At 42.2% G+C, this 142,479-nt stretch overlaps 2 protein-coding genes and 1 pseudogene across 2 annotated transcripts; 2 read left to right on the top strand and 1 right to left on the bottom strand.

The window, feature by feature from the left end:
• Positions 1–2,358: 2,358 nt before the first annotated feature.
• On the top strand, positions 2,359–3,196 carry LOC147641490 (uncharacterized). The gene is made up of 2 exons (XM_086812061.1): positions 2,359–2,471; positions 2,577–3,196. The coding sequence occupies exons 1-2, from the start codon at positions 2,414–2,416 to the stop codon at positions 2,900–2,902; spliced, it is 384 nt and encodes a 127-aa protein (XP_086668187.1). The 5' UTR covers positions 2,359–2,413; the 3' UTR covers positions 2,903–3,196.
• Positions 3,197–44,477: 41,281 nt separating this feature from the next.
• On the top strand, positions 44,478–115,025 carry LOC147641488 (4-alpha-glucanotransferase DPE2-like). Its single transcript, XM_086782838.1, has 22 exons — positions 44,478–45,043; positions 63,170–63,311; positions 63,665–63,720; positions 63,829–63,956; positions 64,144–64,270; positions 64,403–64,599; positions 64,868–64,946; positions 65,091–65,129; positions 89,631–89,750; positions 89,891–89,992; positions 90,173–90,256; positions 90,363–90,605; positions 90,697–90,822; positions 90,974–91,048; positions 91,294–91,365; positions 110,975–111,097; positions 113,041–113,138; positions 113,290–113,449; positions 113,599–113,697; positions 113,798–113,995; positions 114,119–114,212; positions 114,369–115,025. The coding sequence occupies exons 1-22, from the start codon at positions 44,651–44,653 to the stop codon at positions 114,662–114,664; spliced, it is 3,051 nt and encodes a 1,016-aa protein (XP_086638964.1). The 5' UTR covers positions 44,478–44,650; the 3' UTR covers positions 114,665–115,025.
• Positions 101,956–102,886, bottom strand: LOC147641489 (uncharacterized; annotated as a pseudogene).
• Positions 115,026–142,479: the final 27,454 nt, after the last annotated feature.

Here is a 142,479-nt window from a genome sequence, read left to right as displayed (position 1 = left end):
GGATGGTGAGGTTAAAGTTTAAGAGATAGGTGGAGATGAGAAAGTGGAAGGATTGAGAGGTGGAGGTGGCAAGGCTAAAGGTTAGGATGGTGAGGTTAAAGTTTAAGAGATAGGTGGAGATGAGAAAGTGGATTGTGGTGGTGGGAAAGAATTGAGTGGTGCTACCCATGGTGTAATGATATGGAGGTATAGGAACTTGCTGGTTGATGCATACTTCCCATCAGTAGTGGTTAAGCAAAATCAAAAGTGAATTTAAAAGAATTTTCAACTTGAGTCCCCGTGGTGATGGCGGCTTCTAAATCTCTGCAAGTTGTTGGGATGTAACTAATATTTGGATATAAGGTTGTAACCCCTTCATGAAAGTTTCAATCACAATTCTAGGATCTAAGCTGGCAACATTGGCATATATTTGAATAAGATCTTTCAATTGCCAGCCATATTGCTTCACATTTTTCCATGATTATTACCTAAAGTTAGATAACTCATGCACCATTTGAGTGCTAGTCACTGGTGGTCTAAACTCAGCCAAGAATTTTTGTTCAAAATCAACAATTGTGTTTGGTGGTTGGCAATAGTACCAATCAGTCAACTAGGCCCTTAAGAGTTGTAGCAAAGTAAATCATCATAGATCTGAGACACATGGCAAGCTCTCTTGAAGTCATTTAAATGCCTTTGGGGATCCTCTACTTTGCTAGCATGAAATTTACGCAAAGGTGCAATTGGCTTTTCTGGAGACGAGCCATGCTTGCATGTATCACAATTGCTTGGGGTGCTAGGGCTGGCATGGCTATGATGACAACTTGGGGTGATGGTGGTTGTGTAGGAATGTGAGTTACTTGAAGAGTTTTGGGAAATGTTTTGGAAGGTGCAATGGAAGGTGTTTTAATGATAGGTATACTAGAACTCGATTGTGGAGAAAGGGGTGAACTAAACCTAGTGATGGGTGGACTCGAAGATTGTGCTTTCATTTGAAGGTCTTCCCGACGCATATATCGCTTAGCCCTCTCGGATTGTCTCGATTTCTTTTCCCACCCACTAGTGCTCATGTAGTGCAAGGCTCCATCTACCCAAGATTGTGAGTTTTCGTGTCACAGGACCCTGAACTAGAGATAGAGTCCTACTGGGTGTGCCACTGTTAGGAAATATTTCTCACACAAGCTCTGGAGGCAAGCTCGCGCAACAAGAAACACCTAGCAAAGATGATAAAGATGTATGCAAGGCTATATCCTCAAAGTCCAAGATAAAGCCGCAAAGAGAGATGCATGAATATTAAAATGGCTGGTGGTGTGAGTCAAGAATGTGCAATGCAATCCTTACGAATCCATTCTTCTCTTCTCCCCCTTCACCAACACTTGGATGCAATGCTTTACGAACATGTGACGTAGTTTATGTAATAGTACACAACACTAAAGACACAATCATTTAATACAACGGGATAACAATGTGTGGGTATGCGCACTTATCCGTGCACCCGCGGGCTGTTAACCGCCCTCCCTCTCTTTTCGGTTGTGTCCCACCCCCCCCCCCCCCCAAAACCCCAAAGGGTGTGCACCAAAAGGCACCCCCCCCTCCCCCCCCCCCCCCCCCAAAACCCCAAAGGGTGTGCACCAAAAGGCACCGTTTCACAAAACTCCCTTTTCAAACTTGCAAATTTTCCCCCTATGGCTCTAAGGGTCCCACTTCACTTACATGGTCTCAAAATATACCTTTCTTTTCTCCCTCTCATCCACCTTCAACAGGGCATCCTTGTAGGGTGATGGTTATTGTTATTTCAAGCACAGCATATGCTCCGTAAGGATGTGGGAGATGTTTAAGAGCCTTGGTCTTTGGCCACCAAATACATGATATTATTTCCTTGATGTGTAAGGAATTCGGTATGAACGAGCCGTCAATCCATACACATGATGAGAGATCCACTGGGCCACCAGCAGGTAGAAGCTTCTTTGTAAACATGGAAGTTACCAATTACCTTCGTGCTTATGGTCAAGCGGTGTTTTGTAATGCCGTTGAGGGTGAACTTCAATGAGAGAGAGAGAGAGAGAGAGAGAGAGAGAGAGAGAGAGCGCACTCTGAGTTTGGATGGGGGTTTTCTTCTCTCGAAGAGCACTGTATCAAATGTGTGCTTTGGAAAGGTGAAAGGACATCATCATCAACACATTTGAAGCGCATTAGCTGCTTCAAGAATGTCGTGCTGGTCAAGCTGGTGGTCCACCGCCCACAATAGTGACATGAAATCTCATTAAATCTTCATATTTACACTTTACGCGCTTCTCTCTCTCTCTCTCCTTCTCTACACTCCTCCGTTATAAATCTACGGTGAGACCGCTTCGGCTTGCCATCACGAATTTGTTTCACCAGCAGCAGCAGCAGCACCACCACCACCACCACCACCACCACCACCGCGTCTCCCACCATGGCTAACACACTCGTCCTGCCCATATTCTCACTACTGCTGCTTCTATATCCTGCAGGTTAGTTTTTTGAGTTTCATAGTCTCTGCCCCCAAACATCGTTTGAAGTGAAAAAAATATTAATTCACTCGGTTTTATTTTTTAAAAAAAACAAAAATATTGCAGAATCGGCCCCCCGCGACAAGTGCACAGCCCAGCACAACATTGTGGTCCAGCAGACGGACCTGCATTTCGACCACCCGGCCACAGCCGTCACCGTCTCCTTCCTTTGCCCGTCGTGCCCGGCGAGCAACGTGAGGCTGAGGTGCAGCTCCCCTGACTGGATGCTGACCGTCGTGCAGCCGCCCTCCGCCCTTGAGGTACTCGGAAACGGCTACTGCCTCCTCTCCCCCCACACCACTATCGCGCCCGCGTCCCGCGTCACCTTCGTCTACCAGCACTCTCCTCTTGACCTCCAACCCACCCAAGCTTATTTCTTCGAGTGCAACTGATGAGCCACCAACGTCGTCACCTATGCGGATATGTGTGTGTATCCTCCTCACTCACTACCATAGAGGACTCTAGTGGTTATAGCTCATACATCTATAACGGTGTGTGTCTCCTCACGTAGAGGACGCTCGTGTATGTGTATCACCTTGATGTACCGCATATATTTCAAGCACTCTCACAACAATCGAATATAAATCTATATACTGATCAACCTCATGTGTGTTTGAGGAAAGAGTGAATTTAGGAGCCCATTGCTATGAAACCTATTGAAAAATAGAAAGATTTAGTCGTAAATATGAAACCTATTGAAATAGAAACATTTAGTTGTAAATAAATTTTTTTTACTGAGAGAAATTTTTATCTATTGAGTGTTCAAAAAATTATGACATGATAACTTTATTGCTATTTTAATGATGTTATTCTTTGGATACAAAGTTATATATTTACTTGTACTAGATTCATCAAGGGCAATGGACATTTAAAAGGAACTAAAAGGCACAATAACCAATGTAGCCTAAGGACGCCCAGACAATGGCAAATCCAGACTAAGACCAGACGTCTTACACACAAAATGTAAGAATCTAGGTCACACTAAGGAGGAGTGCCAACAACTACCTCCAAGTTATGTAGCCATGTTGACCACGGCTTTCGCATCCTCCATTTGTTGCCAAGGAAAATGGAGGAGTGCTTCCAAGTTGCTTGCATTACTACCATTTTTTTAAAGCTTACGAGCTCTTGGGTTAATTGCAAAAGAAATCAACTTCTATAATTTTTAAGATGATAAAAGTACCCTTTTAGTATCATATTTTGATGCATCGATATTTGATGTAAAGATCTTGCTTAGACAGAAGTTTGAGATGAAGGATCTGGGGGAGCTCAGATATTTCTTGGGCATTAAGGTGATTAGGTCACCACATGGTATTGGATTACTGCAGAGACAGTATGGCTTGGACATGTTGTCCAAGTATGGTATGACAGGCTATAAGCCTATCTCAATGTCATTAGATCAGAATGGCCAGTTGTGTGCAGATTCAGGAGAGATTTTGGAGGATCCTACTATGTATAGGCGCATAGTAGGAAGCTTGATTTACATGACGATCACCAGGCCAGATTTGAGCTATGGTATTGGGTTGGTGAGTCAGTTTATGCAGGTTCCTCGAAAGCCGCATTTGGATGCATTGAGATGCATACTGAGGTATGTGAAGTCTACTTTGCATTGTGGATAATTTTATGAAACTGGGATAGAGATATGTGTACATGGATACACAGATGCTGATTGGGCTAGTAGTATCTCAGATAGAAGATCTACTAGTGGCTTCATGTTTTCTTTGGGGAGTGCTGCTGTGACTTGGAGCAGCAAGAAGCAGCTACGGTTGCTCTATCCAGTATAGAGGCTGAGTACAGAGGTGCTGCTATGGTAGCATGTGAGGTAGCTTGGTTGAGAAAGGTACTTGCAGATTTGGGTCTATCAGTGGATAGACAAGTTGTCATTTTCTATGACAACACTAGTAGTATACTGTTGGCCAGGCACCCAGTTTTTCATGCTTGCACGAAGCATATAGAGGTCCACTACCATTTTGTCAGAGAGGTTCTTGGCAGGAGACGTTGACCTTGTTTATGTCAGCACACAGGATTAGGTAGCTGGCATCTTCACCAAATCATTGGGTACAGAGAAGCTCCGCAAATTCAGGGCTTCGCTTGGTGTACATGAGATGGAGTTGAGCTCGAGGGGGAGTGTTGAGATATCAAGCTCATCTAGTGAGGCGGTGGACACTGATGACCCGCCTGGGGGATAGGCCCCACACTTACACCACTGGCATGGTTGGTGAGATCATGGGGTGATATGCAGCCAGTGGGATGACAGGCTGTGTGAGAGCCATTCTAGAGACTAGCATAGTTATAGTGCCAGTTCATTTAGTTGGGTTCACACTATAGAGAACCCTAGTATGTATTTGGTTGAGTACCTTTTCATATGTGTGTACTCTTATCTTTGTATATGGTGTGTTGAGTGTTGAGTGAAGTAGGAGAAGATTTTCAACCTCTCACCTTGTGTGTCCTCTTTTAGGGTTTTGTGAGTGTGTGTGCTTGCAAGAGCTCAAGCTCTCTTCTCCCCTGCATCTTTTCACCCCCACATGCTTGAAAAGTTTGGTCACCACATCAGAGCATGTTTGGGTACGATGGCATAGAGAAGAGCGGGATTTTCCATGGCCTCTAAAGCACCAAGAGGCTTGAAAAATCCACACTAGGTCATTATTGCTAATCCAAACATGCTCTGATGGTGACAAAACTTTGCAAGCATGTGGGGGTGTTTCCCTCCACATGCTCGCAAATTCGGGTCACCATCGGAGCATGTTTGGGTACCATGGTATGGGAAAGACCAGGATTTTCCATGGCCTCTCAAGCACCAAGAGACTTGAAAAATCCATAGCACTGGACGCTAATTGCTAATCCAACCATGATCCGATGGTGACAAAAATTTGCGAGCATGTGGGGGTGGGTCCCCCAACATGCTCGCAAAGTTTGGTTACCAACAATCGAAGCATTTTTGGGTACGATGGCATAGAGAAGAGCGGATTTTCCAAGAGACTTGCAAAATCCGCAATGGACGTTGATTGCTAATCCAAACATGCTCCGATGGTGACCAAACTTTGCGAGCATGTGAGGGTGGGTCCCTTCCACATGCGCACAAAGTTTGGTCACCATCGGAGCATGTTTGGGTATAATGGCATGGGGAAGAGCGGGCATTTCCATGGCCTCTCAAGTGCCAAGAGACTTGAAAAATCTGCACTAGGCACTAATTGTTAATCCAAAGATGCTCTGATGTGGTGATCAAACTTTGTAGTCCTATGGGGGTGGGTCCTATGGGGGTGGGTCCCCCCCACATGTTTGGAAAGTTTGGTCACCATCGGAGCATATTCAGGTACGATGGCATAAGGAAGAGCTGGATTTTCCATGGCCTCTCAAGCATCAAGAGACTTAAAAATCCGCACTGGCGCTTATTTCTAATCCAAAAATGCTCCGATGGTGACCAAAATTTGCAAGCATCTGGGGTGGGTCCCCCCCCCACATGCTTGCAAATTTTGGTCACCATCGGAGGATGTTTGGTGGGTACGATGGTATGGAGAAGAGTGGGATTTTCCATGGCCTCTCAAGTATAAAGAGACTTGCAAAATCCGCATTGGGCGGTAGTTGCTAACGTAAACATGCCCTGATGGGGCCAAAATATACGAGCATGTGGGGGTGGGTCCCCCCATATTCTTGCAAAGTTTGGTCACAAATCAGAGCATGTTTGGGTATGATGGCATAGAGAAGAGCGGGATTTTCCATGGCCTCTCAAGCACCAAGAGACTTGAGAAATCCACAATGGGCGCTGATTGCTAATCCAAACATGCTTCAATGGTGACCAAACTTTGCGAGCAAGTGAGGGTGGGTCGCCCCACATGCTGGCAATATTTCGTCACCCCGTCAGAGCATGTTTGGGTATGATGGTATGGGGAAGAGTGGGATTTTCCATGGCATCTCAAGCACCAAGAGACTTCAGAAATTGGCACTAGGAGCTAATTACTAACCCGAGCATGCTTTGATGGGAACCAAACTTTGCGAGCATGTGGGGGTGGGTCCCCCTGACATGCTCAAAAATTTTGGTCACCATCCGAGCATGTTTGGGTACGATGGTATGGGAAGCAGCACGATTTTCCATCGCCTCTCAAGTACCAAGAGACCTGAAAAATCCGCATGGGCGCTTATTGTTAATCCAAACATGCTCTGATGGTGACAAAACTTTGCAAGCACGTGGGCGTGGTATCCCCCCACATGCTTGCATATTCTGGTCATCATTCAAGCATGTATGTAAACGATGGTATGGGGAAGAGCGGGATTTTCCATCGCCTCTCAAGCACCAAGACACTTGAAAAATCTGCACTGGGTGCTAATTGCTAATCCAAACATGCCCTGATGGTGACCAACCTTTGCGATCATGTGGGGGTGGGTTCCCCCCACATGCTCCTAAATTTTAGTCACCTTTGGATCATGTTTGGGTATGATGGAATAGAGAAGAGCGAGATTTCCTATGGCCTCTCAAGTAGCAAGAGACTTGAAAAATCTGCACTGGGCGCTAAATGCTAATCCAAACTTGCTCTGATGGGGACTAAACTTTGCAAACAAGTGGGGGTGGGTCTCCCTCACATGCTCGCAAAGTCGTCACAATAGGAGCATGTTTGTGTATGATGGCATGGTGAAGAGCTAGATTTTCCATGGCCTCTCAAGCACCAAGAGACTTGAAAAAATCGCACTGGGCGCTAATTGCTAATACAAACATGCTTCGATGAATGACCAAAATTTGCAAGCATGTGGGGGATGCTCCCCCCCACATGCTTGGAATGTGTGGTCACCATCAGAGGATGTTTGGGTACGATGGCATGGAGAAGAGAGGGATTTTCCATGGCCTCTCAAGCACCAAGAGACTTGAAAAATCATCACTTGGCACTGATTACTAACCCAAACATGCTCTGATGGGAACCAAGCTTTGGGAGCATGTGGGGAAGACCTGCCCCCATATTATTGCAAAGTTTGGTCACCATCCGAGCATGGGTACAATGGCATGGAGAAGAGCATGATTTTCCATGGCCTCTCAAGCACCAAGAGACTTGAAAAATCAGGGCGCTAATTGCTAACCCAAACATGCTCTGATGGGGACCAACCTTTGCACGATTATGGAGGTTGGTCCTCTCCACATGTGCGCAAAGTTTAGTCACCATCGGAGCATGTTTGGGTATGATGGCATGGGGAAGAGCGGGCATTTCCATGGCCTCTCAAGCACCAAGAGACTTGAAAAATCCGTACTAGGCACTAATTGATAATTCAAAGATGCTCCAATGGTGATCAAACTTTGCAGTCCTGTGGGGGTGGGTCCCCCCCACATGCTTGAAAATCTTGGTCACCATCGGAGCATGTTTGGGTATGATGGCATAGGGAAGTGCGGGATTTTCCATGGCCTCTCAAGCACCAAGAGACTTCAAAAATCCGCACTCGGTACTTATTGCTAATCCAAACATGCTCCGATGGTGACCAAAATAAGCAAGCATGTGGGGGTGGGTCCCCCCCCACATGCTCGCAGAATGTGGTCACCATCGGAGCATGTTTGGGTATGGTGGTATGGGGAAGAGCGGGATTTTCCATGGCCTCTCAAGTACCAAGAGACTTGAAAAATCTGCACTAGGCGGTAATTGCTAACCTAAAAATGCTTCGATGGAGAACAAAATTTGTGAGCATGTGGGGGTAGGTCACCCCATATGCTTGCAAAGTTTGGTCACAATCAGAGCATGTTTGGGTACGATGGCATAGAGAAGAGCAGGATTTTCCATGGCCTCTCAAGCACCAAGTGGCTTGAAAAATCTACACTAGGCGCTGATTGCTAATCCAAACATGCTTCGATGGTGAACAAAATTTGCGAGTAAGTAGGGGTGGATCCCCTCCACATGCTCGCAATAGTTTGTCACCGTTGGAGCATGTTTGGGTATGATGGTATGGGGAAGAGTGGGATTTTCCATGGCCTCTTAAGCACCAAAAGACTTGAGAAATTGGCAGTGGGAGCTAATGACTAACCCAAACTTTGTGAGCATGTTGGGGTGGGTCCCCCCCATATGATCGAAAACTTTGGTCACCATCCAAGCATGTTTGGGTACGATGGTATGGGGAAGAGCGGGATTTTCCATCGCCTCCTCTCAAGCACCCAGAGACTTGAGAAATCTGCACTAGGCACTTATTGCTAATCCAAACATGCTTTGATGTGGTGATAAAACTTTGCAAACATGCGGGCTTGCTTTCCCCCACATGCTCACAAATTTTGGTCACCCCATCAGAGCATGTTTGGGTACCATGGTATGGGGAAGAGCGGGATTTTCCATGGCCTCTCAAGCACCAAGAGACTTGAGAAATTGGCACTAGGAGCTAATTACTAACCCGAGTATGCTTTGATGGGAACCAAACTTTGCGAGCATGTGGGGGCGGGTCCCTCCCACATGCTCAAAAAATTTGGTCACCACCATCGGAGCATGTTTGGGTATGATGGCATAGGGAAGAGCAGGATTTTCCATGGCCTCTCAAGCACCAAGAGACTTGAAAAATCCGCACTAGGCGCTTATGGCTAATCAAAACATGCTCAAATGGTGACCAAAATTTGCAAGCATGTGGGAGTGGGTCCCCCCCACATGCTTGCAAATTTTGGTCATCATCCAAGCATATTTAGGTACAATGGTATGGGAAAGAGCGGGATTTTCCATCGCCTCTCTCAAGCACCAAGAGACTTGAAAAATCCACTCTAGGCACTTATTGCTAATCCAAAAATGCTCCGATGGTGATGAAACTTTGCGAGCATGTGGGGGTGCATCCCCCCATATGCTTGAAAAGTTTGGTCACCATCGGAGCATGTTTGGGTACGATCGCATAAAGAAGAGCGGGATTTTCCATGGCCTCTAAAGCACCAAGAGACTTGAAAATTCCGCACTATGTGCTTATTGCTAATCCAAACATGCTCTGATGGTGACAAAACTTTGCAAGCATGTGGGGGTGGTTTTCCCCCACATGCTCGTAAATTTTGGTCACCATTGGAGCATGTTCAGGTATCATGGTATGGGGAAGAGTGGTATTTTCCATGGCCTCTCAAGCACCCAAAAGACTTGAGAAATTGGCACTAGGTGCTAATTGCTAACCCAAACATGCTCCGATGGTGAAAAAACTTTGCGAGCATGTGGGGTCCCCCTACATGCTTTCAAAGTTTGGTCACCCATGGAAGCATGTTTGGGTACGATGGCATAGAGAAGGGCGGGATTTTCCATGGCCTCTCAAGCAGCAAGAGACTTGAAAAATCCGCACTAGGCCACACAGATTGCTAATCCAAATATGCTCTAATGGTGACCAACCTTTGCGAGCATGTGGGGGTGGGTCCCCCTCACATGCTTGCAATTTTTAGTCACCATCAAAGCATGTTTGGGTACGTTGGTATGGGGAAGAGCGGGATTTTTCATGGCCTCTCAAGCATAAGAGACTTGAGAAAGACCATGGATATTAAAAAAGAAAGGTGAAAGCAAGTTTGAAGACTCAAATTGCATCTTTTATACACCTACAAGAGTTATCCATTCATTAGAGGATACCTTTACCAAAAAGATGAAGAAAGGAGAGATACGATCGTATGGTCTTAAAACACGTGATTGGCACAAAGGGTACTACATGTATGTATGTCTCTATTTATTATCTCTTTATCTTTACCCTAATATTTATATGCTAAAAACATCTCTTATGATTTTCTCTGTGTATAGTTCATTCTTCGAGTTTCTATTAGCGGTAGTTGTGGAAAGGAGAAAGTGTGGGAGGCTATTTACAAGATGGGAGGAGTGGCGAGGTACGAATCTTCACTACTCTAGATTTCTTCTCCGTGGATATTAACAAGCAAGCATAAATCAAGTTTAAAGACTCAAATTTCATCTTTTATACACCTACAAGAGTGATGAATTCATTGGAGGGCACCTTTACCAAAAACAAGAAGAAAGGAGAGTCGCGATTGTATGGTCTCAAAACGCATGATTGGAACAAAAGGTAATATAGGTATGTATGCCTCTATTTATTATCTCTTTATCTTAACCCTAATATTTATATACTAACAAAATCTCTTATACACTTTCTCTATGTATAGTTCATTCTTCCAGTTTCTATTAGCGAACGGTTGTGGAGAGGAGAAATTGTGAGATGCTATCTACAAGATGGGAAGAGTGGCGAGGTACAAATCTTCACTACTCTAGATTTAATTTGAATGACATGCTCTAATTTTCTCAATGTTTTACTTTGCGAAGTGCTAGATGAAGCTTCAAAGGAGGGAGCAAAGATGATGAGTGAAGAATGGGACGCTACACGGGGATGTGACTTTCATGTAAGTATATTTTCCTTTATTCTTTTTTATATTTGTTTTGCATATACTCAACATATACATATGTTTTTAACTTTTATTTGGTGGTAGTATAAAGTTTATGATGTAGTGTGGCCAAAAGGAAGGCATTTTCACACTTAGCATGTGGTTTGTAAGAGAAAAACACATTATTATGGTTTGATTGGCAAGTTTTAGGCAAGATAGTCATGGTAGTTGATGGGATACCAATATTATAGAAGGCAAGTTAATTATTGTTGAACTATATGTCTTAAATACATCTTAGAGGTTAGATTTAGAACATTCAACTTATTTATCTTTGAAGTAAAATGGTTCAAGCTAGTGTGTGGAGGTGCTTAAGCAATTGTTAAGAAGCATCTAAATGAATTTTTTACAATTGATTCCACAAAAAATTGGAAAGATGTACGAGACACTTTTGTACTACCTCAAAATTGTGAATAAGCTAGTTTTGTAAACCAATTTAGACAAGTAAAAAATTTAATTAAGGTCTAAATCATACATGCTTGCTTATTGTTTTCTCATGTTGTTTTTTACTATTTTATGCTTTATCCCATTGAAACGATGCAAAATTGTGATATATTATGTAAGTGGATCCTCGATCAAAATGCTTCTTTCAAGGTTAAGATGTTGAGGAGACATTGTAGGAGGTAGAAGTGTACCATGACACATCATCACCATTCAAGATGTTGAGGAGATATTGGAGGAGGCTATAAGAGGATAAACATGGAATGTATATAAAAGAACACTCCACAAGAAGTAGGATCTTTCATAGCACAAAACTTTGAAACTAAAATTCTCTCAAATTGCACAATAATAGAGATAGAAAATAATATTGTATTATTGAAGTGATACAATAGATGGTAAATCCCCACACCATGAAGAGCGTTGTGATGGATGATGAAACTGCTAAGATAGAGGATGTATGCTAGTAGAGGCTAGGGAGTAAACTCAATGTGATGACTGATGAATTGTGTGGAGAAGGGGCTAGCCATATATAGATAGGTCTATATACATGGGCCGACCATGACAAGGCTATGTAGGTCTACAATCATAGTTGATGACACCATTTGTGGTGTAGACTCAAGCCCTAGAATCTACTATGCAGTTTTTCCACCTCCCATGGCCATCCTAGCTTACCTTGAACACCATTTGAGCACCATAATGTCAAGATGTCCACCAAGAGTAAAGTTTATCTATGTTATGTGTGGATCTTTATAATAGTCTAGTGTAGCATGTAGCCCATTTAATACTAGAGAAATCAATCTAGTGTAGCCTATTTAGTTCTAGAGATATTAGTCTAGTGTAACATGTAGAGATATTAGTCTAGTGTAACATGTAGTTCTAGAGATATTAGTCTAATGTAACATGTAGCCTATTTAGGAGTGTGCTAAAGCTAATCCAGACCATCTCTAAACCATATCAAGCCTCCTAGCCACCTTCTCTTGTGAATATAAGGATGTTGGGTGAGCCTATGCTACTTAACCATGGCTACACATGGAGGTTATGATGCTTTCATGATTTTCTTGTTGCATAATGAAGAAGACGAAAGGTCCTCCTCCATCTAACGTGGTTATTCCAAGAATACCACATCATAGCTCACTTTGATCTTCTTGCTTGAGGGTCATAGATCCGGTATCACTTCAATTCCATGTTGAAGCTCTAGAGAATTTCTAGCTTTTAGCATATCCAATTTGGTTCTCTAATCATTTGAAAACTTTCAAGTGTGTAACTAAAGATTCACAGCTAAAAACAAGCGTGTAATTAAAGGTTTCTTACCCAAGTAGACATGTAATGGAGTCATCCCTTTGATGGCCTTTATGACACTCCTATTAAGAATGTACACATGCACCATGATAACTACCTCAACCAAAAGGATTTAGGTAGATTTTTATAATTAAGTTTACTCCTTGCCATCTAACAACCTCAGCCAAAGGATTTAGGTAGATTTTTGTGAGCTCCTTCCCATCTCCATAATAGCATGATTCATGAACTTTGCTACACCTTTTACCTAGAGATTGTGATGAGTGGTAGTTACCATTTACAACTTCATCACTTTTTGCGCTCTTGAATTTTTGGATTCTTGGATTTTCACTGCTTCTTAAGCACTATGCCATAGTGAAAATAGTAATGATCCATATTCTTTTGCTGAGCCACTTGCAAATCCTTGCTACAAATTCAATGTTAACTTTTTCTACCTACTAAGGCATGTCTCTCTTATAGTGTGGGAAGTATAGATGCTTACAACATGACAAAGACACTTTTACAATATAACCATGGATTCTAGGATTTTTGCTATTTCTAAAAATCGATGCCACAATGAAAATAGAAATGAACCATAATCTTTTAGTGAGCCATGAATGCCTTTTTCCATCCTCACCTAAAAATTTAATGCTAATTTTGATGTTATTGGCCTATCTCTCTTGTAGTGTAGGAATTATAAATGCTTATAAAATGACAAAGTATAAAATGACAAAGACATGAATTAAATAAAGATATTTTTGATAGTCCATTAAGTCAGACATTGTTATTAATTGTAGATCCATGTGCTCCATGTTTACCAAAGTAGTCAACATAAGTCATTAAGATATTAATTAGGTGATAATAAAAGATAGATTTAGTGTCTCATCTCATCCTTTAACCTAAGGTTCCAAATCTAGGTAAGGTGGTAGTTTCAAAAGATTGTAGATCTAGCTTGAGTAAGTTCTAGAAAGATAAGTGGCATTTATTATGAGAAAATTGTCATTTATAGCACAATTGGAGTGGTAGCTAATTCATTTATTGTGAGGAAGTAGAAATATTGTCATTTACAGCATGATTGAGTGATAGCTTTAACATTGAAACTCTACCTACCTTCAAGCTAAAGATCAATGTATCTTGAATAGCTTTGGGTTCATCTTGAGTTTACTTCTTTTTGTGATTATTTATCATTACAAGTTATGACTTTACTACTATAAGTGTTAGCCTTGATTTAATTGCATATTATTTGAGGGATGTGTACATCTTTTGAGAAGAAACATTCGAGTGGTGATTCCTAAGCGAAAACTTTAGTGACTATCTTGTAGAGTACTTTCTTCAAGAAATAGGAAGTAGCTAGGGAAATAACCCACAACCATACACAAATAGGTGATTGTAAGAAAAATACTTATTTGGCAGAACATCTCCTATTAGTTCTCAAAGATACAAAGGACAAATAAAGTAACAATTCACATGTTGCCCAAAGGATTTTTGAGGGCCTTTTTAAAGTTTATTTAAAATAAAGAAAGAATAATATTTATGACAAGGAGAATTTAAAAATGATTCAATATATCAACTTCCCCTTATTAAACTCAAGTATTGTTCACATTCATGAAACATATCTAAATAAACACGGGGGAAACAAACCAAAGGTATAAGAAATGAGAAAAAAAATCAACTTGAAACTTTATTTAAAACAAAAGTGGTTAATTGCTTGCAATGGACGGAAACATGCATTCCCACAATCTAATGGGATTTTAAATTTGTGAAACAGAATGGAAAGGTGGGGAAGATGTTCATAGATAGATTTCCATGCTTGAAAAGAGACTTCATTTTCATTTTGGATACTATGTAAATGAAAAGGAAAGGGCCAATGGTGGAAAAGAATCTTACTTTATTAAACTCAACTTTATTGGAAATCAACAATATTGAAAACACTGTGGTAGTATGTAGATAAAAAATCTTGCCAAACTTTACTTTCTAAATTATTTATTTAAATCCATCCAATATAATTACATAATGTAACATACTTTTGAAAGAACAATTACTAACACACAAATTTGATGACTTTGTAATGCAATTTTTGGTATGGCGCCTCAATAACATCCTAGTTTTTTCTAGGTGATAAATGAGAATACATTAACCTTTTTTTTTAGTGCCTTTTGACTTAAAATGGTTCTCATCAAATCTTTTGAAAAAAATATTATTTATGACTTTAAATGGTTCATCACAATTCAAATCTTGTGAAAGAATTATTAATCACACACACACACACACACACACACACACAAGCTTAATGACTTTATAGTGCATTCTAGATTTTTCTAAGTGTAAACATGAAAGCAAATATGCAAACTCTTTTTGTAAGCACCTTTTGACACAAAATGGTTTATCACAATATAAATCTCTCTTTTTCTAACTCAAATAGGACCTAACCACACTCTTGACTCTTGTTCTCCTAGTAGGTCTAATAAGTTAACCTTGCATAAACTTTTTGTTCTTTTTGTGGATGGTGATCTCTCTCTCTCTCTCTCTCTCTCTCTCTCTCTCTCTAAAAATGGATATTTTTAGAATTTTTTATATATGGTGTTATTACTTTTTGTCAAAAGATTCTAAACCGTCAAGTTTTTTTAATTTGTGATAAAGATGAAGGCAAAATCGTTAACATACTCTCTAAGTTTTTCTCTTTAAGTTTTGATGTTTATGAAGGAAAAGAGACTCTGCTACCTTCCTCCTTGCATCTCTCTCTCTCTCTCTCTCTCTCTCTCTCACACACACACACACACACACACACACATACACACGCGTGTATCTCTCTCCTCCTTGCATCTCTCTCTCTATCTCTCCTCCCTCTCTCTCACACACACACATGTGTGTGTGTGTGCACATACACACACGTGTATCTCTCTCCTCCTTGCATCTCTCTCTCTCTCTCTCTCTCTCTCTCTCTCTCTCTCTCTATCTCTCTCTCTCTCTCTCACACACACACACACACATGCATGCATGTTCAAGGAACTCTCTCCTCTCTCCCCCTCTCTCCCTCTGAGAGCTTCCGGTGAGAGGGAGAGAGGGGGAGAGAGGAGAGAGTTCCTTGAACATGCATGCATGTGTGTGTGTGTGTGCACACATGTACATGAGTCACCTTGATGTGTGTCTACATTGGAAAAAAGAGCATAGACTTCTTTGTGTGCATGTGTATGCACATACGCGTGCGTGCATGCAATATAGACTTCTTTGTGTGCATGTGTATGCACATACGCGTGCATGCATGCGCGTGTTTTGATGCACTCAAAGTTGTATTTATTGTGCAGGGTCTGCAGCTGCAGATGAGAAGTGCAGTGCGTGCAGGAGAGTATCGTGGTACATGCAGCAAGAGGACTTGCCACCCCATGTCCGTTTTCACGATGACGCTCAACTGCCCATGCCCCGCCACCGGCCTGGAGTTCAAGTGCAGCCCCGCTTGGCAGCAGAGACCCGGCGGCTGCCAAGTTGTCCCCCCGCACAGCAGCATAAGCTTCCTCTACGCCCACTCTCCACCTCCCGATCTCATTCCCCTTCGTGCTTTCTTCTTCGCCTGCAATACTTCTCGCGATGTAATGGACACATATGCTAGCGAGCGCAAATGATAGACCATATAACATGGGCTAAAAACAAATTTTCAAACTTCAAACCCCGCCCCCCTCTCTCTCTCCGTTGGTCGTGTATGCCCTAGTGTTGCATTCTACCAACGTTAATACCCCTCTCTCTCTCTCTCTCTCTCTTTCACTCTCACACACACACATACATACACATTACCGGCTAAAGCAAATTTTTGAGTCTCTCTCTCCCCCCCCCTCTCTCTCTCTCACACTCACACAAACATGCAAGTCCACGTACACAATTCCATCCCCCCTCCCCTTTAATTCTACGCACACAATCCCCCCTCTCTCAATGGGCATGCCGCATGTCCATCTTTCTTTCGCTTGGAATATGTCAATGGAAAGCATGGGAAGCATGTATATCTGGCAATTAAAATAGGGACTCCACATGAAAAATATGCATCAAAGTGTCAGACCCTAGCTCAAGATCTTTGAAGGTAGGCATGTAGAGATCAAAAGGTTAAGTATGAGAGTAGGATTTTACTAGTAAGTCAAGAACATAGGAAAACTACACTTGCATACATAATTATTATCATGTTATAAAAGTTTTTTTTTCAATCCCTTAATGGTGAAGACTAATATTATATGTTTGAAATTAATTGGTTGACTTTTATATAAAGATGTTACCATTTTAGAAATTGTGTGTGTGTGTGTGTGTGTGTGTGTGTGTGTGTGTGTGTGAGAGAGAGAGAGAGAGAGAGAGAGAGATTCAAATCTCAATAACATTGCTCATTTGCTACACAGTAAGGATCAAAAACATGTGTTGTCTTTAAGAAAGAAAAGTGTTACATTCTTTCTCTATCAATTGTCTCCATTGGTGGGTTAACATTGTAGTTCGAATGTGTAAGTAAGGCTAAGATGCTTGTTGTTGGTAACTTAGACTATGCTACACAAATGAACCATTCTTCCACTATTTTGATTGAAAGCAAAATACATTTGTTATTGTTTTAGACATTAAAAACTTCCACTTACAATTTGAAAAGTGTCTAAGTTTTTTTTGGGCATTTAAAAGATTCCACTTACAATTTGAAAATTGTCTTTGAGAATGGGCATTAGGTGGTGTAAAATGTAAGCCATCAATCTCTTAAAAGAACAACTTATCATTGTTCTTTACATTTTTTGATGAGGATTACAAGAGGATTCCATAGTAAAATATTCTAAAGGTTTTTGGCATATGCAACCACTCTCCACCACTCAATATCATTTCCTTTTATGCCTTCTTCTCTCATTGTAACTAATGAAGAAAATTGATAAAATTCATGTATTCAAAGTTTTTCAAAATGAAGCATTTCCTAGGAAAGATTTGAGGCCAACGGTAAATGTTTCTAACAAACGTGACACATGATCAACACACAACTATTATATAAACTAATTAGACCTTATTGGGTGGAATTTCAAAATTTCTCTTAAGTTAGCAAAAAATTTAGAAGATTAAAAAATCAAACAAACCTTTAATTCTCTCTCTCTCTCTCTCTCTCTCTCTCTCTCTCTCTCTCTCTCTCTCTCTCTCTCTCTCTCTCTCTCTCTATAATAAGAAGAGGAAAATGGGCTAACCTTTCTATCACCCAAGTGTGGTAGATTGGTTAGCTCATTTCCCTCTTGAATCAAAGGTATTGAGTTCAAATCTTGTCGGATAGATCAATTTGGTCTCTTGGGATAGTTTCCTACGATGTTAAAAAGTTCTTTTCTCTTCTCTCTCTCTCTCTCTCTCTCTCTCTCTCTCTCTCTCTCTCTCTCTCTCTCGCTCTCTCTCTCTCTCTCTCTCTATTATATTAACTAATTAGGCCTTATTGGATGGAATTTGGAAAATTTCTAGAAATTAGCAAAATTTGGAAACATTCTAAAATTATTTTTCTCTCTCTCCTATGTTCAAATCTCACTTCTCGTCGGATAGATCAGTCTCTTGGGATTGTTCCTACAACATTAAAAGCCTCTCTCTCTCTCTCTCTCTCTCTCTCTCTCTCTCTCTCTCTCATAGTAATAAGCTCTATGGTCAAGTGGGAATGCCTATGCGATCATTATGATCAAGTGAGAATGCCTATGCAATCATTACTTACACATAGTCATAACATCTATGGTTAAGTGAGAATGCCTATGCGATCATTACTTACACATGGGAATGTGGGTGATGCCATTATTTAATTCTATATATGTGACGTATGTTTATTGAGAATTTTTTATGTGTGGAATGTACCTTTTATTTTTATCATTTTCTAGGATTAATGTGTTTAATCAACTATGTGTGCACTACTAAGATATAGCCAAGATTAATGTGTTTGATCAATTTTATGCACTAACTAATATTATTTTGACGTAGGCGATGAGGGGCAGGCTATTTGTTAGTCACGGGTGGAACATTGTTGGATCACAATGAGATATCTTGGAAGACATGTGAACACCTATTATGGTTTTGTATTTTGGCATTTATATTTTTTGAAGGCTAAGGCCTCAAACATTTATACATACTAATTATTATTTATACATTTGGTAGGCCCAAGACTTGTTATTTTTAGCTTGCTATATTTTTAAAGAGCTTGTACCCTCAAAAACTAAAAAAAGCTCTTAAGCTTTATTTTTGGATTTGTCTCTTTGAAGAGCAAGCTTTAATATATATAAATATGGATGAGTGGTATGATGGGCCACACCCATCTAGGGGAGATTGAACCTAATATTATGTTGACAGTGATATCTCTCTTATTTTCAAGCTTTCATATTCATTTATTTTAGTATAAATTTATTTACGTAAGGTTCATGCTCCTAATTTGTTTCAAGTCCATGGTTTGCTCTAATTTTTGTGTTTGAAAAAAAAAATTATTCTCCAAGTGTCATAAAGGTCTTATCAATGGTATATCAGAGCTTTGGGGGGAGGACCACTCAAGGAGAAGATTTTTTGGAGAAAAATTCAAAACAAAGTCTTTTCACAAGATTTTGAAGCAAAGGAAACCATCGAAATTATTTTTAGAAACTCTTAAGGCAACAAATAAAGAAATCATTGCCCAGGAAGAGGCAAAAGGCCACATGCATTGCTAAAGATACATGTAAATTGGAAAGGTCAAGTTACATGATTTGGACAATAACAAAAGGTTTTTAGACCATTGGGCAAATCTCTTCTTCACCACCTTTAAGAAAACCACCTTCCAAAACCACTCTCAAGCCTAAAACCACCTTTCCCATCTCTCCACCTCTCAAATATCAGAGACCATGGATGCAATTAGCAAGGAGTGAACTTCATCTTTCTCTCTACCTCTCAAAGATCAAAGACCATGGAAATAGCAAGGAGTGAACTTCATCTTTATCTTCACAGAATTAAAAAAGCTTCACAATTCAGATTTAAGCAAAAGCAATGGTGAGGGGCGATTAGTTCACCATTTTTCTTTTAAAAAATTTTGGATTGTCATGCTACCACCGATTTATTTCTTTAGCACTGCCACCACAGCCGATTGCTTGTTTCCTTGGTTAGGCTATGATTCATAGCTATTAGCTAGCATAGTTATGAGATAAGTATTAGCTAATCTACCTTTTAAAGTTTAAAACAACTATAAACTTCAATACTAAGGCTTATCAAAGATCTCTTTTATGTGCTAAAAGAGAGTTTTAAATAGCGTAAAAGCTTATGCTTGTGGCACAAGAAATAGGAGAATTTCAAAGAACTTTTCACAAGGATTTCTATTTGGAGATTTAAATCAAGGATTTAAAGAAGATTTTAGCATCAACTTTCTACATATTTCGGGCTTCTTCATGACATCCTTTTTCTCAAGCTCTACCAAGCTCACAAAACCACTTATGGGATTTTTTGACACTTGAAGTTGCTTATTGCTTGACAAAAAGTTATACAACATACGAATTTCATGAAATTTGAAACAGGGCTATAAGTATTATTCCTTACATATTGTTTTCCTGCTTATCATAATTACTATCAATTTTTTATAATTTTATTTTCCTTATTCATTTCTCGTCATGACAAACCCACAACCACCTTCTATTTTGGACCAACTCCTATCTATTCAAGCTCAATTAAATGAGGAACGAGTTAAGAGAATAGAATTGGAAGAACTAACCTCTAGCAAGAAATGAGCTTGAAGTGTTGAACTTGAACTTGACATTCGGTGTTCCATCTATTACAAGTATATATTTTATCATATTTTTTATGCTTAATAATCATAGAAAAATATTCTTGATTTAATGTGTAAAAATTGGCTTAATGGAATGTGCGAATGTGCACAAGGTTATTGAGTGTGTGAATGTGCACAAGGTTATTATATGTGCGAGTGTGCACAAAGTTATTTCATGTGTAAAGGCCCATTAGCATTTATATTTGAACAAAGGTTTTGATATATACAAACCTTATGAACTTTGATGTGGTTAATAATATGTAAAGCAAAACCCAAAAGTGGAAAAAGAAAGCCGAATTAATTGTACACACAACTATTATTAGCTCCTTGGGCTATTTTTATGGAATACAATTCTCTAAACTTCAAATGCAAACTAATATTTTCATTATCATCTTGTTTGACATTAAGGTAAGTACATATTTATTATTCAAGTTATTTTAACTTCAAATGCAAATTAATATTTTCATTATCATCTTGTTTGACATTAAGGTAAGTACATATTTTCATTATCATCTTGTTTGACATTAAGGTAAGTACATAGATTTAGACTTGTTTATTTACAATCAATTATATCTATTGTTTATTTACAATCTCACACCCTCTCAAACAACTTTTCATCTTAGGGTTAGTATCCCCCTATCCTTATATCCATAATCAATTTATCTTTTATTCTTATGATGTTAGGTTTCTCATGAATTATGTTTAATAACTTTATATTCCCTATCCATAGAAAAAATAACGGTTCACATCTCTTTGGAGTGTTAAATTTATTTTTGACAGATAATTTCAATAACACCAAAACGATGGAGGTATGTATATATTCACTTCCTTTTGTAAAAAAAAATTCATAATTATTTCTATAATATTGTTACAACCTAAGAACCTAATTAATAATCCATAGATATGCCTCTCCATGATAGCGCAAGGTAGTCACATTCTCTCACCTCTCCTACCCTCACTCTCCCCCTCACCTTCAATATCTCTCTCACACTCCCTCGCCCCTTACTGCCTTCTACCCACCCTCCTCACAATACACCCCTCACCTCTCTAAGCCCGTTCAACCTCTCTTGGCCACTCTCTCTTTACTTTGATTCCAAATGCAGTCTTTCAAAAAGACTAGGACTAGCATCAAGAGTAGGAGTTGCCAAAAGATCTTCTACACTAAAGTCATCAATATCTTGAATCTTTGCTAACTCAGGAACAAAAAGAGAAAGCCACTCTATAAACTAGCTACGCAACCAAAAATAAATATATGGTTACTTTGCATGTCCCAGTTTGATAGTAGCTTTTGAGATTTTCTAGATGCACTCTTTTGGGTTCATACATGTCGAGCGCCACCTTTTTAGGTTTAAGCAAAAAACAAAGTCAAGCATAGTATGAGTACAACTATGCCACCAATCCCTTGGCACCTCCCAATTACGTTAATATAACATTATTAAAGTTAATTTCAAATGCCATTATCATGAGTTAATAACTTATTGATGTGTTTGTAATTACATCAATGAAATCCTTGGTTGTGATTAAACAACAAGTATATTCAATCATTGCTTAAGAGGTTCAAATTGGAAAACTGTACACCCATTTTGATTATAGCTAAACTCAAAGTCAAGTTGAGTTTGCATGATAAAGATAAACCATTTGACATTATCCTTTATAAAGCCAAGTTGATTTCCCTTAATGCACCTCAATAGTGCTGCCAATGCTTTCAATGGTGCTGCCAATGGTGCTTCCAATGCCACCAATGATACTACCAATGCCAATGGTAACAATGCTACCAATGGTACCCCTAATGATGCTACCAATGCTAATGATAACAACGCTACCAATGGTGCTGCCAACCACTATGCAGCCAATCGTGCCAATGTTTCCTATCACACTGCCAATAGTGCTGCCAATCACACTCCCAATATGCACACAAGTGTATCTTCATCCACCCCATAACCGCATATGCGCTTATCCATAGCGTTACCATGCTCATAAATTGACCGTAAACCACGCTCTTACATAGATATGGATAATGTGGTCACTATAATGCAAATAGGGAATGGGGATCTTTTTTGGTAGATCTTTTGAGCAAATCTTACCCTAAACCTGAGATTCAAAAGCACTCATTGTAACCTTGATTACCCTTATTGTTAACTGTGTGCATCTTCCAAGCCATTGAGTGTGTTGTTATTATAACCAGATATCAATAATTAATACAATGCTCTATCATTTCTAGTCATATCTTATCTCACTGAATGTATTATCTTCTCTAGTCAACTTGTTGTCTTGAACTGTTGATGTTCTAGTAGTTTCTAACTCTGTTGCTTATCTTTTATTCCTAGTTCAAACCGTGGCTAACTGACCACCTACATCAATCTAGGAGATGATAAAAGTCTTACGGATTGTGGGGTCATGCCTTGCGAGCCAGTTTTTGTTGTGGCCTAGCAGGCACTTCAGAGTCTTTATATGGAGCTTATGCACAAAAAAGAACTTGGTGGATCAATTCAAGACCTAGAGAACATCACAAGAATAGGTCTGTGTAGTGTTATTACAGGCTTCATTGGGTAAGGTTCTTGTGATGTCTTGCAAGGATGTCATTTGCATGGCAAGAAACCTATGTTTTTCAAGCATCTTGATGATTTTTGGGAGAGAAACAGTCAATTTGATGAAGACAATACATTGCTTTATCGATGATATACTTTACAAGTGCCTGTATAATGTGCCTGGCACCTTCTATATTGTACCAACATTTGGCTCCACGAGTGATTCATGGTGTGCACCATTTCTTACTTACAAGCTGGCCCCATGGTTGTGGAAGTACCTAAAAGCACTAGATAGAAGATCTTTTGAGAGGTGATGTCTTTGGTGAATGTGGCAATGCAGAAGATTTGTAGGTTATCACACTTATTGAAGAACATGCCAAGACAAAGTTGAACTGTCGTGGGAGGCCGTGTAGCTCCCAAGACTGAGGATGACATGCGGATGGCACACGATAACACCTGCGGGGATGCTCAAGAAGAGAAAGAGGCAACCAAGGTGGTCTAGGATACACCTTTCTACAAACGACCACAGATCTCACGAAGAAACTAGGGCTTCTATGGGGCTGTGTTTTGCTAGCGATTGTACTGTGGTGTAACATTTTAATGTAATGTAACATATTCTCATCTCCTCTATAATGGAGATGTAGTGAGTGTACTGTAATGGACATGTACAAAGATATATAATGCAAAGCTTTTTTTGTGTTAATAGCTGTACTGACTGTGTTATGACTTGTTTAAAATTGTTAATAACTACTAATAGTTGTTAATAGCTGTGTGTAGGTGGGTTGATAAGTACTTTTGATTGACAATATTTATTCACCAATTAATTGACACTTTTGAATGCTAGACTGAAGCCAAAATATAAAATATATTTAAGAGAAAGTGGTTGAGCCCCTTGGTATGCCTGATATTTCTGCAGGAGGACATCCTCTTGTTGATGGAGAGTCTAGTGGCTCGAAGATGAGCCTTGATGAGGAGCTTGGGATTCCATCACAATGAGAACACCTAGTGTAAAGAAGTCTATGGAAGCCATGAATGCAAAGTTACTGGGTTGAAGCAAGATCCACGAGCATGGCATGACAAGATTGCTGAGTATCTTGTCACTATTGGTTTTCATATGGCAGATGCAAATCACTCTTTGTATGTGCACGAGTGATAAAGGTGTTGTGATCATCACCATCTATGTAGATGATCTTATTGTTGGGGATGACAACTTGGATGAGATTGAGCATGTGAAAAGTCTTCTTAAAAGTAAGTTTGAGATGTAGGATTTCAGAGATCTGCGCTAATTTTTGGGAATTGAGGTCATTCGCACACCTGATGGTATTCACCACAGAGACAACATGTATTGAACATGTTGTACAAGTATGGGATGGCTGATTGTAAGTCAATCTCGGTGCCATTAGATCAAAATGGAAAGCTTAGTGGTGCAGATGCAGGTTATGTGTTGGAGGATCCCACTATGTACAGGAAGATTGTGGGGAGTTTGATCTATGTCATGATCAACAGGCCAGATTTGAGTTACACTGTTGGCTTAGAGAGCCAGTTTATGCACGTTATAAACCACACCTTGACAATCTGCAACACACACTTCGGTATTTTGTGAGCCATTGTTGATTATGCATTTTTTTATGTAGCAGGTGTACCATTGGAGCTATATGGGTACACATATGTAGATTAGGCAGGTAGCATCTTAGACAGGAGATCTACCTGTGGATTTATGTTTTCATTGGGGAGTGCTACTGTAACATGCAACAGCAAGAAGTAGCCCACAGTTGCCTTGTCAAGTACAGAGGCAGAGTACGCTACTTTTGATTTATGTTTTCATTGGGGAGTGCTACTGTGACATGGAACAGCAAGAAGTAGCCCACATTTGCCTTGTCAAGTACAGAGACAAAGTAGAGAGGAGCTACGGTGGCAGCATGTGAGATAGCTTGGTTACGCACGCTACTTTTGATTTGAGGTTGCATGTGGAGAGAAAGGTTGTAATATATTGTGACAATCTTACTAGGATACAGTTGGCCATGAACCCCAATTTTCCATGCACAGACAAAACACATTGAGGTACATTAGTGTTGGAATTAGGGTTGCAAGAAAGCACACAAAGCTTGGAGAAGAAGAAGCAAGAATGCACACAACACAAAGTGTATTAGATTATGTCAATGTACAAAGATAAGTTAGCCCTAGAATGATGGGCGTATTTACAAGCCGGGGGAAAAACCTCCTAAAGAGGGAAAAAGTGCCCCGGCGGTCTTAAGTGTGTTCACACACATCACTGCCTATGTATATGGCAACGAATCCCCCCTGGGAGTGATGGTGTGAACGAGAGCTGGCACTCATGTATAGGGGAGTTCCATGCCCGAAGTAGATCAATCCACAAAGGGGAGCAAGCCCAAAGCTTTGCGGAAAGCTTCGAACTTCTCACGAGGAAGCGCCTTTGTGAAAAGATCGGCGAGGTTGTCCTGTGTTGGCACATAGGCCAAGCTGATCTCTCCTGCTGAGAGTCTCTCCCTGACATAGTGATAATGCACCTCAATGTGCTTTTGTGCTAGAATGAAAAACTGGGTTTCTCGTAACTGCCAATGCGCTCTGACTGTCAGTGTAGATAGAGGTGGCAGACTCCTGTCCAACACCCAAATCAGCCATAAGCCGTCTGAGCCACACACACTCAACCGTAGCTGTGAAAGCTGCCCTGTACTCAACTTCACAACTAGAAGTGGCCACAGTAGGTTGCTTCTTGCTCAACCAAGATATGCATGAGCTACTGAGCATGAAACAAAAACCACTTGTGGACACTCTTGTGTCATAGCAACCAGCCCAATCTGAGTCCAAAAAAGCATGTAAATCTGGTGGCAACGATCCCCCCTTGGGATAAAACAACCCAAGATGTATGGTGCCACTCAAGTAGCGAAAGATGCATTTAACTGCCTTCCAATGCTGAGACCCTGGGCTATGCATAAACTTGCTCACCTGTGAGACTGCAAACTGAATGTCCGGCCTCGTAATGCATACATAAATGAGGCAATCAATAGCTGTCTGATAGAGTGTGACATCAAAGTGATCTCCAGCATCATGAAGACTCAACTTCAAACCTGTCTCCATTGGAGTAGCAATAGGCTTACAGTCTTCAAGGCCAAATCTCCACAACAATGTCTCAATATACTTTGTTTGACACAAAGCAATACCTCCATCACACTGCTTAAATTGTATCCCTAAATAATGATGCAAATGCCCCAAATCTGACATCTCAAAAGAGGCATTCAAATCAGCCTTAAAATCAGCAATATGACTCTCATTTGGTCCTATGAGCAGCATGTCATCGACATGGGCAGTATAAGTGGCTAAGCTCACTCAAAACTTCAGTGGTAACGAGGATGTTAGGAAGCACATTGAAGTCTTTGAACAGTCAAATATGCATGTATCTTTTCATACCAAGCTCGTGGAGCTTGCTTTAAACCATATAAATCCTTTTTCAACCTGCACACTTTGTTTTCCTGCCCTCTTTGAACAAAACCACGAGGCTGCGATACATACACCTCCTCATGCAAATCTCCATTCAAGAACGCAGTCTTTATATCCAGCTGTGATGTACATTCCAACCATTATGAGCTGCCAATGCACAAATGCTACGAATGGTAGTCATACGACAAGTGGGAGCAAAGGTCTCATCAAAATCAATGCCCTTTTCTTGAGCATAACCCTTTGCAACAAGTCTAGCCTTATAGCGATCAACACTACCATCTGGCTTTCGTTTCAACTTAAAAACCCACTTACATCCAATGGCCTTTTTACCAATAGGCAAATCACACAAAGACCATGTACCATTCTTGATTATAGCATCATATTCACTTTGCATTGCAGCCAACCAATTTTCTGATTTTTGTGCCTCATCAAATGAAAGAGGTTCTTCCTCTTCACACATACTAGACACAGCCAAAGCATAACTATCTGATGCATAAGAGGCATGCTGAAAACCTGAACGAGTACGACTAGATATAGGTGCATCAATTTTACTATCACGCAAGGTTTGCACCAGCCATTTAGGCATACCTCTAGCCTGCTCATTTTCAGCCCTATCCTCAGAAATTACATCTTGTAAATCTACATCAGAAATAGGCTGATCTATGATGTCGTTTGAAATCTGCATAGGCTGAATATTTACCTCATTAGGACTTACATTTGAATTCCCACCTGTGAACAGAGGCAACAATGTATCAAATACATCCCGTGAGCTCACACCTGTCTCTTTGGTACATGATAACAAAGGCTGCACAGCATCTTCCACAAAAACAACATCTCGACTAATCAAGATACGCTTTGACTGCGGATGATACAATCTGTAACCCTTGCTCTTAGCACTGTAACCAACAAAAATGCATTTGACAGCCTTATCATCCAATTTTCTACGTTGTTGCATAGGCACTAAAGCATAGGCCAAGCAACCAAAGACACGCAAGTGACCAATAGAAGGCTTCCTGTCATGCCAAGCTTCGTATGGAGTAATAGACTGTAAGGCCTTAGTGGGACACCTGTTGAGTACATATGCAGCACACATGACAGCCTCAAGCCCAAACGCATGTGGCAAAGCTTGGCTCTTGACCATACATCGTGCCATCTCCATAAGTGACCTATTTTTTCTCTCAGCAACACCATTTTGCTGAGGGGTATATGGCACTGTACATTGGTGTTTTATCCCACGACTAGCCAGAAATGCATCAAACTCTTTAGACATGTACTCCCCCCCTCGATCAAAACGGAGGGTGCCCACAGTACAATTGGATACATTTTCAACCATAAGAAAAAACTGTTTGAAGCACAAAAACACTTCGGACTTTGCCTTCAGTGGATTTACCCATGCATGCCTTGAGTAATCATCAATGAAAGTCACGAAGTACAAGTGTTTACCAAACGACGGAGTTTGCATAGGCCCACATACATCACTATGTACAAGTTGCAATTTGCGAGTGGCCCGCACAGAACCATCCTTTGGAAACGCAGAACGCTGCATTTTGCCAAAAATACAGCCTTCACAAACATGTTTCAATGGTGCCTCAAGAGGGGGCAATGAAGCAACCATATATCAAATTTCTGCAAACGCAGCAAACTAGCAAAATTCGGATGACCAAAACGAGCATCCCATAGTTTTGCATCTGAAACTGCCTTTTCATCAGAAACTGCATTTGCTAAATCTTCCACACACTTGTTATAAGAATTGAGCCTATACAGCCCACGAAACAAGGTGCCAGATACAATAATCGTATCACCAGAAGTCAAATCATGAACAGTACATCTGTCATCCACAAATTTGACTACAAGTCCAAGTCTAGCAAGCGCAGAGACAAACAATAGATTCTTCTTTATCCCTGGCACATACAAAGCATCTGAAAGTGTGAAAGCGCTGCCATTTGCAGCCGTAAGCATGATTTTACCAGCGCCCTTCATCACTGGGTAAGAAGCATTATTGGCACATGTGACAGTATTCCCATTAGAGACAGCCTCAAGAGAAGTGAACATATCACGATGCGAGGTAATGTGCTTTGTAGCACCACTGTCAAAATACCAAACATGAGAGTCAACAGAAACTGCCAAACATGCATCATGTACAGATGGGTCATACTGGCAATACACGCTAAATGCCCATTCTGTATCCTGCACAACATTTGCAGAATCTGCATTTGTAGAAGCATTCGCTATTGTGGCTGTATTTGACTCTTTCTTCTTTGCCTCTTTAGCCTTTAGCTTAGGGCAATTCTTAATGACATGATCATTTGCCTTACAATAGTTGCAACAGCTGGTCTTTTTCTTGCCTTTATCAAGAGCCTTCTCAGACTTATTGTTGCTACCTGTGGAAGGAGAAGAAGTTGCAGACCTACTAATAGGAGAAGAAACAGTGGAAGGGACTGCCTTACCACTTCTTCTCTGCTGCTGAGCAGCAATAAATGCTTGATCAACTGCACGCTGCCTGGCCCTGTTTTACCTGGACTGCGCTTCTTGCAAGAGCTTGTTGACTAAAGTATCATACTTGACAGCATCAGGTCTGTCCTCATTAAGAAGTCTCCACGTGGAAGCAAAAGTCTATATGTCTCAGGTAAAGCATCAAGAACAGTCTGCACAAGACAATGATCAGGAATAATCTCACCTGCAGAAATCAACTGTTCTTTGAGATCTTTAATCTCAGCAAGAAAAACATTCATGTCATCATCTTCCTGCATAATCTTCAATTCTAGCTCTTTACGCAGGTAAGCGATTTTTGCCTCGTTACGACCTGCATACAAACCAGCTAGAATATCCCAAGCCTGTTTTGCTGTTTTAGCTGAACGAATATGTGGAGTGATGTTACATTTGACAGAAAGTGCAATCAAGGCATGAGCCTGCGCATCTTTACCATCCCAACGAGCTTGTTCAGTAGTGGGTAAAACAGCAGCAACAGTAGAGCTGCTAGAACCTGCAACATCCTCAACAGATCCTACATCCACAGAACCTGGACGTACATCCGCCGTACCCTGCACAATGTTCCACACTCCTTTTGCAACCAAAACATGCTGCATCATGTATGCCCAAAGTGGGTAGTTGCTGTCTCCATCCAGTTTGTCTTCAGCAGACAACATGCGAAATACATCATTGCTGTTATCAGCCATGGCCACTGACTGAAACTGATGCAAAAGCTATCTGTAACAAAGCAAAGACTAAACAGAAGACAACTTGTGCTATGTAGCACGATCCACAATAGAACACGTATGCCTGTTTTGTAGAAAACTACACTGTCGAAATGTCTGCAGAAAATGACGAAAACACCTGTGCAGAACTCGAAATGCAAAAACGGAGCCCGAAACGACCTCAGATGCAAATTCTGAGAACGCTAGGCCCTACGGGCTTATTTGCAAAGTATAGGGACCTACAAGCGCTCGTGAAAACTCACCTCAATCGGAGAACATGAGTCGGAGGGTGCTGGCAGCGTAGCCCTGGGAGTCGATGCCTGCTCTGATACCAATTGTTGGAATTAGGGTTGCAGGAAAGCACACAAAGCTTGAAGAAGAAGAAGCAAGAATGCACACAATACAAAGTGTATTAGATTGTGTCAATGTACAAAGATAAGTTAGCCCTAGAATGATGGGCGTATTTACAAGCCGGGGGAAAAAACCTCCTAAAGAGGGAAAAAGTACCCCGGCGGTCCTAAGTGTGTTCACACACATCACTGCCTATGTATATGGCAACAATTACCACCTCATCAAGGAAAGAGTCTTGGCAAGCAGGCAACATTGACTTGGCCTACGTCAGGACATAGGATCATGTCGCTGACATCTTCACAAAAGCCTTGGGAGCTGCGAAGCTCGACAGATTCAAGATATGCTTGCAGTTCATGAGCTGGAGTTGATCTTGAGGGGAAGTGTTGAGATGTCAAGCTCAACATGAGCTGACACTCACGAGGCGTCTGCATGACCATTCGACATTTACATCACTAGCAAGTTTGGTAGCTAGCACCAACATATTTTCATTAGAGATTCTATAGCTGGACTACACCGACTAGTCCACACCTACTCACTCTACTTAGCGTGTTCACATTATGGACCGCTTGTGTATACTCTATTATGTGTGTTAGTCACTTTATCTTCTTTGTAGACCTCTTTTTTTGTTTGAAGGAGAAGAAGAATTTTCAGCCTCACCTTGTGTATTCTCTTCTAGGGTTTGTGTGAGTGTGTGTGTGCTTGCAAAAGCCCAAGCTCTCTTCTCCCCTGCATCTTTTCAAGTGTAAACTCAACTATATGAGCTAGCGCTATAACTCGACTTTTCAAGTGTAAACTCGACTATATGACTGGCGCTATAACTATGCCATAACTCTAGTACTCCAAAGTGGCTATCGCACAGCCTATTAGCGACATATCAACTATAGTTTCACCAACCATGCCAGTGGCATGTGTGAAAGCTATCACCCAGGCGGGTCATCAATGTCCACAGCACTAGTTGAGCTCAATATCTCAATATCTCAATATCTTGGGATGTTTGTGTTACCATCTTCATTTGTATATGTCATTTGATCACTAACATGATGATAACACCTATTGACAAGTGTGTCCAAAAACTTATGGTTTTTCTACATCCCTCTATATGTTGATGTTGAAGAGGTTTCCCTAGGCATCCTCATACTGGCCTATATTGCCTTGATTTACTCTAACACTCCTCAAAAAGAATCTATTTATTATATTCAGAGGTTGAGTCAAGATTGGTTCTGTGCAAGCTTATGAACTATCAAGGACTCTATAAGATCCTTGTGCCCTATTGGCACACTAAATAATCAGATACTGGTGGAGGAATCTTGCGCTGGGATGTACATATTCCCTTCTGGGTCTATATAGAACTCGTGTCCATCATGTGAATAGACTATAACTTTTAGGGTATCCAAGATCTCTAGTTCATGCCCTTGCATAGCTAGAAGTGACCATCTCTCCAAGAGCACCCCATTATGGTCAATGTAGATGTGTAAACTTTTACAATTTATAGCATTATAGCACATATGTTTCATTTAAGGGTGAACTTGTTCCCCGTAACATTCTCACTTGTCTCTCTCTAGTATGACATCTGAGTTGCTTAAGCTCTTTCATCCCTTAATGATGATTCATTCGATGAGAATAATTGATGCTCACTCGGTTCCATTCTCTTTTGCAGAAGCTCTATAGCGTCTATATCCCACAATACTAACCTAGTCTCCAAATTTGAGATTCATGATCCAATAGTGCATTTATGGTGGTATTTGGCACCAATTTCTATGTACTTTTTTAAAAAGGTACTACAGGGGTCTCTACTCAACTGTATACCCTCTAACAAGAGAATATTTGATACCTTGACAATCTCCAATCTTAATGCTCAAGTGTGTGGAAATAAAGATAAACAATCCTTCATCAACCACTTTTAGGTTCTAGTTATGATTTGGATGCGAATTCGATGATCTAAAAATTCTAGGGAGTAGAAAACACAATTTTTTACTAATTCTTTATTTTTAGGTTTTCTTAAAAAATTTACATTTTTTGACATGGGCTTAGCAACACTCCAATGTCATGATTTTCAACTCGATTTAATAAAATACAAAGATTAATGCCTTGATGAATCTAATCCTGGTAAAAATATAAAAAATGCTAATGTATACTAATGTCCTAATTAATGTAAGGCTAATGCTCATAGTCATGATGAAATCAACCAAGTGGAGAGATAACCTACCTCAATCACACTCGAGAGAGCTTGCTCTTCATTCCACCACTCCCATGATACAAAGAATATAACAAATTAATCAATATAAACCACACAAGAGGTTAAGGCTAGAAGTTAAAGCTTACTCTAATCACACAAATCCACTTCTAATCACATCAGAGCATACACAATCACACAAAGCAACTCAAATCCTACTCTAGAACAGATTTTCTCCATATCCTACCAAGGATTTGCATACAAGGGCAAGATAGAGTGAGAATAATAAAATATTTTCAAATGCAAAAAAGTAACTCTACATCCTTACCTCATCCACCAAGACTCATTTGATCCCAGGTAGCAGCACCATTTATACATGTTAAGAACCTTCTTGCTCTCTAGCAATGAACCATAGTGCTAGTGGTTAGACCACTTATCTTTGATTATGGAAGTCCCTATTAAAGAGCGGATTGCTCACTATTTCGAGTGGGCAATCGGAATGAGTAATCACATTCTTATAAAGGAACTCTAGTAGATGTCGTGGCAGCTTTCTTTGATCATGGAAGTCCCTATTAGAGAGCGGATTTCCCACTATGTCTAGTGGGAAACCAGAACGAGTAATCACATTCTTATAGAGGAACTTGGTGGTAGATCTCGTGTCAACTTTCTAGGTAGCTTTGGCCTCGACCTATTTCATAAAGTAGTGCCATGAAGCCTAAACCCCATTTTTCAACATGGGTTAGGAACATTCAATCCTTCTCTTAAAATATGGCAAACCTTTGGCATTCATTAGAATGTTTAATAAACTTGGCTATATCTCCAAAGATTTTAGGCCACCAAAGTCCAGTCTAGAGAACCTTGCGAGCTTTTGCGTCCTCAGCAAAGTGTCCTCCACCTATGCCAAAATGAGATTACTCAAGAATGGTAATAAATTCATCTTTATGAAAGCACTTCCTCATGATGCCATCTTGACCCTTCTTGTAAAGCATTCCCTCTATCCAACAGTTAATAGGGGGCACCTTCCTCATGAGGCATCTGGCTTTATCCTTTTTCATAGGGCAATCAATGGGAAATCCATTAGCCAAGAAGCGGGCAATGTGGCATCCACTCCGTTTTGGTACATGATCAATGTGGAAGAGTGCAGCATCATCAAGAACTCCTAAAGGGGATTCATCGTTTGGAATTTTGGAAAGTTGGTCTCGACATAGACATGAATAGACCTCTTGTTTTGCACGATCATGGTAAAATCAAACTTTAAAAGAATGAGCAACCATCTTTGGTGATGGTAAAATCAACCTCTAAAAGAATTAGCAACCATTGGTGATGTGCCCCATGGTGCAATGCATATTTACCAATATATAACAATGCTTGATATCAACAAAGAAATTAAATTTGGTAGCCAAGAGGGCATGCATGTACTTCTTCATAACATACACCATGGCTAACCCCTATCTTTCATTGGTGAGGTAGTTATGTTTAGTATCATTGAATGACGAGGCTAGAAAAGGTCACAAGGAAGTCTATGTTGTACTCCCCCAATTATGCTAATACGTATCTAATAATAAATGTTCAAGCATCAATATGTAAATGAAAAATTAGATCCCAATTGGGGGATCTTAGGATAGGTGCACTTTCTAATTATTCTTTAATTTTTTGTATACCCATTGATATTCCTCTATCCATTTGAAGACAATCAACAAATTATACAAGGGTCTGGCATCATATACAAGATTCCTGGAATTATCCATTCCTCTCTCCATCTAAAGATAATCAATAACTTTAACAAGGGTCTGGCATATATGGCATAGAAGGGCTTGGCACATATGGCATACAAGGAGAAGAATATTCAATAATACCCTACATGAATCTCAGTGCCCTCTTGTAGTTGATGGGCATTAGGAAACTCCAAGATCACACAAATCTTGCTCTCATCTCTAAAGATGCATTCTTAGAGATGATGTGTCTAAGGATGACATCGTGTTCAACCTAAAATTAGTATTTGAGTGGGTTTAATGAGATGTGGTAGAGTTTTCATCTCAAAGACTAGTCAATGATGAGCAAGTTGCTCTTGCCATTTAGCGTCCATGCACATATCATCAATGAATATCTCCAAGATCTTTTAAAGGAGATCCTTGAAGGCTAGTGGGGGAATTGGCCATCAATGAATATCTCCAAAATGTTCTCTAGGGTATTATTGAAGATGAATCTTCTATAATACCTTAACATGTCCCCATAATCTCTATAACCCCTTGTAATTGATGGGTGGTGGAAACTGTAAGATCTTATTAGTAAAGATACCATTCTTAGAGTTGATGTGTCCAAGGATAGCACCATGCTCAACCCAAATGGCATTTGAGTGGGTTTACAGAGATGTGATAGAGTCTCCATCTCTCAAAGACTAGATAAAGAAGACAAGAAAGATGCTCCTTCCATTTGGAGTGAATGCACAAGTCATTAACGAATATCTATAGGATCTTCCAAATAAAGGCTATACACATCAAGTGTTGGAAGGTGGCATGAGCATTGGTCCGGCTAAATGACATGGCACAATACACGTAGGTTCCCCATTCCGTAGCAAATGTTATCTTGCATTGATCAATTAGGTCAATCGTCACTTGGTTATATAGCAAAAGAATCCATCCAAGAAGCTATAAGCTTTGACTCTGATGGCTCTTTCCATAATGTGGTCATGTAAGGAAAGGTTTAGTGATTGCAAACTATGGCGGCATTAATCTTTTTGAGGCTAACACATACTCTAAGCTTTCTGTTCATCTTGGGAATGGTCACTATTGGTGACACCCACTCGGTGTGCTCGAACTTGTACACAAATCTTGCATTCATGATGAGAGCTTATTTTACCATTTGTCCGTACTTGGGATTCATGTGATAGCTCTCTGTTTGGATGGTTTTACACCTTCATGGAGAGGGATGATGTGTTTCACTTCTTCCAAAGGAATTCCCTTCGTGTTAGTGTATTTCCAGAGGCAAACACATCCTGAAATTCTCTGAGCAAGGATATCAATTCTTCTTCTTGCTCATGAGTGAGGTCTTTAGTAAACATTAGCTTGGGTCTTCACCTGGGCTAGCGAGATTTACTTCTTTGAACTCAGCGGGCCTGTCATACAAAACACATAGCTCTCTGAGCTTCTTTAAGCCTTCTCTATCTACGATGTTATAGGACTTAAAGTATTCGGGCACTTGCCTTACATCTTCATCTTAAGGCTTAATGAGATCTTTGAGTTTTGCTTCCTTTTCTGCCTTAAGCTTGACGTTAATCAGCTTGCATTTGGTAGCTTGACAAAGCTTAGCTTGCTGCACAAGGATTTTTTGAGTAGGTGAGTGGCTCCACTTTGATAATTGGATAGCTAAGCTTGTCGTGTTTGCAAAGATAAGGTATTTTCCCCTGTATAGGACACTTCCTTAAGCTAAATGGTTACCTCATTTAGGTGAGCTTCCCACTATCAAGGCGGTAGGTGTAGGTCTCATGTGAATATATGGTCTCAACATAGCAAAGCTGGTGAAGATTTGTCTCCATAAGGGGAAGACACTTCTTAGGTTCTCTATACGGTTTCTCTTGACTAGATGACTATGGGCAATGTAAAAGTTGACCCTTCTATGGATGCATCCTCATTAGATGAATTACTAGCTATTCCTTGTTCAAAGTCATTGTTAGCTCCCACAAGGGATGCTGCACTAAGTATGAACATGGAGGTCATTTCTATCACATCCAGTCATGCAAACCTTATTCCAAGCTTTTGTAAAAGTGTATCTGTGGGTCGTTGAGACATAAAACCAATCTTAAGAGTCACCGCCGAGCTTTTTGAGAGGCTTGGATTTGATTGTTCCTATCAATGGGCTTGATATGCATAATCATGGTGGACACCACCCTGCCTATCAATCAGCTCATCTTCTTTTTCCCTGACGTTGGTGTATTCCACCCCGTTGTTATTAAGTACTTTCTCTTTAAGCATTCTGTCAAAGGGCTTACATTCCACCCTATGTGTGCTTGTGGCTAGTGGCAACTACATGGCCTATCGATTATCATCTTCTTTAATCATCGCTCTTCTCTTACTTCCATCAGACATAATCAATTCTCTTGTTCTTATCGTTTTGTCATAGGACTTAATAAACTCTGCACACATAGCTAGGCATTGATGCTTCTCGGGAGTTATCCTATATACTGGGTCCAACCCCATAGCCTCCAACGTGGCCTTCACTTTCAAAGTTTCAAGGAACAGCAAGAATTCTAGCATTTCTCTACTGATTATTCTCCCAACTACATTCCTAAGGTAGGGCCCCATATGGGTGGCCTTCTATGCCTTGGAGATTTTCTTCTTGCCCTTCTTTTCTTCTTTTTTCTGGGTGATCTTGGTATGACTCGAGGACTTGGGCTCTGTGGATGCATTACCAAATTCCTTGTACTCTTGTTGGTAACAACAATTATCAAATTTATCAGTCGTCGTCGTAAGCTGGCTAGTAGGGAGGCTCCGCAAACTCCTTTTCTTGGTTTTAAATTTTTTGGAGAGTTAGAATGTTAGTGTTAAAAAGCTTTTGTTAGTGAAGTTATTTGTATACTTATGTGATGATCTAGATAAGTTATCTCAAGCATGAAAAACCTCTCTGGTTTTTCATAGTCGTGATTTTTTTGAGATATTCAAGTCAAAAAAAATATCATCATTTTGAGGTAAAGACATGTTACAATGGGTTACTAGTGTTAAAAGAAGATGAGATTAAGGTTAATGGTGCCCTTCCTGAGAACTTCTACTAGCATGAAAAATCAGACTAGTTTTTCATGACATGTCAACAAAATGCTAGTAATTGAAGATAAAAAGATGAACATAGAATGGTTTAATGTCATAAGAGGATGCAATTAGTGGGTAAAGAATAAAATTTCTGGTTTGAAAAACCAGTCTGGTTTTTCACAGTCATGAATATCTTTAGATATTCATTTCGAAAAAATTGCTTTGTTTTGACAAGTTTAATGCATGGCAGTATTACAGACCATTTAGATGATGATATGAAGTTAGTAATGCAATTTTTGAGATTCCTGTGGCGTGAAAAATGAGCTTGGTTTTTTTCACACGCGCCTTATTGTTTGGGAGACAATCATGTCAACTACAAGTTAGATTTATGATACAAAATAATATATATATATGGCAGGGTTGAGGTAAGGGTAGATGAAAAATAAGGGAAATGATTTTCTATGAGACTCAAGAATGGCGTAAAAATCCAATTTGGTTTTTCATGGTAAGATGTTCACACCAAAATTTTGGTCATTAAAAGGGATAAGAAATACATTGGGAAGATGTGAACGTGTAAGCACAAGTGTTTTTCCCTTGATTAGCTAAAGTTATTTTAACATTAAAAACCAATCTGGGTTTTCACGGCATGAAAAAACAGATAATTTTTTCATGATGACTTAGATATTCAAGGTTTCAATTCTTTTTAGGTGGGAAAAGATGGGGCATGACACCAGGAATATGTTTTAAACATAAGTTTTTAGGGTTTTCTTATTTTTAGGGTGGAAGACCAAGAAATGCTATTTGGAGATTGATAGAGTGAAAGAGAAAGCTTGAGCCTTGTATGGCACACATTGATTGAGGACAAGAGAGAGACATGGAGTGTGTAAGAGACAATGTAAACCTTGCAATAGAAGGCATTCAACCATGAGAAGGCATTAGAAGGCATTCAACCATGAGAAGATGATAACACTAACATAAAAATAGAAGGCAAGAGTTCCCACTACCTCAGTGATGACTGAGGACAAGAGAGAGACATGGAGTGTGTAAGAGACAATGTAAACCTTGCAACAGAAGGCATTCAACCATGAGAAGATGATAACACTAACATAAAAATAGAAGGCAAGAGTTCCCACTACCTCAGTGATGTAGGCAATGATGATCACCGGAGATATGGGGGAGAAAGGATTGAAGGCGAGACGAAGCAAGAGATGATGTAGCATGACAAAAAACAAAAGAGAGAAAGCAAAAAACAAGCAAAGAAGATGAAAAAAAATAGATTAAATATGCAAACTAAGTGAGCGGTATGAGGTGACTCATTAATAGGGATAGTGGCACATGTTATCAGTTGAGGGGTCAAGTTTTTCATGCGTGAATAAGTTATTCACACCGATAAAAGTTTGTTGTTTTGTTATGTTGAATTATTAATAGGGTTAGTGGCACATGTTATCAGTTGAGTGGTCAAGTTTTTCATGCGTGAATAAGTTATTCACACCGATAAAAGTTTGTTGTTTTGTTATGTTGACCAAATGTAGGAATTTCTCACACCCTATGGAAGATTGAAACACTTTTTTGGAAATAAAAACTCGAGATACTCATGGTTGTGAACATCCACTCATTCCACGTCAAAAAAACTTTTGAATTTCAAGTTTCTAAGCTAACTTCTTAAAGCACCTAATCATTGTGAATATCTTTAAACCACTTTTTTTGAACATGAAAAACTCGACATGTATGGACATGATTCTTTTTCCCTTTGTAATAGCCTTGTGCCTTCAAGAGGTTCATAGAAACCCATTGTTTTCTCTTTGGTGGACTTGAATGTTGACAATTCTTGGGAGCGGCTACCATGAATGGGCTTTTCTCAGTGTTAACCTTATAGTTTCCTTGATCATTCTTTGACCTGGATCCACCTTCACAGTGTTTGCAGAAGATGAGCATTTTTTAGGAATTAGAGACCAAAGAGGCGGCGACTTGGTCCAAAATGACCAACTGACCATATTATCCAACTAGGACCATACTGGACTACAATATGGTCTTGTTGTAATTGTGCGTAGCTCCCACCACCATCTGAGACCATTTGGATGCTCAAACAGGTATGTGGTCACTTAGCTAGTACAAGCATACATCCTACTTGGTAGACTGTCAAGTCTACATAAGCTATCTCTTAACTAGCTAGCCTCATCCAGTGTTTGAACTTGGAACTGTTGTGTGCCCAGATGCTCAACACAATGGATACTCCTCATAAAAGGGGCCTTACACATTCATCACTATCACTCGCAGAGAAATAATACAAGGGTGGAGCATTGAGCAAAGGCTTTTCTAATAGTTTGATGATGCACCGCAATGGTAGAGTTGAACCCTTAATGGCTCAAAAACACCATTGTGGTTAGTACTAATCACACTATTAATAGAGGTAATTATATGTTAATAGAACAAAGAATGATTTGAAGATTTAAGCTCAAGACCTTGTTACTTGTGCTCAACAAGGTAACATATACCTCCTCCACAGGATATGTGATGAATCCAAGGCTCAAGATTTGAAGATTTAAGCTCAAGACCTTGTTACTTGTGCTCAACAAGGTAACATATACCTCCTCCACAGATGTTGTAGTTACACCAAATTGATCCTCCTTGCTATAGATGTACCTTGATTTTTAATGATTTGAGAGCTTAGGAAAAGAGAGAAAAAATAAGATTAATGGCTTATTAAGATGCTAATGATTCAACTAGCTAGTGTTGTCCTAGGATGCATAGATGTGCAAGGGATTATGTTTGGTTATCACACCAACTTGAATATATGCATAGAGAGGATTGGGGTATAGAATTGGATGAACATCTTGACATAATAAGAAATACAAGAATGTGATTAAGTCAAATGACAAAGCTATAGCATAATGACAAGAGGAAAGATAACATCAATATCTTGACATAATAAGAAATGCAAGAATGAGATTAAGGCCAATGACAAAGCTATAGCATAATGATAAGATGAAAGATTAGACTAAAGCTTAAACATGATTCCATTAGGTAGAGGCCTTTATATAGGCTTGAGTACATCTCCATTAGCCACTAATTGTGACACATAAACTTGACTAAGCCATCCCCTAATCTTGCCTAGATTTGAGGACCATCTCCCTTGAAGTGAGCACTGCCTTGGGGTCTTTCTCACCTATTTCTTGGCGCCTTCTTTTGGGCACCCTCTTTGGGCTAGACCTTCTAGATTATCCTTCACTTTTATATCTGTTTTGGACCTTTTAATCTTAATCATATGACTAGTACATTTTCTACTTCACAACACTCCCCCTTACTTCTAACATTCACCCAACATCACTTGCTATTTTCAACATGTACGAGTCAAAGAAAGCAATGTGTTGGAGTGTGGTGACATAATTATTTTTTCACAATCTAATGAAGCTACTTGATGTAGAAAAAAATCTCAATGTCATTGATGCCCAAACTGATGAAGAAGAGTAACTGATAAAGCAAATGGTGATGGAACCCAAATTGATGAAAATTTTGGTAATGATATGTGTCATGGAAAACATTGAGGCCATGATGATGACACTTTCAAAGCAAATTTTGGTGATGGAACCCAAATTGATGAAAATTTTGGTAATGATATGTGTCATGGAAAACATTGAGGCCATGATGATGACACTTTCAAAGATTACATGGTTTGGGAACAATGAGATTTAGTTGTGCTTTAGATATGCATGTGATGACCTTCTTGTTAGCGGCCTACGAAAGGTTAGACTCCCTAAGATTTCAACCTTTTTGATTTTCAAATCCTAGGTTCTCCTTATCTTTATCCACACACATAGATCCATACATATTCTTTTAAAACAAGAGAAAATTTCATATGGAAAAAATGTACACTTGCTCTTTTTATCCTTGGGGGACTCTTCTTCATATGTGAAGAAGGTTATTGAATCCCTAACACCCCCCTATCTCCTTCTCCCTCTTTCTATCTCTCTCACACACATAGTTTCCAACCATTCCAATACGTAGTTTCCAACCATTCCAATACGTACACATTGAAGTAGCACCAATTAAGCATAGCAAGACTACTTCACAAACTCTAGCACAACTACCAATAAGCCGACTAATACTAGGACCCTATACACTATAAGCATAACAAAGAAAGAGATTGCTAAGTAGCCCATTAGGAAAGCCACCACTTCTGCCACCACCATAGTGTACCACATGATGTACCCCTTCAGCTTATGCCCTTGTTAATTCATGTGGTATAGTTTTGTTCGCTTGCACATGAAAATGTGAAGGAATCAATAAGATTGCTTGCTAGAGTTTCTACAGTACCTTTATGCTACATAATATTTCAAGAACAAAATCTTAATTGGATTCTAGGTGAAGTGAATAATCATTAACTTTTTTGTTGGCTTCCCCAGCATTGATGTAATAGATTATTCAGAAAAGAATTTCTTAAATCCTTGATACATGCACAGAGAGAAAGGGTGAACTTAATAACATGAGGCGAGGAAAGACAAACCATTTAATATTGGAAGTTTTTTTTAAAGGCTTCTTAAAGGTTGCCAAACCTTTAAGAAGCCTTAATATTGGAAGTTTTTTTTAAAGGCTTCTTAAAGGTTGCCAAACCTTAGCAAGTCAAGGCTGCATACTCTTTTTCTCCAAAACTACTCAATGAATTTGCATTTAACACTTGTTTGCAAGGTCCTATTCACATGTTAAAAATTACAAAAGAGCCTTATTTGACTTGATCCAACCTTAGAAGCTCTAATACTAAAGAAGATTTCTAGAGAACTGAAGGAGGATAAAAGAAAATGATGTAACTTATTATTAAGAGATTAAGTTCACTAAATCTTGATTAAGAAAATATCAAGAATGTCACTAATTAAGGCAACAAACTATTATGGCTTCACATTGAGAACTAACATCAAATTTATTGCTCCAAATGCCACCTCACTTACCACATATCTAGCCCAAATTATGTTCACATCACCTTTGTTCTCATTCATAAGTTTGATTACAAAAAGTGTAATCCAAATCTAGAAACTTTTATAAAGTGTTCTTCACCCATTTACAAATCACCAAACAATTCAACCTTTAATGCAAAAAGCCATACAATTTTGCAGTGCTATTGAGCCCCTAAATTTTTACATTTTAGACCTACTAAGATTATCTAAAATTTTAAAGAGTGATCAAATATAAGATATCTAACAACTTTTGTGGAAAGGTCCTAGTTGTAGGAAGAAGTAATCCTATAATATCCATGAAGGTTCACAATGTGACTCTAAAATAATGGATGGTAGAATTCTATAAGGAAGATATCTTTAGAGTTCTAAAGTTATAAACGTGTGTAAAATGTAAGATGACATAGTTGCATAGTACAAAATTGTAAAATAACACAAGGAGCTAGGGTTATGCCAAACACCCTTCTCACCAAAAGACATCTCAAAGAAAATTATACCTATCATCACTTCCTAAAAAGTTGTGGGCCTCGTGATTGCATGGAGATATGAAAGGGTGATGAAATTATCAAAGAGTTCATTATCACAAAAGTGTAATGTGGTCCTCTGTAGCATGGAGGGCACAATCATCATGTAAAGTGGTTCCCTTGGAAGCCACAATCATCACCTAAAGTGGTTCCCTTGGAAGCCATAATCATCAACTAAAGTGGTTCAAATGGAAGGGAGTGCATGACGTAAGAGTGAAGAGCACTCTCCAAAACTTTGTTTGTGGTATATTTTTTGCGGTTAATATTAGGTTAAAATTTGACATTGATATTATTTTGGAGAGACAAAAATTATAAGTTTTAGTTATTATTATGATATTTTACTCATTTTAGCATTGAATTCCATTACCTCTATTTTGGTTTATAGGGAAAAAAATATACTTTTTCTTAAAAATGTGAAAGGGGGGCATTGAATTACACTGCCACTTGGGTAGATTCAAACCTTGTACCTCCCATTTGAGAGCCTCGGCACTAAGTAATAGGAGATCCTTGAGACCCCTCAATGTACCATCAATGATCCACAATCCAGCCTGATGGGCCGCTTTTATTGGACCGTTTGCACCTAAAGTAAGTTAGACAAATTGGTAAACTAAGGTGCAAGCCAAAATGGGAGGTAGATTCCTTACAAAGGTGGGACTTGAGCTCACCCAAAACTCAAGAGAGTTATGGCTCTAACCAATGCACCATACCACATAAGTTGCAGGCCCTAGTTTTAAATCTACAAATTGCAAAGCCCTCCCTCTCTTAGTTTACAAATCCCTTACCCCTAGTTTACCAAATCCCTCACCACTAGTTTAGTATCTTGACAAGTGACAACCCTAGTTTACCCTAGCCAAGAACGTGTGGTGGCTAGTCCCCCATCCCTACTTTTACCAATCCTAGTTCACTTTCGCATCTCTGACGGTGCAATAAAAGGCAGCTTGCCGCACTCAGTGATGGATCGCGTGGAGTGTTGATCCACAGAGCTCATGGGATTTAGAGGGATTTGAGACTCCGCTGGGCGTTTTTAACTCAAGGCTAAAATAATATTTTTTTTTGAACGCTAGGGTGATGATTTATGTATTTGGAAGAAATCTTCTTATGATCTATGAGGCTTGATTTTTGAAAGCAACCTTCCCTTCAAAATTGTATTATGTGTGAGAGGTGAAGTATAACAAGTTTTTTTTAATTTTAGTGGATTTTTTAAACTGGCATTCTAAAATTTTTAACGGGAGTGACGCCCGTTCCTGAGAATGCACGGCCAACATACGCCATTGTTCGAATGGGCTAGCCGGTACGGTGCTCACTGCTGAGGCACAAGTGGAGGTGGGGACGCACTATTGGTAATGGGGGTTGGCTACTTGTCGTTACGTAGAAGAGTTGCGCGCTTGGCGTCTCATGAGTCATAACAGGATAAAGGCCCCTTCGTGAGGATATCTTCGTGAATCGTGAGGATACTTTTTTGAATCTTTAAACTTTTGATATTACAAAATGCAACACGAGAGGCGCACTGTAGAGGAAAAGGGCCAAATGTGTGTGCGGGAGGCAGCAAACAACACGTTACACAGTCAACTAAACGCTCGATTGATTGATGGCACCAAGTTCCAACCCGAGTGATTGACTCGAGTGCCTATTCAAATTGATGTGACAGGTCTTGTCGCAAAAGAGTGCACGGGGCGCAGGCCTACGTGGCAGGGAAAAAATGACACTAGGAACTGCCAGCGAGGCTCGGTTACCGAACTTGCCCAAGATTTTGTCCGTAGGGACGTAAATGCCTAGTGTACTGTTGCCACGTGGCTTCCTGGCAGTGGCAAGCACTTACCATTTCCAGTAATGTGCGACTACGTGGCTGCCTACATGTAGTCAGGCTGCGGGGACGCAGAAAACGTGTCGCTGAAAAAGAAAGCCCGCGTCCCGGGCCCCGGCACGCTCTTTAGGAAGCAGGTTACAGGTAGGTAGAACGCAGCCTGCAGGGCTGGTAAAGCTTAACACGTGGGCAGCAAACCGGCACCACCCGTTCGTGCCACCGATCGACCGGCTAAGTAAAGGTGACAGGCAGGAATCCGCAGGAATCTGGCTTTTGCGGTCCGCTGCGGGCAATAGCCGGTAAGAATGCGAACTGCCAAACGTTAGCAGTGGTTGTAACGAAAGGGCGTCGTTTTTCTCGCTCTCGGGCAGGGGCCACCGCCAAGTGGCTAGCATTAAATCGTCACATCTGCCACTAAATTTAGCCCATAAATCGCCAACTGGGACATCTAGAAGACTTTCTTTCCCTCGCCACCTTCTTGGCTCTGTGCTTCTCGGGCTCTCTTCTTTTTCTCTCGTTAGCATATCTTACCCTCTACACCAAAGCCATTGCTACGGTTTTGCCTTCCTTCTTTGCTTTTTCTTCTTCCTTTTTGGAGATCTAGCTATGGCAAGCTACACTTCTGAAGGAGATGCAAAGAAGAAGCAGCAGCAGCTGCTACGGCCTGTCCCTTTCCATCGCCTGAAGCGGTGTTCCCTGCGTTTTTGCGTCCCCTACTTCACGCAATGGGGACATAGCCTTGTGGTGCTCGGATCTGATCCAGTTCTGGGATCATGGAGTCCGGGCCAGGCCCTGGCCATGGTCCCTCACCACCATGGCCTGGAACTCCTATGGAGCGCGGACCTCTCCGTCCCCATCGACTTCCAGGCCGACTACAGCTATTGTGTTGTTGATGAAGAACGGAGAATCGTCCGGCGCGAGTCAGGAGGCCCTCGCTCCCTTCTCCTGTTGGAAGATCTCCCCGATGGAGCCTCTATCGACATCCACGACCTCTGGCAGGTACATTTCATCCGTATCAAATAATTTTCGATAGTCAAGGCGTTCAGGTATGCTCATGTTTAGCGTTTTATGGATTGCCAAATCTGAGAGAAATTATCTGTTTAGCCATGCCATTAGGAAATGCGGTAGGGATTAAATTATCAGCGTTTTTCTTAAGTTTGTTTGTTTTAAGGGGCGGCCCGGGAGGGGGGTCCTGGTTTGGGATTGGAAAATTGTTCTCTCTTTGTGATGGAGGGTTGACAAAAAAGAACTTTCCCTGCCAATCAAAATAAGGAGATGTTGGTTTTTCTTTCACATTTACTGGTTTTAAAGCTAAAACTCCCTCGACTGCAGCCGATAATTTCAAGGCAAGTGAAAATTCTGAACCGTTGCTTTTCAATCCTAGCCTCGGACTGGAGCTTGACATCTTTGCTACTTGTTCTTCTTGTTACCCAGTTGCTCTTTAGCCTGCAGCTGCGTGTGCTCATCTATGCTATCATAGGTCTGTTTGCTCATTTTCAGTCACATGTAGCTTCTATAGAGCTTGATTGCTCCAAGCTCTACACCCTTGAGGCAAGTTTGCAAATTGTCTACTTTCTAGTCGCACATGAGAGCTTGGGCCTGCCAGAGATCTAGTATCTTATCACAATGAGTTTATTGTTTTGTCTTTTAGAGCTGAAAGTTGGGTAGTGACTGGTGGAAGCACATATATGTTGCAAAGGAAGGAGGTCGACATTCAGCCCAAATCCATATGAAGTTGTACCACTTTCCCTTTCAAGAAGAGGAGAAACTACCTAGTGGAACATATTCCTTGAACCATGATCTAGAGAGACAGAAGAAGAATCTATGTAAGCTACCCATCAACTAAGAGTCTTTATCTTCTTTTGAGTACAGCAAACCCATCAAGAAAAGCTGTAAAAAAAAAAAACTACAAGCACTCCTCAAAGGACCAGCCAGTAGAATCATTACGTTTCATAACCCCTGCTTCAGAGCATGAGAGGGAGGTTCTTTTATCCAAATACATATGAAAGCAATCCATTTTTCCTTTTGTGACCTAGAGAGATCATGAACCCTGGGACATTATTGCAGTGTGTGTAGTAGCATGCACAATCTTTCACAATATGAAACTTGTACAGTAAAAAAAGAGAAGAGAAATTCATCATATTACTTATGTTTTATTTCTTACCTGAGAGAGATGTCTTTTGTTAGAAAAATGAATATTCTTATGAAAACAGACATCAGGCCTCTTTAGAGGAAAGGACATGCATAAAAAGGAGATGCTTCCACTCTGACTGGTCACTCTTGAAGGAAGTCTGCATCAGTAATAATAACATATTACTGGTGTTTTGAAAAAAACATATGGCTAAATATGTGGTATTGTTAAGGTACCTTGATGGTTGCTCAAGTAGAGGCTATATTGTAGAAGGAAGATTGCACCATGAAAGTAGATACCTCATGTGTGGATGGACCAGGGCTAGGCTCTCCAAGTAAGTCCTCCCTAGTTCATGTAGTAGGTGCAGGGTTAATGCAACTGCTCCACCTCCACCTCCACGTGTAAGCCCAGCGGGGCGTGCCGTGACAGACTCAACCATGTGTCCAAGAGAGAGAGATATAGAGAGAGCGGAGAGAGAGAAGGGAATAGGGATCTTGCATAGTACACCACATTGAGCGGGGACCACTCCCGCCCCCTTTCAAGAATTTATTCAGGAACAATCCACGGGCATACTAGCCAGGATCAATACAATCAATGAATACAAAACAAACAGATATGCTGATGTAGGATATCCAAGTCGATGTCGATGTCGAGGCACAAGATCTCTGATGCCAAGCACACCATGGGGATGACCCACAAGTATCTCTCACCGGGCTAGTACCAAATCCAAAATCCAAATCCAAATCCAAAATCCAAATCCAATAAATCCAAGTCCAAGTCCAAGTTCCATGTCCAAATCAAATCCAAGTTCCATGTCCAAATCAAATCCAAAACCAAGTCCAGATCAAGTCCAAGTCCGGATCCATGTCCAGGCTATATGTCTAATTCCATGTTCATGTCCAAGTTCCATGCCCTAGCTCTATGTCCAAGTTCTCCATGTCCAAGCTCTATGTTCCATATCCAAGCTCAAATCCAAGTTCAAGTAGTCCAAGTTCCCATGAGTAATCTCCACAACTCCTACAACCTTATCGATGAAGAAAATCATGGATAAGCTCTTTTTGGCAAGAAAACTAATATAAAACGTGTTTTAATGGTTTTTGCGTGATAAAAATATCCGAAAAGTAGTTTTTAGGTTTTTGAAATTTTGTCCTCCGTACAGCTTTGAACACCCATGCATATATGTCCATACAAGTCTAGGACTGACCATACATCTGAAAAGCAAGTTGGAGAAGGTGTTGATGGCGAAGAAGGAGATCTCCATCATCATAATGATGCCCACACACACTCCACAATCTTTTTCAATCTTCAATGATTTTGTTCATGGTACTACAAGAGAAGTCCAATTCTTTTTATACTTGTAAGAGACCTTGCTTTTTGCCAAAAAGCCTTCATGCTTTTGCTTTGTCTTTTATGCTTTGCTTTTCTCTTTTTGCCTTTGCCCATGATAGGCATCAAACTTCACTGACTTGTTCCTTGCCTTGAACTCCTTGAGCTTTTTGGCATGAGGCTTAAGTTCTTGCCTCTTTCTCTTGCCCTTGTCCAACGGGGCAGCTCTCTTTGCATGAGCTTCATGGGCAATCTTAGGTGTTTCACTAAGCAAAGTGACATGGGTCTTTGGTTCTTGTGGCCCCACTGTATGTGACCTCGCTGAAATATGCCTTGTCTCGGCACGAGACAACTCAATAGGCAAGGTCTTTTGGCTTGCATGCCGATCACTGTCCCCATGATGTACATACGTGGAATCCATACGGCCTTTAGCATGCATGAATCTGTTTTCTCCAGTGCTATCAAGAGTGGATGCATGGCGAGAAGTGACCGATACTTCTTCTTTATGCAAAAATGATCTCAACCTTTGAGAGGCTGGGTCTCCATGCTTCAAATGGGGTGGATTCTTGAACATAAGCTGTCCATCCTCTCCCTCTTTTAAGTCACCCTTTCGGATAAGATAAGAAAGTGCCAACTCCCTTGGCTTCTTGCCCACTTCTCGAGCCATAAACTCAAAAGTCATGTCCACCATAGCATCAACTTTCTTGGCTTCTATGACACTTTCTACATCGGGGTCCTCATGCAAGAATTTCAGCTCTTGCTCTTTTGTCTGCAAGAGTCTCTTCATGTCTCCAATTTAGCCCTCAATGCATTGGGCTCTTCCTCATGCGTGGGTTCTTTACCACGTGATGGCTGTCCCATGAATGCACTGTCATAGACTCTCTCAAGAGGCTTATGCCTTCCATGCAATGCATCGGAATCCCGTGAAGCACTTGATTGGCCCCTCGAATTCGGCACTTCTAATGGGTTGCCCTAGCTGTCCATTGAATCAAGTGTTCGTACTTGCTTCCGATCTCAAAACTCCGTGTCTCATCTTGAGAAAGAGAGACGACTGGGCTCTGATACCAATGTGACCGTTCCCTACAGGCGGCCTACAGATTGGAAGACAATATACACATATTTAGAACACTTAATTTAACTGATATTAAACAATGGATACATTTTGTATTTCTTGGAGTATTTATATGTACAAGTGTCACGGGCGGGATAGGCTAGATTTCTCCACTAGGGAGTGAATACAACCAAACAAACTGGTTCAAGTCGATGAAAATGTGTGGGTCGAAGTAGCCTCAAATCACAGGCTCATTCCCACCTTCATTGGGTGCACACCTGCCTTTCATTGGTCTTCCGAGACCGTGCACAAACAGGCAAAGTGGTACACCGCGGAGGAAACATTTCTCGGTTCTCCCATATAAGCTTCGCACCCGGCTTTTCCTCTAGGTTTTTGCTAACCTTCACTAGCCCTCTGAACCTGAGGGCGCGGTTAGCACGCACATATAGGGGAAAACAAACCAACAAGAAAATTTCCAAGGAATGGAAATGAAAAAGAAATTCTCTGTTCTTGCACTACACAAAACTTGTAGAACTTGAAACTTAATTTTAAAAGTTGAATTTTACATAAATTTAAACATAGCACCTGGAGTAGCTTGTTGCAAATAAAACAACGGAAGAGTCCTTCCTCTATTTTGGAGTTTACATAAATTTAAACATAGCACTTGGAGTAGCTTGTTGCAAATAAAACAACAGAAGAGTCCTTCCTCTATTTTTGAGTCTCGTTCTTTTGTTTCAATAGCAGCAATCTGTACAACTAATAAGCTGTAGATAACACCATTTGCAACACCGTATGCAAGTAAATCAACATCACCAGGTGTACACAAGCCAGGAGCAGCAGGGCTGAAGACTGAATTTGTACGGGCAGCAGGTACAGTAGATGTTTAGGCAGCAAGTACTGTACGGTCAGCAGGTACAATGGGTGCTGCTGGTACAACTAGTACAGCAAGTACAGTAGGCGGGTGTTGCAGGTACAGGTATGTGTGCAGCAGGTACAGGTACGTGTGCAGCCCTGCAGGCACGTGTGCAAGTACAGCAGGCGGGTGCAGCCCTGCAGACAAGTACAGTTGCAAGTACAGTTCAGCAGCTTCAGGCGGGTACAACACGGCTGTAAGGCAGGTCTGAATTCAGCCTTTTGGGGAGAGAGGCGATGGAGGAAAGAGAGCAGCCAGCAGGCGATGGAGAGAAAGAAAACCACCAGCCTCACACGTGGGAAAGTACTAAAAATGTTCCATGCAAAGCCTTATCAAAGGTTATAAAACCTTAATACCCACTTAATACGATGGGCACCCACACTAGAAAATTTCTAGCCCTTCTTTTAAATGTGTGTGAACACATTAACTTATAAATATTAAGGTTAACCATAGTTTATGGATTTTACCTTTTAAAAGGGCCAAAATGAAAATACTTACCGCCTGTTCACACGCCACACCACCGAGTCAGCAAACAACACTCCACGGTACACAGTGGGTATTAAGGTTATAAAACCTTAATACCCACTTAATACTATGGACACCCACACTAGAAAATTTCCAGCCCTTCTTTTAAATGTGTGTGAACACATTACCTTATAAATATTAAGGTTAACTATAGTTTATGGATTTTAACTTTTAAAGGGCCAAAATGAAAATACTTACCGCCTGTTCACACGCCACACCACCGAGTCAGCAAACAACACTCCACGATACACTGGGGACGTCCTTGTCCAGTGTACAGGCACGGCATAACAGGCAGACACACGCAAACAAATCATGCAAAAACAAATTTATATATGCAGGCATAAATGCATGTGCACGTATAATGGATGAAATTTCCCTTTCATGAAACTTGTACAAGAAGTTCTTGTCGGGCACAAAACTGACGTGACAGAAATATAAAGATATGTCCTGGTCTTTCTATGGAGTGACAATCCCATAGGTAAGATGCCATCTTGGCCATACACGGGTGGCACCAACAGGCTCCTGTCCATATAGCATGAAGAAGGTCACACATGGGTGGCACGAAACTGGTTCCCGTCCATGTGACGCAGCACTGGTCACACACGGGTGGCACTAATCTGGCTCCCGTCCATGTAACACTAAAAGACTGGCCCTTTCACATGGGACACTGGCCTGGCTCCATGTGAACATGGCACAAATCTGGTCGCTCTATGGAGTGACAGTCCCATAGAAGTGGCTCCAAAAATGGAGATGGACCAAATGGTGACACTTGGCCACAAGTCTGGCCTTGTGCTTATTCAGAGAACCATTAGACTTGTATTTGGTTTTGTAAACCCACTTCATCCCAATGACCTTCCAATGGGTAGGCAGTGGCACCAATTCGCATGTATTGTTGCGCTCAATAGTGTCAAACTCTGCCTCCATGGCATGCTTCTAGGGTACTTGTGAGAGAGCCTCTTTGATGGTGATAGGCTCCCGATCTTTGACGATTTGTGACATAAGAGCATAGTTTACACATAGATTGTCCTTGTCGCCAGTCCGCTCCTGCAGTTAGAAAGAACGGTGAGGGCCCCCCTTTGAAGGGGAAGGCAGCTCTTTGAATCCTAAAGAGTGGACAATGTCAATGTACGATCTGGGAATCCGTCTGGTAGAGGTTGGAGTCTGTGCGGTAGGAGGTTGTTGCTCTAAATCCTTGCCATCATCTGCCCGATATTATATCCTCATCCACATGCTCATCTGCAAACAACTGGAGGAGGAAGCTTAATAGCCACCTTGGGAAGGTCATGAGAGGGCGGAGGAGAGATTGTGTCAGGAGGAGGAAGAACCCCCTCTAAAGATGATCCCTTAGAAAATGCATCATCACGGCTGAGAAGAATCTTTTCAGCAATAGGATCATAAAGGCGGTAGCTTTTGGAAGTGGTGTTGTACCCCACAAAGATCAGAGTACGTGATTTGGAATCCAGCTTACCCCTGTGATCTTTTGGGGCATGCATGTGTGACGGACAACCAAATACTCGAAAATGAGAGACATTTGGCTTCCGTCCAAGTAAGCCTCATACGGAGTCATTGAAGGAACAACAATAGTAGGGGACCTGTTGAGGGTATGAACTGCTGCGGCACAAGCCTTGGCCCATAGCAGATGAGGGAGAGATTGGTGCTCCATCATTGTCCATGCCATCTTGATAATAGTCATGTTCTTTCGCTCTACTACCCCATTCTTTGAAGGGGTGTCGGTGTTTGAGAACTCCCACTTGATGCCATACTTTGCACGGTAGTGATCAAACTCACAAGAAGTAAACTCGCCACCTTTGTTAGCTCTCAAAGTGAGAAGAGAAAAGACGGCTTCCCTTCTCCACCATAGTATGGCATTGTCGAAATTTAGAGAAGGCCTCACTCTTGTACTGCAAAAAATAAGCCCAAATGGACCTGCTAAAATCATCTACAAGAAGCATGACAAGTGAGAACGTCCAAGAGATGCTCTCCTCACCGCCTTCTTTGGAAAAGGTGCTCAATGTTGATCCCCCCTGAGGCAAGAGACACATTGCTCCTTTCTAGGCCCGATATTAGGCAAGCCCTCGATTAGTTTGTCGCGGAAGGCCTACCGTCGGGCCTTATGATTAAGATGTCCAAATCTAGCATGCTAGAGATCAAGTGGGAGGGGAGGGGAGGGAAGAGGAGAGAGCATGAAGCTTGTAGAGACCCTGGTCTGCATACCCTTCCCAAAGAACAATATCCGTCTTGTGATGAAGGATAAACTCTGAACCTGAGGTGAACTCCACTTTTGTGCCAAGACTACATAATTCTTGCATAGAAAGAAGGTGAAATCCAAGATCGGGAACATAAAGAATAGAAGAAGTAAACTTTTGTCCATGCTCGTTGTTGACAATCCTAATATGGAATTGATCATGGTGATAGACACAAGATTAAGCATAAGATTAAGGTGGGTTATACCACACTAAAAACTCCATGGGTAGAAATGAAATGATGTATTAACGTCTCTAAGAGGCCATAATGGCCTATGAGACCAAAACTGAGAGTACATCTCAAGTTGGTGCCTCATCAAAGAAAAGAACTAAATGAGACTAAAAAGTACAATAAATTGATTGTTCTACAGCTATAAGAACAGAACTGTAAGACTCCGAGATGATACTGAGTAGAAAATACTAAAAAATGTATATCAGGTAGATCCATGTATGTTGATCAGTTGAAGTGTTACCCTCTCCTTAGATCAAGTATCTCCACCATGGGACTGTCTAGAATGGAGAGGTCGTAGAAGTGAGGTAGACACCTCCGATGCCGAGCAGTAATGGCTTTGATCTGACGATGGTGAGGATGCCGTAGTCGGGATCCTGGTGGGCGTGGCCGACGAGCACGACATAAGATAATTGCTCTATCAGTGGTGACTCCCTGGGAGTGTGGTTGGTGCCCTGATGGCCCAATGGAGGAGGTATTAGGTGTGTGGGCTGGGTTGTTGGTGTTGGTGCCGGTGCCGAAGAAATTTGCCAGGGTCCTCTGTCTAGGTACATCATGGCTCGGCCTCCTGTCTGCTAAGAGGGTCTCTCTGTGTCTCCTGAGCTCAAGTAGAAACAATCCCCGGCATCTCTGATCCTCAAACTCCATGACCCTGCGTAACGGCCCAAAACCCTCTCGGAAGAGGCACTGATATCTCCATCGGATCTCATAATAGACTGTACATCAGCAAATGTAGTGTTCCTCTGTCTCTACCTCCTGGTAGCATAGCTGACAAATGCGGTCATCCAAGATCTCATGCACATATCGCCTTGTCTCAATCCGCAGTTGGTGTGATGAGGTCCAGATCTGTCCAATGGCACAACGTATCCCATGTGATAGGTGTACATCCATGTATGTCGGGCGGGTGATAAAATCATCTGGTGAAAGGTGTAGAAAATGGCTCTTGTAATGAGCCATTTTCGTGCCTAAGGGCTCAAGGGGGCTAGTCCATTTCCTCTTTGTGTCCACTCTGATGATATCCATCCTGATCATGCGGTTTTGCTCTGAGTGGGTGCGATCCAAAAATGAACAATCCAGACTGTATTGAAAGGGTCCCCAAATTGAAGCTCCATACAGGAGGGTCGGTGTGACAAACGTATCAAATAGCCACAATTTGGTGCATGGCTATTGAAATTGTATGTGTGCACACTGCCTCTCAAGTGCCCCCAAGGCTGCATGCCCTCGAGCTAATCTAGCTGCTGCTGCTGCCTCCTTCAGGGAGAAATGCGGTCCTGTGAAAGTAACTCCCAAGTAGACGCATGACCTGACGTACTCTACCGGCTCCCCTCGGAACGTGAACTGAGGCTCTGATCTCGTCACCCATGCCTGTGTGGTGTTAAACACCATAACCTTGGTTTTCCCAAGGTTCATTGTCAGATCTCTATCCGCACAGAAAGCCTGTAATGGATCCAGGTGTCTCTGTAATCCCTCCGGAGAGTTTGAGATTAGAACAATATCATCAGCATATAACAAGATGGGTATCAACACCCCTGCCAGGCATGCCCCTGGGCCTCCCAATCTGTCTACATAATCAGAGACCGCATCAATGTACAGTCCAAAGAGGGTGGGCGATAGTGGGCATCCTTGCTTCACCCCTATCGTGCTGGTCACCCTATCAGATAGTCCGCCTGGAGCTTGAACTCTGCTTGTCACAAACTCATACAAAGCATATATCCCCCACTGCATATCCTCGGGTACCTCAATGTCATGCAATCTGTGCATAAGCCTGGCACGTGGTACGGTATCGAAGGCTTTGCGGAAGTCCACAAAGCAGCAGTATATCCTTCTCTTCTGTGCCCTGCCCTCTTCAATAAGTGCCCGAAGTGTCAGTATGTGATCCAAGGTAGTAAATCCTCTCTTGAAGCCAGCCTGTCCATGTGCTCAATGACCATGCCTCTCTGCCCATCGGCTCAGCTCTGACTCCAATATAGAGCAATATAATTTGGCCAAGTAATGACCAATCATGATGCTTGGTACCATGGGGTCCCCACTCTTAAAGAGTGGTACAATGATATGCTTTGTCCAGCTTGTCGGGAAACCCTCACAAATGGCACGATTAAACACATGTATGATGAGCGAAGCCAAAGTGTCTCATGCATATGAGAAGTGGTCTCCACCTAGCCCATCATGATCCTGTGCCTTTCCATTCCGTAACTTGTGTATCGCATCTAGCACCATCTGCATAGTAAAAAAGGTGCTGCTAGCCGGTCTATCTCCCAGTGGAGGGGGGGTGGGGGGCTGTCCTGGTGCATCATATAGCTCTCTAGCATAAGTATGCCATGCCTCAGGTGCAATAATCGGAGTACCAGGCTGTCTCTCTTGAAACATCTTCCATGCCCTCTTGCTGTCCTTCCCCGGGAAGAGTTGGTAGATCTCCTCTTCTAGCTTAGCTAGATAGGCTCGTTTCTTCCTCTGCACAAGGCGCCGAAAGATTATCCTGGCCTGTCTATGCGTGTGAGACCCAATGGCAATCTCACGCTGTAGCTGTGCTTGTGTCTCACGACACTCATCATCATACCAACTGTTCTGTGGGGCAGTGCTACGGGGGTGGGTGGAAGGGATCATAGTGCAGGGAAACGCATATGAGGTGGATGCATGTAGAACACCTGCCAATCCTCTCCTGATCTCGTCTAGAGGGCTATGCGGGTCTAAAGCGAACAAGCCATCAGATACTGCATCCCGATAAACCCCAACTGTCTCATGTATAAACTGATATATCGGATACCTAGGTAGATTGAAACCCCGCACATCAGGTATCAATGAAGGAGATCCCATCAAGTAGTCCACTGTGCTCGCTCCCCCTTTAGAGTTCCAGTGTGTGAGAGCATCTGATCCTTGCCATCTCGATAAGCCATTGTATATGACCAACCCATGTGCACTCTCGAGTGTGAGAAAATGCTTGCCATAATCTGTAATCCCCCCCTCATCCTGTGCTGATCTTTGCAACCCTACATCCTCTGCCGTGATCTCCCGGTACATAGCCTCTTGAGTATCATACAACTCTGTCTGCACTGTGCCTGTACGTGCATTAAAGTCTCCCAATAGTAATATGTCTCCCATGCTGGCAAACCTCATGGTATCATCATATAGTGGTATATAGGGTGACTCTCCTAATGGTGCAAACCTGGAGTGGGCTGGGGGAAAGTAGCATACCGCCACATATAGCTCGTGGAGCCCCTCTCTGCATGTACCTTGCATCTGCATCTCTATGTACCACATGTATTTTGTCACGAAGCTCCTCCTTGTAAAGTATTGCCACTCCTCCAGATCTTCTGGTACCTCCCATTGTGCGTGGCTGAGGGCGGAAAACTGATTCCTATCTATAACCCCGGACGTCAGGAAGCCTCTTGTTTGTGCGCTGATGGGTCTTCGTATACATAGCAATATCACTGTCTGAAAGTATCCTGCATTTGTTCTAAGGGCTCCGTTGCAATTCCACACCGTGAATCGCAAGGTCTCATAGGCCGCGCACCGTCAAGCGGGCCTCCTCTCCGTAATGATGACTCGGCCATCTCTGTATACCGCCCATTTCCCCTCTTCCCTTGCCTCAAGCACACGCGGCATGTGTTCCTTCCGGTGTGCTATCTGTGTCTGTGTAAGGTCCTCATCAAAATAAATGTGTGTGTGTGTGAGAGAGAGAGAGAGAGAGAGAGAGAGAGAGAGAGAGAGATTTTATTAACGTCTTCCAAAAGACCGAACACGGCCTATGAGACAAATCGGTGTACCTGTATGGGGTATCCTTTGTCATCCCAACAAAATGAAAAAGTACTGAACTAAAAAGCTGAATCTGGGTGTGCAATAAGTACAATGAGTGGGGGAGGGGATGGAGCTCTACTACTAGGAGAATGCAAAGCTGTATGCATGGAGTATACAATCATGATATGCAACCTAGCTAGCTCCATCCTGTACCATACTGGGGGTATAAAATGGTATACATCAATGAAGGGGTGTCCACAGCTCCCTGAAGAACATGCCTGGGTCTGCTCTGAAGCGAGCCAGTCGCTCCGCACCCTCTCTGTGAAACTGAGCTCTGATCTCTGTCATCTCTCTCTGGTATAGGCGTGGTGTCCGAAAGCCAGGTGTTCTCTGTCTCCTGCGGGCTCTGAGTGTCTCTGCTCTCTGGAGAGTAATTCCCTGCCATGTAGGTCTCTCTGTGACGCTGTATGTCTAGAATGAATCTCCCCAGTATGCGCTGGTCTGCTGCCTCAAAGATCTGGCGTAGGGAATGTGGCTCTCTGAATAAAATGGGATCTCTCTCTCTCATGGCTGTATATGCTTTGCATCTGCATACATAATGCTCCTCACTCTCCACCTCCTCTCTGCACAATCTGCATACCCTCTCCTCTCGGGGGATCCGTGCTGCTCTGCCAGTCTCGATCTCCAATCGATGTGATGAAACTCTAAGCTGACCAATAGCCACTCGGGAGACGTGTGGTAAAAAGCCCTCCATGTATCTAAGCCTCTCTATAAATCCATCATCAGTGATACTCATGAAGTGATCTCTGTAGTATAGCATCTTCAGTGGAAGAGGCTGTGTAGGCGATATCCATGTCTCTCGTGTATAGAGCTGCCATAGGTCCTGTCTTGATACTCTGTTCCTCTCACTATGAGAGAGATGGATATGTGGTGCATCCCTGTCATACTGGAATGGTGGTAGATGATCCATGTCTAGGCCATGCTGTGAGAACCAATGTGTGACCTGTGCATACCATGATCCTTTGTCTCCTGCCTCAGCCAGCTATCTAGATGCCTCAAAAGCTATGTATGACAATCTGTCCTGTGGCATCTCTCTGAATCTGTCTAGTAGGCATATAGTCTGGAATATGGCCTCTACCATCATAGGAGGTGCAGCAAACTCTGCTCGGATAATGTCATGAGGTACTGATGGTTTGCTGCGTATCATGCGTGCCATCATGAGGGCCTGTGGTCTCTCTATCTGTGTCCACCAATGGGTAGCAAGGCCTGGCGCCCATACCGTTGCTCCATACATCAGTGCCGGTGTGACTAATGTGTCAAATAGCCAGCCCTTCGTCCGGGGCTCCTGAAAATGCGCCTGGTGGCACTGTCTCTCTAGCATAGCCAATGTTGCATATCCCCGTGTCAATCTAGCCCTGGTTGCTGAACCCATGGTGAAGCGTGTGGCTGCTACAGAGAAGGTAACCCCTAGGTACACGTATGATGTCACCACCTCCACTTGGCGTCCTGTGAGAGTGAATGTCAGCTGACTCCTGCCCTGTCTCGATTTATGAAAGACCATAACCTTGGTTTTCCCAAGGTTCATAGTAAGACCCCTCTGTGTGTAGAAATCATGGAGTGCATGTAGATGTTGCTGTAGACCTCTTGGAGACTCAGACACTAATGCAATATCATCAGCATAAAGCATAATATGTACTGAGGTACCTACTAAATCAACTCCATCTCTGCCTCCTCGTGTAATGAAGTCAGCCACCTCATCAATGTATAACCCAAATAGCGTGGAGGAAAGTGGGCATCCTTGCTTCACACCAATGGTGCTAGCAATAGTCTCGGACATACCTCCTGGACATCTGACTCGCCCAAAAACCTGCTCATATAATGCATAGATTCCCCATGTCATATCTGTTGGTATGCCAAGAGACTGCAGGCACTGAAAGAGCCTCTCTCGTGGTACTGTGTCAAATGCCTTGCGGAAATCCACAAAGCAGCAATAGAGCTTTCTCTTCCTCACTCTGGCCTGATGAATCATACATCTCAAAGTGAATACATGGTCAGTGGTAGAGAAAGCTCTCCTGAAGCCTGCCTGCCCTGATGAGCGTAAACCTGCTCGCTTAGCATATAAGCTAAGCTCTTGCTCCAACACTGCACTATAGAGTTTGGCCAACACGTGGCCAACCATAACCGTTCTGTAGTTGCTCGGATCGAGCATATCCCCTGTTTTGTGAATCGGCACGGTGTGCATCGTCCACTCCGTAGGCAAACCCTCTGCTAGTGCCCTGTTAAACAGGTGTGCAAGAAAAGGAGCCAAAGAATCTACTGCATATATGAGATGCTCACCCTGCAGGCCCATATGGTCGGCGGCCCGTCCATGCGATAGCTTCCTTTACCATCGAGTGGGTAAAGAAGCTAGCTGTGGTAGGTCGAGGCTCCTGTGGCTGAGGTATAGGTGGGTGCTGTGGGGCGTGGTATAGACTCCAAGATGATACTGAGTAGAAAATATTGGAAAATACTGAAAAATGTATATCAGGTAGATCCATGTATGCTGATCAGTTGAAGTGTTACCCTCTCCTTAGATCAAGTATCTCCGCCATGGGGCTGTCTAGAATGGAGAGGTCGTAGAAGCGAGGTAGGCGCCTCCGATGCCGAGCAATAATGGCTCTGATCTCGCGATCGTGAGGATGCCGTGGTCGGGATCCTGTGGGCGTGGCCGACGAGCACGACATAAGATAACTGCTCTATCAGTGGTGACTCCCTGGGAGCGTGGTCGGTGCCCTGATGGCCCAATGGAGGAGGTATCAGGAGGTGTGTGGGCTGGGGTGCCGGTGCCGGTGAAATCTGTCAGGGTCGTCTGTCTAGGTACATCATGGCTCGGCCTCCTGTCTGCCAAGAGGGTCTCTCTGTGTCTCCTGAGCTCAAGTAGAAACAATCCCAGGCATCTCTGATCCTCAAACTCCATGACCCTGCGTAACGGCCCAAAACCCTCTCGGAAGAGGCAGTGATATCTCCCTCGGATCTCATAATAGACTGTACATGGGCAAATGTAGTGTTCCTCTGGCTCTACCTCTTGGTAGCATAGCTGACAAATGTGGTCATCCAAGATTTGATGCACATATCGCCCTGTCTCAACCCGCAGTTGGTGTGATGAGGTCCGGATCTGTCCAATGGCACAACGTATCCCATGTGATAGGTGTACATCCGTGTACGTCGGGCGGGTGATAAAATCATCTGGTGAGAGGTGTAGAAAATGGCTCTTGTAATGAGCCATTTTCGTGCCTAAGGGCTCAAGGGGGCTAGTCCATGTCCTCTTTGTGTCCACTCTGATGATATTCATGATCACGCGGTTTTGCTCTGAGCAGGTGAGATCCAAAAATGGACAATCCAGATTGTACTGAAAGGGTAGTAGTGCCTCTATCCGTAAACCATGTAGGTCAAACCATGATCTCATGAGAGTGAGAGTGAGAGTGAGAGTGAGTGAGAGAACATTGATGAAGAAGCTGAATACAATTGCTTGAGGCAGGGAGTGGGCTCTGTGTGTAGAAGGTAGGGGTGGAAAACACTCAAAACTGATCAATCAGAACGATGGGGGGCAGTGCCTATAAATAGGCTAGGCGGAAGCCGAAGAGTCGGGAAGCCAAAGAGTCGGCCATCTTCGTACTCTCACAACATAGGAGATGAAAATGATGAAATTCGTAACATTAAACATGGCCAAAACTACTTAAACATGGCCACTTAATCACGATCTACAAATTACTTTGCATGGAATGAAATAACTCGAAACATCCACATAGTGCTTAAAATAAACTTGCATAGGTGCCATGGCATTTGGGCCAGAATGGGCCCCTCCTTGGATTTCTTTATTGCGAAGGATAATTTTCACTATTCCTTTGGGGACTCACACATTTACTAGGGCTCTTGGCAGATTATCTAGATACAAACGCTTTGAGCATACATAACCATGAGAATATATTGTGTAACATACAATGCCCAATTTGAGTATTACCACCCAACAACAGGGCAATCATGAAATATCAGCTGGTACGATGATGAAAAGATTGGTTCACGGGCAATCTCCATGGGTTCACAGACCCGGAAGAGATTTCTATGGGCTTCGATAGAATAACCGAAATACCAATAAATAGGTTGAGGCACAAAAGTGAAGTCTTTGCTCTCACAATAGATTACACGAACTCATATATCCATAAGCCAAACATTCTTCTGCTCATGCTGCTCATAATACATGCTTGCTTCCGTAAGTGGATAGGCTTGTAGGTTAGCCAGCAAACCTGGACAAATATTGACCTTTGCTCCAGCCGACGGGAGAACACTCTGTATATGCTGGCGGATAGCCCCTCCAAGTCCACAATTAGTCAAATCGCCTGCCCAAACAGCAACACTGGTTGCTCTCCTCAGGATTAGCTATGAGGTCAGTTAGTGCATGTCTTGCACATGACAAAGAACCAAAGCTCTGATACCAATGTAACTCCGAGTGGGCAGAAGGGGTTTCATAAAACACTTGACTATTAATGCAATTAAACACTTAAATTGGCCACAGCCAAACATATGCCACTTAATTCCACAAAAGTGTAAAAGAGAGATGCACATTTTGACACCACATAGAGGCCGGAATGGTCTGCTCCTTCTTAGAGTATTTTACTACCCAAGGAGAAAAATATCATGTACAAGCTTTCAGGGAGCATAGGCCATGGTTGGGTGGTGAGCTTGGAATGGGTAAGCAGGCTGATATAGGTAGCTAAGGCTAATAATTATATATCCATGAATATTTGCTATTTATGATTGATAGGTTATTTATAGCAGCAGTAACCACTATATAAGTGAGGTATGGCTTATTATCATTAGGGATGGATAGTTGGTTTGTGCCTAGACCAAGAGTAGTCGTACTTTTGCCATGGACATGGCGAATTACAGATAGTCTTGCGGAGGGCCTTTACGGGCAGGCTGTGGTGGTATGATTTGGCAGGGTTTAGCTTTAGCCCTTGGCTCTAGAGAGTTCTGCAGACGTGGGCCGTGGTTGGGTGGTGAGCTTGCCTAACCTTGTGTTTAGCCTGTGATTTAGGTGATCTTTTAGGAGGATCTTACACCAATTAAGATTTTTTCTTTTTTGTGTTTGTGTACATAGTCTAGTTGCGTTGATTTTGTCATGGAGGTTGAGATTGTTAATGTTTTGAGAAATGTCTTCCTTAGGTATTAAGGCTGGTATAAAGAATGAGTGAACAATGTCTCTGAATTTAGGATAATAAGTTTACAAACAAATCATTCCTGGCTGAGCAAATTCATGTAGGCAGCATTTCTTGTGGGGGAACTTATGATCTGTCTCTAGGTTCACGATTTCTCTTGTTTGGTGGCTAGGGAAAACTCTTCAGCAACAAAAGTGATCTCTTGAGGTGGAAATCATACTTCAATTCTTTTAGAATTAGGGTGAGTAAGTAACCAACTACCTAGGGTGCTTCAGGAAGCTTCTACTGATACTCTATACGAGTGTTGAGCCCATGAAACAGTTAGGGTTTTGTGGATGAGTTAAAGCCGTCCTTGCCTATAGATTCTCATGCACATAGCCTAGTGGGATTTCTGACGTAGTTCATATTACTAGGACCCTTGAGGCATGGGAAAGTTCCAAGTCTGGGATGTAGCAGCCACCTCAGTAGAAGGGCCAGGATAAGGGTGGGCAGTCCAAGGCCAAGCATGGTAAGGACAAGCTTAGTGGGGAGCCTTGGTGCCTCGCCTCAATCCTGAAGCGTGCCATGCCAAGGGAGCTGCCAATAAGCCATTTTGTCTGCAGTAATAGGCTTGGCAGCTCTAGATAATCCTGTGCCCCTCCCACTCCCACTCCCACGAATACGACAGCTGCTCTTTGGTGATGTGCTGAGAATCAATGCATGAGCATGTGATGTCCATTATCTTTGATGGAGGAGCCTCAGAGGACATCACCAGGACTAGTTTGGTTGAGTGGTTGAAGTTAATGATCATGGTAGACACTAGTGGTGTGGTTTTTGGCTGAATGTGGACTATGGCTAAGGCTTGATACTGTCCAGTAAACTGATTTCTCCCCAGATCTTTTATGAAGACGTTTCCACGGTTTATTTTCCTACTGCAGTTGATAAACGTGATCTCTATAGTAATGAAATTATCTTTTGTGTGAAGCCATGTTGCATACCTTTGTGTTTCATGCAAGTGTGAAGGTTGTTATTTTGTGATTGCTTGTAAATTCAAATATCACAATGCCAAATTTGTGTGCTGCACTTGTTTGTCTAGTGAGAAATGAGTCGTGAGATAAGACCTTCAAACTGCAAATGCATGGGGTGAGACAGGAACTGGAAGAAAGATATTAGAGTTAGAGGAAAGAGATGTAGGGGAGGCTAAAAATTGAAGAGGATGCAAGAGTAAAGGGAAGGAAACAAGATAGAATCAGTTAGAGGAAAAAGATGCAGGGGAGGTTAAAGGTTGAAGAGGATGCAAGGGTAGGGGGGCAATTTGTTAGGGCAAGAACTTTTTTTTGGAGTCTGAGTAGGTTGTAAGATGCTGGATGCAAGAGATGATTATGGGTCACAATGGGTAGGGGGCAGACAGTAAGGCTACCTGTAAAAAAACACCAGAAGAAAATGGACATTAATACTGTAAACCATTGTCCCACCACCTCGAGCTGCTTTTCAGCTGTTCATTGTCTATACCTGCCCTGTAAAGGCTTCATTTGTGTACATCATTTGCTTCCCATATACTTGTGCAATATGAGCTGAAGTGGTGTAATATTTTCTTTAAAAATTCTTCTTTTGAAGCTGATAAGGCTTAGTATATCCTTGAATATCAATATACGTATGATTATTCACAAGATGTGCTGAAGTAGTGATTTGGTATGTTTTTTTTTTTCCGTTCAACTTTTGAAGCTGATAAGGCATAGCATGCCCTTGAAGCTTGGAATGCGGATGATAAAAGATGTTCCTTTTGTTCATGGTGTAGGATGCTTCATCTGCAGAAAGTTTTCTTTCAAGAAGTGCCTTTCAGGGTGTTATCTTTCAGCAAGAGGCAGCTGATGATGATGAGGGAAAGCTAGTGCAGAAAGGCAACGTGTCCAATGCAAACTTCACTGGGAACACACAAGGTGTGCTAGATGTAGCTCTGACCTAATTCTTACATTTTTAAAACCACTAGGCATAAGGGTAGGCTTTCAGTTTGATTCTCGTGAAATGTGTGTACAAGGCTGTCTTTAGTTCTTCCATGATTGTTTACGAAAAGGTGCAGATTACACTTGGGTGCTGTGCCTATTTCTTGTAGCATATTTCTAACCGAATTATTTGGCTTGGGCTGCTGATGTTGCAGTGATGGGATGCTATGAAATGTATCTTGCAAAGTTTATTATTGTCATAAAGTATCATCATGTTAGTCTCAAGCACACAGTCGTGAGCAAATATCTTGTTATAATCAGCTGGGTCTTTTCTTTTTTCTTTTACACAGATTCTGTACTGGTCCAATTTAGAATCCATTGTCCACGGGTGCAAAGTGGCCAATCAGTAAGTTGGCAAGGAGTTCTTCTGTATTAGAGTCATCTCTTATATGTTACATGTTGTTCATGATCAATAGAGTTCTGATTTTCTGGAAATTTTTTCACATCTTTACAGGTCTTCTTGACTGGTAGCGTGACAGTATTGGGGAACTGGGTATTTAGAAAAGCATTGAGGCTGTCAACTGTGCAGGGCTCTTGTTGGCAGGGGGAGTGTTTGATAAAAAGAAGCGAGTTTCCTCTAAGATATCCTATCAACAGATATTTTACCTTTTTCTCTCTGACCTAAATGATTACATGTAGCAAGTAAATCCATAAGCTCATGACAATATGCTTGCTTTTCCTGTGGTGGCAAGTAGTGGGCTGGACTTGGCAAGTAGTCAATCTTCTTAAATAATAATTTCTTTTTTGCTTCCCTTAACACACAATACACATATAAGTACATTGTGAAGGACCAAGCTGAGGTTATTCCTGAAATTGGTCGGGACAGAGAGCTGTGTTTTGATGGTGCTAGCAAAAGGCACCCTGTAATGATGATAATTTCTGATGGTTATTTCAAGGTATTTATTTTGCTGGATCTATTTTAGCAGAAACTTCTAAACAGCATGTTGTCCGTGGATATGCAATTTGCCGTGGATGCTGAACATAAGCATCGACTTAATCTTCAACATCTTGTTTTAACATTTTTCCAGGAAAATCCATGGAGGGGTGCAGGTCTTGCCGTACCCGTCTTTTCTTTGCGATCCGAGAGTGATGTGGGTGCTGGTGAATTTATGGATATAAAACTGTTAGTGGATTTTGCTGTTGAAGCAGGGTTGCACTTGATTCAATTGCTTCCTGTCAATGACACCTCAGTGAACAGAATGTGGTGGGACTCCTATCCATACAGGTAATACACCCAAGGGTACTTTGTGTAGCTCTTTCGTGAAGAGTTCAATATGATTGAGTTGGGGTTTCATAGTTAGGTTTTTATAGTTTCATGGAGTTGATATTTGACAAGAGTGAGTGAGGTGGGACTTGTGCTACAGCTAGTCCAGTAATTTACAATGTTGCTGTATTGTTTACTTTCCTTCAGCTCTCTTCTGTGAGAGATGGTTTGGCCGAGCTGTTTGTACTTGTAGATCTCTTGCATACTCATTATTGTTCTTAAATGGCAGCTCATTATCAGTTTTTGCATTGCATCCTCTCTATCTGCGCCTTCAACAACTTTCAGAAAACATGCCTCAGTCTATCACGGTTGGCTTTCATCTTTCTTTAGTCTTTGTTTAGATAAGCTTGTATCAATCTCATGATGTAGTATAGGTAATTTCATCATTCATGTGGTAGTTAACCATAAAATCCCAATGTCTCATTGCCTTACATTCTAATTATTCTGTACAGGAGGAGATTGAGAGTGCGAAGGAAAAACTAGATTTGAAGGTGAGCTCGATTACATGTGTAATTGAACAATAATCTAATGTATTTCTGTTGTTCCTGCACATACTGCATTGAGTAACATGCCAATATTTGGGTTTGATCTAAGTTATCCAAGTTTAAGGGACTCCATAGTTATCTCACAACCTTAAAGTGAACCAAATTATGTGTCTGCCTTCTGCATAGTAGCATCTTGAATCCTCTCAGCATATTACAGTTTCGTGCATCACTGCAGTTGGATGCCATGTGTGTAGAACACACGTGCCTATGTGCTAGAATTCTCCAGAGATAGAAAGAAGAGCAGCGGAATCAAACACATACAATGCACACGAGTCCTAAACTACTGATCTGTATTATGTACAAGAAAGTAGTGTTACAAGTGAATCTCTTGTACAAAAGATGACTGAGAAATGAAGACGTCAAATCATAGCCCAAACATTGCTGAAGATATCCTGCTAGCCTACGCTCGAAGAGAAACGTTCCAGAACTAGTGCTGAGAAATGTAGACGATTTTGATGATTTTTGGCGCATGTATGTATATGCACTTGAGGTGTTGGTCAGCCACTTTAGATGGTGTCGGCTTGTGGAGAGGACTGCACCTATTTCTGACCCGGCCGATATCTGTCCATTGGCTGACTACCATGTGGCATAGGTGCCTGTCCTGAATGCTGTGCATGCTGCCTGACTGCCTGCTATGGGTCAAAATTTATTTTTTGGGACAAGGATGTGTATCGATGGATCCGGAGAAGATTGCGGCCATTGTTTCGTGTCCCATACCGAAAAATGTGCATGAACTCCATGGATTTCTTGGCCTTAAAGTCTTTTATCAGCATATTGTGGAACAATATGCCCAGAAGACCAATCCTCGAATAGATGCTATAGAGGAGGATCGGGTGTTTTGTTGGACTCCGCTTAAGCAAGCATATTTTGAGAAGCTCAAGGTGATTATGTCATCTGCTCCCGTTGTCCGGTTCTGGTGTTATTGTCAAGAGCATCAAACTCTTTGGGAGGAGTTCTTGCCATTGGTGGAGCATGTCATTGATGACATCTGGGCTTATGGCACAACGAAGGGACAACAATTTATTATCCTCTTCGATATGGGCAACTCTAAGGGTGCCATTTCTTCTCAGTTGGCTAAAAAGAGGAGTTGTATACTTATACCCCATTATCTGGACGTGGACGGGTTCACACTTGGTCTTAACACTCATATTTCCAATAAGGCTCAACAGTTTGAGTTCAAGGTTCAAAAGGACACATTTCAGTGGAGCTTCATTGTCTACCTCTTTTGTGGTGTGATATGATTCTTGGCATTCAGTGGTTTAGGGAGTATGCACCTATTCTTGATTGGAGGTAGGACACTTTCACAAATGTTGATGGTGTTCCCGAGCCATCTCCCATATCTAGGCCCAAAAAACCATTAGAAAAGGAAGCGAATGTGCTTTGATTTAAGTTCGTAGCCAACAGTCTATCGTTCAACTGTTAACCCCTTTGAAGCAAAGGAACGAAGGTCTCCTCGCACAGGATCAAGATATTATGTTGAAGGATGATCTCCCACCTCGTCGTCTCGTGAGGATCATCACATTGAGTTGGTTCTTAGGATCGAATGGCCGAGTAAGTTTCCGTATCGCCTTTCTAAGACATTGGAGGGCGAATTGGAGCAACAACTTTCCGAGTTATTCCAAGTTGGATTCATCCGGTCCTCATCCTCGCCTTTTGCTTCATTGATTTTATTTGTGCAAAAGAAAGACAAGTCCGCCCGATTATAGGACACTCAATAAGCTCAGAGTTACAAACAGGTCCCCAATACCCATGATAGAGTATATTCTTGAGTGATTCAATGGTGCTAAGTTCTTTTCTAAGATAGATCTTCAAAGTGGCTATCATCGGGTTTGGATCTTTATGGCTGGCATTCAAAAAACAGCCTTTAGGACTAAACGAAGCCACTACGAGTTTGTGGTGATGCCATTCGACCTCACCAATGCACCGACGACGCTCAACAAGATGATGCCTAGGGTTTTTGTGGTTGTCATAGGAAAGTGTGTGTTCTGTCAGAATGCGCAGTGGAGATGATGACCAAATCTAGGAACACGAGCAAACGCAATGCAGAAAAACATCAAGAGAGAGAGAGAGAGAGAGAGAGAGAGAGAGAGAGAGAGAGAGAGAGAGAGATAGAGGCATGTAACTCTCCTGTATATACACAAAGAAGATCCCGAATAATGATACAACAATGGCAAGGGGCTGTGGGGCCATTTTATATGGCCCGAATGATGCAGTCGGCCTGTAGAAGGGCAGCCGACAGGCCCTGAACCTCCACGACCAGCCAAGACAACCAGTCGGCCAGCACATGTGAGAGGTTGTGGACCCGAAGCATCAGTCGGCCAGCTCATGGGCCCTCCTGCCAACACTGGGCATCCACCCAAGCCAAGAAAAATGAAAAAAATATGGGGAAAAATACGTGGAGTGAGGAAAAATGAGAAAAGCACCTACAAGGGCGGGCACACCCACAACAGAGGCCCTAGTGTCTCATAAAGACAGGAGATGACTTCTAACACCCCCTCTCAGCTCCTGGCTGTGAAACCAACCACAGGGAGTTGGGGTGCCGCTTGAGCAAAGCTTGAGATAGCGACTTCGTGAAGAGGTTCACCGTATTGTCCTCCGTCGAACAGAACTCTAGCAAGATGTCCTGAGCAACGATCTGTTCACGAACAAAGTGCCTTTGGATGACTGTGGGTTCCTCTAGTGGAAGCCCAATCCTGCCATGCAACCTCTGCAACCTCACAAACAGCATCACAAGCAGCCCGGTACTCTACCTCTGTCGATGACAAGGCAAAATATGACTGCCACTTACTGCTCCATAAAACTGCTCCTGGGCCTGAAGTAGATCTCCTTGTGTCTTGATCTCCTCCCCAATTTGAGTCACTCCAACCGTGGAGTCGGACTCCATCCATCAATCCCCCTCCTGTGTAAAAGAGACCAAGATCCTTCTCATGCTGCAGAAACCACAACATATGCAATCCTGCCTCCCAAAGAGTCATCTGCAACCACGAGCTCAACTGCCTCATCAGGAAGCTCTCGTCCAATCTGGTATCCATCAATCAAATCAATGAACCATTCTGCTTCTGAGTCAAAGAGGCATCACATTGCTCAAAAGGATCAACACCTATTACGGTGGAAAGCCAAATCCTAAAAACCTGTTGAAGACCATGCAAGGCCTTCTGAAACGTGTCAACCACCCCCTCTGAATCCGGAACCACAAAGCCTGGAGAATCCACCTCCTGCAAGTAAACAACTGCCACCTGCCTGGCTTTCCGATAGGTCCCCGTGGAAAGAACATCCTCATCTACAGGAGTTTCTTTGTCCCGAATACTACGAGACATCAGAGCTTAAGTTACCTGTTCAGTTTCCTTTGACTGACGAACACAAGAACCACCAACATCAGTACTGGAAAGTTCCTGCCAACTGCTGCCATCAATTGGCAAGCTATCCTCCATCTGGTCTCGGAAAGCCTGCACTTGCAACGTATCCACACTTAAGTGGCCATTACCAGACCGCCACTCATCACAAACTTGAGGACCTGGGAGAGAGAGTGCTGAAAGCTTGTAAACTCCATTCTCCACTCCGCCTTTCCAAACTACCTGGCCTGTTGCCTTGTCCCGAAGAGCAACAAAATGCTCATCAAACTCCACCCGTACGCTAGTCTTGCAAACCTGATGCACTGACAACAGATGAAAACCAAGTGCCGAAACATACAACACCTGGGAGGAATGCTTCCTCCCTTTGCCATCGGGAACTATGTCCAACCTGCCCTCACTGTGAACTGGGATAGTGGATGTATCCCCAGTAAGAATGTGACCAGAATACCTGCAGAGATCCTGTAAATCTGAACGGGAAAGAGTCATGTGCCTAGAAGCACCACTGTCTAGAATCCACTCCCGAGTATCCGCTGCGGAGAGTCCTCCAACCTCCTGCTTGCCTGAAGAAAATGAAACATCGGTGTCCATCACCTCCAAGTGCACAAAAGCCGGAGTCTTCATGATTGCTGCTGAGGAATCTTCACCCTTCTCGGTCTTCCGCTTGGGACACTGCCTCCAATAGTGGCCTTTCTCGCCACAATCATTACAGGTCCTCTTTGCCTTTAGTTTCTTGCGGTCAGCGTCAGACTTCTTCTCAGAAGACTTCTCCGATGAAGCCTTCCCTTTGCCCGAGTTACGGCCTTTCGATCGTTGGCCAGTTAAGGCCTCCGAACCTCTGCCCTGTGGAGGATTCGTGAATCATTCCTCCTGGTCCAAGACCATGGGCACAAGCTCCTCCCACTTGATGGTGCGGAGCCTGCCATTGGTAATCAAAGACGAGTAAAATGCTGAGTACTGATGAGAGGGCAAATGCGACAGCAATGTTATGGCCATGTCCTCTGATGATATCTCCTTCCCAGCCTGCAGAACTTCTTGCTGAAGAGCCTGTAGCTTGTTAATATACTCCCGCATCGTTGACGACTTTGCATAACCTGCATTTGTACTTCCAGGGAAATCCTGTTCATGGGCGATACCCTGTTGTAAAGAGACGCCAAATGCTGCCATATACCTCTGGCCAGCGTCATATGCTTTACATGATTGATTACCTGCGGTGTGCAGTTCAGGAAGATAAATGAACGGACCCTGGTGTTGACACGATCTCACAACTGTGCCTGTGTCTCCCGGTCCTTACAAATCGACGGTAACTCCCCTTCCTCTACTTCCGGCCGTGGAACCCCAACAACGATGAAATCAGCAAGGTCATAAGACTCGAGAACAGATTCCATCATAACCTTCCATATGCCGTAGTTGTTCCCGTCCAACTGACGGCCCATCGGAAACGTGGGGAGTGTAGGGATGGATCTTCACATGCCTCTCGGTCATCTCTAACAAATCTGCCATTGCGGGGATGTACTCTGAAGAAAGGGTGGGTGGGTGGGAACAAAGAAGAACTTACACCTGCAAGTGGTTGTTGTTGGTGTTGGACTCACACACTCACACACACAAACCTGCACATTAGGGTTAGGTGCAGGATGGAGAAGCTCACACACAGAAATGAGAGAGAGAGAGAGAGAGAGAGAGAGAGAGAGCCAAAAGTGTGGTAGCCACAAAATGCAAGTCTATCCTTGCATGTGTGTCACATCCATATAATATAGAAGTACAAAATATTATATGTAGAGTGTCCTTTCACACTTGATATCCAAGGAGAAAAACCACATGGGAAAAAGTGCCCTTGGTAAGCCTTGTTCACACATAGCACTACCATAAGTGAGCATCAAACTTTTCTCAAGGTAAAGCCTTTGTGAATAGATCTGCGACATTATCCTGTGTAGGGCAGTAAGATAAATTGATCTCCCTTGCATGTAACCTCTCTTTGACATAGTGATAATGAATCTCAATGTGCTTGGTACGTGCATGAAATACTGGATTTCGTGCCACGGCCATAGCACTTTGGCTATCAGTGATGAGAATGGTGGTGGGTGTCTGCTGACACTCACGAAGATCAGCCAATAATCTCCTCAACCATACACAATCTACTATAGCTGTGAAGACTGCCCTGTACTCAGTCTCACAAGTAGATGTGGCAACAGTGGGTTGCTTTTTACTCAACCAAGATATGCATGAACTACCAAGAAAAAAACAATTCCCACTGGTGGATTGCATGTTATCATAATCACTAGCCCAATCTGAATCACTATGTGCATAAAGCTGCAAGCTGCCCCCCTTGGGATAGAACAAACCAAGATCCAGGGTACCTTGAAGATAACGAAATATGCGTTTGACTGCTTGCCAATGCTTTGTGCCTGGGGTGTGCATGAATTACAGACACCCCAAAAGATATGTCTGGCCTCGTGTTACACAAGTAAATGAGACATCCCACTGCTTGGTTGTAAATGCCAATCTCAAAAGGCTCTCCAATATCATGCATAGTAAGCCGTACACCTGGTTCTACTGGAGTAGAAATGGGCTTACATTCATCCATGTGAAACCTTTTTAGCAAACTTTTTATGTACTTAGTTTGCTGCATAACAATGCTATCATCTGTATGCATAAATTGTATGCCAAGATAGTAGTGTAAAGGTCCCAAATCTGACATATCAAATTCAGCTTTCAAATCAGCTTTGAAATTTGAAATTTGTGCTTTGCTAGTATCTGTAATGAGCATGTCATCTACATACAAGATGACTATGAGAATATTGGCACCGGTTTTCTTCACATACAATGTGCTTCCAGCTGGACTATTCACATAACCTTGGCTGGTCAGATGAGCATGTATTTTATCATACCAAGCTCTTGGAGCTTGCTTTAACCCATACAATGCTTTGTGTAACCTGCGTACTTTATGTTCCTCACCAGGAACTACAAAACCAATGGTGTTATGGTTTTCATAGCTTTTGTTGGACACCTGTTCAATACATGAGTTGCACACATTATAGCTTCCATCCAAAAATTGTGAGGCAACTTTTGTGCTTTCACCATGCATCTTGCCATATCCATGAGAGATCTATTTTTCCTTTCAGCTACACCATTCTGCTGCGGTGTATAAGGCACAAAACATTGGTGTTTGATACCCTTTTGAAGCATATAATCCTTGAATGCATTTGACATGTATTCTCCACCTCTATCTGAGCGGAGTGTTTGGACTTTACATCCACACATATTTTCAGCCATTGCTACAAAGTGTCGAAAGCATGCAAACACCTCTGTTTTCGCTTTCAAAGGGTAAACCCAAGAGTAATCATCAATGAATGTGACGAAGTAAAGATGCCCCCCTATGGATGGTGTCCGCATTGGACCACATACATCACTATGTATGAGCTGTAATTTACTTTCAGCTCTAATAGCTCCATCTTTGGGGAATGGTTTTCGTTGCATCTTTTCCAAAATACACCCCCCACATACATGTCTTATCGGAGACTCAAGAGGCGGCATATTATCAACCATATGATGCTTCTGTATACGCATCAAACTCTGAAAATTTACATGCCCAAAACGAGCATGCCATAGCTCTGCATCATGCATAGCACGACGACTGTGGGCAGCCACTGTATTTGCATCATAAGTACGCTTGTCATAGCTGTCCAGCTTATACAAGCCTTTGTATCGTGTTCCAGAAGTGACTATTTCATAACCCTTTGATGGGTCTTTTACCAAACACTTCCCATCTTCAAATTCAACCTTTAAACCTTGGTCGTTTATGGCTGAGACGGAGAACGGATTTTTCTTTATGCCTGGAACATACAATACATTTTTCATACATATATTGGCACCATTGGCTGCAATAAGTATGACATTGCCAATTCCCTTTACTGGATATGTGGTATGATCTGCACATGATACAGTGCGGCCTTTTGAAGCATAAACCAAGTGCTGAAATACATCTTTGCATGAAGTGATGTGGCTCGAAGCACCACTATCAAAATACCATGTTACATCCTGTCTGTTAGATGCAATGCAAGACATATCATTGTCTGAAGCACTTGGTGTGTCACTAGTGCATGTGACCAAAAAAGTGTACTCTTCTTGAATTACATTAGCTGATTGCTGTGCTTTGTCATCAGAAGAGTCTGCTATTGCATTGCCTGCTTCTTTTCTTTTCTCTTTTGCAATCCGTTTCCTACATTCACTGATGTAGTGTCCAGGCTTATGGCAGTAGTGACATTTGCCCTTCTTTTTGGGCTTGTTTGCATCCCCTTTGTCAGACTTTTCACCACCAGAAGAGGGCTGTCCAATACCAGCCTTGCTAGACTGTTGTCCCCCTTGCTTAAAGCTCTTTGCTTTACCCTTATCCTTGGCTATAAATGCCTTGTCTCCACCACGGTTGCTCGCTAAGTTTGCTCTTCCAGGAAGAGTAAACCCACCAGCTCTTCAAAAGTGACGGGATCACCACCTCCTCTCATAGAGAGGTTGAGAGAGGTGTGAAAGCCCAAATAGGAAGGTGGTAAAGAATGAAGAGTGTTGGTGACCAGCTGTCTGTCTGGGATAACCTCATCAATGTTGAGCAATTGTTCCTGCAAATCTTTCACTTTGGTGAGATGATCTGCCATGGAATCACCCTCATCCATAGAAAGAAGATCCAATTGCCTCTTCAAGTAGGCAACTCTTGCCTCGTTGAGTACTTGATACATTGCTTCCAATGTGTCCCATGCAAGCTTCGATGTCTTGCAAGAACGAATGTGCGGAATAATAGTCCTTTTCACTGAAAGGGCTATCAATGACATGGCCTGTGCATCCCTAGAGTCTCATCTCTTCTGCTCTTGTGTGGGAGTTGGTTCTACTTCAGGAGCTCTTGGAGCACCTCCCCTTTGAGGCGTGGCTGGTTGTATGGTAAGTGGGCGTGTGCCATCACCCCACACGATGCCCCGATGCCCTTTGGCTACCAGCAAATTACGGATCATGAAACTCTAGAGGGAGTAGTTAGATCCATCCAACTTGTCCTCCTGGGTGAGCACACCAAATACATCTATAGCAATGTCAACAAAATATACCTGCAAGCAAACCAAGCACCAATGTGCACTGCCAGGCAACCAAATGTCCTGTGCAAATGTTTGCTTGCAAACCAAAGCAAGTGTAAACCTGCACCAAATTGTCCAATTACACACAATGTATACATATGCGACAAATCACAGCTGTAATGCCCAATTACATGCTCCAATCTGAAAAACTCTAATTTTTATGCACTCCGATTGCGTCAATGTGTAGTTAATTGGCCAATTTTCACAAAAACCCCAAATTTTTGCAACTAAAAGAGGCTCAATTTGTTGATTTTGACCTCAATTTGGAAAACCCCCAAATTGCAAGCAAAGCAACATGTCCAATTTTTCAATTTGGCCTCAAATTGAGAAATCCCCCAAATTGCCTGAACCTTGAATCACCTGCAAGTTTTCAAATTTTCCTGGCAATCCCCCAAAATTTGTTGAACCTGGAGCAGAGTGCCTGCAAAGCTTTTTCCCCTTTTTTTTGTTTATTTATTTCGAACATGTAAGTACCTTGGAAAACAAGTACCTGCACGTGGAGGGGCAATAATGATGTGCAGGCGGACGAACTGCAAGCGAGAAGAGGCGAAAACGGGTGGACAGAGGGCTTGGGCACTGAGCTGCGGCGGACGGAGGACCTGGGTGGCGGACGTGGGCTCTGGGCGGTGGAGAAGGGACGGCCGATGGCGGGCGGAGGCTGTGCTGGGCGGCGGCGCTGATGGGCACACTAGTGCTGCCGGTCAAGAGGCGCGCAGAGGTGGCGGCAGCGGCCGCTTGGGCAGTACCGCAGCCAGCTGGGCTGGGCGGAGGTGGTTGCCTGCGCAGTAACACCCCCGGCAGGGTTGGGCGGAGGCGGCTGACTGGGCTGGGCGCCGGAGGGCAGGCGACGGATGGAGTCTGCAACCTCCATGGAAATCTGCAAGCGACGGATTTGGCCGACGGAAATTCACAGTTTGCTGCAGATTTCAGGGATAGAAATCCACAGGCAGCCCCCAACTCTGATACCAATTGTTGGTGTTGGACTCACACACTCACCACAAACCTGCACATTAGGGTTAGGTGCAGGATGGAGAAGCTCACACAGAGAGAGAGAGAGAGAGAGAGAGAGAGCCAAAAGTGTGGTAGCCACAAAATGCAAGTCTACCCTTGCATGTGTGCCACATCCATATAATATAGAAGTACAAAATATTATATGTAGAGTGTCCTTTCACACTTGATATCCAAGGGGAAAAACCACATGGGAAAAAGTGCGCTTGGTTAAGCCTTGTTCACACATAGCACTACCATAAGTGAGCATATGCCTACAGCTGTCCAGCAAATCAGCCCGCCGTCCTCTTGCTTCTCCTCTTCCCGAACAGTCCACCGATCAGCAACACAAGTCTCCCTCTTGCTCACACAACACCCAAGAACTATCAAGAGCCTATGGCTCTGAACCATGTCAGAATGCACAGTAGAGATGATGACCAAATCTGGGAACACGAGCAAATGCAATGCAGAAAAACAGCACAAGAGAGAGAGAGAGATAAAGTTGTGTAACTCTGCTCTATATACACAAAGAAGATCCCGAATAATGATACAACAATGGCAAGGGGCTGTGGGGCCATTTTATATGGCCCCAATGATGCAGTCGGCCTGTAGAAGGGCAGCCGACACGCCCTGAACCTCCACGACCAGCCAAGACAACTAGTCGGCCAGCACATGTGAGAGGTCGTGGACCTGAAGCATCAGTCGGCCAACTCATGGGCCCTCCTGCTAACACTGGGCATCCACCCAAGCCAAGAAAAATGGGAAAAATACGGGGAGTGAGGGAAAATGAGAAAAGCATCTACAAGGGCGGGCACACCCACAACAGAGGCCTTGGTGTCTCATAAAGACAGGAGATGACTTCTAACATGTTCATCTTTTTAGATGATATACTCATCTTTTCTATCACTGCAGAGCAGCATGAGCGGGACCTTGAAAAGGTCTTGCAACTATTGCGGGACAATGAGCTCTATATCAATGCAAAGAAGAGCGAGTTTGGAGTAGTGGAAATCCACTATCTGGGATATGGCACGAGTGCATACGGTATTAGCCTTGACCTTGAAAAGGTAAGGGCGATTCTCGAATGGGATGTTTCCACATGGACAATTTTTCCGACCTTGCAGCACCTCTTATAGACCTGCTCAAGGGCGTGAAGACGTGTCATCAAAAAGTGTCCGTTGCTGGAAAAGCACTCCAGGCATTCCATGCAATGAAGAAAGTTGCATCCGACTCTTTGGTTCTCAAGTTGGCTTCATGGGATGATCCTTTTGAGGTGATTACGGATGCCAACAATTTAGCCATAGGAGCTGTCCTCGAGTAGGAAGGGCGCTTAGTGGCTTATTACAGTCGGAAATTGGACGCGGAGAAGAATTACTTAGTATATGACAGAGTTATTGGGAGTGATGACGGCTCTTAAGCATTGGAAACCTTTCCTTAATGGGAGGGAATTTACAGTTAAGATGGATTATCAAGCACTTAAATGGCTGTAAACCATGCCTAGTGCCCAATGGAGTGACATACAAGGGTGGAGCCAGATTTTCCAGCAGTTTGGAGGTATGATTGAAGACATCCTTGACAAAAACAACCCCGTGTAGGATTTAGACAATATGAAGGCATAATACGAGGATTCTTTGGAATTCGGGACTCAGTATAGATTGGCTCTTCAGTCAGAACTGGGTCACTATACCATCCAAGATGATTAGTTGTTTTACAAGAACTGGCTATGCATACTAAGGAAAAAGCGACGTGCACTTCGTCAAGATGCCCATTACTCTTGTCTGAGGTCACCACAGTATCAACAGTACATAGGAGAAGTTAGAGCGTTCATTTTAGTATCAACAGTACATAGGAGAAGTTGAGTGTTCATTTCATTGGCCAAAAATGAGAAGGGATGTCTATCAACATGTCCAATCATGTTAGATTTGCCAAAAGGTTAAGGTTCCTCATACGAAGCAAGCAAGGTTGCTATAGCCTTTGCTGGTTCCAGAAGGACATTTTTAGGATATTAGCATGGATTTTGTAGGACCACTTCTAGCAGCATTTGCATCCAACACAATGCATGAGGGTTGGTGACCGATTCAATAAATTTTGTATGCCAATTCCATGCAAGCAAATGCCACAACAGAAGATATCATTCGCTTGTTTCTTCGCCTTTGGTACCCGATATGTGGTTTACCAATGACCTTACATTTGACAGGGATCCAAAGTTTACTTCACATTTCTAGAGAGCATCATTCGACAACTTTGGGACCAAGTTATAGTTGTCCAGCGCATTCCATCCATAGTCAGACAACCAAACACAAATATACAATCGATTGATATTTAATGTTCTCAAGTGGTATTGTATTGACATGATCAACAGTTGAAGTGGGATCTTCCTTTGGTATAGGCAACCGTCAATGATACTCACTCATCCAGTATTGGTCGGACTTCTTATGAGGCAGCTTTTGGCAGCGGTTTCTTGTCACTTCTTATGAGAATGGTGTCTCCTTCCTTGGAGGCCAACAAGACTATAGAAATATTTTCAGAAATCATTGAGTCAGTAAAGGAGCGCCTCGCCAAAGCTTAGGAACTATATACTAGGTGAGCCAAGGCCCAAGTGTCAGCCCTATGGTGTTGACCAAGGCTCAAACATGTACAAGCATTTATGCAACCTTTTTTTACCATATAAAAATACAAGAACCCTGACACCAATCTCTATCTCTTCTTCTCTCTCCTTTGTCTTAATTATGCTTAAATCAGTATCTTGTTTTTAATCTGGCTTAGGGTTGTAGATGAGTACAACTTAAATCAGTACCTTGTTCTTAATCAGGCTTAGGGCTGTGGATGAGTATAGCAATATACTGATTTAAATCTGATTAAGATAGAGGAGTGAGAAGAAGAGAGAGATTGGTGTCAGGGTTTTCTTTGTATTATATGGCACAAAAAGTTGGCTTAATATATGTACCAAGGGTGAGGCCTTGACCTGTGGCCTACATACTCTTCTACTCACGACCTTGATGATGAATGAATGAATTGTTTAATGTATGACTTGAATTTTGACTTGTGCTATAATATATGTGCTAGGAAGCTGGTCGGCTAGTAGGACTGCTGTCGGCCAGCTTACTGCACAAAAGTTCACGATATTTGATTGACTTAAATGCTGTGCTTTTTTTCCCCCTTTTCTGTTGGCCTTCACAAGGGTGCTGGCGACAGGTTGCATAGGTCCCCATGCTGGCTGCTGCTGCTGCCGACATGTTTCCATGCCCTTTCCCATGCTTCTAAAGATGATGATGATGATGCTAATGATGGTGATGATGATGATGATCATGTACTGTTGATGAATGATGCTACTACTGATTATGACTCTGATGATGGTCACGATGATGAAGCTAATACTGATGCTAAATGGTGACTTAATCAAGGATTAATGCTATTCATGTCGAAGATTAGCCATGGCACGGGCATGCATGTGACATTCCCTCCTGCTAAACTTGATGATGGGGTGGATGTTGGAAGGTCGTGGCTTGGCTGCCTACATCCCACATGCATAGAGTCCCAAGCAATGCGATCATCTATAAGTAATAGAAGACTAGGGCCATTCTCATCCCTCCTCCACCAATTTTCATGGCTTGGAAGGGATTAGAGTGGTAGAGGTTAAGCGCATTGTGGTGTGAACACTACTGGGACGGCTGACCTCCCGGGAAGTGGTCCCCAATTTCCACCATGGTATGAGAACTAGGGAGGGCATGTTGGGATGTTATTAGTGGAGTTGGATGACTTGCCAATTCCTCTCGATGGAGATGAACTGGAGATGAACGAAGGCCAAATGTGTGTATGAGTGGATGGACAAGCTTGCTACCATGTCGGGTGTAATCACGGGCCAAAAAGAAGGCTGTGTGGATAAATCCTAAGGATACCAACCTTGACATCACTGACTGTGCGAGAAGCCTCTAAGCCCCATATCATCAGAGCCTTTGGGTGCGCTACGCCTTGGCCGCTGAGGGAGGGTGTTGGAAGGTTGTGGCCTAGCTGCCTACATCCCACATGCATAGAGTCCCAAGCAATGAGATCATCTATAAGTAATAGAAGACTAGGGTCATTCGCATCCCTTCTCCATCAATTTTCATGGCTTGGAAGGGATAGAGTTGTAGACATTAAGCGTGCAGTGGCGTGAACATTATTGGGATGGGTGACCTCCCGAGAAGTGTCCCTAAATTTCCAACAGTGGACACTCTGTCTTCCTTCCTCCTTGGAATACTACTTTAATTGACTTTGACTCTGATTGATATTTTTGTCAGTGAACACCTTTCACTTGTAATCTCCAATCCCAAGTCTTGCTGAAGAATTGAGCATCTGTTCCACTACTGTCCCCATGCTTGCTTTTCCTTAACACAACGGTGGGTCACATGTTGGAACTGATCATGCTTGTTGCTAGGCCTTTGGAACTAATCTAGGAGCTTAGTGATGTACTGGTTATGCGTACATACCCTCAAGGAATGCTTCCTGTAGCTTTGCCTGTTGTTGCAGACCACTCCATCTGCTACCCTGTTGTATTCTTATGCGGGAACCCTACACCTTCCTTGGGACTATGCTTAGTGGGTTGAGCTTGAATGCTCTGATACCAATGTTGCATGTGCGGAAGCCTTGCTGTACTGATCCACAACCCTAAGCCTGATTAAGAACAAGATCTTGATTTAAACGTGCGGAAGGTCCTAAGCTCAATGCGTCCCATGATACATGAGGTTAGGCCCCAACATATGGCCATTGGGTAACGGATCAAGGGGTTCCAGATCAATGGTTGTCGAAGACGCTCCTCTAAAGCAATCGGAGCTAGTTGTCTAAGGGTTGGCTTGAGGTGATCCCAAGCTCGGAGTAGGCTGGCTGCAAATTTGTCCTCAAAAGCAGGGCCAAATCCACGGGCCCACTCTCTGTGAAGATCCATCTGGTACTCTACGGCCAATGGCCCCCTAGACTCGGGGTGCGGGCTGAAATCCGGGCCAAGAGGAAGTCCTTCCAGGGCTCGCCACCAGGAAGGAATCCTCTAACAATCAGCTTGCCCAACAGGGTGCGGCTTTGAATCGCAGGGTTATTGATACCTAGGCCCCCTCTACGTCGTGGCTGAATGATTACTCTCCAAGACACCTTGGCCTTGGCATGCCTCCAGTTCGCTGACAGTTGATAAGAAGTTTCAGATCAACTGCTGCACCTGACCAATACATGCTCGGGAAAAGGGCCAACAAGAAGTAATGTACCATATGGTGGCAAGTAGGACCTAGTTTGCCACCACCACTCTACCAGCAAGGGAGAGCCTCGCAGAGCTCCAGTACAAAAGCTTCTTCCGGGGGCGAGTTGCTGCTCCAGAGAAATATCGATGCCAACTTGACATCCAAGATAGCGAAGTGAATTGCCCCTCGGGATCCACTAGAAAAGACTCAATTGGGCACTAAGTTGGGGCGGGTACAGAGCCTACCCAGAAGCTACACAACTTTGTGCGAGTTGACCTGCACTCTTGATGCGCGAGATAAGATCTCAATCGCCTTAGCGAATCGCTGGAGATTCCCCACGTCTGTAGATAGGTAAGCGTTGTATCATCTGCGAGCTTTGAGTCTACCAGCTCCTCCTGAGTACGGAGGGGGAGACGCAGTCCCTGGAGCCGTTGAGAGAAAACTGCTCATGACCTCGACGACGAATAAGAAAAGATAAGGTGCCAGAGGACAGCCCTGCCGGACTGAGCGGGAGAGGAGATATCTGTCTCCGCGGGCTCCCTGAATGAGAACCTGACTGTGAGAGGTTGAGTAAAGTCCTGAAACACCATGGATCCACTCCACGGGGAACCCCATTCGGCTCATCGTGCCCTCCAGAAAGCTCCAATCTACCCTATCATAAGCTTTCTCAAAGTTGAGGAGTAGCACTTATGAGGTCCTGTTGTCGTATCCTGGTCGAAGCTGTCACCTCTCGGAAGGTGAAGATGTTGTCCATAATGCTCCGATCCTGAACCTAACCTTTCTGAGTGTCATGGATCAAGTCAGGGAGAAAAGGCTGAAGCCTCATGCTAATGGCCTAGGCCAAAATCTTGTAGGCGGTCCCAAGAAGGGTGATGGGTCTCCATTGTCGGATCTCTAGCCTGTCCACCCTTGGGCATTTGCCCCTATGAAGAGCCGTCAATGCCTTCGCTAGCTCCTGTGCAGTGAATGGAGTCAATAAGAAGGATCGAAGAGCGGGGAGGACCACCTCTCTCGTGTGCTGCCAAACCCTCTCGCGTGTGTCCATCACTTGTGGAGATAATGGGACACTAGTGAGAAGGGATCGGAAAAAATCTGTGGCAATGGCTCACATGGGGGGGGGGGGGGTGGGTATCAGAAACAATAGCTCCATAACCTGCGAATGCCATCTCTCGTCTTGTGGGGGCTAGCTGTCTCAAAGAAATCCCCCCTGGCTCTATCGTCGGCCTGGGTCCAAAAGGAAGCTTTGGCATGGTATTTGTACTCCACCCTCCTCTCTTCAATGGATCTGATCTTTGTACGGGTGGCAGCAAGCTGACTCTCAATCTTGTTGGGGTTTAGGGTTTCAAGGAATCAGAGAACACACACACACACACACACACACAGCCGCAAGCTCTCAAGAGTGTGAGAGAGATGGTGATAGCTACTCAAAGATGATAGCATACAAAGATGTGGAGCAAGTGAGTTGACTCCACAATATAAAAATGCACATAATAAGTGTGGTGTCCTTTCACATCTAATATCCAAGGGGGAAAACCCAAAGGGAGAAAAGTGCCCTTGGTTAGCCCATGTCCACATGTGGCACTACTCATATCATAAGTGGCACTACTCATATCATAAGTGGCATAAGTCATAGAATATATGCCAATAAATCCAAGGGCTATCTTGGGAACTCTCCTGGAGCTGCTAAAGAGAAATCCTCAGACTCCTCTCCTGCTTGTGAAATCCCTCTAGTTTTCTCTGGGCTGCCTCTTGTAGAAAGCTGCTGATCTCACCTAGGCCCACATCCAAGGTGCATGCGGCAGAGCTTGAAATAAAATCTAGTCCCGCCCATATCTGCTCTATGTTGTGGTAGATCTTGGGGTCCTGTATGAGGCTGTCTGGAATCTTGGAGCTTGCGTGCCTGTCCTGCCTCCAGGGGTTCTCTAAGGACAGAATAACCGGAGTGTGATCTGAAAAAGTAGTGCCCGCAAGTGTTATCCCTTAGATATAGTTATCCGTCGAATAGTTATGCGTTTATCCTTACTTATTATTCAATTGGCATATTGAAAGTGTGTCATTTTACATCACAATTGTTAACATCTTATGGCGCAAAGCGCAATTTATGATTCAGAGCAGAAGAACCAATATACGCAGATATTGATGGTTTGCCGACTATCTGTCTTTTGTTTTCTGCTATTATTCCTTTATGTTCTTTTGTTTAACAATACATGTTGGCTTTCCACCAACACTTTGGCCATCCTGTTGTGTTCAATTTCCTTTTGGATTCTCTTGGTTTTGTTTGTTTGTTAGCATGTTGTTTTCCATGAATGGATTTATCATTGGATTACCTCTCCCAGCTAGGCGTGCAATTTTTTGTGGTCTTTTAGAGACCGGGAATTTTGAAATCATCCATCGCGATGTGGCGCCGCCGTGTTCCGTTCCCGTTTACGTTTGGATTATGGTTGTTGACGCCTATGCACTCTCTTACATTGATTATTGTCTCGTTGAATTCACCGCTATTCAGTTACCCAATGATTGAGGCATAGTTGTTCGCATTGAATTTAAAACCGTTCATTTTTTCCATGGGTCAAGTTATTATCGCCATCAGTTCTTATGTAGTATTCCCCGTTCCATGTGGTTTGATGATTTTCGTCCGTATTTTCCATTACTGAACGGCATGCTTGTGTTCTTTGATCCAGAAACTCTCTGGAATGAGCGGGGGTTTGATTCCTAGAAGTAGTGGACCGCAGGACTGACCGTTAGCAAAGTTACACTGTTTGATTTTCCATTATTTTGGTCCGTATTTTCCATCACTGAGTGGCATGCTTGTGTTCTTTGATCAAGAAACTCTCTGGAATGAGCGGGGGTTTGATTCCTGGAGGTAGTGGACCGCTTGACTGACCATTAGCAACGTTACGCTGTTTGCTAGGAGTGCTTTCGCCTTACCGGGTTGGCTAACGAAAATCCTCTGGACAATGCCAGTTAGTACAATTTGGATCCCTTGCCATTCTTTTTTACTGTCCACAAAATCATCAATCAGCATATCATGAACAAAGTGTTCATTAGGAGATAGCTCTTGGAGAGATTTGCGAAGCTTAGTACAAAGAACCTTGTTCTTGTGCTCATCATTCTTGTCAGCATGATGATAAACCTTGATATTCACATTCTGATCCGAAGCCAACTGGTCTGGAGAATCGCCATGTTGAACCACTCACTGAAGAGATAACATAACTGTTAACTGTACAGACCCTTACACAAACACACACTTACGCACAAACACACATAGGGTTGTACAGAGAAGAGGAGTGAAGGACAGTAGCTGGGCAGAGGACTAAACAACAAGCAAAAGTAGGTCAAAACAGGGAAGCGTGAAGACGTGAAGGTGCAGGAAGACTTGATAGAGGAGAGATGGGACACGTCAAAACCCCCAGAAGGAGCGAACTCTTGTAACACACACAGCAGAGGCACAGAGTCCTTTGCACGTGTGCGAAGAGGCAAGAAGCTGGCACACTGAGGTCATAGTTGTCTGCGAAACTAGTCCCGCTCATGAGGGACGTAAAAAAACGGTACGGTACGAAACTATGCAAGCGAAACTAATGCGAAACTATTTTTTTTAATGGCCTTTTTTTGGTTACTTTTTTAATGCCTGTTTTTTTTCTTCTTGTTTTGTTTCTCTGTTTTTTATGGCCTTTGTGGGCAATGGGGGCTTTCTACCTTGCCACCTTCTCTCAACTTTGCATCCCTAAATGTGTATAAATATCTATTTTTCAAGTGTTTTTTAAAGTTGACCGTACCTCTATCGAACTTATTTTTTCGAAATAAAAAGTTTCGTACCAGTACCGTTTTTCGTACCTTCGTCTCGTTTCGTACCTTCGTACCTGACAACTATGACTTAGGTGAAGTCAGTGCTGCGCAGTCAGCAGAGGCTCAGCTGCGCAAAGGCGGCATCGGTGTTACCGAAAGGTTAAGGTGGCAACAGCAGATCTCCCGTGTTTGCTTGCATCCATACACACACACAGAGCTGTACACAGGCTGGCTACACAGACCCTCTCTCTCTCACACACACACACACTCACACACTCAGAAGGGGATGTACAGAGAAGAGAAAGGAAAGGCAAAAATTGAAGGGTTTGCAAGAAGTAGACGTCAGGACAGAAGTCGCAGGTCTGAAGAAGAAGCAGGTTGCAGGCGAGCAGATGAGCAGGTTGCAGGCAAGCAGATCGCAGGTGAGCAGAGACGAGCAGGTAGCAGGCAAGCAATGTCGAGTAGGTCGCAGGCAAGCAGAGATGAGCAGGTCGCAGGTCGCAGGCCTCTCACCGCAACAAACACACACGCACGCATGCACGCGCACACACACACACACACACACACACACACATACACAGAGGGTTGTACAAAGAAGAAAAGCGAGGAGCAGGAGTTGAGCAGGGAAAAAACAGAGCAAAGAGAAATATCAATCGATAAGCCTGTATAGAAGTCAATAGAGGCAAAGATTTAGAGGATAATCTTGAACTGGAAGACTAAAGATGCCAATCTTGAAGCCTGTCTCTTACATCCAATGTTGGAATCGGAATGAAAGGGTGTAAGAGATCTGCAATAGCTTTCCATATAGATCTATGATGCATCCCAAGATTGTATTGTTGGCATGCTGCCGGAAAAGAAAGAATTTGCCCTGTAGTATCCACTACATCGTCAATGAACCGGATGCCCAATTTCATAAGATTGTAAGCTCTGATTGGTTGTTGTACAGCAAGGGGAGAGTAAAAAACAGCACTCCAATGTATGCTTTCCATTCGAAGCGAGGAAGCTATAGAAGCAGGATGGGGAGACCATTTGATGCGAGAGAGCACTTTCTTCCAATCCTGAATCAAGGAAGTAGAAAATGGACAACCAGGGATTTTACCTTGAAATTTGCCAAGCACTACTTCCGATGGATCAACCAACCAACGACCATAAGCATTTGTGCGCATCCGACCACACAAAATTGCCAACATGATAGACCAAGGCTGCTCTTGTTGAAAAAAGGTTTTGAGCATAGTGATCTTTCTTGCCAGCACATGAAATTTGATGTTTATAATATTCAAACCACCATGCATTTTTGGCGAGCAAAGCAGGTCCATTTTGAGCAACCTTAAAGCTTTTTTATGAAGCTTAGTTTTCCAAAAAATCTCCATGGCTTGAGACATAAAAGAAGAAAGATCTCGAGATGACCAATGTAAGAGAGGAAGGTAGAATTGGACATAAGCTAGAACAATGGACTGAACAATTCTAAGCAGTACATGTAATGGCCAAGTGGAGATCTTCCAATATTCTAATTTGTCCTTAATTTTGTTTAGCACCCAAGATATTTGTTGCTTATTTCTGATGTTCCAGCCAATGGGATAGCCCAAGTGTCTTACTATGCTTTTGGGATAAATAATCTGGTCGGGCCACAGGATAGCATGCCAGTCACAATGCTTGAGAGGTAAGAGTTTTGATTTCTGAAAATTAATTTTTAAACCAGCTGCCAACCCAAAATCTGAAAAAGTATCCATCAATAGACGAAGCTCCAAAGGACTGTTCTTTGGCATGAAGAATGAATCATCTGCATAAGCATGTGCAATGAAAGGCCGTGAACCAGAAATCTGAAGCCCCTCTAATTGTCTAGTATCAACCAGATGATCCATGTAAAGAAGCAAAGGATGCGAAGCAATAGCATAGAACAGAGCACTGAGAGGGCATCCCTGTCGAACTGATCGTTCTAGAGTCCAAGACTCAGACAAATGTTTCCCTATAAAGCATTGAGCAGTGGAATCTGAGTAAAGCCAATATATGACATTAACTAGCTTTGGCCCAAAACCAAGTTTAGACATGATTTGAGAAACATAATCCCACTGCACCGTATCAAATGCCTTTGCCACATCCACCTGCATGACCAAGACATCTTGATGAGAGTATTTTGCATATTCCATTGCAATGAGAGTATTGGAGATATTATCATGTATATGCCTTCTTGGAACAAAACCATATTGCCTGGGATGAAGTCCATCATGAAGGATATCCTTTATCCGGTGTACCAACATTTTAGCAATAAGTTTATATATAACAGGCATCAAAGTGATAGGCCTCCAGTCATCCTTTGTCTCACACAGGGGTTTTTTGGGAAGAAGCTTAACCAGACCATGCTTCCAAGCTGAGGGAAGATGTTGATGCTGCCAGGCTACATTAACGAGCTTCAAGATTGGACCCTTTAATTCAGCCCAGAAGGCTACAAAAAATTCAACCGTCAAACCATCCCAACCTGGGGATTTATGTTTACCCAAATGCTTGAGGGCTTCATCCAATTCTGTATCCGAAAAGGGCATTTCCAGCATTGAAGCTTTTTGCACAGAAACAATAGGAGAAACAAGGTCAATAAATCTGCTCCGAGCCAATGCAGCCTGAGATGTAGAAGAAGATGGTAGAGAAAAAAGAAGCCGAAAATGATCCCGACATTGTTTTTCTAGCTGAGATAAAGTCTGGGTCCAAAGACCATTCGATTTCTTGACTCTCATGATAGATTGACTTTGTCTGTACGTGTGTAAGTTTCGAAAGAAAGATTTCGAGGAGCAGCCCTTATCTAGCATAGGTTTAACTCTAGCCCCTGTCTGCCATTTGGAAAGCTTGCGTTTATCATTAGCATCAATTATGGAAGAAGCACAAGACAATGAATTCTGTTCAGAAGCAGAAAGAGACCTTTGATGGCTAATCTGTACCAAGGACTGCTTGTATGATTTTGCCCACTGGATATGCTGTTTGGTTTCTGCTATGTACCATCTTCCATATTCCTTAATGACATTTTGAATACGATGTACAAAAGAGTTCCAAGCAAAATCCAGATCCTCCTGAGCATGAGATAACAATGGCTTACAAGCCAATCTGATCATTTGCTGGAATTTTTCATGAGAAAGATATAATTGATTAACCTGCAAATGTCTGACTAAAGAGAGCTGAATGTCATCCAGAGGCATACCAAAAGAAAGGTTGAGCCAAAGTGGAGTATGATCAGATAGTTGTTGAGAATAATCAGTCCACATTTGACATGTATAATCATCATATTGTTGAGCATGAATAAGATACCATCTATCAAGCCTGGCCTAATAATCTGTAAAAGCAGTATGATGATATGTGAATCCCAAAACCGAAGGGTGAGTTGCTGTCCATAAATCTGCAGTATGAAGAGAAGAAGTCATATGTTCCCATCGCTGGATTTCAGAGGGAATCATATGGGATTTATGTGTGGTATTGTCCTTCCAGTGAGGGGAATTATTAAAATCACCACAAAGTAGAGCATTTGAAGACCAAGGATATTGGTTAATGGAGTCCCACATTTGAGCTCTGGAAGCTGAAATTTGAGAGGCATACAATGAGCCTATTTCAAAAATCTCTCCATTGATCATGCATTGGATAATCATCCATCGGCCACAAGGATCATTATATGCTACACAGGGCTGCAGATCATGCCTGGCTAAAATGCACAGCCCAGAGAATTGTCCAGATCCTGCATAAAATATATCATAGCCTGAAAAGAACCCATGCTAGCCAGCAAAAGAATGCTGATTATGCTCTTGCAGACACACAACATCAGGATGAGTATTGTTTATATAATGCCATAGGAGCCTCCATTTATGCTGATTGCAGAGGCCCTGTATATTATAAGAAAAACATTTAAGAGAAGTACGCATGAAATATGTACAAGAGATGAACAGTCCTGAAAGAGAAAGGGAGGCATCAAGCCTCTGCCATTGCCACAGGGTCTTGCTGACCCTCAAAATCCAATTCCCTGACTAAATCATCTTCTTCACAAAGTGGAATACCCTTCTTAACTGCATTGACCCATGCCTTTGAGATGGGGCTGTCCGAAGAGGTAGAAGGTTGACCAGGAGATGGAGCAGAAGCATCCCAATTGCGAGATTGGAGAGGTCTTTGTTTGAGAGTCACCGTCTTCTTTGCATTCTGCCAACCCTCATGAGAAGATGAATTATTTTCCACTAGCTTGCTTTTTCCTTTATCCTTGTTTTGGGCTAAATTGGCTTGGTTCCCTGTAGGAACTGAAGGCTTTGCTCCTTTAGCTTCAGTCTTTTCCGCATAAGTCTTTTGACCTCCTTTATTAGATGGCGGAGGAATGGCAGCTGGAGGAGGCGGATGAAGGATTGAGGGACACTCAGAAGCTAGATGCCCGAACTTGTGACAAGAGAAACAAGCTCCAGCAAAAATGCCCCATTTCAAAGTGAAATATTTCTTTCCCAAATTAACACCCTCAATCTCAACTGCAATAGAAGAGGGGGTTGGTCTATTAGTATCCCATAAGATGCAAAAACAATTTTTGTTACCTGTGGGACGAGGGGGACAGATCACTTGTCCCAATGTCATCGCTAAGCCTGGAAGCTCTGTTCTCATGTAATCTGGGAAATCAACAACTTCAACCCATACAGGGCAGTGATGTTTGATGAGATTCTGATAATCCTTATTAGGAGACCAGGGCATGATGTGCACCATTTGACGACCAAAAAATAAAGGGGACATTTCCAGCATCTTTTGTTTTGTCAATGCATCCAAGAGATGAACTTCATAAAATCCTCTGGAGGCAAAATAGACTCCTTCTACATAGCATCCACCCAGGAGAGAATTCACCCATTGTCCCACATCATTAGCCGAGGGTATTTTACCTGGAAAAAAGATGATGACTGCAGTTTGAGAGAGCTTCTTCAGAGGATGCACAAGAGAAGGCAACTTCATCTTGTAGGTGAGTTCCGGAGCAGGTAGTATCCATTCTCTTCTACTTTGTTGAAAATCCTCATTCAACATATCAAAAACATAGGAAGCATCTTCAGATGAAGGAGCTGTGGGGGGCAGAGTTTCCCTTAATTGTCTTTTGGGTTCAGGAGAAAGAGCTCTCTTGGTATAAAACTTGCTTGTTTCTGCCATCGAGACTATTCGATTCAGCAGAGGGCACAGAACAGAAAAAGGGGACAGCTCTATGGAAAACTATCTTACACAGAAGGGAAAAAACAGTGACCTGTTGGAGGTGCGCGCACACACACACACAGACACGCACACACACAGACAGTGCTATACACGTACGCAGGTCGCAGAAGACAGGAAGAAGAGCAGATTGATGATGATAAGACAGCGCAACTGGGAACAAGAGAAGGGAGCGAAGAGAGCTGCAGGGCCAAAACAGACAGGAAGGAGCCCGACACAGTCTAGGAAGAGGCGCCTCACCACACGTACTCACCCAGAGCAGGCGAGCAGATAGTCTAGGGAGCAGGCGAGCAGATCGAAGGAGCAGGCGAGCAGGTCTCCACCGCCGTCACACCTCACACACACACACACACACACACACACACACACACACAAACAGCATGCGCAAACATGTAAAATTTCAAAGCTCTTCATGTAAACAAACAAACCAATCCAAGATCATGTCCCCCGATAACACACATGTCACAAGGCCCAGAAAGTAGCCAAAACCATTTTATACCAAGACATTTAAACTTCTGGTGATTTGTGCCTAATAAAATAGCAATAAATCATGAAAATGAAAATGGTAACTGCCCTTGACAGTGTATCAAGAATTCAGGGGTTTTATGGAATTTTGAAATTCTCCCACGTTTTCCTCTACATGGATGTCCTTGGATACATGAATCTTTACCATGTGCTTGTCTGGATATCAGTTTATTAATAAATGTTTTCTTTCCTGTATGGTGGTTATTTTTTAATAATTATAAATTTTGGGTTTTTTTTTTTTTTTTTTTTTTTTTGGGGGGGGGGGGGGGTGTGGGGATGCAGCAAGTGGATTATGATGCTACAATGGCGACAAAACTCTCCATAGCCAAGAAGGTCTTCCACTTGGAGAAGGATGAAGTTTTTGGTTCTGTTGAGTACAAAAAGTATTATCTGGAAAATCAGGTATTAAGTTTGTAGAGTGAGTAAATCATGTGGTTGAGAAGTGTCTGTTAGAACTTGCAAATGTCTGTTATGGGCCTGATTCTCTCAAATGGCCCTCTACATTCTTCTGCTTTTTGATGGGTACACCCCTTTTTTTACAGACATGGCTGAAACCTTATGCTGCTTTCTGCTTTTTAAGAGATTTTTTTGGTACTTCTGACCACTCGCAGTGGGGTGTATATTCCAGGTTTTCAGCAGAGAAGGTAAACATGCTTCTACCCCCCTACCCCCAACACCCCCCCCCCCCCGTCTCCCAGTTTTGAGCATCAGCTGCTTTAGTCATGAGGCAGATGAGATAGAAATTTTGTATATTAGATTGGCGCACTTGTCATTATGCAGGATTTTATTTGAAATGCTGAATAAAATTGCATCTGGACATGCAGTTGGAAAAGCTAGTCTCTCCAACCAGTGAACATTTTAACACGATTGCCTTCAACTATTATCTACAATATCATCTGCATCTGCAGGTAACGTTTGATCTTGTGCTTGTATCAACTGGTAGGAGTTCTGTTGCAGGTTCTGATTTTTTGGTACCTTCAAGGCTCATTTCCTACTATCATATCTTGATATCAGCTCTCAGAGGCAGCAGAGTATGCTAGGACCAATAGAGTAATTCTCAAAGGAGATCTCCCCATTGGGGTTGATCGAAATAGTGTTGATACGTGGGTAAATCCAACCTTATTCAGAATGAACACATCTACCGGTGCTCCACCTGACTACTTTGATAAGAATGGGCAGAATTGGGGTTTTCCCACTTATAATTGGGAGGAAATGTCCAAGGACAATTATGGTTGGTGGCGAGCACGCCTTACACAGGTTTTACAAGTCAAACTTTGATGCCTGAATGTTTCAGGAATTGAAAAACATCCTATTTGGTCATAAATTTATTGCTTGTTTTGTGTCACAGATGGCTAAATATTTCACCGCTTACAGAATCGACCACGTTCTGGGGTTTTTCAGAATCTGGGAATTGCCAGACCATGCTGCCACTGGTCTTATGGGGAAATTTCGACCCTCTATTCCATTGAGTCAGGTTTCTCCTTTGAGTTACCTCTGGATTTGCATTGGGATGATTCTCATGACATTTAACATGTACTGCTTCTATCTCTGGTTATGCTAGGGGGGTTTAGCAAACTAAAAAAAATGTGAAAAGTGGCAAGTTATATTTATATTTTGAACTTCAGGAAGAGCTAGAACAAGAAGGAATCTGGGACTTCAACAAGTTTAGCAAGCCTTATATCCGCAGTCATACTTTACAAGTAATGCCTCTTTAGCATCTCTGGTATTCCGTGGGCTCAATGAGTAGAATATATTGCTTTCTTGATTTGAGAAGCTTCCAATGGGAGTTTTTTCGTGGGTTATGCCATAGATTGACGGTTCATGATGTATTTATTTAGTTGTTAGGTATATAGTATTTGAGTGTTCTTTTAGCCCCTACCTTATAGGGAAATACTTGCGGTAGAATACACAAATCAGTAATCTAAGTGTAATGGGTGCTTTTCAGGAGAAGTTTGGGGCAAGGTGGGCAGAATTTTCGTCAAGGTTCTTCAATGAATATGAACATTCTTATTATGAGGTAAATCTTAAATATAAAGACTGAAGACTTGAAACAGTGAAATTTTACATGTTTTTGTTATTATTATTATGATTTAATATGCTGTGAGATGGGTAAAACTTTCATTAGACAAGTCAACACACAGTTTTTGGATAATGCCTTCCTTGGTGAAAATCTGTGCCTTTTAGAGGTTTCTTTTATTAAATGGGGATGGCGTTCATCCAGATTCCACACCCATTCTTGTATCAAAACACCAGTCTCGGCCTTTTCATATTGCTTTGTCGAGGCAATTTCTTTTGAGTCCTTATTATCAGTCAATAGTTAGGAACTTCTCCTAAGCAATGATTATCCTTTTAGACAACTTCTATCTGTTGGAATAAATCTCAAACAGTCAAAATGTTTCGATCCCATAAATTTTTATTAGCAATATCAGAGACATTCATGGATCTTGGAAGTGTATCTCAATCGGGGGTTGCAAGTGAAGAACTAATCTTTAATGGGCTTATACTCTAAATTGTAGTTGGTACGCTGTTGGCTTGGCTTTTTTGAAGATGAAATGCTAGAAAGACATACTCACAAACTTGGTGGCAACATTGGTGAGAGCCATGCCCTTCAATGCTCAGAAGAGTTGTTCTGGGTTGCTTGCTCCCTTGGAAGCCTCACTGTCGTCTCCTTCTGTGGTCATCATGTTGGCCTCCTCCGCTTGCTTCTTGTGCTAGCTGTCTTTGGCCATATGTCCTACTTCCCACAGTAGTGACATGTGACCTTGCTCCTGGGTCCTTGGTCCTTTTGAGAAGAAAACTTTCTCCTTACTCGATGTAGCCATGGTAGTCCTCCGTCGGATCCTTTTGTCTTCTTCAATTGATACGCGGCTTCAACACTTTCAAGTGTTGGTTCCAAAATATTTTTGAGTGTAAAAATTAATGGACTAAATCCATCTATGATCTTGCTTTTCAATGATATGGCTATGGCATCTTTTTCTTCAATGGGTGCCCCAATCCCAGCAATTTTTGCATTTTGCTTTTCATTTTATTAAGATATCCTGGAAAGGAGTCACTATCTTTTACATCCAAGCCAAAAAAATAACTTAAAAATGGAGTTCTTTTGCTTAGCCCCAAACAGTATATCAAGTTCAAAGTAAAACTAGTAAATTGATGAAATTACTCTACTTTAGTGTTGGTTAAGGGCCATGTAAGTGTAACCTGCGAGATTGCCCTGACAAGTGTCCAGCTGTATCTCTTGGGTCTTATGATTACATAAGTGAAATAAGAATATATTTATACATAAACTACTTGACACCCTCGCATAAAAGATTATGCTTGAGGCTTGGGCCAATTTAATTCTGATCCACAAGCTTTAAATTTTGGGCGTGGATGAAGGCTTTTTGAAAGCTTTAAATAATATTGCATATTTTTATGCTTACCTTGGGAAAAAGCTAAATGCGCATGGCAGTGCCCAAAAGGCGACAAAAAATAAAGGAAACAAAAATCCTGGAGGTGACTAGCGCATATTAAGCTCTTTTTTTTCAATCTAAACTTTAGAAATTTAAATCTTTTAAAGGCTTTGCTAAAGCTTTTGAAAACTTTTAGGCAAAGCTTTTCCATGGCTAATCAACCGACGGTAGGGCGCATTGGGAGGAAGGAAGTAGTTGCCAGTGCATTAGATCCTTAGGAAGACCTCCCTGGTGCTTCCGCATGCGGACAAAGCCACCTGAAGCTTCCCCCATTGTCCATGGAAGGTATGAATGATTTAGAGGTGCCTGTAGCAATAAAAGTATGCCCACCTCTGTCAAGCACCCAATCATCCACATAATATTTGTCTAACCGTGCATAAATACATCTTGCATCTCTTCTCCTGTTAGACCATGAATAAAGAGGAGTGGATTGTCTCCTCAAAATGTCATCCTCATGCCGACAATCTCTGCCATGAATGGAGAGTATAAACCTCTCCCAAGACGCTCTTTCAAGAGGATGCACACATCTTTTATCCGTTGGCATCTCAACCATGTTAAAATCCCCACCAATAATCCAATGGTCGGCAAGAGGCATCAGTGTAGTGAGAGATTTCCAAAAGGCAGTCCTCTCACCTCTAATGGTTAGGAGCATAAAGGTTGAGAATACCAATGCGTGTAGTTACCCTGCATAAGAAGGATCCACTGCGCTCTCACACGCAAAATGACACCATGTCCAATGATGCAAGGCAAGATCAAAGCTGAAACAGAGATACAGACACCACCCTTGGTACCAACAGCTGGTGACCAAAAGGTGTGTCCCGAGAGAAGCTTGCCTGATCTCCCACACTGGCTAGCATCTAGTTTATGCTCTTGCAAGAGTAATACATCCATAGGTCCACCTGTGACTGCACAATGAAGCTCGGTTTTTACAATTTGTTTCCGCCGACGCGGAAAAAAACCCCAAGACCTTGAATGTTCCAAGAGACAATCCTCATAAGGACTCAGAGTAGGAACAACCAGATCTCGTGGTTGACAAAGGATCCCCTTTAGAGGCGAAAGTACGTCTCGCATAGGTAAGGGAGGGAAATTTTGACGATGTAAACCTTACCTCTCTCTCCCACTCCGGGGAAAAGCCAGGGCTAGTCCTCAGAACGGGAGAGGTACCGTGACAATGCGAATGCGCAACATCATCCTTAAGGGTACAATCATTCTGTAACTGTAATGCAGCATCCTCCTATGAAGGATCCAGATCATGTGCCTGTAAAGCCTCATCCTCCAAAGAAGGATCAACATCCTGTGAGGCAAGAGCTACATAGGGGTTAGGGTGCTCCACAAGGGGTGTGGGTGAAGGGGCAGGTACGGGGGTCCGAGGGTGCCTGCCATCAAGGCAAAGCACCACTCCTTCAAGGCAAAGCACGACTCCTTCAACTTGGGATTCTTGGCCTTCTAGACAGTTTGAAGTTTTTGATGACTAATAAGGTGTCTCCTTTGATAATTAGTCTGCTAATCACTCTCTTAAGACATTGTTGAAGCCCATACTCTAAAGTGGCATACTCAACTTCATTGCTGGTCTATACTTGCAGCTCTATTCCTTCTTGACATACTACTGTACATTCTGGATTCAACAAAACCACACCTCCACTGGCTATCCTTGAGCTTCTATTAAAGGTTCCATCAAAAAACTAGTAAAAGCATTGGACAAATCTGCTTCAGGGTCTTTCCACCTAGGCACTTTCTTCTTCAGCATTGTCTCTTCTCTCAATAACAAAGGATTCTGTCTGTATGTTAAAATATCTACCAATGTGGCTCTTGTGCTATCCTCCACTATACAAGTAAATTGAAACTCTTGCAGCTCAACCAACCATCTAGATAGTCTCTTGGATGGAAGATCAGATTGAATCAAATGGGGAAGTAAAGAGTAATGGGTCAATATAGTGAAAGGTTTTGGAAGTAAGACTGACTTGAATTTTCTTAAGGCAAACACCATAGCCACTCACTAACTTTGCTTCAAAATAAGTCCTTTCCCCAACTGTCTTTGTTCTGCCAGCAAAATATACTGGTCTCATATAGGAATGCTCTCTTCTTTCCTGTAATAGTAGTGCACCTATGGCATCTTCTTCCACACTAGGATTTACAAGAAACTCCTTACTCCAGTCAGGGGGCAGAATTTCCTTAACCTGCAGAAAAGCTTCCTCTTCCTTGTCTTGCCACACAAAAGGATCTCTTTGGGATGCTTGTTGCAGTGGGTATAAAGCCTGAGACAAAAGAAAGATGAATCTAGCCAGGTATCTTACCTTATGTGCGAATGTCATGAGTTGCTTCACATTCTGAGGTCACTCCAATAAGAGCAAAGCTTCTACCTTTGTAGGATATGCCTCAATTCCATTCTCAGAAACCACAATTCCAAGCAGGGTGACCTTGGCCTGAGCCAAATGACACTTGTCAGGATTCAACTGTTCACCCAATTCATTCAGTCTCTTCAATGCCATCCTCAACTTCTCACAATGGACCAATTTGCCACTATAGATACAGAAATCATCAATGAACACTCTGATGAAAGACCCCAAATAGGGCTCAAACACCACGTGCATAAATCTTTGGAAAGTAGTAGGTGCATTGGTAAGCCCAAAGGACATCACTCTATATGCAAAACACCCCCATGGGGTTATAAAAGTAGTTTTCTTTTGATCCTCTGGGCAATTGAAATTTGGAAATAACTTGAATATCCATCACAGACACTATACGTCTCATGCCCAACTACAGTATTTGGGATTTCATCTTGAAAAGGCAGTGGATAGTAGTTTCTCTTGGTCACAGCACTTAAAGGCTTAAAATCTACAAAGACTCTCCACTTTCCATTCTTCTTGAGAATAATCACAACTGGAGAAGCCCACTCAGAATTGTCAACTGGGAAAATGAACCCCGCTTTCAACAACTTATTCACCTCTTCTCTCAATACTTATTGTTGCATAACTCCCAGTCTTCTCAATCTTTGCACAATTGGTTTATCTTTAGGCTTTAATTGTATCTCATGCTGAACAGCTGACACCAACCTCACTTGAGTATAAGATGAAATAAACAGATCTGGAAACTGTCGCAACATTGTAAGCTACTCTTTCTTCTCCACCACAGCTAGATCCTTGGTAGGCACTTTCTGTAAGAATTCTTCCTTATCTAACTGATCTTCAACCTCAGCTTCCACCTTCTCCCCCTCCTCTGTACATAGTTGTAAAGACATGCACATGAGATCAGTATCTGGTTCCAACAATTGAACTTTCCCCTCATCATCCTCTGAGCTATCCTCTTCTGTTTCAGAGTCCTCAGTGGAACTGGTTCCTTCATCCTCATCCTCATCCTCATCCTCATCCATTGAAGTACTCTCTGGGATCAATTCTCTCCCCTTGGCCATGTCATACCTAACTTGCTTCTTGGTAGGTTGATCCAAACCCAAAATAAGGTGCCCTCTCCACCAATCGTCTTGCTCTCATTGCTATCAACCATGGTCTCTCCAAAATCAATGGATAAGCTTTTGTCCTTGCTGGCATGACATGAACATCCAACTCAGCTTCTTGTCCAAGTATAGTCACCTGGAGCCTCTTCACCACTCCCAGACATCTAACCTTTGCAATATGCATTATTTGCCATCCTAACTTTAAACTCAGAAGGGGAACTCACCTTAAGCCTTGACGCCTCCATAGTGTGCCAAGTCATTACACAAGCCTGGACACCTCCATCAATGTACACTTTGGGAACTTGAAACTTGTTTATCTTGGCATCCATGACAGGCAGATAATCCTTCTCACCTTTAACATGTACTATATTCAGCTGTCCTCCTTTCTTCTCCTTCTTGGAAACCTTGGTGCTAACCAGTTTGCTCCATGTTCTTTTGAGTTTAGGGCACATCTGCAACAATTGGGGCCAAGACATAGTGGGTTCTTTTTGTTGGAGATCCCTCTTCAAATCATACTCTTTCTCACGAGCCCCTAAAACAGAGGCGGGAGAGAGGGCGGCGAATAGCGAAGCGAAGAGAGAGAGAGAGAGAGAGGCGGAAGAGAGGGCGGCGAACAGCGAAGCGAGAGAGAGAGAGAGAGAGAGAGAGAGATGTTGGAAATAAGTGCACACTAGGTGTACTATTTCTGGTCTAGTTTCACTTAAGTCTTTGTGTCTTGAGTCTAGTGCCATGTGGCACCTCTACATTTATCCCATAAGTCAGTCTACTCAATCTTGTACTTCTCACCTATATATTGTAGGTGTCACATCAATGAAAGTATCAATCTTGTGTCTTGTCTACACTCATCTCAAGGTAACTCTTTGTCTTTCATTTATTCTTGTTTCATTTCTAGTTTTGCTCTTGCTTTCATATTTCCTTCATGGTATCAAAGCTAGTGTTGAGAGGTGAAGAAGAAGGAGCCTGCTTCAGCTGCAAAGCTCGAAGAAAGGAGTTGTTTCCTTCATCAGCATAGGCTGTCCTTATAAGCAGCAGCGGGTCACACAGGCTGTGGCTCTTCTTATCAGCTCCTCGTCATCAGCAGCCCTCCTGTCTCACAGAGGCTGCAGCTCATCTCGTCAACGGCTTGTCACATCAGCAGGCAACTCATCATCAGCAACGCCTGAAGCTCGTCATCAACAGAGCAGTCATCATCAGCAGGTCTATGTGGCACGCTGCCCGCCGGCCTGAACTGTCTGTCCACTCCTACGCCCTGCGCCGGCCTGCTGTTTCCCAGTAGCTGCTGCGCACTCCTACGCCGGCCTCTTTTCAAGTTGCTGCTGCTGGCGCTTCATCCTCTACAGTCTGCGCATCACTTCATACCTGCAGCTACTGTCAGAGCAGCACTTGTACTGCTGTATTACATCTCTGCAGCAGCCTATGTCTATCTGCTGGAGGCGGTGTTTCTTCATCTACAGGCTACGCATCATCTAAAGGCAGTTCAGTTCTGCCATTGCTTCCTCTTGAAGAATCCACAAGGTACTGTGCATTGTCTCCTTCAGTTTGCTGGTCAGTCCTTTTTCTTATCCTCATATCTGCAAACTGCTAGTTCCTCATGCTTCGATGGGCTGTCACATGCTATGGCCCTGACAAGTGGTGAGAGAGCCGGCTTCTAAAAACAGTTTGGATCTCTTCTTTCATTCATTTTTGCAATCTTGTAAGGGAATAGACACTGCCCTTGCATTTTAGCAAGAGGTAAGACCTTCCCACATGGCCTCTTCTAATCATTCTCTCATGTCTATTGACAAATTCAATGGCTCCAACTTTCATACTTGGCAAATCAAAATCAAGTGCCATCTTATGAAAGAAGGTCTTTGGGAAGTTGTTCACCATGCTGCTCCCGAAGATTCCGACATTGAGCAAGTTATCACTTATGCTCCCACTGCCAAGAATGACAAAGCCTATGCTATCATCCTGCTCGGTCTTGGAGATGATTACATTCATCACATCTCCGACATACAATCTGCTTCTCGAGCATGGATCACTTTGGATACCCTTTTCGGACCCCGCTCTAAAAACTCTAAGATTGCACTTATGATCTCATTCTTTGATCTATATATGCAGGAGGGAGCTACTATAGCCTCTCATGCCAATTATTTTCGCAATCTTATGGTTCAGCTTGCATCAGTAAAGTCCCCCATCTCCGAAGATATTGCTATTGCTGTGCTTCTCAAAAGCTTACCTGACATCTATGCTACTCTTGTCACTACCTTCAAGTATCACAATAATCCTACTCTTGAAGGTATCATCAATGCTCTCCAAGAAGAGGAAAGAACAAAACAACAAAAGGTAACTGACACTGCATTCTTAGCAAAGAAAGGAGGTTCTAAAGTAAGAAAGCCTTGTACCCATTGTGGGAAAACTAATCATCTGGAGAAGGACTGCTTCAAGGCTCATCCATGCACCATTTGTGGCCGTGATAATCACCAGGAGAAGGACTGCTACTCTAAAACCTCTACATCAGCCCCTGCATCTACCTCAGCCCATGTTGCTGCAGCATCTACATCAGCAGATCTTGCTGTTCATTCCTATGATGAGGAATGGGCTTTCTGATTACTTCACCCTTCTTGTCTACCACTTTGACCACCGATGATGTCGGTCAAGGGGTTCTATGTCTTACTCATTCTGCTTTAGGACCTCTCTCTTGTCCCTACTTGAGAGGCAGAGATTGTCCTTGAGGAGGGATGTCTTCAAGGTCCATCTGTTTGTCTACAGTCAGTTCTACAGTCAGTCTTCTGTCTATCTAGTCTTGTCTGTCTATCTATCTGTTGTCTGTCTATCTGTCTATCAATCTGACTGTGTCTTGTTTTAGATCCATCTTGTCCCTACCCTTGTGGACCCATATGAGGATATCACTTGAGGAGGGTCTCAAGATCTTTTTGTCTCTCATGTCTTGTCTCTCAGTCTATCAGTCTTTATGTCTATCTTCTAGTCTTGTCTTTTTTGTCTTCCTCCTAGTGTCCACTTAAGGAGGGTGTTGGAAATAAGTGCACACTAGGTGTACTATTTCTAGTCTAGTTTCACTTAAGTCTTTGTGTCTTGAGTCTAGTGCCATGTGGCACCTCTACATTTATCCCATAAGTCAGTCTACTCAATCTTGTACTTCTCACCTATATATTGTAGGTGTCACATCAATGAAAGTATCAATCTTGTGTCTTGTCTACACTCATCTCAAGGTAACTCTTTGTCTTTCATTTATTCTTGTTTCATTTCTAGTTTTGCTCTTGCTTTCATATTTCCTTCAAGAGAGAGAGAGAGAGAGAGAGAGAGAGAGAGAGAGAAGCCAATTAGAACCTTCTATTGTGTAAGGCGATAGAGCGATAGAGAGAGAGAGAGAGTGAGTGGAAGGAGAGATGAAGAGATCAAGCGATGGTGGCTCGGTGCATAGACATGGGGTGGGGGGGGGTGGGGTTGTAGGGGAGCGACAGAGAGAGATGTGATAACACACACACAAGAGAGAGAGAGAGTTGTTGCACAACACAACAATGAAAGAGAGAAAGAAAGAAAGATATATTAATGTCTGCAAAAGGCCAAAATTGGCCTATGAGACAAACAAGTAGTACAATGATGTTCCGCCAGTCATCAAGAGGAAAATGTGGAGTGAGAATAAAATGTACAAGTATGACAACACGACCATAGGGGACTCAATAGTGGTGTACAAACGAGAGGGTGTGGATGGAGTACTAGGGCTACTAATGCATCTCTATATGCTGAAGGGGTGATACAAGTATGATATGTTATCTACTCCTAACTCCATCCAGTCCCATAGTCTGGGTACAATATGTCATACATCCGATCTGAGGATGCCGTAAATGTCTGGAACATGCGTCCTGGATCAGAGCTAAAATGTGCCAGCTGCTCTTGGACCTCCTGCTGGTGTCGAGACCGGATGGCCACGATCTCTCTGTGGTGTAGCCTTGGTGTCTCGTAGCCAGCTAGTCTGGGTCGTCGCCTAGGTCGAATCTCCTCCGCTTGTTGAGATGTCACTCCCAATGTGTGTGGCTGGGCTATTGGTGCCAATCTTTGGAAGAAGTCAGTGAGCTGGGACTGTCTTCCTCCGCTATGATGTGCGGGTGTTTGAAGTAAGATCTCCCTGTGTCTCTGTAGTGCTAGTAGTAGTCTGCCTAGCTGTCTCTGGTCCGATCTCTCCCAGATCTGTCTAAGTGATGTGGTCCCTCTAAAGACCTCAGGATAGCATGCCCTGGTCTCTTGCAAAGCACCACGTTGGCAAACAAAATGCTCCTCTGTCTCTACCCCCGTCTGGCATAATCTGCAAATGCGCTCTGCTCGAGGGATGCGTGCTGCTCTCCCAGTCTCGATCTTTAGTTGGTGTGATGAGACCCTTAGTCGCCCAATGGCTACTCTGGCTCCATGTGATAAGTGGACCTCCAAGTATCGTGGTCGCTGGATGAAGCCGTGTGTGGAGGTGCTCAAGAAGTGGTCTCTGCAGTAGAGCATCTTCATTGGGAGTGGCTGACTGGGAGATAGCCAACAAGTCTCCTGTATTTGGCCCTGCCAAATGTCATGTCTCATGACTCTGTTCCTCTCTGTCTGAGAGAGGCGTCTGTGTGGTGCAGCTAGATCATACTCTAAGGGTGGTAATCTGTCAATATCAATCCTGTGTGATGATATCCACTGTACCACCTAGGAGTACCATGACCAGGTATGTCCCTCCTCAGCAAGTGCCTCAAAAGCAGCTCGAGATACTCGATTTAGTGGGATCTCCCGCATCCTGTGTATAAAAGATATAGTCTGGAACATGGCCTCTACTAACATAGGTGGTACAGCAAACTCCGCTCGAAGGATATCATGTGGTACTGAAGGTTTGTTGTGGATCATCCGTGAGAGCATCAAAATTTGAGGGCGCTCTATCTGTGTCCATGAGGATGTAGCCAAACCTGGTGCCCATACTGCTGCTCCATACATCAATGCTGGAGTAACTAGTGTATCAAATAGCCACCCCTTAGTACGGGGCTCCTGGAAGTGTGCCTGGTGACACTGGCGTTCCAAAATTGCTAGTGCTGCGTACCCTCGTGTCACTCTGTCTCTGGCTGCTTGTGCCATAGAGAATCTCCCTGATGAGCTGGTAAATGTGACGCCAAGGTATACATATGAGCCCACCACCTCTACTTGTCCCCGGGCTAGTGTAAGGATAGTCTGGCATCTGACTGTTACTGATGTGTGAAAGACCATAACCTTGGTTTTCCCAAGGTTCCCTTTGAGTCCTCGCTTCGCACAGAAAGTATCCAGGGACTGTAGATGCCTTTGTAGCCCTGTCCGAGTATCCGACACAAGAATGATATCATCAGCATATAATAGAATGTGTACAGTCGTACCTGAGATGTCAATCCCAGAGCCTCCTCCGTGTATGATGTAGTCTGCTACCTCGTCGATGTATAAGCCAAAGAGTGTCGGGGAGAGAGGGCAGAGAGGGCAGAGAGGGCAGCCCTGCTTCACACCAATGGTGCTGGCAATCATATCTGATAGTCCCCCTGGGCATCTAACTCATCCAAACACTTGCTCATATAATCTGTAAATCCCCCACATCATGTCGGGGGGTATGCCCAGTGTCTGTAAGTGGTGGAAGAGGCGCTCTCTTGGGACTGTGTCGAAGGCTTTGCGGATGTCCACAAAACAGCAATAGAGTCTCTGTCTCCGTGCCCGAGTTTGGTCAATCAGGCATCTCAGGGTGAAAATGTGATACAATAGTAGAGAAGGCTCGCCGAAAACCTGCCTGACCGGGGGCATGAAGCCCCTCCCTCTCAGCGCGTGTGCTCAATTCTGCCTCCAGGATAGCCCCATAGAGTTTGGCCAAGGTATGACCAATCATTATAGTCCTGTAATTACCGGGGTCCAACATGTCCCCAGCTTTGTGGATTGGTACAATAGTGTGCATCGTCCACTCAGCCGGGAAACCTTCTACCAGAGCCCTGTTAAAGAGGTAAGCAATAAAAGGAGAGTGTGTCAGCTGCATAAATGAAATGCTCACCCTGTAAGCCGGTGTGATCCTCAGCTCTCCTATGTTGGAATCTATGTATAGCTCGAGATACCATATTGGTAGTAAAGAAAACCGATGAGGTCGGTGGAGTCTCGGTGGGGCGAGGGATGAGTGGCTGGTGCGGAACATCATAAAGCCCTTCTGCATAACTCTGCCAGCGTTGAGGATCAGTAATCGGGGTGGGGGGGCATGGCTCTCTGAGTCGTCGCCAAGCAGTGGCTGCATCTTTGCTCATGAGCATGTGGTAGATGTCCCAGTATTGAGCCTCCTCATATGTGCGTCGCTTACGGCGTGTAAGAGACCGCATCTGTCTATTGGCCTGCTGCTGTGTTATTTCCCCTTTCGCTATCTGGGCTCGGAGATGTCGATGAAGCTCTCTGCACTCATTATCATACCATCTATTCAGGGGCATGTCCCCGGATCTAGGTGGCTTCCCTGTCTGGAGATGGTATGGAAAGCTGTGGTTAGCTGCTGTGTGCAGTATGTGTGAAAGCTGGGCCGTCAGTACCTCGATGGGTGCTGTAGGGTCCATACCAAAGAGGCCATCATGTACTTTTGAATCATAAACGTCAGCAAGCTCTCGGGTAAAGTGGAAGATGGTACGAGATGCCTGAGTGGTCGGGGGTGGCAGATCAAGAGAGCTCCTAAGAGAAAAAGCCAAATAAGTATGGTCCGCACCAATGGGGCATGTAGGAAAAGTGAAAGAGTCTATCAGGTCTGTGCTCTCCCGCGAGCCCAATATGTAGTTCACAGTGCTGTTGCCTCCTGATGATGGGAAACATGCGAGTCTTCCCGATTCTGGCCATTGTGACATCCCGTCTTAAATAACGAGATGGTGTCTAGCTCCCAGGTCCAGAAGGTGTTGCCCATAACCTGTACTGTCTGGCCCACTGTCCTCTGACATCCTCGTGGTCCCTGCGTCTACATCGTCTAGTGCCTGTAGGATGAGGGGATCTGTGAAGTCGAATGATTCACACTGTCGATTCTGTGTGCGTGCATTGAAGTCCCCCATCAGGAGAACCTCCCCCATGGTCGAATAGTGTAGGATATCTGCGGATAGAGTGGCGTATGGAGACTCACTAGGAAGGGCCCCTCTCTCCTCTCCTCCTTCAATTTGGTCCTCCATGTGACCTGTATTGAATCTCGACCCCTTCGGCGGGAAGTAGCATATTGCCAAGTAAACTGTTCTCACCTCTGAGAGCTGTAGGCTTGGAAGTGCCCTGTTGCATCCCTTGTCTATACACTGATTCCCACTGGTACCCTGCTACCCGTGGTAAGCCCCTCTCTGGGCTTTCATGTGTCTCTGTCAGAAACATGATGTCCCCGTTCTCCATAACCTCCTCTAGTCTGCCTGGATGTGTCCATAGAGCCCCATTGCAGTTCCAAACTGCTGCATATATCTCCTTGTGCTTCTTGATAATTTCCTGTGTCCCATAGGCCATATGGCGGTATGCCACCATCTTGCCCTCTATGCCGTCTCTGTAATGTGCCTTTTTCCCTTCAGCACGTGCTGCTTTAATTTGTGGCATGCATGATTTCCTATGTTGTCTCTGCATCCAAGTTAGGTCATCATCAAAGTAGATGGGGTCCCCTGGTAGGTTTCTCAGAATAACTCTCTGTCTCATGAAGGTTTGCTTGCTCACTTCGTCTGCGAACTCTAGCATTAGGGCTTTACTTTGAGTGGGGTCCTTGGGTGGGGCTGTCCTCCATATCTTGGTGAATGGAAGTGGTGCATCCTCCGCATGGCCTAATTTTATGCATAAGTTTCGGCCGTCCGCCTCAGGGGTGCACCCCTCTGTCTCTGGAATACCTGTCACGCGTATGTTCAGGCGACGGATTCTCCTCATCTTCTCTTCATCTAGTGTGGATTGGACCATGTGCGTGTCCTCTTGTACTTCTTTCTTAATGTTTTTCTTGACCACTTCCACCCATCCTTCTCTACTGCTTCCATCTTGCCCTCTAGGGTTTTGGTAATCGTCTGGGTGAGCTCCTCCTTCATGGCTTCTTTGTCTGCCTCGAGGATTTCCCCTTCTTCTGGGCGTTCAGGCAGTGAAGCTACTTCGCCTTTAAGCTGGGCAATCTCCTCCTGCATTGTTTCCTTTTCTTTCTTCCATGTTTCTGCCTCGGTCTCCAGCTTAGCAATGCGATCGAGGAGGTTCTTCTGGACAGTGTTGAGGTTGCTGTCCGTGGTTTTCTTCAAATCCTTCAGCATCTTTTCGAGCTTTTCCATACGTGCCTCCATGACGTTTCTTTTGTCGTTAATCCTTGTGGGCTGTGACTGTTACTTCAGCAGACCAGGGTTGGTCTCAACATGGTGCTGACCTTCAGGAGAGAGAGAGATGGACGGGACAAAGGGCGGGGTGCAGGCGGGCAAGAGGGCGCACAGGTGGGAGGGAGGAGAGAGAGAGAGAGAGAGAGAGAGAGAGAGAGTTGAAATGAAATGGTATTTCAAGAATGATGTTTCAATGTTTCACGAAACGTGAACCATGTTTCTCAGTTTCAAGGTTTCAAGGCTACCGAAATGCGTTTCATGGTGACCGTGGACCCAATAGGATAATGATGCTATTTGGACAATCGTGGATAGGTTTTGTAAGCAAGCTCACTTGTTGCCGGTGAAGAAGATCGTCAAAGTCGAGCGTATGGTTAAGATATATCTTGCACAAGTGCTCAAACATCATGGAATGCTAAAGTCCATTGTAGGGGATAGAGATTCCAGGATTGCAAGTTTCTTTTGATGGGCCTTGTTTGATAACGTGGGCACCGAATTGGACTTCTAATCAGCATATCATCCTTAAACGGATGGGCATGGTGAGGTTGCAAATTTACAGCCGTGTTGGACCTCTTGAAATATTATGTGGCGGATGAAAAGTCTTCTTGGGAGAAGTATGTACGGGAAAGGTCCTGTTTGAGATTGTTTATGGTAAGGTGGTTTTGCCACCCATCCTTCGCACAAAGGATGAGATATTTGCAGCTGTTGAGTATGTAAGAGACTTGGATATTGCCTTTTCTCAGGTGCGGAGAGCTGTTGCAAGGTCATAGGACAAACATAAAAAAGCTGATGACCAGTATAGAAGACGATTTGATGTCAAATACTGCTGAAATTTGAGACAGTAAGACTTAGAAAGAGGCTTGGGAAAGAGGGTGTATACTCTAAACTTGCAACCAGGTACTATGGGTCTTTTCAAGTGATCAAGAAGATCAATGAAGTGGCTTTCAAGTTGGCATTGCCTAGTCATTGGCATATACACGATGTTTTTAATGTGAGTCATTGTGGATCCACCAGAAGTGGATGAGCTTAAGGAGATTTTGTAGCTAGAAGAGATTTTATATCACACGGAACGCAACCTTGTTGGCAAACTTGTCAAGTGTTACCTCGGGCAGTTCAAATTGCGGACAACTGTTTATGAGCCGGGGAGAATGTCACCATTTGGCCACCCAAATGGTCCACCCTTGCTTTCTCATTATGTATAGATATTTTACTGGCCCTTATGCAAGGGATTGATGCGAGCCATGTGATACTGTGGATTTGGCTTTTCGCTGGGACTTGTACCTGTGTGTACATGCTCGGAAATGCCTGGAGAATTGGTGTTCCACTTGGTCTGGTATCTTGTGTGCTTGCTTGGAACATGTCTATTTTGGTATAGTCTCTTGAACGGGGATGGTTCAGACCAATGTTGCATTGCATAGCATCTTTATGTGCTTGCCTGCAAATTGAATTTGCATGCTGTTTTCATGCTTGCTCAAGGTTCTGTACGTATGTACCTTATGATAAGATACGTTTTAGTGGACGATACGATATTGTACTGTGCGGTCCGGATCTGTACGTGGCAATGTCCCCCCCCCCCCCCCTTCCCCGGGCCTTTGGTCCAAGATCCTCCCATAGTTACCAAATTTTCACCGCCTGTAGGCGGTCTCCCATAGGTGCTTATTTATCCATCCGTAGGCGATGTTGCCGAGGAAGCACCAAGGAGGGTTTTGAACCTAGGACCTCTTGGTCCTAGGCAAACACCTTCACCACTTGAGCTATGACCTCATTGGATGTATGTGGCAGTTTTTAAAAACATTTTGGTGCAAAAAAAACTCTAGGTTGGTCGCCGTCGCCGATTTTAGCTGTCTCCACACGCTGGGGACACCCAAGGAAGTGTGGATACATGCACTTTCTTGTTTAACTTATGTGTGTTTTATCGCACGATACGCACATACTTTTAGTTAGCAGCGAGAGATGATGATGATGCGGTGCCAGTCGCTGCCGCGGTCACCGCCATTGCAGAGCCAAAGTATGATACTGAAGGAAACATGTTGATAGGTGGAGATCTTGAATCTTCATCTTCTTCATCATCTGATGGTGATGAAGTGGATTGATCATTGAGTGCTTTGCAATGTGCAGTGATAGTGACACTAGTGAGATTAGAACTAATATTTTTGGCTTCTCTAGATAGTAAACTGTCTTTTAACTTCTAAATTTTGATTGATTGCTTATAGTATGTAACGTGTGGCATTTGAGTCATGGGTACTGAATGTTTGAGTGATTCCATTTCGTGAAACCTATTTATGCTTTTGTTTACTGGTAGCTCTCATTTTGGTAATTGTGTTATTATTCAGAAATGAATTGCTATTCAAATTTAAAGTTTACAGTTTTTCATTCATTTTTCTATATATATATACACTATATAGTATATTTTTTTTTATGTTTTTACGTACCTTACGTATTTAATGTACCTCAAAATCTCAACCCGTACCTGAATGCGTACCTTACGTACCTAATTTGTACCATACCTTACGTACCATTCCACCTTGTACTTGCTTGACCAATGTGTAGTTTCGGGTAAGGGGATGCCAAGCTCGTGAACCGTGCGTGTGAAACTGTCGAATGACATGGTTATGTGACATGTGTGTGCTCCTCATGGATGTGAAGGTCATGATTCCCCTTTAATGGAGGGAGAAGAGTCATCAAGTATTTGGAAGGAATCAAAAAGGAAAAACTCAAACTGCGCGGCTCCAAAAGTTGAAATATACTTGGATCAAATCACTCCCTAAACAACCCCTCCCATAAAGTATGGCGACGAAGGATAATGCCTTGCGTGATTAGGTGAGAGTTTGGTGTCACAGAATTCCTTAGCTACTTCTGTTTTTCTATTATTCATTTGTGGCATATGGAGCCTGACATGTATGGCTTGTAGAGCATGACATGGTGTGTTTGTATGGCATATTGAGCCTGAGATGACAATACATGTATGGCTCATGGAGCCTGACATGATGTGATTTCCTGGGACTCCTTGTGATTATATGTACTTATGTTTTGGGAAGATTCCGAAAGGATTTTGGATCCTTGAACACTTTACTTGATACAACTGAGTAGATGGGTGTTTCTTCCAGTCTAGTTGCATTCATGTGTGTGCGTGCCCTTAATTTTATATTTGGATGATTTGTCTTGTTTGCCTCGACGATGCGTGAGATTACTGCCTTTGTTGTCCATGGGGCCGGGGACGCTTGGGCACCATGCGGACGTGTATGTGCACACTTGTTTTGGACTGACAGGTGGTCTACATGTGTTTTACAGGTGGTAAGTGTCCCTGCAAACTCAATTTACAGCTTTATGTTTTCACATACTAATATTTATTGATGCAGGTTTACACTCACTTATAAGTGACCGGACAAAGTGTACACAATGGGTAGGACTATTTTAATACACATGGCGGACAAAGGATGGGCACTGGACTGTGGCTCCTAGTGTGGTGTACTTTGCTGCAGAACTGTCTTCTTCTCTCTCTCTCACCTGGCATGTTCATGTGTTTGATCAATATTCATGATTGATAAGATTTCCATGTTACAGTTGCCCTTCCGTTACAGGTGGGGCAGTGAATATATTATATAGAAGCAAACCAAACTTCTCCATTGGCCTATGCTATAAAAACATAATGTCTTCCAATGCCTGCTTCTCCTGTGTATCTTCTCCTCACCCACAGATGCCTGTGAGGTGAAAGAAGATGCCATAGGAAACATGTGCTCCTGTCGTGTCCACAACTACCAAGCCCAAGTGCCTATTCCACTCTCAAAAGGCCATCTAATGGTCATGCTAATCCCTAGGTGAGGGTTTGGTGGGGAAGGGAAGCACAATATATCCTATAGAAGCAAACCAAGCTTACCCACTGGCCTATGCTATAAAAACATAATGTCTGTCAATGCCCGCTTTACCCCTGTGTCTGCTCTCACCCTTAGATGCCTGAGAGGTGAAAGAAGGTTCCATAGGAAACAAGTGCTCCTATCGTGACCACAACTATGGAGTCCAAGTGCCTATTTCACTCTCAAAAGGCCATCTAATGGTCATGCTACTCCTTGGTCATCCTGACCATGAATAGGGAGAAAAGGGTTTCTTCCCTTGCTACAAGGGCATAATAAGATACATGCGGATTCTGGATGTTCAAGAAAGGAAAAGGGGGAAATCACAAAAAAAACTTGTGAAAAACAGTGAAAAACATTGACCTAGCATTCCTTGTACAAAAAGCGAAGTGTGAATTCTGCTCCCCACGGTTGTTCCATGCCGATCATTGGTAAGAGTCTCTTTTATGGTTCGTTGTTGTAAGAGAGATGTGTTTATAAGGTGCTGTGCACTTTTCTAAAAGCTGCCTTCTGTCTTTTTTTTAGCTTTAAAAAAAACAGGCTGTTTATAATAGAAAGCTGGGACCCCTCTTTTAAGTCCAAAAAAGCACATGTTGCGCCATCTTTAGCACACCCTCTGCTCACAATAGCTGGGCAAAAGCGCCCCTCTTTTGACAGCTGTCCTGACAGTGACCTGCCCATGGCATCCACATGCTCACGCATGTGCCCATCCGGGAAGTCTAGACCCACTAAAAAATGAGGGCTGGCTGGTGAGCTTTTTCCCTTTCTGTGCACAGCCCCAAACCTACACATGCCTTGCTTCTGTGTGCCAACTTCACCCACGCAGCCCTTCCTTCCCTTCTACAGGCCGCGTACCTCTGCTGGCTGCTCTGATCTGAGCTCCCAACTCTCTCTGCTATGCAGCATGCATAGCCCCGGGCTGCCCCACAAAAGGCTGGCGGTTTTGCTTTTTTCTCAAGCTTCCCCCTCTGCCGCTTACAAGCAGCCTTTTGGCCTGTATAATATGCGTACACGCATATCACATGTATTGAGGGTAGGTACATATGAGCGTAAACACAACCAACCGGGAGGAAAACCAGAGAAGAATTAGGGTTTCCCATTAAATTTCCTTCTACACGTCCTCTACACGCATGAATCTCGCATATTCCCCCTCTCTCAAAATCCATGTAACCTAACATGACAGCAGAACCCTAAAAGCATAAACTTTTCATCTTGAGATGAAAAACTTAGGCATGGCATAGAGAGGTACCTTCAACGAGTATGCATAAAATCAACCTTAGCACAAAAGCGTAAAGAATACCTGGATCTTGCAAATCCATGAAAAGTAAAATGGGAAAGCTTATTGAGACCTTCTCTTGGGCATCGTGATAACTTCTTCGTTTAGGTCGTTGTGATACCAAGTGTTATTTCCCCATGGATCTCTTAAATGCAAAACATGAGTGATTAGTACAAACCCACTAAGAGAAGTGCAGGCTAGCTCACCTCCCAACTATAGGTTCTATGCTTCGAACCACCCCCGAGACAGGGCTAAGGTTTGAATCCCATAGATCCGTGCCAGTCCTTTGGCATGCCGACCCATGCTCAGCCATACGCGTAGCTGAAGTCTTGGTCATACTCTGACCAATAGTGAGGTTATGACAATAATAACCCATGTTTCACTTATATAGTGCCCACTATTGCTATAAATAACCATCTTGTTATAAATAGCCAGCACACATGGGTTTATTAATAATAACCTTAGCCACCATGGCGGTGAAGGATGGGACACTAAGGAAATAAGTGACTTTTGAGTGCTTATTGGCAAGGGTTAATGTGAAAAACTATTTATAATAAGTGTGCTTTCCTACTTTACTATTAGCCCAAGCCTATATAAGTGAGAAGCTGGCTCATAAGTGCACATCTAGTTTGTTAACAAATTAGAGGGCTCTTTTTTTTCATGAGTTGATCCTTCTCTAATTGCATGGTACTCTCCCAGAGGCAGCTTGTTTTTTCCAACGCAGAGGCAAAGCAACTTTTGGTTGCAAAGCGGCCACGCCCAGAAGGGGCTTTCAAGGATATGACCGCGTGGCTTGTCCTTCAATACAGGGCCGAGCCTTGTCTCTCTAATTGATTCAGTAAAAAGTTAACAAGGAAAGTTTTTGTTTATTCTCTCTTTAATTGTCATTTGTTCTGTCATGTTTTTCAGGCAAAGTTCGTTTGTTTTTAAATCCTACTTTGTCATATCTTTGGGCTTCACCTTGTTTTTTCATGACTTATTGATCCCGAATTGTTATTCATGTAGCTATTAGTTGCCAATATTGTTGAAACACAGGCTTGCAATGTTACTATCTTCTTGTGTGCATTTTTTAATTATTAAAGTTTGAAATTACTTCAAAAGGTGCGGCTTTCTAAATTACAGCTTTGGCCCCTTGAGGGCCTTTGGAGGCCTGCTTGAGACTTGCTAGTATACCAGAATGCAGCAGAACAGCTGCAAATGCAAGAAAAATAGATTATTTTGTAAGCATTTGTGTTAGCTCATTAGACTTTGATTTGGATATTTGAGCAAAGAGATGCCTTGTGTTGTGATCTGCAGTTTAAGGAGGAGTATAATACAGAGAAGAAGATAGTGAAGCAGTTGGAATTTGGCAGAGAGTCCACTGGTAGCTTGGTTCAGGAGTTGAAAGACACAAAGAAAAAGCTTATTGAATTGATTCAGGTGAATGTATCTTCCAATGAAACGATCCTTTGTTTGGAAAATTTGGTGACAAACTGCATGGCCGTTTTTGTTTTCTCTGTACTCATGATTCTGCAAGAGACATAGAATACAGCCTGTATATTACAAAAAACAATTCAAACTGGATATTAGGTTCTTATCACGATGTGTGTTGTATATGAGGCTTTGTGAGAAGTAATCTGCAGAATTGTGCTGCATGTGCTGGTTCTGCTTCGTTCTACATCATTGGGCTTTGTTTAAATATGTTGGGAAGGAAAACACACACGAATTGTAGTTTTGGTGATGCGCAGACAAGCGGAGAAGAAGAACACGATAGTTATTGCATTATTCTTGAAAAACTATTACATATTTTCTTGTTACAAGATAGTTTCACTTCACGTGAACACATGTGCCCTTTGTCACAGTACTTTTACATCCTTTAATATCACTCACACACTATTTGACCTTCACATCTAAGACCTGAGTCTTTCACCTTTACATTTAAAACAATTCTCAAATGCCTAGCAAAGTTGAACATTACAAGCTATCACACACTATTTTCTACACCCTCCCTTAATGTAAACTTTGCTAGCATGTCACTCCCACAATTTGGAGTCGACCATCTAGGCACAAGCTTTCCATGGGGTGTCTCCTACATTTCCTTTTCTCTCCCTCTGGAAGAGTCATCTTCAGCTCCTTGTTAGAAGATATGGACTTCATGTCACTAACTTGTTAGAATTGATTGACATTTGAGGAACTTTCCTTCCCATGACTCGCATCTCTGATGCCTGCACTTCTTCTTTATCTCTTTGAGATGTTCTCACTCTTCTTCTTGGTTTTGACTTTACTGCATGATCTTTAATTTGCTTCATTTTTACATCTTTGATTTGTGTTATGATTGCTTCAGACTCATCTTGAATTTGATTTATGACAGCATCTGCTTCAGCTTTGATTACAAGGGATTATGGGTGCTTTATATGTGAGCAGCAAATACAGTTTTTCCATTGCATCTTCCATTATCATGCGAACAGGCTCTTATAGCTTTGATTAAGGTTATTTTAGCCTTATAAAGAGTTAAAGTTTAATTTTTTAAATAAAACTTCCCTTCGCTGCATGGCAGTTTCTGTTTTTTCTTTCGAACTCTGCATGTCGACGCTCTTTTCTCCGTCCTTGCTGTGCTTCTCTGTTGGCTGCGTCTGATGGCTTTTCTCTTCTTATGGATGCATACTAGACACGGTTGTCCAAGCTGCGCCTCTCTCGCTTCGTTGTTTCTTTATTGATGATGACGATGAAGGCTTGCTGGTCACTACGATGGGCTACTGTATCGCTTTTCTTTGCTGGTGGAGAATTGGGCTGCTAACAGGCTGGCTGGCGACTTTGTTCTACACAAGCTTGGGCTCTTTGCTGCTTCGCTTGATGGGTGTTGGCCTTTTTCTGCAGGCTGGCGACTTGGGTGCCTGCATGTCTTTTACGCTTAGAAATTCTCATGCTAACCCACACCCACAGGCTCCATGGATTCTGCACTGATACCAATTTGTTGGGAAGGAAAACACACATGAATTGTAGTTTCTTACTCACATGGTGATGTGCAGACAAGCAGAGAAGAAGAACATGATAGTTATTGCATTATTCTTGAAAAACAATTACATATTTTCTTGTTACAAGCTAGTTTCACTTCACGTGAACATATGTGCCCTTTTGACATCACCGACTCAAGTACTTTGGCATCCTTTAATATCACTCACACACTTACAATATTTGACCCTTTACATAGCTTTTGATTTCACACCCATTACGTCCAAGACCTTAGTCTTTCGCCCAATTTCCCCTTACATTCAAAACAATTCTCAAATGCCTAGCAAAGTTGAACATTACAAACTATTACACAGTATTTCATGCTTCACTTGTCCCTCAAAGAAAAAATAAATATGCTTTACTTGTGCCAGGAAGTTGTGCTCTTGCGAGATTTGGAAGATCCTCAGAAGTTTTATCCACGTTTCAACCTTGAGCAAACTTCTAGCTTTAAGGAGCTTGATGATGGCAGGTAGTTAAGCATTAATAAAAGATCCCTTGCGTTTTTGATGAACAATTTAAATCCTAGGTCTCTTTTTCTTATCCACAAGTCTTGTGATATGAATAGTGATTTTGAGTGTCATGTTTTAGACCTTATTCCTAAACCTTGGTATGTGTCATAGCAAGCATGCACTTCAACGTTTCTATCATGACTACTATTTCCAGCGGCAGGAAGGACTGTGGCGTGAAAATGCATTGAAGACACTTCCAGTCTTACTCAATTCATCAAACATGCTTGCATGTGGAGAAGATCTAGGCCTTATTCCTGCATGTGTTCAACCTGTGAGTTCCTACCCGATTAGCATTTTTACTTTTTGAGGGTGTCTGCACTAGCTACCTAGTTGTTGGTATGCATCGCCAACTATATGGAAACATTTTGAGTAAGTCTGTGCACCTAGTTGTTGGTGAAGTGATGATTTTTTGTGGTTTAGGTTCTACAAGAACTGGGTTTGATTGGCTTAAGAATTCAACGAATGCCAAGCACTCCTGGCATTGAGTTTGCTGTGCCAGCTAACTATGAATATGCAACGGTTGGTTTGTTTCTTTCGTAGTCTTTTATTGTAGTTTCTATAGTGCCTTGGTTTTTCTTCTTGAGTTCTCAGGTGATCTCAAACTGCAATAATATTGCAGGTTTGTGCCCCTTCTTGTCATGATAGTACCACTCTTCGTGCCTGGTGGGAGGAAGATCAAGATCGACGGGCAAGGTTTTTCAGAGATGTGCTCAGATTTGCTGGTAATCCTCCTGATAAGTGTGAACCAACCATTGTTCATGCTGTCATTCAACAGCACATGGAAGCGCCTGCGATGTGGTCCATCTTACCATTGCAGGTAAAAACTCAAGGCATGGAGCTGGCACGATCGATAAGAGACTCAGATTAATACCTTGAGCAATGTGACTGCATGTTGCTTTACTGGATGTTTTAAGCTCTAAGCAAAGTGTATGCTCCACAGGATATTTTAGCTCTAAGAGAAGTGTATGCACAACGCCCTGCAAAGGAGGAGACAATCAATGATCCAACTAATCCTCGCCACTACTGGCGATTCAGTAAGCATGATACACAAAACAAAATTTATGAGTGATTTTTGAAATAGGAAATATTTGAGTCAAAACCTAGTCTAAATCATTGTGTTTTAGATATGATGCAAATTTAAGTGGGTTATAGATATGATTGTTGGGTTTCTGTGATGGCGTTGTGTGCAGGAGTACATGTCTCTCTGGAATCGCTTCTCACTGATACTGAGCTCATAAACCTAGTGAAGGAATTGGTGGAAACTAGTGGTCGTCAGACTCCTGTGTGCAAGAATTCATCTGGGACACCCATTCTTAGTGTTCATACCAATGGGAATAGTCATTGTAAAGAAGGTGATGCTGAAGTTGGGTTCACAGGCAATATTCTGAAGCTCAATGGTTCAGAAGAAAATGGAAACAAGCATGACAACGGTGATATAGGAAATGGGAATGGACATGCACAAAATGTGATCTGTGTTGACTGCTGACTATGGAACATTCTTCAGAGCTGTGGACAGGCTTCCAGTAGATGTATCTACCCTTGGTATGTATACTAAGACACAAATTATGTGTGTACGTGCTGCCCCCCAGGTAATATGTAAAACAGCCATCCTCTATGAAATCCAATCTTAAAATGGCCTCAGCATGAGTCAGAAGCTGATCTGCTATCCTATAGGAGAAGCTGACATGATAGAAAAAATGCAATTGTGCTCCGAGGTGATGGCAATGGCAGTCACTGTCCCTGTGAAGAACGCATTTATTTTCCCATGTCCTGCTGGGCCGTGTGGATTGTAACGTTTTCTGCTGGGCCACTTGACAGTTCAATAAATGAAAGAAGGTTCTTATGTATACAATTCATGAAAGTCTCTCTCTCTCTCTCTCTCCCCCCCGGGCCCCCACAGTGCACACCCAAAAAATAAATAAAAATTAAAAAAAATCACGCACACGTTGTGGGGGTGTCTATTGTGTGAAACAAGGATAGCCCCTCACCCACTCGATTTTGTCTTGTGCTCCATTTTGCAAGGCATGAAAACATACAAAATTGCTGAGAATTGGTTCTCCAAGAAATGTTGTTAACCCCTCTAAATACTCATAAAATTGCTTGCTGACTTTAAAAGTTTTGCATGCATAGTTTTAGGTCATGGCAGTCAAGGGGAAAAAATTTAGACTCATTCACTAAACTTTGAACTCGTGTTGCAATTACAATGGGTGTCATACACCTGAATACTCTCCAAGGCCTTCGAGTATCTGTCCTAGATATGCCACGTCGTGATAGTAGCACTAATCTCCTAGTTGGTGTTAGTACTTAATGAAGGTGGTGTGTATCATGGTTGGGAGATCTTGAAGCACTCCTAGTTGGTAATAGTACTTAATGAAGGCGGTGTGTATCATGGTTGGGAAATCTTGAAGCAAACATCTTTGAGTTGAGAAGCCCCTATGGACAAGTATAACAGGATCTGCTTCCCAATCCAAAAAGAAGTTGTGTGGCCCAGACTAATAACTTAATGATGCTAAGATAAACTATACCACCTAAGAAAGGGAAAAACTGGCCATGGTATATGCTATGAAGTATCGTCATTATTTGTCATTATCTTGGCCAATAAGTTTTTCTTTTTGTGTGGACCATCAAGCTTTATTATCTCTCTTGTAAACAAGCCTTGTACAAGTGGACATATCGTGTGTTGGTTGCTTTTACTTCTCAAGTTTGACTTTTATGATCAGAGTAAGAAAGGGATCACGACGTGTTCTAATTGACCATTCACCTCAAGTTCCTAATGGTGAACCCGTTGAAGTTGCCATAGGCATTGATGATGATCTTGAAGATTTTTGTTGGATTTGGGACATGTATGGAGTGATGAGATATCATTGTACCTTGCATATGGTTTTCTGCAAGAATGCCCATCATTGAATAAGAGGATAAGATGTGTTGGCTTATTAAGCTAGCTCCACCTTACCAATTGATAGCGGGACAGCTATATAATGCATACGAGAGAAGATGAATTTGTAAGTGTTGTAGAAGAAACACACTCTAGAATTGAAGGAGGACAATTTTGCTGATGAGTAATTGTTCGCAAGGTAACTTGGAAAGGTTTTTGGTGACCAAACATTATTTCGTAGCTCATAATTTGTTAAGGGATGTGATGAGTGTTTGCTATACCGAAGCAAAAGCATATATGCCACCCGTCCCGATCATAGTCAAACAACTATTTCAAAAATGGAAAACGACTTTATAGGATCCATCAATCCTATCGTGCGACAAACCCGAGCATGCTATATCATTATGGCTATATGGAGTATTTATAGTAAATGGACATAGGCTAGGCATCTAGAAAGGTTGACTCTCGTATCATTGCTGAATTCTTATATAATTGTCATTTCCATATTTGGATGTCCATTATAGCTCGTAACTTATAAGGATCTCACTTTGTCAACTAGATTATTGACTAGTTTCCTTGCAAAATCCTTGCCATACATCCAGAAGCCAATTGCAATGGCAAGCATACTTTAAAAACATTATGTGCAATCCTTACAAAGATCGTTGAGGCTAGACGTAATACAAAGATCGTTGAGGCTAGACGTAATACAAAGATTGGGAAACATAAGCTAATGACTGCACTTTGGGCCCATTGTCCCACATCTCATAAATTTGTAAGTGGATGATACACACCATTCTGATTTGACATCTGGAATAAATGCAATGATGAGAAGATGCTGTGACGTCTGTGTGCCTAGCTTGAGAATTGCAGTTAGTGAATGATTGATTGAGAATGCAACGGTGGTTGAGAGATTGATATATCTTGAAAAACTAGACAAAACCAGATCAGTAGTCTCACATGGGCTAATTGTAGAGAATTTTTTTCCACCTTGACTGATAGATTGATACATCTTGAAAAACTAGATGAAACTAGATTGGTAGACTCACATGGGCTAATGGTAGATAAGCTTTGTCCACCTCTTAAGGCTAAGAGATAGCAAAGACGGAACCACTCACCTCTACTCAACCTCAACGTATCATGGGGATCTTTTCAATGGCTGAGTGCGTAACCCTTGAGATCTTCAAGCTCAACAACGCCATGGGTAGCTTACTATTTGCCTTCTCTCGCGAGCAATGGAACACCGTCACGTTGCACTATGGGCACTACTCCCTTCTCTCACCTCAAATCACTCACACACACTCACTAGCATGCATTAGAAAGAAGATTAGAGAGAAGTTTACCAAGAGGGAAAAGCTTTATTGCACAATGGGAGAGTGCTCTTGCATTATGAGAGAAATTATCATATATACATGGCCATAAGTGTTCACACGCTTAAATTGTGGTCAGGCAGGTGCCCAAATCTTCTAGATGATCTATTGCTTATACATTGCTTCATCTCATAATAAATTGATGCATTACAATACTAGGGAGAAATTCCTAGCTCACTCTACCACATGCTTTTGGAGCGGGAAATACCATATTGTCAGTCAAACCCTTATGGGTGTCCGGCCAAGTTTCATGTTTGGACCTCCCCAAAGCTTCTAGATAGCTTATTGCTTATACATTGCTTCATCTCATAATACATTGTTGTATTACAATACTAGGGAGCACATCGTAGCCCACTACCACATGCTCTTAGAGTGGGAAGCACCATTAATTGTTCGTTGGATCCTTTATGGGCGCCCGTCCAAGTTTGAGATTTGGACACCATTGCTTCATGGCTTGTTTGTACATGAGCCAGGTGTGTCTATCCTTGATAGTCAATGTAGATTACTCATGCTTGGCATATAATTGGGTGTGGCAAAACTTATTAACTCTAAAGTGGGTTAAGATCCCCCCCTTCGTAATGTGGATAGCGTCCTCATGATGGATTAAGAGGGGTAGATATACTCTTGGTGATTTTAAGTAGATGATGCCTGTCTTTGATCCTCTAGAAGAATGAAGAAGCTAGTTAGTAAATGGAAATGTTAATAGTAGATGGGATCCTAAACCCCATTGGGGGTGCGACTATTTAGCGAGCCAAGAGCAGTGAGCACAGAGCAGTGAGTAGAAATAAAGTCCTTGTGAAAGTGAGCAAGTAGGGGCATGGTATGATGTTAAGCGAGCATGTAATGTTAAAGAGAAGAGTGAAACCATAGTGCAACTCTATAATGAACAGAACAAAGAAGACTAAAAAAGTTTAAAAATGACTATTGCAAATAAAGCATTTTCAAATGAATGATGCGGATATAAAAAATCACTACAAAACTCATACTACTTGGCTCGCTAAAAAGACGTTGAATTGGTCATTGAGCTACTAATAGAAACAAACTATTGTTGCAACCACATGGAAACCACAGCGACCAGAGAGCATAGAAATCAAGCCATTAAGATGCACACCAATTTTAATAGCCATACCAGTGACACAACAATATAGTACTCTTTAGAAACCATAACCATAGGATTTAAAAGTTTAAATAAAAGTTGTCCAACAATCAGCTACATGCTATTGTAAAAAACATTCAGAAGCATAACATCCATCAAAACATTACTTCCAATAGTCCCAAAAAAATGATTGTCTCAATTAAAAAAAGACTATCTCTAATGGCATTCTGATGTAGACATGTGATCCTCATAACTGCAAGAGACACAAAGAAAAGAAAATAAGCTTTATCAATACAAAATTATTCTCTACTAACATATTTATCTTTTCAACATGCATACCTTTGCTGAGTATGGTTCTAACAGGTGATCATAGATCCGCTCATCCTTGTCTAACATTATGACATTGCGATCCATAAATGCTGCCACTAGCCCAAGAGTTCCAGTGCCAGCAAACAAATCCAAAATCGTGTCCCCAGGACGACTGAAGACGGAGACGATGTATTTGCTAAGCCGCTGACCTCTCTGACAACCGCCCCGCCATGGTCTACCCTTTCTCTTCACCAGATCCTCCGATGGCACTCTTGAAAACGCACACAAACCATTAACCATATGCCATAAAGATCACCGAAAATCATTTTAAATTCTATCTTGATTTGAATGCATACATACATGTCAAAGATAAGATCTTGCCCTACATCAAGATCATCACCTAGTGCCAAATCCCTTAGTTGATCCCCATGCATCACAAAGCTTGTAGCAGGAGATGTTGAGCGAACAAAAACAACCAATATTAGACAAGTGACCTACAAGCAAAGACACATTGGTTGTTCATGCATTTTCACCTTAAATGGGACAAAGAAGATTTGTACAAATGACAGCCCCCAAAGAGAACAACACCAATACCTGGGTAGTAATCATTTGCCCCATCTTCTTCCCAATAGGTGGAGTACACCTCACAACCTGTCTATGATAAATGCCAAACCCAACGCTCTGTGCAACCTGCTCAATGGTCACTCCTTCTTCCATAGTGTAAAGGCATGTAAAGAAGCCTCGATCCGAGAGACAAGAATCAACAACTTTAAAAGTAGAGTCATACATGCCATCCCCAATCTTATTCCAATATGGAACCTTGTTTGCAACACAACCTCCAATGATGATATTTGAGGGGAAGTTTGCAAGTATCAACTCCACACAGTAATTAATCGGACCCTCTACTCTTGACATTCCCTACTGTGCAAATAACATTCATGGCATCAAGCACTTGCTTTCCCAATGAGGATGCATCCTCCATGTTCACAAAAGTAGCTGCAAGGTCCTCAATACTGACATTGAAGTCATAAATGGTTCCTATAGACAGGTTTTTGACATTTAACACACATAGTCTTAAGTCAAAACAATCGGATCACGATAGAGATGAGGTAGGAAGCTCACATACCTGGAGCTTGCAATGTCTTGGTTATGATGTCAGTTGGTTGTATCCCGCTTGCACTACTATTGGATGTCTGTTGTTGACTCTGCTCCCTATTTGCTTCCATTGCTCGATTCACCTCCAATGCATGATTCACTATTTCCCTCCCTAAATTCATTGGCAATGACTTACGAAAAGAAGCCGATGCAATCGATGTTGCATGTGCTATGGATGTGGCCTCATTATGATCAATTTGCTGGCTACGAAGCTCCAATATAAACTTATGTTGGCGATACAGATCAAGCTCCTTCTCAGGCACATGGTTTCTTTCAAGGTCCAACCACCACGGGCAGAAACGAGACTCTATGCTTGACATGGCCTGTTCAATGATAAACATGGGTAAACACAACTCACCCTCAATATGAACATGTTTCTCAATCATGGATTTAAAATGACAAATTCAATCACTTACTCTTCCAAGCTTCAAATCGTCATAGCTCAAGAATCTTCCCAAAAATATCAACCTTATTTTTTTTCTGCTTGCTTCCTTCAGTTTGGGTTGTGACAACTGTTTCTTCTTGATCCTCTAGTGGATGTGTGTTCTCTTCCCCCTCTATCTCTCTCCCAGTATCCTCAGTATTCTCACCTTCATCCTCATTATCACCACCTTGAGTATTCTCACCCTCATTTTGATCACCTTTATTTTCCTCAATTGCCCCCACTACATTTTGTCCATCCTCCTCATTTCTTTCATCACTATGTAGATGCTGCCTATCCATATCCACCTCCAGGTTAGTGTCATCTATGATATGTACCGCATGCTCTGTAGTAGGGTTTGAGGAGGCGGCTTGCTCCAAAGTGCTGGAAAAATCAGCTTGCCTCCTTGTGTGTCTCGATGAGCTCTCACTTGGGCCAACCTGCACACTCTTTTTACGCTTAGCAAGAGGTAACTCATCCATTTTTGCACAACAAGAACCTTTCAAGCAAGATGCTCTAGTGAAATGACTCGAACTCATTTGAAAACCAGATAGCCATGCAAAAATACAAGAACAAATCTTCAAATAGTATTCTACTCGTATTGTATAATTAATTGATTATTTTAACAGCAAATTCAGTAATACGACACAAACTTAAAGAAAAGGTGGCACATTCACTAAAGAGATTAAATTCAGTACTGCAACATAATCATCAAACAAAGGTGGCACATTCACTATCCAACAAAACGGCCAACTCATTAACGAACAGAATATCTTTGAGATTATCATATGGAGTGCTTTGGCCCAAATTCCAAGGCATTCAAAGTCGTATTGAATATTTTAAAAAAATCTTCATTGGAAAATATTTACGGGGCCCTTTTCAGGTGTTCAATTCAAGGCATTCAAATTTATTGGAAAATATATAAAGATTTGGTAGCCCAAATTTGAAGGCATTCAATATTGAGTACTAATAAACTTTAGAAGTGATATTTCGCAATCCAACACTTTTTTAAGGACAAACTTTTTTCTTTTTGTGCTATTGTTCTTTAGATGCACATGTTTGCTGGTCTCCTCTCTCGACTGTGTGAGCCGTTTCTCAACCAAGAAGACATCAAATGTGAGTTTTTTGAGCTTCTTGTATACAAACAAAGTCTGCATAATATAGACAGTAGTAAGAGAGACAGTCTATGCAATGTGTTTGAGACAGCACCATATAGATAGCATGTTCTTACACTACTCTCTCCAAATTTCTGCCGCCGGGGGGATCCAAGGGGGGCGCTGAGCGCACAAATTAATTCGAGAAAAATAGCAAGAAGTAACGCCGCACATCTCATACTGTGTGTGGAGTGTGGCGGTAGCAAAACATCCTATTATTTTGTGCGCTGAGCGCACAAATTCATTCAAGAAAAATAGCAAGAAGTAACGCCGCACATCTCATACTACTGTGTGTGGAGTGTGGCGGCAGCAAAACATCCTATTATTTTGTGCGCTGAGCGCACAAATTCATTCAGGCAAAATAGCACAAATTCATGGATGATGATACCTTTCTGTGTCTCTTTGTTGGGGAGAAAGATTGGAGTGGGGAGAGGGCCCTGCGCATGAGATCAGCGTTTCTTTGCTGGGGAGACGTATGATGCTTCATGATCGCTTCTCTGCGTGTGTGTTCGAGGGAAGATGCTTCTGTGCGGAGGACGACTAAAAGCCTTAAGTAATTGCTTCATAAGAAGTAGCCGACTACTAAAAACCCTAAGTTAGGCACTGGACAAATTTTTTTATCCTAACACTAATGAATTTCAACACTAAAATTTAAGGGTGTGGTCAATATTTTTTCGATTTTTTTAAATCTAGCTAGCACAGTTATGCTATGGCATCCAACTGGTAGAGTTTTTGAAATCTAATAGGAGATTATAAAAAAGCGCAAGAACTAACACAAAGCAAATATGTGTGTGTGTGTGTGTGTGTGTGTGTGTGTGTGTGTGTGCGTGTGTGTGTGTGTATACATACACACACACACACAAACATATATACATATATACATGTACTCTTTTTGATACCCTTCATTATGACTGTTTTTGCAATAAATATTTTTATTTGCTTCTACCCATAGTCTTAAAATGAGCCTGGTAAAATTGTATTATGACTAGTATATGCTATTGATTAGAGCAAGAACATCTAGTATTAAAATATTTTTGGCTAATATTCAATGTAAATTCCTTAATTGTTGTTGTGATTGCATTATGCAGGGAGGCTCGTGTTTTCCTCCATTCTACAATGGGTGCATGCATCCGAGTCCCCTTCTCGAATGGCAAATGTCTTGTGTCAATCAATATGATCCGGGGGAAGCTTGGAACTATTGGTGGGATAAATGTGGAGGCCTTACTTGAAATTGGAGGAGAGTATGAGCCCATTTGTCCTTTACACTTGTATGCAGGGATTGGAGACGAGGCATATTTTATCCTGGAGCATTCATTGTCCTCTGTATATATTGCTAAATCAGAGAATTATTTTGAGACCCCAGAACAAGGCTCCTCAACTATATTTTCTCCCGGTTCTCGAAAGAGTACTCCAATGTAAGTGGCATTAACTTTGACTTTGACATTTTCTGTTTTGCATTGTGCATTGAATTAGAGAGCATTGTGCTTTTGCAGTGACTTGGACACTAAAGAGATAGAAGAAATCAATGTCCAAGCACATGGGTCATTGTTGCAAGAGGAGATAGAGGTCTCTCTTATGGAAAAGTGCTTTCAACATTTGGAAGAGGAAGATGTTCAGTTTGATACTGCGGTCTCTTGCTTTCAAATAATCCGCATGTTACCTCCTACTGATGTCTTGCACACTTTAATCCATGATTGTGATTACAAAGGCAAGGTAAAAGAGCTTCCCAAGGTGTACCCAGAGTTCAGTACATATGAGCTTGAGGGTGGGAAAGGTATGGAAGGGATGGAGCAAAAATACGAGGGCAACATTTGGACAAAGCCACAAACGCAAACTAGGGCAAATAAAACTTTTGTTCTTAGGAAGAGCTTCTGCGGTGGAACCTTCCAGTGCATGAATGAGCACTGCTCCTTTAGGACACGTATGAATCAACCAAATAAACTCCATTGGAATGGGCAGCTGATAAAACCTCCAAAATATGGGAATTTAGCAATTGGGAGCTTCGGGAACCTTGAGTGTTTTTTCTGCAAGCATGTGCCAATGTGTCTTAAAGAATGTCCTGCTTGTGTCTATTATTTTATGCCAAAAGAATCAATGCACAGCAGACTATTTATTCATTATGGCAAACATACACACATGGTTTCCAAGGGAATGTGCCGAGCATCGATATGAAATATCAAGGCCTTTGTAGCACGTGCAGTGGGCATCGACCACAACGCTGGGCCTAGAAAGGTACAAATAATTGTGGCAAGGGAGGTGGTTCTAAGAGCATTCACTGATGATGACAAGGCACAGGGAGAATTCATGACAGAGAAGGAGCTACAGGAGATGTCGCAAGAGTTGCAAAGTTTGATAAATGTCAAAAAGTACGTAGGAAGTGCAATTTAGCAAAGAATAGTATGCAACTATCATCTTTAATACACTAAGTATGCTTTATGAATGTAGGGTGAAGCAGATGGTAATGCAAACATGAAAAACAACACGGCCTCTGGGTGAAGGATATGAAGCCATTCTTAATCTAAAAAGAACATGCCATTTTGAGTTCTTCCATGGTTCTCGATTTCCATTGCAAGCCACCACTACTACTGAGCGTTGCTTTATCTTTAAGATGTCTACTACTGGACCTAGTTCTGGGATTGACATTGTTTGGCGAATGGACAAGGATGGTAATGGGGATCTTAATCAAGCATGGGTCTGCTTTGATCATGTGCATCGATGAGTGGATACTGGATGGCATACAATGGGAGCACATATTTATGACCACATGTAAGTTACAAGCGGTAGAGAGCATTGCTTAATTTGTGTCTTTAATATAACTCTGTTTCCATTTGTGGCATGCAGGATTGGTGAGCTATTGACAATAGCAACTTGTGAATTTAGAGAAGAGGATGAGGATGCTCAAGTCATGTTTTGGGAAAATATGAATTTGGTAATGGTGGAGCACACAGGAAAGGTAGCAAATTTTTTTGGGTTTATGGCGGATGAGGCTGGCGCTAACTGGAATGCAGTGAGACGTGTCTTCAACGACGGAAAGGAGATGATTGAAAGGGAAAGGTCATTTTTATGGCATTGGGAAGACAACCTTCGTGTCCACATGCAGAGGTACATCTATAGCCCACATCAAGAAAAGCACAGGGAGATGTGTGAGAAGTGGAGGACTGCCCCAAACAAAGAAAGTGCCCTTCAGCAATTTCGCAAGATACGAGCATGGTGGGCAACTGGCAAGGCAGTTGATAGAAACATCCCTAAGCTTCTTAGCTGGTTGAGTTGGTGGCACTATAGGGTTAGTCGATGGGGTCATTTCATTTTAAAGGTAATGTTTGTAAGAGATTATTCATTGTATTATTGTGTGCCTCCTACTTATGTGCACTGCATTGTTTTTAATCAATTTCTACCACTCTCTTGTAGGATGGAGAGCCTATTGTCAATGCTCTTGTCCCAAGGACAAATATGTCAGAGACCAAGCATGCAAGCTGGTTGGCAGGGGAGGGGTATAGGCAAAAGATTAGTCTTTATGATGCTTGTGTGACAGATCTAATCAATGCTTACTTCCAATGTGCCAGACAACTGGCTTTCTTAGAAGGAAAATACACAGGTTGTGGGCCTACATTGGAGCTTTTGGTTGAGAGAGATCTTTCTCGACAGAAAGCAAGTCCATCCCCAATAGCTACCTCACGAGCAGTGGATGATGCAGTGGCGGGGACCCCTATGTTTTCAAATAGGGTAAAATTCAAGGGTGAGAATAAAACTATTCGAGCGCCAAAAGGCCACTACACGACTCGACAGAAGAAAACTTTGGCAACTCTAGCCATAGGCCTGTGTGACAAGAGAGAGGTTAGAGCCTGCAATAGAGGTCGATGAGCAACGCAAAGTTTTAGAGAGCCTTGAAAGTGATGTGCATGATACAAAGTGGGCCTTGCGGAGGATACCAACAGTGAATCGAGTTGAGTGCAACCACTGGGCATCGGGGAAAAAGTGTAGCTCAAGGTTGCGAGGGGGTGATGCCAGTCCTTGTTTTTGGAGTGATTGTCAACTATCCTCCTGGAAAAAGGAGAAGTATTGCTATTTTTGTAATACAGATGTTAGGCACACTTGGAAAATTACAAAGACAATATTACATCCACCAGAGGATGTCCCTTGTGTTTGGCCCATTGCTAAAGGTACCAAGTTACAAGTGAAAGAAGCCTGCAAGCTTATTAGAGCAAGATATGACATTGGTATTCCTCTTGAGTTTTTTCTAGAAAAGGAGCTTGCAAAAGGCACTAGCGAGACAAACAAGGAGGTGAAACAATTTCCATATCGACGAGGAATTTCAAAGGCTGCATTTGGTCAAATCACTGCGGCCTTAGATATGCATGCAGAAGTTGTAGGCAGCCATATACATATAGAAGGGGTAAAGGAAACATTTAGTATTAATCCATTGACCAATGGGAGCCAAGACACACCTCTGATAGAGGTCACTATTCAGAAGAATCCAATGTGTTCATGTGTGGAGTTCAGAGATAGAGTGGCCAAGAAAAGACCATATCTTGCATGCAAGCACATATACTTTGTGTTCTTAATGATTCTTGGACAGGATGTGAACAACAATATGCATATTCATCAAGTTTGTATTTCTGAGAGAATTGTAAAAGACATGCTAACTAAGTCTATTAGAAGTCATCCTCAACAGCTTTAGGAACCTGCAACCCACTTTAGTTGAAATATGTATGGGGGTCATGTCATACCAGCTGAACCGTAGTACGAGTTTATTAGTTATTGTTTTGGAAATGTTTTGGTTATATTATAGATTTTCCTGTCTATTGTCTTTTGTTTGCTAATGGCTCTCCAACATTGTGAATACTATAGATTCAACATCTTTTTAGCGAGCCAAGCAATATGGGTTTAATAGTGATTTTTTGTATCTGCACCATTGGTTCGAAAAAAAAAATATTGCAATGGTAATTTTAGAACATTTCATGTCTTCTTTGTTTGATTGCTACAGAATTGCACTGTGATTCCACTCTTCTCTTTAACATTTCATGCTCGCTTAACATCATACCATGCCCCTACCTGCTCACTTTCACAAGAACATGAGCTCTACTCATTGCTTTGTGCTCGCTGCTCTTGGCTCGCTTTTTGACCACCCCCATTGCAAAGGGGTGGGGACCATTGAGTGAGATTGCTCTTTTTTTCTTTCTTTCTTCCTTTTCTTTTTTGGTTTTGGTTTGTTTGGTGCAAGAACATGCAAGGTTACAATATTTGTTGAAGTTAGCAGGGGGATTCTATGGCTCTTAGTAAGGGAAGTAGAGAGGTCGAAGGAGCATTGATAAGCAAGCCCTATCGGCACATGTTTTTTGTTTGAATGTGTCCCTTTGCAAATTGTTAGATGATTTTATATTGACATATTCTGCTTTACTTTCCATGTGTTTTTTTAAATCTATTAAGAACAATTAGATGCTATTTGACCATTGGTCAAGCTGATATACCATGAAGTACAAAAAGGGGTGAGTTTTGAAACTCTTGTTTTTGAGCTATGGTTGAAACATTTGGAGAGGATTTGAAAGAATTTAGTCGACTTGTGAGGTTGTGGAGCCATTTGATAGAGAGTGTCATAGGCTCTTTGGACAAGATCCTTATTTGTTATTGGCGAGGCTGAACTTTAAGGAATTTCAAGTGATGGGTCGTACCATGGGTCAAGCATACATCCACCATGGTCTCCCCATCAAAAAGTATACCTAGAAGGTGTTGATGATGAGGTTTCCACCAAGTAAGTTCAGTCTATGCGATTTTGCAGGTGTTAGAAATCACAGCTATGATTGTTGAAGAATTACGGTGATATAATCCCGTGTTTACACCAGATGATGATTGATATACATTTAGATCAACAAGGGGAAACACATATGAGAGATTGTTCTAATGCAATTGGAGAAACCCAAGTCAGCATGATTATGCAAAGAAAGAATCAAGGGCGTGATTTTTGAAAAAATCACACTGATAATAATTCATGTATAGTGAGAAGAGACGACTTTAACAGTTCAGACATGATGAGAGAATGCCAAAACATGATGCACTTGAACATTTGGATGAAGATTTGTTGGCTCATGATGATTATAAGGAGTCCACCAGTGGTTCTTAGAAAAATCAATGCCATGAGAATTTATACAACACAACAAATGATTGTAGAATATGCATATGGTGTGCAATATAAAAACAATTAGCATGATTTACATCCATTTGGACACATGCTGGTAACAGTGATGTACTTAGATTTGCTTGTAATCCTCCTGATAAGTATGACCCAACCATTGTTCATGCTGTCATTCAACAGCACATGGAAGCGCCTGGGATGTGGTCCATCTTACCATTGCAGGTAAAAACTCAAGGCATGGAGCTGGCACGATCGATAATTAGAGGCTCCCATTAATACCTTGAGCAATGTGACTGCCTGTTGCTTTACTGGATGTTTTAGCTCTAAGCGAAGTGCATGCTCCACATGATATTTTAGCTCTAAGAGAAATGTGTGCACAACGCCTTGCAAAGGAGGAGACAATCAATGATCCAACTAATCCTCACCACTACTGGGGATTCATTAAGCATGATACACAAAATAAAATTTATGAGAGTGATTTTTGAAATATGAAATATTTGAGCCAAAACATAGTCTAAATCATTGTGTGTTTTAGATATGATGTAACATTAAGTGAGTTATAGATATGATTGTTGGGTTTCTGTCATGGCGTTATGTGCAGGAGTACATGTCTCTCTGGAATCGCTTCTCACTGATACTGAGCTCATAAACCGAGCCAAAGAATTGGAGGTCGTCAGACTCCTCTTGGTCCTGTGTGCAAGAATTCATCTCATTCTTAGTGTCCATACCAATGGGAATAGTCATTGTAAAGAAGGTGATGCACAGGCGCACGTTGTGGGGTTGTGTATTGTGTGAAACAAGGATGGCCCCTCACCCACTAGATTTTGGCTTGTGCTGCATTTTGCAAGGCATGAAAACGTACAAAATGGCTGAGAATTGGTTCTCCAAGAAATGTTGTTGACCCCTCAGAATGCTCATAAAATTGCTTGCTGACTTCAGAAGTTTTGCATGCATAGTCTTGGGTGATGGCGGTCAAGGGGAAAAAAATTAAACTCATATGCACTAAACTTGAAACTCATGTTGGTTAAAACCTTCGAAAAAAGGGCTTGTCCATTGTTACCTTACTGTCGGACGGACGTGCCAATCTTGTATGGGTAGTGGGGATTGTCAGATGGGAAAAAATGATGTCAAGTAATCCCTCATACAACTCATACAAAGGCAATGTGGAAGTTTAAAGGGTATATATAGTTGAAAGGAACTTCTCCTATCTTATACTCCCCCAAGCTTGTCTTTTGTGGAAGATGGGAGGGACAATTAGGCAAAGTGGGGACTTGCCGTAGCATGCAAGAGCCTTCGTAGGCCCATGCGGATGTGTGCCCTTCCATGGGTGCCAGCAGCTCTAGAAAGCACGCTAGGCACAGATGTTGCCCAACCGTTTGTCATTTGTGGTGTGCTATCATGACACATCATGGGTGGCATGGCAACTCTTGGTTTCCAAGATGGTATTAGAGCCCCGGTTCATAGTCTCGGGCCACTTTCCTCCATGCTAGATTGGAGGAGGGTGTTGAAGGTGGAAACCTCACATGGATAGTGGGGATTGCAAGATAGGAAAAAGGGATGCCAAGTAATCACACATGTAAGTGTGGGAGATGAAAGGGTATATGTAGTCCAGAGGGACCACCTCCTATCTTAACCCCTGCAAGCTTTTATTTTGTGGAAGATTGGAGGATTGGTTAGGTAAAGTGAGCATGTTAGAGACTCCGCAGGCCCATGTAGATGTGTGCACCTCCAGGGGAGCTAGCAGCTCTAGAAGGCAATGTTAGCCAACTGCTGTTGTACCCAAACATGGTGTGTAGACCTAGTGTATTTGCAATATATATGGGGTGGCATATATTGTCCTCTAGGTATGCCCCTCCATATATTGCAATTACAATGGGTGTCATACACTTGAATGCTCTCGAAGGCCTTTGAGTATCTGGCCCTCTAGATATGCCCCGTCGTGATACTAGCACTAATCATCTAGTTGATGTCAATAATTAATGAAGGTCTGAATCATGGTTGGAAGATATCTTGAGGCAAACATATTTGAGCTGAAGCCCCTATGGACAGGTATAACAGGATCTTGTTCCTAATCCTAAAAAAGAAGTTGTGGGGGCCATACTAATAACTTTATGATGTTAAGAGAAACTATACCACCATGGAAAGGTAAGGACTGGCCATAGTATATGCTATGAAAAAGTATCGTCATTATCTGTCATAATCTATTGGCCAATAAGTTTTCTTTTTATGTGGACCATCAAGCTTTATTATATCTTGTAAACAAGCCTTGTACAAGTGGACAAAAGAACTTGTCAGTGGGCTAGACTAATAACTTAATGATGTTAAGAGAAACTATACCACCACGGAAAGGGAAGGACTGGCCATGGTATATGTTATGAAGAAGTATCGTCATTATTTATCATAAGCTATTGGCCAATAAGTTTTCCTTTTGTGTGGACCATCAAGCTCTATTATATCTTGTAAACAAGCCTTGTACAAGTGCACATATCGTGCATTGGTTGCTTCTACTTCTGAAGTTTGACTTTTATGATCACATTAAGAAAGATGTTTTAATTGACCATTCGCCTCAAATTCCTAATGGTGAACAAGTTGAACCCGCCATAGGAATTGATGATGATCTTCTAGATGCTTGTTGGATGTGGGAAATGAATGGAGTGATGAGATATCATTGTACCTTGCATATGGTTTTCTGCAAGAACGCTCACCATTGAATAAGGATAAGATGTGTTGGCTTATCAAGCTAGCTCCACCTTACCAATTGATATCGGGACAACTTTATAATGCATACGAGAAGATGAATTTGTAAGTGTTTTAGAAGAAGCACACTTTAGAATTGAAGAAGGAAAATTTTGTTAATGAGTAACTATTCACAAGGTTATTTGGGAAGGTTTATGGTATGGTGACCAAACATATTTCGTATCCAGAATTTGTCAAGGGATGTAAGGAGTGTTTGCTATAATGAAGCAAAAGCATAGAATGCCACTCACACGGATCACAGTCAAGGAACTATTTGAAAAATGGAAAATGACTTTATAGGCAAATAGAAAGGTTGACGCTCGTATCATTGCCGAATTCTTATATGATTGTCATTTCCATATTTGGATGTCCATTATAGCTCGGAACTTACAAGGATCTCACTTTCTCAACGAAAATCCTTGCCATATCATCCACAAACCAATGACAATGGCAAGCGTACTTTCAAAACGTTATGTGAAATCCTTACAAAGATCGTCGAGGCTAGCCGTAATACAACGATTGGGAAACATAAACTAATGACTGCACTTTGGGCCCATTGTCCCACATCTCATAAAGTTCCAAGTGGATGATACACCATTCCAATTTGACATATGGAATAAATGCAATGATGCCTATGGAGAAGATGTAGTGATGTCTGTGTGCCTAGCTTGAGAATTGTACTTAGTGAATGATTGATTGAGAATGCAATGGTGGTTGAGAGATTGATATATCTTGAAAAACTAGACAAAACTAGATCAGTAGCCCCACATGGGCTAATTGTAGAGAAGTTTTTTCCACCTTGACTAAGAGATTGATATATCTTGAAAAACTAGACAAAACCATATCGGTAGCCTCCATGGGCTAATGGTAGATAAGCTTTGTCCACCTGTTAAGGCTAAGAGATAGCAAAGAGGGAACCACTCAACTCTACTCAACCTCACTGTATCGTGGAGATCTTTTCGATGGCCAAGATTGTAACCCTTGAGATCTCCAAGCTCAATAATGCCATGGGTAGCTTAGCAATCCCCTTCTCTTGTGACCATTGTCACATTGTCGCGTTGCGCACTACTCCCTCCTCTCACCTCAAATCACTAACACTCACTAGCTTGCATTAGAGAGAAGATTAGAGAAAATTTTAGCAAGAGAGGAAAAAGCTCAATTGCACAATGGGAGAGTGGTCTTGCATTATGAGAGAAATTGGCATATATACATGACCATCAGTGTTCGCGCACACTTAAATTGTGGTTGGGTAGGCACCCAAAACTTCTAGATGGTCTATTTCTTATACATTTTGATGCATTACAATACTAGGGAGCACATCCCAGCTTACCTATGGCACTCTCTTAGAGTGGGAAATACCATTAATTGTCCATCCGTCCAACCCTTACAGACGTCTAGCCAAGTTTGAGATTTGGACATTCCCAAAGCTTCTAGATGGCCTATACATTGCTTTATCTCATAGTACATTGATGTATTACAACACTAGGGAGCACATCCTAGCTCACTACCACATGCTCTTAGAGTGCGAAAGCACCATTAATTGCTCATTGGATCCTTTATGGTGGGTACCCGTCCAAGTTTGAGATTTGGACACCATTTCTTCATGGCTTGTTTGTACATGAGCTTGATGTGCCCATCCTTGACAATTAATGTAGGTTACTCATGCTTGGTATATAGTTGGGTGTGGCAAACCTTGTTGACTCTAAAGTGGATTAACATCCCTCCTTCCTATGTGGATCACATCCTCGTGATCGATTGATGTTATGGCTCACCCTAACCCTTCTTGAAACACATCCAAAAAGAGATTACTTGGTGAACCGCAACTGTTGTTTTGAAGGATCTTTCCAATGGCTGAGCTCGTAACCCTTGAGGTCTCCAAGCTCTACAACTCCTTGAGAAGCAATTCCATCGCGTCTCTCCCACGACCGTTGTCACACCGCTGCGTTGCACTAAGGGTCCTCGTCCCTCCTCTCACCTCACTTCACTCACACACACTCACTAGCATGCATTAGGGAGAGAGATTAGTAACCCAAGAAGATTAGCAAGAGCAAGACTCAATTGCACAATGGGAGAGTATGTTATATTATGAGAGAAATTCACTTATATACATGGCCATAAGTGTTCACACTCACTTAAACTATGGCCGGTCGGGCACTTTAGACTCATAAGAGGCCTAATGCTATTACAATGACTACTCTCATAATATATCCATGAAGTACATCACTTAGGACTTCATCCTAACTTGCTACCACACGCTCTTGAAGCGGAAATCGCCACCCATAAATACTACATCACACCATTAGGGGCGCCCATCCAAGTTGTAGCTTTGGACACTATTGCTTCATATCTTGAATGTATGACTGTTTGGTGTATCAAACGTGACTCCTTGATGTGAGATAATGGCGGCAGCTCTTGTTAAATGAGAGAATTGGATTAACAATTGAAGAGTTTGTGGAGGGGTAGATATACTCTTGGTGCTTCAAAGTAGATGTTCATGTCTTTGATCCTCTAGAGGAATGAAGAAGCTAGTTAGCAATGAAAAATGTTAATAGCAGATAAGATCCTAATTGGGATGGGGACCATTGTGTGGGATTACTCTTTTTCTTTTCCTTTTTTTTTGTGTTTTTTTTTTTGGTGCAATCACATTCAAGGTTACAATATTTGTTAAAGTTAGCGGGGGGATTCTATGGCTCTTAATAAGGGAAGAAGAGAGGTTGTGGTACATATATAGAAGCATTGATAAGCAAGCCCTATGCGCACATCTTTTTTGTTTTAATGTGTCCCTTTACAGACTGTCAGAGGATTTTGTATTGACATATATTGCTTTACTTTGCATGTGCTTTTTTTTAAATCTATTAAGAACAAGTAGGTGCTATTTGACCATTGATCAAGCTGATATACCATGAAATACAAAAGGGGTGAGTCTTGAAACTCTTGTTGGAGCTGTGGTCGAAACATTTAGAGAGGATTTGAAAGAATTTAGTCAAGTTGTGAGGTTGTGGAGCCATTTGATGGAAAGGGTCATAAGCTCTTTGGACAAGATCCTTGTTTTTTTATTGGGCGAGGTTGAACTTTAAGGAATTCCAAGTGATGGGTGGTACCATGGGTCAAATATACATACACCATGGTCCCCCCATCCAGAAATGTACTTGGAAGGTATCGATAATGAGGTTTCCACCAATGGGTGAGTAAAAGTATACTAATTGAGTAGCTACTTCCTTTTAGACAAGGATGATTGGCTAGTTGAAGACTATTATTCTTTATGAATCAACCACATGCATGATTCTGAAAATCATGGTGGTGAAACTTCTTGAAAGTTCAGAAGTATGGTTTCTTGGATTTGAAATATGATGAGAAAACATTGTGGCCATGTTATCGCACATTTGAGTGAGTTTCACTCTATGTGATTTTGCATGTGTTAGAAATCACAACTGTGATTGTTGAAGAATTACGATGATAAAATCTTGTTTTTACACCAGATAATGATTGATATGCATTTAGATTGATAAGAAATCACGGGCATGATTTTTGGAAGAATCACGGTGATAATAATTCATGTATAGTGAGAAGAGATGACTTTAGTAGTTTAAACATGATGACAGAATGCCAAAACATGATGCACTTGAACATTTGGATGAAGATTTGTTGGCATGATTCTAAGGAGTCACAGGTGGAATTTATGCAACACAACAAACGATTGTAGAATATGCATGTGGAGTGCAATATAAAAGCAATTGGCATGATTTGCATCCATTTGGACATATGCTGGCAAAAGTGATTTTTGATGGCATGGCACACGATGTGATTCTTGATAATGTGACATGATGTGGCAAAAATCGTGGTGTTGAAAATCATGGCCTCTTAAGACTTATGGTTTTTCTTGTTGTGATGATGTACATAGCATGTGCAACATCCTTGTAAGTGCAAATGATTGAGAGGGTGATTCAAAATTCAAGTGTGACATGACTGCAAAATCATGATGTTAACCCATTCCTAGGAATTATCTTACATCAAGGAGTCAATGTAGATACACCAAAGGGTCATACATTCAAGATATGAAGCAATGGTGTCAAAAGCTACAATTTAGACGGGCGCCCGTAATGGTCCGATGGAATACTTAAGGCGATTCCCGCTTCAAGATGTGATAGCAAGTAAGGATGAAGTCCTAAGTATTGTACTTCATAGATATATTATGAGAGTAGTCATTATAATAGCATTAGGCCTCTTATGAGCCTAAAGTGCCCGGTCGGCCATAGTTTAAGTGAGTGTGAACACTACACTTATGGTCATGTATATAAGTGAATATCTCTTATAATACAACATACCCTTCCATTGTGCAATTGAGTCTTGCTCTTGCTAATTCTCTTGCTAATCTCTCTTCCTAATACATGCTAGTGAGTGTGTGAGTTAAGTGAGGTGAGAGGAGGGATGTGTGAGTTAAGTGAGGTGAGAGGAGGGATGAGTACTCGTAGTGCAATGCGGCGGTGTGACAACGCTCGCGGGAGGTGCAGTGGAATTGCTTCTCAAGGAGTTTTAGAGCTTGGAGACCTCAAGGGTTACGATCCTCTCATGACAATTACGGTTCACCAGGTAATCTCTTATTGGATGTGTTTCAAAAAGAGGGTTAGGGTGAGCCATAATATATTTGGCACCGCTGTCGAGGAGCCATCCTTGGCTTTTTCCATCGTATATGCATTACCCATTGCCCATTATCTTAATTAATGGTTTCCCATGAAAAAGATGCAGATTTGTGTGTGATTTAGTGAAGAATAGCTCTCTTTTTTGTTTTTGTAAAGAATGCTTTTTGCTTAATTTATTATTTTGATTATTGTTAATGTGGTTTTTAATGTTCACAGGGCTTGTACTCTCACGACGTGAAAAAGTAAATAAAAAATAAAAAATAAAATTGATAAAACCTTTGAAGTCCGCTTCACACCGTGAACTGTACCCTGCTAGTTCACGATGTGAAAGGGGGTCCGCCGAAAAAAAAAACCTTATTTGGAGGCTCGTATCTCCTAAACCGTGAATTCGATGAAGGCGCTCTAGTGCTCATTGAAAAGCCAACATCGAGCTCTTCAACTTTAGTCTTGGCCGTGAAAAGTCAAAATTGATCGTTTTGGTCTCCAACTAGCACCCTTAAAATTCGACTCAGAAATCGAGGCTAAAAAACAACCCAAAAAGCATAAAAAATCGCAGAAAACAGCACGAAAAAGACTTCGAACCATATTCGGGCTAGTTTTTGAGGGTCTAAACGATAAAATCATGAATGACTTAGAGAGACAAAGTTGTAGTACTCCAAAAATACAACTCTCTCATATAGAGTTTCTCCAAACTCTTTTTAGAACACCTTAAAAAACGTGTTGCAAAATAGGAAAAAAATTTCGGAAAGAATTTTCATCTTGAGATAGTAATGGAAAATAGGTTTTAGGACCTCCTTCTCCATTTGGGAAGTTACTAGCATGCATTTTTTTCAAAAAAATATCCATCGGGTTTTGCACCACGTCACTTCAATCCCACCGGGCTTTGGTCCTTTACCTAATATTCTCACCAATGTAATAGGTACCAATCCTTTTCAACCCCTAGATGCCCACACCTTAGATATACTGACTAGTGTAGGAAGGGGGGTTGCCCAAGAACGGAGTGAGTCCCTAACCTAAGAGCACTCAGTGACTCATATAGAAATACGGCCATTTTACAGATTTCCATTATTATGGGCAAATACGACGTAACAACAGATTTGAGTCACTTACGGCCTCAATGACTCATACAGAATACAACAGATCTGAGTCACTTACGGCCTCAATGACTCATACAGAATCAGTGACTCATACAAAAATACAGCTGTATAGATTTTCATAATTATGGGCAAATACAACGGAACAACAGATCCTGTTCAATTCATTCAAATGTTGGAACAGAGATGTGAAGCCTTTGGAAATCCAAACTATTCCACCGAGGTACATGTGTTGAACTTATGCTTAGAGGGAAAAGCTAGTCGATGGTTCATCACATTGATGCCGGCGATCAAGACCAACTTCAGAACCTTGAAGTCAGCCTTTATCCATGGCTTTTCAAGACAAGGTGATCGGTGGAAAAAACTCTATTCAATTGAGCATAAACCAAACGAAACCATTAGAGACTTTATCCTTTGGATAAAACTCTTGGACTCACGATGTCAGTCATGGAAAAAATTAAACGATTCTCAATTGAAGATATGTTTCATGATGGGGCTTAAAGAATAATAGCTTACACAACTTGATCATTGGATCTAACTCGAAAATATTCGATCAATGTTGTAAAGAAGCAGTACGTTTAGATGACAACATGCAGGAAGATGATTATGCTACAAGATGTTCCTCAACTAAACTAAGTGAAGCGATGGAAAAAGAAAGATTGATCTTAGAATTGTCATTTCCTGAATTCTATGCAGCCTTGCTTAAAAGCTTAGAAACAACATCTCTAAAAGAGGATGAGCTCCTTTAAAACTGACCATCCTTAATGCCTCTACAAGTGAGGAGCGAAATGTCTTGGGTTAAGTGCAATCACTTCTACGACCATCCCAATCTCCATTGTGCATACAAGGCACTTGTTTTTCTATACTGCATATATTGTAAATCCTTTGATCATGATATTACAAAGTGTCCCAATTTATCAACAATTGGCTTAAAACCCCCATCTCCCGTGCACCAAACAGAAATAGTCCAAGGGGTAGAAACTACTCAAGAAGCAATTAATCAAACACTTGGTGTTTCTATTGTCGTGGACCTCACAAAGTGGTAGACTGCTTAGTTTGGAATACTTCCATGCCCATAGTAGTCACTGACACTTTGCAACCCATGTGTGAACGATGTGGCATTGATCACATGTTCCAAGATTTCCCAAGGCAAGTTGCTTCAATGCAACTGTCTCACAAAATCCAACTCTTAACATCTTAAGTTTACAAAACAATTAATTGTCCATGGTACTCTTGAATGTTCTAACACGTTTACAATCTAGGGTACGAGAAATAGTAAAAAAGAATGCAAAAGATAACAGTTTGAAATGGGTAGAAGAACATGCCTTTAAGCAAAAACCAAAAGAGAAAACAAAACCTTCTAAACCCAAGAAAAACAAGGGACAACAAACTATCGAAACCAAGGTTGAATTAAAGGACATGGAAAAGGAGCCTATGAAGGATATAAACCCAAAAGAGCCAAAAGCTACACATGATGATGTAGATGCATCCACCTCAAAGGCTACCACACAAACCACAACACCCATATGTGCGACACCACAGGATCCAAAAGTTCAAAAGAGAATTCAATCTCGTCGCTTGGGCAAACATAAAGAAAACCTGATGATCCAAAGAAAGGCAGAAGATGAAAAAAGTTCTAGTACATCACTTAGTGAGGCTAAAACAAGTTCTCATTCGTCACACTCAGTGCACTTAATAGACCAATCAAGAAACTAGAATCCGCCCAACCACCCCAAATTGAAAATCATGATCATATGACATATGCACAATGCAAAAAGAAAGCTCAGGAGAGCATGCTTAGCATGGTTGAGTATCGTATAATAGGATCACCAGTTGTGATTGAACCTCATAATGCCAATCCTAAAAAGGCAACCAAAATACTAAACCCAGAGGAGTACCACTTCCCCTTTGAAGAGGAAGACATACTCTCTACACAAGAGTCATTCGAGATAGATTGCACGAATTATATGATTAAGAAAGCACATGAAGAATTTGATGAATCCGTTACAAAATTAAAGTAGTCTCTCAAAACCTCATTTGGAGGAATGCTCTTCTCTCATGGTGAAGCCAGCATAACATTAGCACATGTACCTTTAAGGGCTTAGCATGAGTTATACCAAGACATAAATAGCTCCATAGAACAAGACTGTGAGGATTCACAAGTTTCCAAATAGACCTCATTTAGAATCATCAGAGGACCAGGTGTGCCATTGTACACATTGGGTACTCTTGAACAAGCTGAGAGCTAAAAAGAGAATGAAAGTGAATGAAGATTTGATCTTGGGGCATAAATGGACTGTTGCTACCCAAGCACCATTGTGCTTTGCCAACGATAGGGTCATCCTAATGGTCAATGGCACAAAGCTGACAATACCATACTGCAACAAGGAAGAGGATCTAACCCTAATGGATGTCTATGATGCTGAATGCAAAAAGTTATGACTCTTCCACGAAAGCCCCTCTACTACACAATGACCTCCCATCTGCGTCAAACGACCGACTCCGATAAAGCATCTACTCCTTCAAACCCATCCTCACCAACAAAGTTCGAGGTCAAAACCTTGCAATCAACAACTATTCTTGAAGAAGTTCCCACCGCGCAACCATCAATCTCTAACAAGGAACTCAAAGGAAAATCCTCGAAACCTATGCCTCTTCATCGCGTGACAAACCTCACCAAAGAAGATGGCATTATCCTCAAAAGCCTCATCATCGAATGCCACTCTGTAAGACACATGAACCTCATCGTCAACAATGCCCACGAGTCTCAAACTTGCAAGCTCATTGCCAACTAATGTGACGGAAGGCTCACAACCTCCCACTTCAACCAAAAAGAAAAATCCACCAAGACAACAAAAATCAAGGCATCTTAATAGTATCAAAATGTGGGTGGAGAAGAAACTACTTGTTGCTCAAGGCTACTACGAAGGTTCCAATCAAATTTGTGTGCCTTGATAATCAAAGCCTCTTCCTCCATGCAGCACTCAGAGGCCATAAAAAAATCAAAGTACTCCACAACACTGTCCACAAATGCCTATGCGAGTTCCTCAAAGAACACCACCAAGTCAACAAGTGTGGGTACCAAAAAGATTACTGCAAGCACAAGGGTACTACCAAGGAAATACCAACTCTTGGATTTCCAAGTGCATCACAAAGTCCCCTAAGCTTGCACAAAAGAGGAAACCGTCAGCACCAAAAGCATCAGCCCAATTTATATTGTTCATCAAAGGTGGGTGCCTGTGCACGTGTTTCAACAACAAGGATACTATGATGGTAATCCCATCATAAGGTTACCAAAATCAAACAATATGATGAAAGCCTCACCACCGACTTCAACCCCAACAGCTTCACCTAACATTCGACAAGAATGGAGGCCCAAGCAACACCAAGCAAGTCACTCAATCACTCTCGTGCATTCAACACCTACAGAAGAGCTTGCGTGTTCAAGCAACCCCAATGGTAACCAACCAACAGTCTTACCTATTGCCTCGATAATATTTGGGCCAAAAATTTATGAATCAATTTCCACATTTGTACACGAAGACTCATGAGCGCATCAAAGACAAACTTTTAATGCTCTTTTCACCCCTCTGGATGTGAAGCGTTGAGTGAAGAAGTTACGCGGCAAACATAGGAACCTATTCTCTCAAAAAGGAGAGTAGCCACAAGAACCTGTTGCTCATAAGGTGGTAGTCAAAAAAAGAAGAAAAAAACACAAACACAAGGGAGTCACACATGTGGCCTACCTATAGAAGTGATAAAAATCTCAAGAAACTCCCAAGGATCTTCAATAGCCATTATATTTTGTTAAGCTTATAGCTTACTATTCTTTTGGCTATGATAATGTAGCAACTGCTCCATGAGTATATATTCATACTCATGCACTAGAGAACATTTGCACCAAAGCCTCACCATCGACAACATCCATGTACATCTCTGGATGGGGGGGCCATGGCGGGTGAAACCTGGTCAATGGTACAATCCACGGCCTGGAATTTTCTTTCAAATTATAAAACTCTCCAAACGACACTACCATCTTCAAAAATAAATGATCTCCAATCCTTATTAGCCTCGTAAGTCATTGTAATTCTTTCAATCCTCGCCAACAAGTGGCTACTTCAAGAAGAAGCAGCAGCTTAATAAGAGTCTATTTGACTCAATTCTTGTACTTCATGTATATCTGCTTCATAAGAGCAATTAAATAACATAAAAGTATAAAACATCACATGAGAAGAAGCATGCAAGAACAGGTCCTACTCAACAACATTTGATAAGAATCCTACCACACAAAGGGACATCATCGAAGGCCAATTTCTTCAAATGATGAATGTCGCTTCAATCAATTAAATGAGGAACTGAAAATCACCATCTCGTTCTGATGATTATGTCTACGTTCCTCTAGATTCTTCTCTCTCTTCTCTCCCATTATTAACATCTCTTAGCGTCCCCACTAACACAAATCACATATAACCTCGCTTATGATTGCCAAAACAAGTGAGCAAAAAAATAATAAATAAAAAAATAAAAAAAACATGCTCACACAAATATAAAAATGCAATCACTCACAAAAAACCCCACCCTCACCATTAGGAATTCCCAATAAACCACTAACCTTTTCATTTACTAACTAACCTTCCTCATTCCTTCCAAAGGGACAAAGACCATTGAACGTTACTCAACATCAAAGCCATCAACAAAGCTTGTCCATTCTCCTCACACAAAGGTCTTCAACGCGATCACAAGGGCGCGTTCACCGTCAAGAAGGGGGGGGGATGTTAACCCATTTCTGGGGTTAACAAGATCTACCACCATTATCTTACATCAAGGAGTCAAGGTAGATACACCAAAGGGTTATACATTCAAGATATGAAGTAATGGTGTCCAAAGCTACAACTTAGACGGGCACCCGTAATGGTCCGATGGAATACTTAAGGCGATTCCCGTTTCAAGAGCGTGTGGTAGCAAGTTAGGATGAAGTCCCAAGTGTTGTACTTCATGGATATATTATGAGAGTAGTCATTGTAATAGCATTAGGCCTCTTATGAGCTTGAAGTGCCCGGTCGGCTACAGTTTAAGTGAGTGTGAACACTTATGGCCATGTATATAAGTGAATTTCTCTCATAATACAACATACTCTCCCATTGTGCAATTGAGTCTTGCTCTTGCTAATCTCTCTCCCTAATGCATGCTAATGAGTGTGTGTGAGTAAAGTGAGATGAGAGGAGGGACGAGTACACGTAGTGCAACACGGTGGTGTGACAACACTCCGGGAGGTGGAGTGGAATTGCTTCTCAAAGAGTTGTAGAGCTTGGAGACCTCAAGGGTTACGAGCTCAGCCATTGGAAAGATCCTCACGACAGTTGCGATTCACCAGGTAATCTCTTATTGGATGTGTTTCAAGGAGGGTTAGGGTGAGCCATAACACATGATCAAAGTTGATGTTTTTGGTGATGTTGATGATGATTTACACTCCTTGATACTTATGCTTCATTGTTGATACCATCCTTTGATTGTTTGTTGTTGAGCTTTCAATGGCGTGACTGCTACTGATGTGGTAAATCATAATCGTGGTTTTTGATGATGTGGCACACGACATATGATTTCTTGATGGTACCATGTTTTAAGCCTTTTTTGATCATATAGAGCATGTATGTACCTTAAAAGGCCAATTTTTAGTGGTACGATTTTATAGAAGAAAGAATCACGGTTGTGATTCATGGCATGAAAACTGTTATATTGTTGTGCTTGTAGCCATTACAAATGTACCTGCTTGCATTTGAGAGTAAAATTGTACCTCTTTCTTGAAGTTGATTGCTTGCTGGTACACTTGTTGACTCATTCATTGTAGCCACCCCAGATGCTTTTTGTAGGCTATTGAGCACTCTTGTTACTCTTGTTTGTGGGAGGTTCTTTTGGAATTTTGCCTTTTTAGACAATGGTTCTTGTGGTTCCCCGATTGTGATTCTACACACTCCTGTGAGTAGTGGATTCTTCTGTCTTCTACCTTTTTTGGGAGCTTTTGCACATCTTCAGGTCTGCTGTTTAAAGAGTGGTTTCATGTAGAGGATGTGTGAGGACATCTCTAATTTGCATCCTTGCATTGGATGAAGTGATGGGCAAGTTATCCTGGAGTAGGGAAGTGGAGTCCTCCATGTGATTTGGCTATTTTGGATTTGGTCTCCACACCATAGAATTATTAAGAGCACCTTGAGTTGAAGTTGATGATGAATCATGATTAATCTTGATAGTTTTTGGCACCCATATGTTGATATTGCCTTTATAGTATCCATGAGCCTAAAGGAGGTTTGTGGGTACCCATTCACG

The sequence above is a fragment of the Cibotium barometz genome, chromosome 1 (genome assembly GCF_041138505.1).
Source record: "Cibotium barometz isolate CiBa-2024 chromosome 1, ASM4113850v1, whole genome shotgun sequence".
NCBI classification, from domain to species: domain Eukaryota; kingdom Viridiplantae; phylum Streptophyta; class Polypodiopsida; order Cyatheales; family Cibotiaceae; genus Cibotium; species Cibotium barometz.
This window is presented reverse-complemented; position numbering and strand designations above follow the sequence as displayed.

Bases quoted from the DNA above. Each gene is read 5' to 3' on its own strand.
- LOC147641490 (XM_086812061.1), top strand. From the start codon at position 2,414: ATGGCTAACACACTCGTCCTGCCCATATTCTCACTACTGCTGCTTCTA. The intron at 2,472-2,576 runs GTTAGTTTTTTG...AAAATATTGCAG, and splicing joins GCTGCTTCTATATCCTGCAG to AATCGGCCCCCCGCGACAAG.
- LOC147641488 (XM_086782838.1), top strand. From the start codon at position 44,651: ATGGCAAGCTACACTTCTGAAGGAGATGCAAAGAAGAAGCAGCAGCAG. The intron at 111,098-113,040 runs GTGAATGTATCT...TACTTGTGCCAG, and splicing joins AGCTTATTGAATTGATTCAG to GAAGTTGTGCTCTTGCGAGA. The intron at 113,996-114,118 runs GTAAAAACTCAA...TATGCTCCACAG, and splicing joins GGTCCATCTTACCATTGCAG to GATATTTTAGCTCTAAGAGA.